The 119,482-nt window shown below is 39.2% G+C and overlaps 2 protein-coding genes and 1 long non-coding RNA gene across 6 annotated transcripts; all 3 read left to right on the top strand.

The window, feature by feature from the left end:
• The first annotated feature begins 2,239 nt into the window (after positions 1-2,239).
• LOC128141069 (uncharacterized) lies at positions 2,240-15,393 on the top strand. The gene is made up of 3 exons (XR_008234887.1): positions 2,240-2,311; positions 13,637-13,696; positions 15,337-15,393. It is a non-coding gene; the product is annotated as an uncharacterized LOC128141069 (long non-coding RNA).
• Positions 15,394-16,207: 814 nt separating this feature from the next.
• On the top strand, positions 16,208-29,659 carry SCEL (sciellin). The gene is made up of 7 exons (XM_052785626.1): positions 16,208-16,284; positions 16,736-16,795; positions 18,291-18,380; positions 21,846-21,920; positions 23,206-23,314; positions 26,801-26,903; positions 27,942-29,659. The coding sequence occupies exons 1-7, from the start codon at positions 16,208-16,210 to the stop codon at positions 27,956-27,958; spliced, it is 531 nt and encodes a 176-aa protein (XP_052641586.1). The 3' UTR covers positions 27,959-29,659.
• Positions 29,660-39,972: 10,313 nt separating this feature from the next.
• Positions 39,973-93,518, top strand: SLAIN1 (SLAIN motif family member 1). 4 transcript variants are annotated; one of them, XM_052785928.1, is made up of 9 exons: positions 39,978-40,568; positions 43,621-43,760; positions 71,047-71,196; positions 73,118-73,267; positions 75,511-75,849; positions 85,951-86,115; positions 88,052-88,140; positions 88,249-88,352; positions 92,424-93,518. In XM_052785928.1, the coding sequence occupies exons 1-9, from the start codon at positions 40,057-40,059 to the stop codon at positions 92,497-92,499; spliced, it is 1,725 nt and encodes a 574-aa protein (XP_052641888.1). In that variant the 5' UTR covers positions 39,978-40,056; the 3' UTR covers positions 92,500-93,518. The 4 variants fall into 4 exon arrangements, with proteins under 4 accessions (XP_052641887.1, XP_052641889.1, XP_052641888.1 ...); XM_052785930.1 differs by having other exon boundaries at positions 88,052-88,159; XM_052785927.1 differs by having other exon boundaries at positions 39,973-40,568; positions 88,052-88,352.
• Positions 93,519-119,482: the final 25,964 nt, after the last annotated feature.

The raw sequence follows: 119,482 nt of genomic DNA, 5'->3' as shown, positions 1-119,482 counted from the left end.
TACTCTCATAGTTCAGAGAAGACCGAAATACAGGCATATTCTTTCTGAAGCTTTCATGACTCTTCCTGGATCATCTAACAGCAATGTCACCAAGGACAGTTGGTTAAACAGTGATGGGCATTAAATGATTAATTTGTTTATCTTCTAAAAGTGCTTTGAAGATGTGAAAGCTATTTCAAATTGTGAATATCACTATAACTAATAATAGTCACCAAAGGAAAGTCTTTTACTCTCCTGTGAGTTTCAAGTAATAAAGTGCTATGTATAGATGCTAATAACCACAGTTTTAAAAGGTCACTATCAGTCTTAATGATAGGTGGAGTAAAGAGCTGTGTCTTCTTCAAATATGAGAATGACTGATTGTTCTGCTGTCCTCAGGAAGGGAGTTCAGCAATCACGGTTTTGTGGGGTTTTTTTGGTCAAGGTTTATTATTTACTTACCTTTTCTGATTCTGAGACCTGATTCTAGCCTTCTATAGTCAAGCATGACATGTAAACTTCCAGAGTGCTTTGCCTCAGTTCCAAGCTGATTAAGCACACTTTACAGAACACTTAAAAGAAATTGCAATTGAAGTTAAGAATATAAGCAGCTCACTGTAATTGAGTTTTTTGGTTGTGAATTGTGTGCTGAAAACAAAACACTATTGATCAGAGTGATTGACTGGAGAACGTTAACTGAAGAATGATTGTCTTAGTAACGTATAAAGAATATGATTAGAATTTAGTATTATGCTACTTGAGTTAAACATGTTATGTTCCACATTAAGAAACAAAGAAAAATACCATCTTGGAAGGAAGGAAAAGTAAAATTAATTGCTGTTGATTGATTTAAAATCTTGCAAAGTGCTTTGATACTAGCATTTTGCTACTTTGTTTCTGAAATGTTTATTCTTTTCTTTCTCTAGGACCACTTCAGAAAATTCAGAGGCTCCAAAGATGTATGTCTTTTTTACTTTGCTTCTTAGTAGATTTAGAAATGAAACACAATCCTGTGCACAAACCTTGATTATTATTTTACATTTATTTATAATACAAAGACTGTATAATCTACCTGGGAGGGTTCCTCCATAGGCAGTGTCACAGAAGCACATGAAGAAGACTTCATTCCTTGCAGAAATGTAATTATTTTCACATAGCTTAGAACATTTCATTGGATATTTTTCCAAATTGAAAAACCAACTGTAACTGCATAAAAAATTAAAAACTGCTTCACAATTTTAGTTCCACAGTTATATATGTTGTTAGTGCAAATAGTCCTTTATATTAAACTGATGGTCTAAAGAGGGAGTGAAAAAGAGAGTGTGAGCAAAGTGAAGAAAAAAAAGTGGTAAATTAAAAACCTGTGCACAGGCAAAGGCTTGTAGTAGAAGGCATTAACATAAGATGAATTAATGTAAAGTACTCTAAACTTATTTGAGTATCTGCAAAGGTTGCTCTAATTTTAGAATATAAATTTATTAAATTAATTCATTAATTAAATGTACATTTCATATGGTCTAAATTAGGAGAAGATTACTTAACCAACCTGTAATTTCATGGCTTCTAATTAAGACAGCTACACAACTTGTCATGGTTTAGTTTGCCATCCTAATAGAAAGATTCTCTAAAGCACATAACTCTCATTTCCAACTGTATTGGCCACCTTCTCCCTTTCTTATAATTTCTTATAATTTTAGTATTCCTGTAGTGGCCAATCTGACTGTTAACACAAATAAGTAAAAATAGGAAAGTGTAATTGTTTATTTATTTAATTTTTAAAAAATCAGTACTTTGCTAAACAAGTAAAATGTTAGTCTTTACTAAATAAGCAAAATTTATTTAGTAGGTAGTAGAATAGTATTTAAAAGTTCCATTATTACTAAAATAATTTTGACACAGTAAAGAAACTCTGCTTTATTAGTATATCCATGCTAGAAGAACAGCTAGTCTTAGAATACTAATTTTTCAAAAACTCAGTGGATGCAGTAATCCAGTGAACTAAAGCATTACATAGCTCTTTATATATGTATTCTTTACATATATGTAATATATGTCTTTATATATATTATGTATATTTATATCAAATATATATATGATATTTAAAGAAAACAAACAAAAAAGTTTCTCAAAGAAAATCCAATCTCACTGTGGTTACAGTTGTAAGAAATACTACATCTGCAATGATATCCCATTTCAATGATACAATGTGTTTCCAAATATCTTCTTGTGCCTTAGTATGTTTTCACCATTCCTATTGCAGGGCTGCCTTTTCATCAGATCAGGTGACCCCTCAGAAATCAAAGACTGATGTGGATGATCAAGCTACAGCAAGGTAACATAAGCAGATACAATGAAAACAGTGCTTTGATAAACATTGATAAATGTGATATTAAGTACTCTGTTTTCCATATTCGATAGCTCATTTGGACACGGTGTGTAATAAATGCAGCATTTACCTAGTCCTAACAATTGGCCTAGAAGTACAAACTATGAATTCCTTCTCATTGACTTGCTAAGTTATCTCTGATGTTTAATTTTTTTATTCTTTCAGTCTGTCTAGCCTGAATCTTAAAGAGCAGCATACAGATAGTTGCTGCAAATGTTTGGAAACAGATGAATTGAAGTAGTATGGATTATACAGTATATTTTCTTTGGTCTTCAATAAATTGTGGGAGAGGTAATATCTACACACTACTATGTATATAAACAAAAAAACAACTTGTGCATTGTAGTGTTAACATTTTAAATAGTAAAAACCCAACATATACCATTTAGTGTGACAAAATTAGTACATTCGAACAGATGGACTTGTTCTTGTGGTATGAGTTAGATGGCATATGTACTAATGTATCTTGGAAAGTGTACAGAATACCATGAAAACTATTGGTGGAAAAGACAGAGAAATTTTATTTATTTTTTTTTACTGAAGTTCCAGCAAATCATATGGTTCTCTACTGCTGGAGATGTTACATTTTTCAAAACAATCAGCAATAACCATGCAAAAAATATGACTCTCTGACCTCGACCAGAATAAAATGCCTGAATATGCAATTAAAACGTGAGTGGATTAGAAATAGATTTCCAGATATGCACTGAGAATTACAGTAGCTCATTTTGCAGTATTTACCTGGAAATATTAAATGGTGCAGACACTAAAATCAGTTTACATTAGCTAATTTTATTTAATTTGATTCATAAAGTACAGTTTTCTGAGGTCTGAAGCCACATTCTATATTATTTTGAATCATGCCCCCCTCACTCAAAGCCTCCAGTATGTAAAAACAGTACAAAATAATTAAGAAAGACATCAAAAAGATGTCTGACAGTGTAATCCCTAGGAAAAAAGCAATGTTTCAGTGAAACATTTTCCTGCCAACAAATGCGGGTGATCTTAGAAAATTAAATATGCCACTGTATTAACTAGGGAAGTCACAGCCATTCTTCACTCCTAAAGGCTTGTTAAGGTCTTACTTAATCCTCACCCTCAATCAGTTCACATTCATCATCCCCCGGTGGCTTTCATTACCATATCAAGCTTTGTATTCCTGTCCCTCCATTGGTGGAGAGATGGAGGAATATTTTACTGGTCTGCAAGTTTCTATGGTAACGTTGTGCTGCTACAGCTATTTGTGTCACTATATAAACTATAAGTAGCCTGTAATGTTAGTAGGCAAAATTCAGCCCCCTCTACTCCTGCTACAATTCCTTTACATTTGGCTTGTGCTTCAGATGTCATCCATCTGCTGCTGCTGTGTTAGCTTCATAAAACTACAGATTTTTGTTAAATTTACGCTAACCAAAAATGCATTAAGCAGCTGTCAGCAGAAGTGCCTTTTTTCTATTAAAAATGTCATATAAATACTACACTTCTGGCAAAAAATGGTTGTGCCACACAGGGGAAGTGAATGATAACACCAGCATTTATTAGAATAATATTTTATATTACATCTTTTAATTTCCTATATTTTTACTTAGAATGGAAAGATTTTCAGGTCATGCTTTTTAAAGTCATACTTAATTGATTATTTGTCTTTCACTCAGGATTCTGATAGGGATATTAAAGGAATAATGAATTAATTTCAGTATAAAATAAGTGGAAAATGGCAATTGTTTTCTATCAAACTGGTCAGCAATACACAGAAAATCTTTTGGAAGGGATTTACCTGAAAAGGATGTCAGATACTATCTCTTTTGGCTAAAAGTGTAAGCTTCATTGTGTACTGTTCCATGCAAGGCCTAACACTGATTCTGTTAACATAAAAAGCAATTTTTGCATTGTTTTCAAGTACAACAGTTAGACGTGGCATCCATCTTAAAACACAGAGTATACAATAATATATATAGCATATCTGGAGGCATGGACATACGGACCTCCACCTTATGGATATGATTAACAGAATGGAATAGGCATCTCATGATTAGTTAAGGCATTTATAGGTACACTAGACAACATAAGTGGGCTAGGATCCAGAAAAAGTAAAGATAACCACTGTCTAATAATTGTGTATTTTTCAGAGCATAATAGGTCATCCTCAAATCAGGTCTCTTGGTATCTTACAAATGCGGCAGCATATGAGCACTGCAATGGATACATACAGAAACTTTTTTCCGATTTACTCAATGGGTCTTTTATTCATTGCTTATCAAGTTCTTTTTGTGTTTTGTTTCCACTTCAGTGGAGATCCAAGATTCTCACTCTGTGTTTTTCCATTACAGAATTGTTGCAACCATTAACTGCAGGTGTTTAAAAAAATGCGTTTTTTAAAGAACCATGTTCTGTAGGTAATACTGTTAAACCACTTCAAACATCCCAAGGGTGTTTAACAACAGCTTTAGTTGATCTTTCCTTAATGATTATAGTTAGGACCAAAAATGTGTATTTCTATAAACTGCTTTTATATGGTGTTCACTTGTATTCAACTACGCTGCTTGCTTGCATGTGATCTATACAGAAAGTAACAGTATTTGGCACAGTGGGCCACATTTACCAGTGCAGTAACAAAGGTATTACTACCAAAAGATGCAGAATAATCAAAAAGCCATATTTCCAAGAGTTCATAAATTGTAGAAGTAATGAATTTATCTTTTATTTTGCATAGATATATCAGAATTTGTGTTGGACATATGTGAGGAGAAGCTTTTGAAGTGATAGTAACAGGGGCTGTATAAGAACTTAGAGATCTCACTCAGCTCTTAGAGCATCCTTGGTGAGATTGTCTGCTACCAGTGAATGACTCTTAGTCTGTAGGGGCACAGGGCATATTGTAGAAATTTTACAGAAGCATGCCTTTTTGGTATGCCATCAACAGCAGAGCTAGGTTGAAGAAAATGTTGCAGCTGTGTATTTGTATGTATGTGGGTAAGAGAGGCAATTTCTAGGGAACAGAAACAAGGAACTAGAATATTTTTCTGACATAATGAAGCAGATACTATGTTCTTGGCTCTTTAACATTTTATTTTCTATAAATTACCGTACATTGAATATTAGTTCTGTACCAGGTTTTCCCATATGGTACAGGGTAATTAACTATAATCACTCCTGTCAGATAGTAGCAAATTTAGACAATGCTGTAAATATGTTTGTATTATGCTCCTTTTTAATGATATTCCTCTTTGACCTGACATGTGTTGCCAGTTTTCATTATAAAAGATCATGAAAGAACAACACATTAATTACCTGTGCTTAAACTATCTCTTGTAACAAGGACACATTTTTCTGTGTCTATCAACATTTGGCAACTTTGAAGAGTGGAAAAAATAAGATACAAGGTTTTTTGAAATTATTTACAAAATTTGAGTAAATTGGTATCAACTTGGAATTTTTCAAACCAATGGAATTAAAACCATCATGTCAGGTCTCCTAAGTGAACATTTATTGATAAAACTTTTATTGTTCTAAAGCTGCAAAGAGCACAAACCTGAAAGAACACGTAGGTGCATTTTGAAGCATTGGCTAATTATGTGTTCCCATTACATGAAAGAGAGAAATCTGTTCTATGGAGAGAGACAGGCAATTCCAAACAGCCACTGGAAACATCCTAGAGAATTATCTTAGGTTTGACTAAAGTTTAGATGACCAAAATTAGAAGGCATGACTCCCACACAGGTATTCCTGTGTGACTTTTCCATTGTGATGTCTTTTTTGTTTGCTTTCACTTTTTAGTGAGACCTTCAGGAGACCTCTAAAATGTTCTGGAGGACACTTATGTCACTCAAAATGTTGGAAGCAAGGATACTAAAACAGAACTCATGAAGGCATATCCATAATTCAGTATTTGTAACTGCAGCCAGATCTTGCTTTGGCGACAACGACAATTTTTTCTTTATGGTAAAGTGAAGTGGCTTTACACTTTCTAAATTGTTTTTGATAGTACAAATTAATATAGTCATTTTTGATGATACATTTTTGCATTTCAGCAGAAGGCATTTCCTAGTGACAGGGACCTTCTGCCTCCCAATTCTGACAGATCAGGCATTCAGTGGAATGTTGGTTTACAGCTTTTCTGCATGTTGATATAAATGATTTCCTGTTGCAGAGCTTATGTGAAGAGATCCAAGCCCATTATTCCTAACTGAAAAGTTAATACAGTGTTTACAGGGTCATACATATCCTCCAAGCAAAACTGAATAAGTTGTTGTCCTTTTTTCAGTGATTTTTCCCAGTCCACCTCCTATAAAACATTCTGATCAACAGCTTCTTCCTCTGTATTTAACTCCAAAATCCTCTGGGTGAAGCATTACACTGGTTTTGGCACGGTATAAATTGGCTTTCACAGTTGACTGCAGACCTCTTCTGTTCCCTCATCCTCGGCTGTTACTGATGAAAGGGCTGAATGAGGGCTCCTGGCACTGATTAGTCAGCATAGTGGTGTGGAAGGAAATGCACCCTGCTTCAGAATAAATGCCACTCTTTTCTCAAAGAAATTCTTTATTCATTCTCAGTTATACTAATGATAAAATCTGATATAGGGACGGTAAAGCAGCCATGGACGGCAGATCAAAATTCAGCTGGGCCCATGATGTTAACCTTTATCCAGTGAGATGCCTGACATACTTAATGTACTCTAGACCAACTCTTTTAGTTCAGATTTGGAAGGTCCAGTTGGCAATCGGTTGTTTTTGTCTTCTTCTGTGCTGACATGACTAGGTCAGAAATGCCCTTAAGGTTCTAGCCAGACTTGGTTAGTGTGGTCTTTGCATATTGCATCATGTCAGAAGAAGGAACTGTTGATCAGAATGCTTTGTGGGAGGTCAACCGGGAGAGATCACTGAAGAAAGGACAACAGATGCAACTTGTTTGGTATCATATTTAGAAATATTATATATCTCTTATAATATCATCTGTTAGAAAGAGGGAGTCACCTCAGTAGTTTTTATTATCCTGCTCAGGGCTTTTAATCAGAAAACAGATGGAGATCTATTAAAAATACTGTGTATGACTCCTTTAATAGATCTGCCTCTGGCCTCACTGAGTATCCAGGGATTTGACATGAAGTGCCGCACTGATTAAAGACATTACGGCAAGTCTTGTGAAACTTGTGTGGTCCTTCAGTTTTCTGGTCCATAAAACAACACCTACAATATTGGTGCTTGGGTATTATGTGGACTGTTTGTGTATCAGCAAAGAGGGATGATGAAATTCTAGGTAACAAGGCAAGAATGCCTTCAGGAATTAGAGAACATCTGGAACTAGAAATGGGCTTAGCAAGACTTTTACAGGTTAAGTAAGCATTCACTGAATGACTAGAGAGTTGTGGTCACATACTTTCCTGTCTGATACTTGAGGTTCAAGAGCATGGCTTGGGCCTGTTTAAAATTTTGTTTCTCACTCTTTCCCACACATGTCCAGGATCAACTTCAGTTTGGCCTTAGCATAAGGACAGTCAGCAAAATGTGACCAAACTTTTTAAAATCTATTTTTGTTGACCGTTTTCTTCATTGCCTTTCCAATTTGCAAATACAAATATTTGAAAGGTTTTCGTTGCTTTCATCAAATAACTAATGACATCACTAAAGCTCTGTAGGCATGGTTCATGTTTCCTGTTTCTATGCCATTTGAAACTTTACCTGAATGTTTTCAAGATTAAAAAAACCCCAAAACCAAAAACCCCAAACCAAACCAAAAAAACTATTAGCTGTGCTTGAATGTCTGGATGGGATTCATTTGTGTTTTCCTTTCTGATGGTGATCTGACTTGTCACCAGTTAAACCAGAATTACGGAACTATTATCCACTGAAATAAATGAGATTCACAAACAGATCTCACAGAGCAGAAGGACTGAAAAGTATTAGATCATTATCTCAAGTGAACTGAGTTAGAAATCAAATGCAGACTGAAAGGCAAAGCAAAATGTAGACAATTCAATTTCTCTAAGTTTTTAATACAGAGCATAAGAGGAAAAAAATCATACTTTGTGATTGCATCATACATGGGCTGCCCAGGGAAGTGGTTGATTCACCATCCCTGGAGGTATTCAAAAAGCGAGTGGACAGGGTACTCCAGGGCATGGTTTAGGGGGCATAGTTAATGGTTGGACTCGATGATCTTGAAGGTCTTTTCCAACCGAAATGATTCTATGATTCTATGATTCATTTTTATAACTTTAAAGATTACTTACTGAACATGTCCATAGGTCTTTTGCACATTAAATCAAGGAAGACATTAGATACCCAACATTAATAAAATGAGATAACACAAAAGACATTTGTTCTGTAAATGAAGGCACATTTGCTGATATTGTTTCAGGGTCAGAGATATTAAGCTTTTGAAATTTAGCTAATTTCTGGAGAGCTTATCACACAAACCCTAAATAATTTCCCTTTTTGTTTGGGTCTGAGAGGCATAGGGGTCCAAGATATGGCAGAACAGGAGCGTCTGGTTAAACTAAGCCATAAATTTTGCATGCAGCATGCCTTGACAGCTTTTTTTAAACCTATTTTACTTATCTTCTTTGCTAGCCTTTTATTCTGCTGGACTCTCTTCATTAGTTGTCAAATTTCTAATCCTATTTTACACAGGCAGCTAGAGGCAAAATAGCAGACAGCAGCAGCAAAATTCGTGGTTAACAAGTTTATAGCATGAAGCCCACAGTGGCCCAGTTGCACATAGGTTTTTCTGGCCTTGAGAGTGGGGCTTTCTTGTAGATTCATAGTGCTACTTTAAGCATTTTTGTGCGAGGGGATGTTAAAGGCAGAATAGACTTTTTTTCTGGAGGTGGTCCCTTACAAAGGAAAAAGTAAATGAATTAATAGAATTATCTTCCATACTTCGGTGATGATAACAAACACACCTAGGTCTTATTCTAAGTCTTAACATTTTTATTTTATAATAAATTCATTGTTTTTTTCAATACTTGATCCTTTTGTACAAAATGTGATACAAAATCCTCTGTATTGCTGTTCCAAGTATTTTTATACAGAATACAAAAGTATATATTTGTTTTCCTGAGTTAGGTGCTCCTAAAAAATTCCAATCATGTCCTATGGTGGTATTAAAATATTTCATCTTCTTGAATTTACGAGCAAACTATATATTCTCCTCCTGGCAGGCTGTCTGACCTACCTCATTCTCATCCATTTCGAAAAATACGCACTCTAGGCAGAATGTTCACAGTGATGTAATGTCTGTCTCTGAAAATGCTATGCTTGGAGGTGGCATCCTTTGGAATGACCTATGAAAAATGTCACCATCTATTACAAGCCACCTACCATATTTGAAAGATATTTTCCCAGGTTTGTCTAAACTGCTTTGTGTAGAAGTTTTATGCTGCTGTTTTCCATCATCATCTGTATTTTTTAAAATTGTCGACATATTTAAGAAATAGGAATTCAATTCAGCCATCCTTGGACATTGAAATAGTTTATTTTTTCAAATGACAGTTATATCTGCAACTGGAAAACCTTCTCCACAACAGCCTTTCACTGCATCTTATATTCTCATATTCAAGGAGCTTCTTTAATGTATGAATATATAGGTTAGTCTCTTCTCCACTTTAATACTTGACATCTCTTTTAGAAGTATTAGAAAAGGTATAAATTGTATTGCTGATTTTTAGCATGCTAACAACTCTCAAATGAAACCTAAACTGAAATTCTGTTTAGGCTCTGTATTGCACATCCACTCTAATTTTTAATGTGAGACTGGGTTATGCGGTGATGTCAACACTGGTACCCACTGTGTGCTATTGCTAAAGTAAATGTAGCTTTGCTAACAACGAGAGATTAAAAAACTCAGCAAAAGTATGCCCTGAACCTAATCAGATAAGTTCTGACCTATCCACTATTTCCTGCAGCTTGCCCTGCTTTACATCTTATCCTTTTATAAACAACAGCTTTCAAACTTTAACTTCAGTTGCTAATAACCTGAACTATGCTTGAACCAGCAGTTGAAGTTGCGTATCGTATGACCTCTGCTTTGCACTAGCCAGCCACCTCAAGGCAAAGAACTTGCAAGATGTCAGCCCTGATTACTTGCTGCAGTCATGTCAAGCAGATGTTTCATGAGGGTGAAAGTTTGAGAAATGTTACCAGTGCAATAAATTAATATCTTCTAAGGGTTATGTTTTACAGAAGTTTTGTTCCATAGGAACCATAAAGCGTAGCTGAACAGGTCAGTCAGCATGTATTTTTGTGCTGTAATCTGCAGCTGCAACTGTTTCTGTTCACTTCTTAGCACTCTTCAGTGTTGGTGTTCTATAAATCAGGCTGCAAGTTGACAAGGAGTGCACATGCAGCCTAGACTTTTATTACTTTTGTTACTATCCCTTTGGACAGTAAGTAAAATCTTCCTTGCAAGCCAGTCAGTGCATTGGGATACTCAAAGCACTGAAAATAATGTATGAGGAAGTAAAAAAATGCTGCTGGCTGCAAAGTCTACAGAAGGGAACTAGCTCATCTATCCCTTGAGTTGCACCAAGGGTTAATATGGGCCAGTACACACATTTCTGAATGAATGATTCTTAAATTATTGGAAGTTTGTAAATCTGCCCGCCCCCCCCCCCCCCCCAATTTCCAAACAGGTAATAGGTCAAGGTTGAAGTATTTTAGATAACTCCTCTTTTTTTGTTTGAAAACTCTGTGCAAAGTCAACAGAGCAATTTAAGGTGAAGCAAATCTGAAGCTATCTGGGAAGAGTGTTAAAATACATGTGAAAACTTAAAAAGATTGTGTTTCAAAGCCAGAATCTTTCCTGCTGATCTACAGGAGTTTCTTCCTTCCCTGTCAACAGAAATATGTTACCTACAAGAAGAACAAGTATATAAGTGATATAACTTCCCAGTGTTCTACAATCAATTTCTATAGCGTTATTAATTCAATTGTGTAGCATTTGATAAAAAAACACTAAGATATTTTAACATTTCTTACAAAGGTTAACACAAGAAGTTCTAGTATTTGGGCCTTGTGGTGGGAGCATATTTTACCTACATTGTATTTGCTTATTTTTATAGGAAGGTGTCTTCAGTAAATTTATCTGATTCTGAAGGAAGAACCCCCAGGAATTATTAAAAAATATGAAATTGAAAATTGTAAAAAAGTTAATACAATATTTTATATCTATACCATGAGTAAAAATTTCAAACATATCTGTTCTACTGAGCTAAGTCTCATAGAAAATGTATTGGAATTTGGTTCTGCAAATGCTTATATTCCTTTGAAAATCAGACATAGGAGCGTACTGGCCTGCAGGGCACGGCTTTGCTACCGTCACAGCCTTTCTGTTGCTCCACACTGTGAAAGTCAGCAGAAGTAAGCAGAAAGGCTACTGATAACCCTGCTGAGTAAACTGCATATAATCCTATGATTGCAACCAGAATGAACAGGAGTCCCAACTCTCCTGCTTTCTGTGCTTTGGGTGAATATGCAACACTAAGGCCGACACATACGTGAGGGTTGCATAGCACACAAAGATCATAACTGAGGTAGCTGCAATTGCAAAGCTTCAGTAGGCTTTATAGAAGACTTAATGTGCATATTTTAAATACCTCTAAGAACATAAAGGAATGGAGGATGCAGCAGACAAGAATAATAATGTATATTTTACTCAAGCCAGACACATACACAGCTGGAGGTTTTTTCTTAATACAAATAGCAAAAATATAAGCCAACAAAGTAACTATCTGTGGTCTTATTAGACTTATTATCATTTTAGTGTTGCTACCTCCAAGTACTGAGGAAGCAATTTGCCATCCAGTTTGTAAAGGAAAGGATAATTTTGGATAACCACAAGACTCTGGCTTCTGGAGGAAAACTCTGAAAAGTATGAAATCTGTGATAATATAAGGAGAATTTACAAAAATATATAATATGTAGATTTATTAATGACTGGCATGGAATTCTTGCTAAGTGGCAGTAGACTCTCCTTGCATTGAACTGGTTTTGTTTCATTCCTAAGCAAACGGAGGTCTTGATAATCTCATCAAAGAGAGCCCTAAAGCTGGCAAACATGACCAAGAAGAAATCTGAAAAGGCTGTCTTTATCTTTCACTGAGATGCTGTTTCATGACAGAACCGTTCAGAATGAAATGTCAGTAATGAGACTGTATGGAACACTGTTGACTACCAGGTTACAGAACAGGTCCTACAGCGGGGGCACTGTCATACCATCATGGGCATCACTCTTTTCCCATTGCTTTCTTTTGAGGAGTAAATTTTTCAATTTTTTGTAGTGAGTTAAGGTTACTAGATAGTAACTTTTTAGGTAAAGTTGCTGAAAGTTCTTTAGTAGAGGAGATTGCAGTTGGAAAATGCATTTTCATGAAAATGAAGTGTTTTATAGAAATGTTAACACCAGTGCAACCTTTTGAAGGGAAATAAAGGCAGTCAAAGCAACACCCCATGTTTTGACTTGATACTACTAAATGTTCCATTCAAAGAGTATAAAAGACATTGATTTATATTTCTATTTTTAATAGTTACATTATATTAATATATATTACAGGTTTAATGTTAGTATATTGAAAAAGAAAATTAATTAACGAACAAGATCTAATTCAAGGAAGATTTTTTTTTCCGTTATATCAGATAATAATAGTAAATCACATCCTATTTCTTTTACGGAAGTTCAAGGATCAGTGGATGTAACTAGTTCTCAGCATTGCTCAGCTTCAACATGAAATTTCTTATGACAAGGGAGAGTTTATTTGGGAAGGGGCTGGTCTAGATAGCCTACCAAATAGACTAATGGACTTTTTGCTGATTTATCCAGAAAGACTTAGTCCATAATTACCTTTTAGCTAAGAAATTGTTCATGCACATATCAGGAATACTTGGCTAATTGTATTTTCTCGTAAAGATTTTTATTATATCATAGCATATTAAAAGGGAGGTACTCTTTGAAGTTGTCCATGATGCATGTTCAGCGGGAATTATACTTTTTGACATAAGTATTAGTTATAACTTGTTGTTTCCAAAACATAATTTGGTCCTCTTGTTCCAGAAGAGTGTGTGCTTATGTGCATATGGTGGGCATATGGCTGTGTCTATGAATATCTTTGAATTACTAAAATGATGTATGCTTTGAACTTTTCATCAGTTTAATTTTGTCTTTCATAAAGAATGTGTCAATTATAATTTCTTTTTAAGTGAGTATTTAATTTGGCTAATTGACAGCTGGCTATACTAATTGTGATTTCATCTGGTTTTTGTTCTGTCTTTAAAGGAACCAAGATCTTGGTAACCTCATCAAAGTAAATCCAAGTTCTTTCACAAGTGATAAGGAGTAAGTCTTCAAAGTTTCTCAGGCCCTGCTTTTCTAAGGCAGTGAGTAGTTTGTAACTGTGAGAATGTCAGGAAAGGTAATGTTGCAAATCTGTAAAAAGTTTATAGATTAATAAGTAGCATTCCTTATACAGAATGATGAGTATAAAAGTACAGATTAATTAACTGACATGCGTGCTATCAGCTGAACAAAAAATATGTATGGCAAGCTTCCATACATGCCTTATATGCTTCCTCAATAAAATTATTAAAGAAATATTTTAATATAGTTAGAGAAGGGGCATTAAACAAAATATTGCAGAACTCATGGATGATAAGTGTTGCCCCAACAGGGTGTAACAAAGCATTTAATTCAGCAAGGGCAGTAATCCATAAAGAACAGCTTGAACTTACATTTTTGAACAGCACATCAGTTCAGTGTGTTTCAGGCAAAGTATCTTGTGGTCGGTAAGCAGCCCTTCAGCATATGGAAAGGGAAGATCTGCCAGTGTACTGTGCTACTAAGAGCTATGTAATATTTGTCACACCTAACACTGAAATTCTACAGATAATTTCAAGAATGATGTTCTAAACAGTAGCAGCACATAAACGTTGCTAACGTGATCATCTATTTTACAGTAGGCAATCTCACATATATGCATACATACATACATATATATTTGTACACTTAGCACTAACCTGTAAGTTGAGTCTGATTTTTTTGCAAATTTTAATTCACAGAGAATTTATTAGGGTAGAGTCCAATACTTTGAGACACTACTGAATTTTAGGAGACATCCAAAGTTTTAAGATTAATAAGCCTATTATTGAAGTGAGCAAGTTAGCAGCTTCACAGATCTAACTTAGTCTTTTCCTTTTGCTCCCTACTTCTACTTAAAGGGGATCAGGGTTTTTTACATTAGTTAGAGTGCTTTTCATAGGTCATACCATTCTCTAATTTGCTGAACCATTTAAAAATAATTTTAAAAAAAACCAGAGGAAAAACTAACCGCTAGTTTAATTGTATGTATGAAATTTTAAAAAAAGTGTTTCCTTATATGTAAACTTTGTGAGTCTTTGGATGCTTACTTTTTCAGTATAAGTACAGACATCATCAATGCTTTAAGTGTTAACTATGATGACACATGGAGGTAATTTCTTATCATTCCAAAAGCAAAAATATGTGGACATTTGGACATATTTTTAGGTGTCGTCTTAAGAAGTAGAAGTTTCTTAGTTTAAATAAAAACATATTTTTTGCAAATTAATGATGCAAACAAGCATTAAGCTGCTGGGAGCCTGTAAATGAATACTAAGTTCTTTGAAAGTTCATGTTTCTCCTTCACTGTCTTGACTGGCAAAGAACAATCTTAAACTACTGCATTGATACAATTAAACAAAGCCTTATTATTTTCTTGGCTGTACTAGATAATATTTTTTATTTAATTGTACAGAACTTTACCCTGTTACTGAAAAACTGTAAACATATTTTCTTATTATGGTCAAAACCATAAGTATTTGCAAATTTTGAACGTAAACTTAAGTAACGATTTACTTTTTCCCTTTAAATGTGTGCATAAATATATTTCTTTCTTTTACTACACTTTACCTCTTCCCAGATAGGGGGAATATTTTAACAGTTGTATTTGTTTGTTGTTTCAGAGGAAAAGACCTTGAGGATTTTACTGGAATAAATACTGCTGGTCAGAAAAATAAGAGGCAAGGCTGTCATAATCTTTCCCTTATATACTTATAAAATGTTTGTGGTTGGTTTGATATTAGTATTAGTTCTGTTCTGTAAAGATCATTAGAGGAATCAAAACTAATATTTTTATTTCATTTAAACCATAGAATTATAACTTTTTAAAATTCCTCATTGAGTACAGGCTAGTAAATACAAATAATTCAGTGTGGAAGAAATGCAGGTAGTACTTGACTTTATCTTATTGCAACTCTAAACAGTCAGTGCATGACCACCAAAGTTCTTTAAATAAATGTGATATGCTTCATCAAACTAAAAATTGTCCTTTGAATACAAAAGAGGAGTATCATAAATAAATTAAAACCCCCTCTTTTTTCTTATTATCATTATTAATTTTCAAATGAGAATCAATGTGGCCTTTTTTTCATCTTAAACAATTCTTCAATGGATAACATTTTTATTTTTAATTACAGTCCATTTATTATAAAATATTATATGTAAAATTATATTAATGTATTATATAGATGCCATATGTTAATAAGTGCATTTATTATATAAAATCAGCTTTTTCACAGCCAGTGATTTATGAGTTACTAGTATAAATGTGGTCATATGGTCCTAGAGATTGTATACAACCCTAGATAATAGTAGTTGCAACAGGAACCTGGGCTGGATATAACGACACAGCAAATAACACACTTCGGCAGCCATTCCATAGCTCATGGTGCTGGTGCCTGTACTGAATGAAATTATATTATCAAGTTAAAATGATAGAGCCATAGTCAGTTTAGAAGATGTAGGCAGGCCCATCACCTGTGGCATGGCAACACAATGCGACACAGCGGTCATAAATTGAAACAAGAGAGATTCAGACTGGATATAAGGAGGACTGTCCAGCAGTGGAGCAGGTTGCATGGAGAGTTGTGTCATCTCTGTCCTTGGAGTTTTTCAAGACCCAACTAGAAAAAGCCCTGAGCAACTTGGTCTGACCTCAGAGCTGCTGCTGCTTTGACCAGGAGGTTGGACTAGAGATCTCCTGAGGTCCCTGAATTCCAGCCTGAATTATCCTACAATACTGTAATGAACTTAGCATTTTTGAGTAGTTTGTCATTCTTTTGTACTGTCACACTGGAAAGAAACTGAAAAATATTGAAGTTTGAACTGATAACGCTTACTTCATAACTAACTAAACACTTATGATATGAAACAATTGTGATACATACTCAATGTAGTCAGGAATCTTCCTTGTGAGATCCATATAATTTTTTTCTCATTCAACATAAATAATTCAACTCATTTAATATGTTTAGGTTGAATCAAATAATTTGATTAATTCTGAGGTCTTTCTCACTTTCACAGAGCTGAGGACCTGGGTGATCACACTGAAGTAAAGTCTGCTGCTGACCAAAATAAAAAGCAGTGAGACTCAATCCATAGTTCTCTAAAATTTAAAGAACCAATATCAAGAGTTGTAGCTGGTTAGTGTGGTACTAGAAAATGTGAATTCCTTATACAAGCAAGAAGAACTTGCATAACTTGCGTAATATATCTGTATTATTTCTAAAATGTGCCTGATTAACCAAATACAACAATATAGCTGCATGTATTTTGATGACAAGCAATGACTCAAACCTAGTCTTGTAGTGAATGAAAATGCCTAGTGATAAGATCCTCATAAGTATTTTTGTGTTTATCTAGGTATTTTGTGAACTCAGCTGTTAGCATCTCAAAGAGTTATAAGTAAATGCATTCCTAGTTTAAAAGTTTCACTGCTACTAGGTTTCATTATTTGCAAAAACTAAGAACCATTTTGGTCAATTAACGTGAAGTTAGTATTATGCTTTTAGGTACCATTCTGATGGTGTCTTTTTGAGTCTTCCATGTAGTTGTATTTCTAAGTGAAGAGGAAGAGCAACTATCTGTATACATAAGGAGTTTTGCTATTTTTTAATATAAAATATTTTTATCCTAGCAGTCCCACTTGACAGTCTGACCAGAGAAGCACACACTGAGTATCTACAGTGAATGAGTTTCTCTTTAGTTCTGAAAGGGGGCCTGCCAGATTACCAGTCAAGCACAATAAAGGGTGCTGCTTCATGCAGCATGCTATGCATATAAAACAGTGACCAGCACTGAGCGAGGTTCATTTAGCAAAGCTTCAGACCTTGGCAAGCTCATTGAAATGAATCAAGCTGCAGCCCAAACATCCAGAGTTAAGGCTTATAATCATCAAGTTGTTTCAGAATATAACCTTTGGCAGAACCAAACAAGAGCAGCCTTTGTCTGAGCTGTTTTGTAAAATCATCAAAAACATTATTAGCACTTATTCCTTAAATCCTATAATTTGTCTGACAAGGTTTATTTTTATGTTTGGTTGCATGTCATGTTTGTGGCAGGGAAAACTGCAGGAGACAGGGTTTTGCTGGAATTGTAATCCTGCTTTTTGAAATAAGAGTCTACCTATCTGTTTAGCTGGTCATTTCAAATAAAAACGTAACTGTAGTTTATACAAAAAAAGAAAATTTGGAACTAAAATACAGTAAAAACAAGAATAAAACATTATAGAATACTGCCAACAAAATGCAGAATGCTATCAACCACTGAGACATTACTGCACAGTTGAAAACCTCAGTGGGCACTCTGAGGAAACTAGAGTTCTGTTAAAGTTAGATGAAGTTTCTGATATGAATATATCTACCAGCATAAACTAGAGGACTTATAATTTTAGGTCAATGATTCCATTATTTTTCACAAGCAACAATTTAACAACAGTAAGAAAAAGATAAATTTCTTTTACCTACTGTTTCTAGCCCAAGCTTGTACATTTATGTCTGTAAGTGTAACTAAAAGCTGTGTAGCTGAAAATTATTTCTAAAAGGTGTTTATTTTCTTGTTGTGTGGTTTCTTTTTTTAGGATAACTGAGCAAGCATACGCAAATCCTTCAAGGGCTCCAAATAATCTCCCAGAAACAAACTACTCCAGTGACAGTGAAAGAAAGACCAGGTACTGTGGACAATTAAATGAACCATAACATCTAAAGTGCCATTTCTTGCAAAAAACTGAAGAGAAACCATCTTTATGCAAGAAATTTCAGGGATGTTTAGAAACCTTACACTGGTCTCTGGAATCATACCAGTGCCCTTCCAAACTCTGCTTCCAGGATCCCACCCATAGAAGCCCACAAAGCATAGCTGTAATGCACAGAGTGGGGAGAATGAGACGTATCCTGTGTAGCTCTAGAGATGTAGCTGAGGCATGAAATTTAGGAAAGCAGTTAAACTAGAATTCTTATATAATCAATAGAGGAAAGGCTTCTCCTGCATGTTAGGTACACCATGCTCTCAGGGAGCTTATTTCTTTCCGAGGCTGTAAGGAAAACATTGCACTCTTCACTCAAGTGCCTTGTTAAGTTCCTAAAACTATATGGGATGAATCTGACCCACGTATCGTCTCCTACACCAATCACTGAAACTGTAACATGGGTTTCTGACTTTTTGACCAGGTACAAACTTTTAAAAACCATTTCTCTTGCAATACTCTTGCTCTATCTGGATTCTGTCTCTACAAGCAAATGTATTGCAAATCTGAGTAAAAAATGTGGTGTAGGGATATTTAATAGAACTAACTAAATACCAGGTCTGTTGGTAACAGGAAACTATTGAAACAAAGGAAACAATATTTTTTTCTTCACTGTCAAAATGTATTTTCAAGAAACATGACAACAAAAAATATAATATGTAATTCTTGAATGAAAGACCTTTTTGGATTAGGAAAACCTCTCTTCAGTACCAACCCACCCATCTATGGGGATTAATTAAATATTAATGTAGATGGGATTGCTCAAAGACATAGTCCTATATGTAAGGTGTTGTATTGCTGTATAGTGGTCGTGAGCTGCCTGAATCAAGGCTGATGACTTGGAAGGGAGAGGAGAAATCTTCTAATAGGGAAACAGATTTACTAATAGGGAAAATAGCAGTCACAGTCTGGTACTTTATGGGAACTATGGCCAATGTCCCAATCCTTAAGCTTATGCACACCCAAGCCTTGGTGTGGGTATGACTGGGCACAGAGTCTTTGATCTCTCATTTTCTTACATTTGCTGTAGGAGGTTCGAGTGTGGTTGAAACTTGGGTATTCTGAAACTTCTGCATGGCCTTGAAGGCCAAGGCCATGAATTGGTGGAGAAGAAAAGAAAATCCAAACAGCATACAACTTTAAGATTCAAAATGAATATTCAACACAAAAATTAATTAGCATTTTGCAGACATACACTATCTGAGGTGTAATGTTCTGATTATCTTTGAAAATTAAAATACAGTACAATAATACAAGAATGGCAGGGCAAAGAATGCGCTTCAATATGCAGTGTTAACTTACACTTGACAAAATGTATGCCCCCTACCTGAAGCTCTAATCCCAATTTAATTCATGAAAGCTTACTAAATGAATGGTCTTTGCAGGTTATTCTTTCAGGGTTTATGCAATAGGTTCTACAGAGTATTTATTGTTGAGTAGTTTTCTGTATAAATAAGTAACACAATAGCAAGTAAAGGAGTGGGTGATATGAACTGAAAGAAGGGACTTGATCAGATACACAGTTCTCGCGCTGCATTGTGGCTCAGTTTAAACTTAGTGTCTTGTCAAGCTGTCAGACTATGCATTTATTTGAAAAGGTTCTGGGTTTCCTCACACTTTCAGTTGGCAAGACTAGAAACTGATGCTTCAGGAATATTTTTGCTGTAGCTTCGTGGTTTTGTTCTATACAGTATAATATTTTTTTTTAAAGATGCGGTATATATGTTTGTGTATTTCAACCATAATACTCTAGCCAGTTATTAAAATCCAACGGACGCTGTTCTCTACACTAGGACACTTGAGGAAAGTATTTTTCTCTATACAATGTTCTGTAAGATAAACAGTGTTATTTTCAGTGTTATTTGATTAAGTGACATGCTACATCTAAATACCCCCATTATGTTGAGTGTGCAATGCACAGTACTCACTTTGCCCTGATCTCAACCCTGATTTAACTAGATCATTTGAAATGTCAACCTGACTCAGCACTAAGATTCTGCAGCTAAATACAATGAGTTAAATGGAAGATTCGGGAAAAATAAGCTTAACAACAAAAAGAAGCACACAAAGGCCCATACTTTATAGGAATAGACAGGTGATATTCCTATGCCACTTTTCACTATAGCAAGGGACTTTAGGCACCATCAACATACTCCAACCTGTAACATGTGTTGTGCACGTGCCTAGCTTGGCCAGGGCAAAAATAGCCAGAAAAACTCTTTCAAAAGGTGATCACTTAGCTTCAGTCTGCTTTCCTACTTAGTTAGCTTACTTTCATCTTGCCTGAAATGTAAATGGAGCACTGGGTGTTCATTTGAGGAGATACTTTCTCTGTGGTGAGCAAACCCAGGTTTGCTACATTGCTATTAAATAAAAGCATATTGCTATGTTCTATGAAACATAAATAAAACATTTCTCATTTAAACTTGTGCAATTTTAATACATTTCTGGTGTTGAATAGAAATCTAATAAGATATATACACATTATAAAAGGCAGGTATGTAGAAAAGTGTATCATCTGCGCTGTGTAACATGTTACATATGCATGTTACCAGTCTGCTATACTTTCCCTTAAAAAAAGACATGTTCTGCAGATACATATGATTATAAAAAATTGTTGCTAACATTGCTAAACATTATTCAAGAGCGATACGAAACATGTAATAAACACCATATAGCTTATGCATTTCTGGAGGAATAGGATAATTAAATCAGTTCAGAACTGTTCAAAATGTATAGCACATGACTTCTTCAGCTGTCACATACATGCTCATCCCTTCCGCACAAACAAAACTGACAGTTAAGTAACTAGAACTGGGACTGTTAAAAAAGGAAGATTTGACTTCCCTTATAGTTAAATTCAGTATATTCCTTTCTACTCTGCTAGAAGGAACAATACAGTTACTGTAGTAAACACATATCACACATTGAACAGCCTGTATTATAAAGACTCTCACTCTGCTTCCAGGGACATGTTGTTTGGCTGTTTGACAGCTTTTTGAGGACTAGTGAAAGAAGGGGGAAAAAGGAAAAAATGGAAATACCATTTCCTGATATGTATCATTTAGGCTGGGATATCAGCACAGGCACACCCAATACCATCATGTAGATTTTCTTCAATGGGCTTGTGGATTTCATTTTGAAATGTTGAAGAATCATTCAACAACAGAACACAGTCTAAAGACACTATATTTCTAGTTTATGCTTTTTTATTTGATATATTTTTCTTAATGGTTGTGAAAATACAGAAAAAGAACTCGTCACCAAGTATGATGATTTTTTTTAAAAGCTTGTTACATTAGTTTAATTTGCATATTATCATCAGTGTAGTGAAGCCTTTAAAAATAAAAAGTACTGTTTAGTGATTGCTATGCACTCACTGCTTCACAGCAAATCATCATATGGTGCCTATGAAGAAAATATAACTGGAAATACTATCAAAACTGTTTACTCTACTTCTGATCGGTAAGTACACATTAATAACATTGTAGAGTATCGAAGGACACAGACATTTTGCATAAGCATTGAAGTGTTCAGACAAAAGAGAGCAGTGGAAGTCACCATTAGGCTCGTCAGACAGCTTTTCATACAGCGCTCCCTTTCAGTGGGATCTTGCCATCAAATCATTACCACAGTTCAGCAGCCTAATACTACATTAGGCTTGTCACAGCTAACATTTTAGAATATCTATAGAAACAATAGCCAACGCCTTAAGTGATAGAGTTGGCTCTGCAAAATTTCCTTCCTTTGTGAGAATGGTGTCTGTAATGACCAACTTTATGTACAGATGTGGAGGAATAGGTTCACGTGACAATGCTGTTAAAAACTCTTATGTTTTCACACCAGTTAAGATATTCCCAAATATAAGGATATTTGCTCAATCAGTAGTATCTTACCTCATGGGAAAAAAAAAAATTAAACATACCCAATATTTTCAGTTCAGATAATTTGGACAGTCCCATTACTTGGAAATACCAAATCAGAAGAACTTGTATCCTTTCCAACATAACTATAAGGAACTCTGGGAATTATTAAGTATTGGTACAATAGTTTTATCATCGAGTAGAAAGGAGCAAGACCAGTTGATTTTGTAGTGCAAAACCAACACCAACAGTTGTACCTAGAGGAAGTACAGATTGATGTCACATAAGAACACATAAGCAAAAAAATCTGAGAAAATTGTTAAAAATATTATTGTTATGAATACTAGGTAGGCTGTTCTATACATGTGTTCACTATAACTGCCATGAAGGCAGGATTTCTGTCTGCAGTGCAGAAAATTAAAAATGTTTTCAGGCACTTCTGCAACATAGAGGGGAATTCTTTATCAGACTGATCAAATGACAGCAGTTTAAATTCAACTACCAATTTACTTTTGTGATTAAAACATTAAAATCATTACCCTCCACTTCATCCCCGTTTAGTATACATGCTCCCAGACATTCAGCAGCTTAATACAGTGTCTCATTTACTGTTTGAAATCATTCAGTTCACCAGAGAAGAGCATTCTTTCTATCAAGGTATATTTGCTACTTGACAATTATGCTCAGCAATTTGCCCATCACAGGAGCATGTATATTACACCTGTCAACTAGAATGGAGGGAATATACACATGACATTTTTCCATTTATGGCCATTGTACAGTATACAAATGTCTTTCCCATGTAGTGCACTAAGCTTATCAATTTTCTCCTTGAGATTTCAATGGTAGCTCTTTTTCTGACAGCTGATGTTATATTATATACACAGGAGTATAATTGGAAAAGATATATGTACATACTGCAGGAAGCCCTTGGGTATAGATGCCAAAATGATCTTAGATGCCTTGCAAATTTGCTGTCATTCGACTTGCTTCAAGGTAAGAAGATTTCACCTGCTACTAAGAAATATAATTTGAATGTAATACCTGCATTATATTACACATACAATAAACAAATATTTAGGCCTTAGGCCTTCTCCACCTGGGAGAAGAGGAAGGCTTGCACACTGGAGGAGAAGATTAATGTAGGAAATACTAGTCTCTCTCTCTCACCCCTAGATAATTCCTTCTTCTTTCTTTCCATCTCTCTCTCTCTCTCTCTCTCCCCCCCCCTCTATTCTCCCTCTCCCTGCCTCTCCTCTCTTGCAACCACAAAAAAGATAAAGGATGCAGTGGAACGTATCCTGAATGTCCTACACATTTATAAGCTTTCATTAAACATGCTTCCAGTCTGATATAGTGAATTATATCCTACTTACTTACACTTTCTTCAAACTGTAAAATTTTGTGCTATTTCTTTTTTTATGAAGTTTTGTAGATGTTCTTGATTAAGTGACATCTAAAACCATGACTTGTGCAGAAGCCACACTTAAAGGCATTAGTAAGAGGTATTTAAGCCATAGAGGTGAAATCATTTTACCCACTGGCATCAAAGATTTGGTTAAAATTTGGGTCTTATGGATAGTTTCTGCTGTAGGATAAAATAGTGTTGAAATCGGATATGTCTTTGCCTCAGTCTTATTTATTAAAAATTATGTAATTTTTTTTCCTGTTTCCAAGAAGAATGAAAGCACAGAAGACATTTTTTTTGCTTGTCATTCCAAAGCCTAAGCCTCAGCCTAAAACTCACTCTTAAACTTTTCTCAGGGTACACCTACCAGTGCTCAGCCCTCTGATCTGTTTTCTTTATGCCTCATTTGTCTTAATTCTGCTTGCATCTCCACACATAGTTTGTTGTTCTAACAAACAATACTTGGCAAAATCATCACATTAGCATAGCTCATTTTTCTGCCCAGTATTGCATAGTTTTTACTTCTGCTTCTGACAGCAATTCATTTACCTAGTTTACCTAGTTACTGCAAAAAAAGTAACCCAAAGCAGAATACAGCAGTAAGGTTGTACTTAATGTGTAGGAAGTTACGTATGCTTTTTGTCTCACATGGACTTTGTGAGCTCTCTGAGCACTAGAATGCAATTTATTCCATGGAAATCACTACATAATACCTCCTCAATATTATTATTGCAAGTAAATACAAGCTCTGGTTTGTTCCCATTCTTTTTAGATAGACCAACCCCCATAGAGAGGAATGGGCTTTTTATGCAGTAGGAGTATTAACATGTAGGTATTGGCTGAACTATCTGTTAAATATTTAAGCTTATTTTTTAAATTATATTTTTCTTGCTACCTATTCCCAAGTGGGGACCTGTCTGGCCAGCAAAATTCAGCTTAAGTTTTGTGTAACTACACATTTATGAAAGCACTGGCAAAAAAATTAAACAACTAATGTAGGTCTGTGGTTCATGCTTGTAGTTATGTATTTAGCTAAGTAGTGCAGTTTCTCATCATTAATATTCATTTAGCTCCTTACAAATACCCTATATCCATTAGAGATTTGCATGTAGCTGACAGCAGTATAAAGTCTTTGTTTCCTTGTAAAGTTATATACCAAAAGTTCAGCGAGCACATAATCCAAATTGTAGGTTTTTTCTCTGTATAAAAAATGCTAGCTAATCTTGGTGAACAAAGTTTTGAAAACATGTCCATCCTTTTGCTGATTTATGCAAGGAAACATAAAATGAGTGAAAAGAGCAGACTCTTTTATTAGTACCTTAATACTAACAGCTTATGTAGAAAAGATATAGAAAAAACATAGTTCTGTAAAACTGGGGAGTGGGGGGTGAGGGTCTTTAGTACTCTTAACATGTTATACTTATCAATACTGAGTGCTCAGTTGCAATTTCATACTAGCCCTAGTGAGCATATGTAACAAGGCAATTGCATATTGTCTGCATCCTGGATCTAATAATTCACACTGCCTTTAAATCCATGGTGTTGACATCACACAGTTTCTTTATTCATTTAGCTGCAAAGAGATGTTCTGGGTAAGACTGTTAATTTTTAATTTTAATAAAGACTTTCAGTCCAAATTTATCTGAATACACAGCCATTGTGAAAATTATGGAAAGGCTTACAGCCTTTCTGGAATGGCTGTCAATTCAGTTACTGAATTGCACTGTAAAAGTAATGCTGATTTTTCACTTATCAGAAGATAAAATATCCAAAGAAACCAGAATTTGCTATTCTTTTATTAGATTGCAAAAGAGATGATGCGGGTGTCAAGATTCTGGTTTATAGATCGAATTACATTGCTCCTTGATCCACTGTAGGCTGTCCTTGTGATCTTGGGAAGTCAACCTCTGTGTGTATCTGTGTGTTTTCATATGCGAAATATGGGAGATGCTTCTCTCTCTCAAAAATTAGCTTATTAAGATATTTATGAAAGCAGTGTCCAGATTCTGCAATAATGGTTGTATTGGGTCTGGCTGAGATGGAGTTAATTCTCCCCACAGCAGCCCTCATAGCACTGTGCTCTGCATCAGTAGCTAGAAAGGTGTTGATAACACACCAGTGTTTTGGCTACTGCTGAGCAGTGCTGGCACAGCATCAAGGCTGTCTTCCCAACATTTTTGCCCCCCCCTCAATGGCAGGCTGGGGCAGGGCAAGATCTCGGGAGGGGACATAACCAGGACAGCTGACCTAAACTAACCAAACAGATATTCCATACCATATGACGTCAGCTCAGATATAAAAGCTAAGTAAAGGGAGACGGAAGGGGGGCATTTTTGTCTTCCGGAGCAACCACTATGCGTACTGAAGCCCTGCTTCCCGGGAAGTGGCTAGACATCACCTGCTGATGGGAAGTAGAGAATAATATAATTTGTTTTTCTTTGCTTTCGCGCGCGACCTTGGCTTTCACTTTATTAAACTGTCCTTATCTTGACCCACGAGCCTTTTGTTATATTTTCTCCCCCCTGTCCAGCTGAGAAGGGGGAGTGATAGAGTGGCTTTGGTGGGCACCTGGCATCCAGCCAGGGTCAACCCACTACAATGGCAGACATAGTTAAGATAAAGTATCATAAAAGATTTTGAAATAAGCAGGTTTAGATTCTTTAAGACCTACTCCGAGTTGGATGATTAAGTCTGATCATGCTTCCTGTACTCAACGAAGAAACAAAAGGATCTCAAAAGAGTGATTAATCTTATTTGAGAATAAATTTCTAAGCTAAGGCAGAGAAAGTACCCTTTGGAAATGTCTGGGGGTAGAAAGGGGTTGGCGAGTATAATAAGAACCTAGAGAAACAGTTGAGACTTAGATATCTGATTTTTAGATGTCTGAAGGTGAGCTGTTTAATTTACTGTTCATTAAAACTACTCTTTCAGAGTTCAGATTTCATGATATTGCAGTAGTCATAACTTCTATTCTGGTCTGGCATTGCTTACTTCCTGAAAGACAGCATGCTGGGAATAAATATTAGAGAAGGGTTTAATTTTAATTTTTCTTGTATTTTACTTGTGCGTTGAAGTGTGAAGTATGTAAAAGACCACTGGAAGATCTGAAAGCAGGAGACAGCATCTGGATTTACAGACAAACTGTGCATTGTGAGCCTTGCTATTCCAAAATTAAAGGTAAGATTCAAGATGTATTTTACTGAACATCCAAAAAACAACGTAGAGAGCTTCATTCAAATAACTTCAATATATTACAACACAGCTATTGCTTTTGCTCATTTCTGTGTACTTAAACCTTTCCAAAGTATTTCATTCAGTAAGACTGGGTTGCCTAGGATGATCTGCAACCGCAGGTTCTAGACACAATAATTATTCTGTACCTGTGAGGGAAATCTCTTAAGGTCTCATTGTAATCTGTAGACTCCTACCTGTGTGGTCAATAGAGACACCTATAGTGAGGCAAGGGCATCTTGCCCTGAAAGTGACAAGAATAAATTGAAAGGCCATCTGAGAATCAGGTTGTTCTACTGAAAGGAGTAAGCCAGGGTTCAGAGGTATTTTCACATAATGTAGTCATTGTGAACAATAAAGAGAAAATACAAAATCTATTAAATCATAATGAAAATATTATACTGTGACTACCATTCTTACCTTTCTGAGGAGCACAGTGGTTAAACAAATGTGCAAGGCAGTGAAGAATGCAGCTTTTGTTCTATTAATTTTTCTAGAAGTTGATAGATTTTAAGTCTTCTCTGTTCACAGCAACTATCAATTCATAATACTATAAATCAGTACCTCTGTACCAAATAAAGACAAATGGAAATGTAGATTAAATATTCTGATAAGCTGGTGTTCACCTATGTACTTCTGAGATAAGATCATGTTAACTACAATTATATTAATCAATTTGTTTTGTTAAAATACTTTGTGGTATTATTCCACTGCAAAATTTGATGGAAAGAGTGAATTTTACAATTAATCAGATTATAAAATTAATAAGGCACTGTGACAGTTATAAAACTGTAGAAAGACATACCAACTGTCTGTATATTAAGCATTATAAATTGACATATACTATTTCAGCAAACAACAAGATGGGACAGTCAGACTTCAGCAGATTTTCTAAAAAAATAAATTGATCTAAAATTTCCTTGTATGACATTTAGAGAATACTGATTTTCTTGGCATATCTGATCAATCTTTTCTCTCTTGCAGAAAAATGGATCTACTAATTCTGACATACAGAAAGCATGATAAAGAAGTTCCACTAGTGTTTAGCTAGGTGTATTGGCCTGTTAATTCAAACTACTATGGGAAGTGATTCATTTTTATTGCTAGGAACAAATACTCTAAATGCAGTCCTACTGCATGGTTTCCAAAGGAATTAATTTCATGAGAATTTAGATGCCCTTTCATACACACATTCCAGGATACAAAACAAGATGTTGTTCAATATATTCATCAGATCTGTGAAACTGCTAAACTGTATGCAAAACTAACGATAATTTATTGAAATTTTCTGAACAGCTGGACATACCTGCACATATGTTTTGAAGGGACTATATTCTCTTTACTGAAAACACATCTCCTCAGGTATAAAGATCTGTTATCTTTGAATAGCATGAATGCCATTAATCTCATCAAAGATTAGTCATTTAAAAGTCAGCTATTCAGTTTAAACTACTATTTTCACACAGAGTGAGGTGGGTTCACTCTGCACCTTTGAGGAGAGAGATCAACCTCCAGAGGAAGATTCTTCCCAAGTAACTTAAATGGTAACTTTAAGATGGAACAAATAATCTTTGGAAAATGCATCTCTATTACTGCAGAGGGATTCTAGGCAAAAATCATTAGAGCATTTTAATTAACACTCCATGTTTGTAATTCTGGTAACTATTGTATTACCTTTTTTTTTCCCAGAAATGCACACTTAATAGTTGCCATGAATCATGAAATACATACTTTGCGTGACATTATGTTGTTGTATTTATCTTTCCTACTTGATTAAACTGACTAGTATCTAAACGCCTTGGATGGATTCATCTTGCCTAAATTTAAACATCTACAGTGTAGACATCTACTTCTAAGTTACTTGATCTATTCTGTCTTTACAGTCATATAGAGAAGTAGACATTTTTAGGAAGTGATTCAATTGGTCAGATTGCAAACATCTATTTTAGCATGATGTTAAGCATGCTCTGAATGTATGTCTTACTTTCCATGGTTTGCAAAGGAACCTGGAGTGAATAGTTCAGGTTTCTAGACATCTACATTAGGTCAGATGATAGATAAACTCCTTCCTTTGAGACTACAGTGAAAGCATTTTTTTTCCTTTTGGACATCATATGTGTATTAAAGTATACAAACTGAAAGAAGAGCTCATGCTTTGTTACAATGTGTTTCCACAACACTCAATATTTACCTGGCATATTTGCCTAAAATAATAAATAGTTCAGTAGTTTACTGGACAAAAAAAGGTGTTGACTACTAGTCTCTGCCATGAGATTGTTTAGATCATGGTTATTCAGAACTGATTTTATTACCTGACATCTCAGCTTAAAAGGACTTCCTGGATATGACCATGACAGAGTTAGAGTGCTCAGAGGCTGCGGGACCTGAGCAAGAGCTTAGAAAAGTGAAAAGTGCCAAAGCCATAGATTAATATTAGACTGTTGAATGGCTGTCCCAGCCAAACTTGCTCTCCTCATCTGCACATTCAGTAGTGGAGACAGGAGGTATGGATGTCTGTGTAATTTAAACCATTGGGCCTGTAGCTGAATAATGATGTAATCTGTCTTGCCTGGCTTAAAGGATGTTCAGACTGATATGCAAAGGAGACATGAAATAGTAGATAGTTTGTTTTGTTAGTTTTATGAAAATTTCTTATGAATTAATGGCAGTAGCTTTAATAAACCTGTTATTATAGATGCTTTCCCTGGTATGTGTCTCTTGTTGATGACATATTCTGGTTAAACTATACTTGTTATTACCCTGTGCTTCACCGGGAAACAATGAGACTTGCACAACAGGTGGAGAGACGTACTGGTGAAATTTTAATGTTTGGGTCACAAATTTGGTCCTGTTCAGAAGCCAACAGTTATTGCTAAGGCTCAGTTACAATGGAAGATGTTAGATGTTCACCTGAGCCAGCACATTAGAATCCAGGACTTCCTAGTGTTTGAGGGGATGAGAGGTTTTAGTTCACTCCACTAGAGACCAGGAGCAAACCCTAGATCCAAATATCTGCTAGTTAAATTCTCACTGACAGAGAAGTAGCAATAAGAAACAATAAATAATAATTCTGTGCTCCTTAATTCATCCTTGCTGAACAGCTCTGGTAATTTTGCCATGTGGTTTTTTTGTTATTTTTTTATTATACGTTGTAAGTTTGCTGAAAAGAAACACCGGGTTTGTGATGCTTGATATTTACCATATAAAAGCCGGCATGGCAGTACTCATTAAAAAAAATCATATTAACATCTCAATACCAATGTATCAAAACTTAATTGGTTTTTGTCCTTTTTGCATATCATTAGCATGTGGTGTTTTATTTGTCTTTGAGTAGTGCTTCCATGAAACAATCCAAATGAACAGTTTGCTGGCAGCTGGTTTAATGAACACGTTATCTTCAATAATGCACTAAATTAGACTGAAAAGCTGTATTGAGAGATGATGTACTAAATTATGTGGGGTTTTGTGATTCATCAGGCCCATTTTTTCAGTGTGTAATGGATACTTTATTTTACAAAGCTGGGGCATAGCTCTACAGGGGGGAGAATCAAATGATAAGAGCAAAGGAGTGAAATAATGCATATAATACATATTGATGCATTTAAATATGTAGATGGCTTCAAAGCTACTGGTATTTACAAGAACAAGGAATGTCACAAGAACAGCTTTGCTGTTTTAATATATTCTGTTGTATCCTGTGTAGGTTCGTACTGAATGCTCAGCTTGAGCATCCCCCCGCCCCAGCAGTGCTTGACACAAGGTGACAAACATCCGTAACATTTTCCTCTCATTCTCCTCCTCTTGAAATAAGTATCTCTGTGAGTTTGACAAGACATGCTCTCCCTTACTTTGTAGAGCCTCTTTAGCTAGGCTTGTAAAGAACTGGTCAAAATCAAAGGGCCTTGCTTTTATTCAGTAGGTCAGCTCTATTCCTTGCTCCTTGGTATGCAGATCCATGTCATGTTGGGATAGTTTCATGTGTTCAGTTTATTTACTCAGAATATATATAGGTCAGAACTCTGCTACTCTGCTTGCCTTCCTTGATATTTTAACATAACCCTGTTGTTTAGAATGAAGTATCCACTTTCCAGGTTGGTTTTGCTTTCTGATCATACTTCCATGTTGCTCACTGTAGCTACTCTGTTACACCAGGAGGTGGTTTTAGCTTCCAGTCAAGTTGGTGTCAGGCTATAAGGGAGAAATGTAGCCTTCTTTTCTCCCTTCTGCTGCACTATAACACCTCGTTTTTCTTCACAGACATCCTTCATTCCATAAAGACAAAGGGTAAAGACACTTAATACTTAGGTAGGTTTGACGTGCCTAAGTCTGAAATTGCTGACCAAAATAGCTCTGTTTAGCTGCTTAACGGATGCAGAATCACTGAGGTCTTAAACTCATGAGATATTTCCTTCTTTGAGTTCAAAGGCCTACTGTCCTGTTTTGTGCTTTGCTTGGTCTGAGCAACTCAGCTCTAATCTCCTACATCAATAAAACTGTGACTTAGAAACATTCCTTGCATTTCAGGGAGGAGAATCTGCAGATACTCTCAAAACATGTTTGGCGCACACTTCTAAGATCAGACCTCCTCAAAAACCTCCTGATAACTACTGCCTTTTAAAATCATGGAGGTGGTGTTCTCCTCTTTGAACAGATCAATGGCCCAGAAAGTGGGAGGGCCAAGTTCAATTTCTGCCCCAACGTACCTGTGTTTTAACCAAGTCGTGTAACACAGTGGAACAGGCTGGTGTGTGGAATAAACTAGATGTTCCCATTAATGTTTTTGCCAAGTTCCCCGACCTGTGCAGGGTGGATCCTTATGGCACATGGCCCACAGGATAGCTGCACTGCCTGCACATTCACTGTGTGCCTATTGGCCCCTCAGGAATGACTGCAGATTAGAAAATATAGAGACAGTCCTGGGAGCAAAGACCAGGTCCCGGAGTTTCTCCATCTCATCTGAGTGGTCTAATCCATAATTAAAAGCAGTCCAAATGATTCTCTGTTTATCTCTGTGAATGCTGTGTTCCTTTCTAGCAACATTAGAGGAGTTGTCTGCACTCAAGATTTGGCTGGAGTAGTGTGGTGAGGGAGTGGAATTTGGGGGGTTTTCATGTGAGACTGCTAGAAATGTCTTCATATGATGATCTCTTCTAAGCCTTAGTATCTTCTTTGCCTTTCCAGTCTCTGAGCTCTTTTGGACGGGAACTAATTCCTTCTCTTTGTGCAGTGCCCAGCACAGCACTGGCCTCTGGGTGGTACTGCTGCACCTGTGTAAGTGGCTCAAGAAAAATTCAGATTTCACCTCCCTTTCCAAGCAAGCTGCTTGTAAATGTACTATTTTTGTGGAGTTTTTGTAACTGTGTCAGTTATAAATTGACAGCTACAGTCTCATAGCCTGTGCCAAGACTTAAAACTGGTTGGTTTTGTCCTATTAGAGTCAATATCTGAGTATAATCATGCCAAAAGCACTTGTCTGAGTCTTGGCATTGCTGTGCAGTTATCAGACATCTGTTTAGGGAGCTTAGACAGCTATTGGGGTCAAAATAATGGGCAGCCAACATTTTAAAACTACCTACTCAGGAAAAAAAAAAAAAAGAAACAAACAGAATCATTTCTGGAAAGAAAATGCAAAGTTTTTCTGGCATTCAAGCCATTTTTCCTAATGGGGCAAAAAAATAGTGTTCGCATGTCAAAATACCCCAAAGAAGCAGAAAAAGGAGAAAAGATTAAGAAACGGATGAAAGCATTATGCAAAGAAGCCAATTAAGGGCAAGTAGAATCAGTGATTTTGAAAACTGGGGATAGGAATTTAAAAAGTAATAGTGTTGCCATAAATAAGGGTGCCATTGAAATCAATAGTCAAACTTGACTGTAAGATGAATATTCCAGAAAACGTTGGTCTGTCTTTACATCTTCTGGTTCCTCTAGGGAGTTTGCACCCATGGAACTTTGAATTATGTTATCCCTGTATGTAGTTCAAACCTTGGAATTAAGAATGAGAATGCAGCTAACTGTACTTGTAGCATTATAATCTCAAACAGCCAAATATTTAAAATACTAATATTTGGAAAATCTACAGAAGTATATGATTGATAATGCATTTGAACACTGGTTTTATCTGTTTATACAATTGATAATGCACTTGAACATTGCTTTTATCTGTTTACCAAAGTAACAGATAAGTAAATGTAACAGTAAAGCCTTTTTAGTAAAATACCAGTTTTCTCATGACCTAATTCTCCATGGGAGCAAGCGTACCATTTTTGACATGAATGACATCTGAGGAAAGCTGAAGGAGGAAAGCAAGGAAGGAGCACTATTTTTTCTGCCTCTTCTAGTGTAAGACATCCCAGATACTCAGAGGAGAGCCCATGCTTTGAGAACTCTGGTTTCTGGTTTTTAACTCAGAGATCACCAGGACTGTTTAAAAACTCTCCTGCCTTCTAATTCAGAATCAGGATCTCCCCAGTAGGAACATAAATGAAACAGGGGAGTGGAGCTAACAGGGACTTTGCTTCTCATAATGAAATTGGAAAAAACACAAGGAAAAGATCTAGCTAAGAAGAACATGCTCTTTTTGTAACACCACAATTCATACACCCTTCATCAATCCAGTGAGCATACTCGAGAAATGCCTTCACTGCACCGCATTTCTTCTATTTCCAGATTGTCTCAGAAAGGGCTGATTGTATTGCAGCTCTCCTCCAGCCTTGGAGGTGTGTCTGGCACTGACTGTACAGCTCCAGAATGGACAAAAGGGACCCAGAGGCAGAAAGATTGATAGATCCATCACTACCCGGACCCAGGAGACCTGGCATGGCAAGAGGAATGGCAAAGGTTTTTATGCTGGTCTAATGATCCGTTGCAGGAAAGATCTCAAGTACTCTGCAAGTTCTATAGTATATGAAAGAGAGGGTCTGGAAAACAAGTTTGGATTTAGGTTTTCTAACTGTACCTAAATTCGCCTTTAGGTATCTTTGCCTTTTATTGGATCTTTTGTGACTGAGTGGGTCATAGATAGTGCAAGGACAGGTTTTTGCATGCTAGGCTTTTTTTTTTTGATCCCATCTGATGGGAAAAAAGAAATCACAAAAATAAATTACATGGGCATTTCTGGATATTCGGCAAAGATTTTTGCTTGATCAAACTGAACTTGGGTGAAAGTTCAGACACTTATTTTTTGAAACCATTCCCCATCTGAAAATTTAACACACCCACTTTGACACAAGAAAAACCTTCCAAGCAACTGCAAACTTCCCATGATCTTTTGACATGTATCAGTGCTGCTCAGATGTGCCTTTCCAAAACACATATTTACTGCTGGACTGAGGGGGTTTTTTAATATTTAATTTTTCTGAGATATGTCACATAACCAATGCTAAGCATATTGTTGCTTAGTTTTTTAACATGGTAACTTCTAAACCATTTTACAGTATCATAAAGAGTTCAGTCTGTTGGCCTATACTTACTAAAATTTTACAAACTGTAAAAATCACTTAGTTATCCATATGATGGAGTTGCTAACATGGATAGTAATTTGTTTCCACTTTATTGCAAAGCTGCTGAATTTCTTCAATCTGCTTCTCCAACTATATGCAGATAGACAAAATTAAAGATGACAGAAGACAGAAAAAAAAAAAAAGAAAAAAAGGACTAGAATTAGTTGAACCCTCCAGGATATTAATGTCATCATGAAATAAGGCATTTTTCCTGTGTCAGTGGCCACTGTTCCTTGAAGACAAATCAAGCTGAAATCTGGATTCTGGCAAAATGCGTGTCATGGATTTTTAGCCTCCTGGAGAGAAGCTGTACTTTTGTCATTATGATCTTCAGCATTTTACACTTAAACAGCTTATCTGCTATTTCAAAACCTTTACTCTAACATTATCAGCTCATTTATTAACAACCTTGAACTCCACATCTCCCCCTCTACCTTCTCCTTCTTATTCATCAGCGGTAAGGTTCTGTGAACCAAATTATACTCTCCAATATACTTGTATGCTGGAGACAATGCAAATGCTCAAGTTTCTTTGAAAGCATAATTAGTCTTTGTTTTTGATGAAGACTCATTCGAAAGAAACAACCCATCCTGACTTGCAAGATTCAGGTTGTTGCTTTCTGTCTATAAGGAAAGGAAAGGAAGAGAAGGGAAGGGAAGGGATTAATGCATTTGAAAGCCAGAGTGATTTGATATGGAACTGATGAGTCAAAATAAAATAACAAACCATTATATTAGAGCTGTCATGGATAGTTCTGTCTAGCTGGATCTACAAACTAGCAGACCCTAAGCTTAATGCACAGACAATATCTTTGGATACCATAAATGTTGGTTTTCTGGAGCAACCGGGGCTCACAGAAAATGATGCAGTTTTGAATTTGATCTATAGAAAATCCATTCTAATCATGATTACAATGTACTTCAGTTTAATATTAATTCAATAAGGAAAAAGCCAGAAAGAATCATGGTAGTTTAAAAAAGGAAACCGTATAATAAAGAGAAAGTCAATTAGCAGGAAATTAGCAACAGCTAGGGAGTCAAAATGTTTGCAGGAGACATTGAGAATGAAGAATCTGTGCTATAACTCTGGGAAAATGTCTAATTGCTCAAACATTTTAGGGCAAATTTATAAATTTAACAATAACAAATTGCTAGGACCAGGTAGTATCTATGCAAAAACTCTACAGGAGCTCAAATGTGACATTGTTGAACTTCTCACAGACATTTACCCCATCATTCAAAGCAGGCTTGGTGCCAAATGAATTGGAAGCATCAGCTGGGACATCAGTCTTGAAAAAACATGAAAGCTGCTCCGGGGAACTACATTTCAGTTAGTCTGATTTTCTATCAAACCAATTTGTACAAATTATAATAAATAACAGAATATAGAGGCATCTGGATATGTACGATATATTGGAGGAGAGTCCATAGAGCTTTTTTAAAGCAAGGTATACTCGTGATATATGAGTGTTTCTGAAGGAGCCAATATGCTTTTGGTTAAGCTGATTTCTTTAAATGAGTATATTTGGATTTACAAGAATTTTTTGTCAGAGTCTTTCCCTAAGCTATCATGACATATGAGAACATGGAGTATTAATAGAAAGGAAACAATGGGTTAGAAAATTCAGTTTTCATTATGGAGGGAGACAGGAAACAATGGGAGGTTCAGCCTGACTTCTGTGGGGGCAAGGCTATATAAATTAGGGCTTGTCAGCTTGGAAGAGAAGTAACTGAGTTTTCTATAGTCATGAATGACAAAGAGAAGCTGAATAGAGAATGATTAATCATTCTGTCTTTCTCAGAAAACCAGAACTAAGGGACACCCAATTAAATTACTAGGCAGCAGATTTAAAGTAGATAATAGGAAGTAGTTTTTCTTACAATACATAATTAAATTGCAGCGCTAATTGCCACAGGGTGTTGTAGAGTCCTAATGTTTAAATGGTTTAAAAATGGGGCTCAGCAAATGTAATATTATTACACAGGTAGTTATCAAAAATAAATGGTCCAGATGTCCCGATTCGGCAACTTCTGAAAGCTGGAGAAAATCCCTCTATATTTTTCTTGTTTCTGAGATATTTTCCTTACAAAGCTACCACCAGCCTTTGTTAAAGACAGAATACTGGATTAGATGGACTTCTGCTGGCATGGTAGTGGCTCTATTTTTATAAAACTACTTTCACAGTCATTTTTCAGACTGGAACTGCACTTTAAAATAACCTCCCCAGACTTGGAGTTTACTGTCCATGCTCTGACCTTATTGTAAAACATCTTTTGTATAGCCCAGACCGGATTACTGCAATTAATTCTTTACTGGCTTGCCTGAGAGGCAGGTCCTGCCCGCAGCTATTGCAGCATAAAGCAACAGGCTTATTATCAGAGAAGAGCAGATGGGATTTGTAGACTTCCTGCTTCTTTGTTCTCTGCATTGGGAACCTATTAGTAACTATACTGATTCAAAAATTTCTACTATAGGATACCATGTAAGTAGCATCCTATAGTAGATCTCTACTGATTTAGGGCATATAATTTCTCAGGTCCGGGAATAACAGGTTCCATGGGCACATTAGGATGTTTGGGGTCGGTGTTAAACACATTTTATCAATGCCTTAAAAAAAGAAATGGAACCATCGAGTCTTCATTGTGGTTTGTAAAGAGCTTATGAAGTTCTGGGTTGATCAAACTCATCAGCTAGGGTTGGGATATCAAATGGAGCTCATTAACAATTTATTAGTAACATCAATATTGGGAGGAAAATAATTTGTGTTTAAAAAATGAAACAATTAGGTCAAATATTTTAATGACTAAGAAGTTCAAACCATCTTTGCAGAAGACTAGCAGGCCAGCATGAAGACCATGAGACAGTGTGTTCATGAACACACATTTTATCTGCCAGCACCTCTACGTGAACCTACACTGTCAGTGAAATTACATGTTAGTGAAATTAGACATACATTTAAAATACAGCAACAAATACAACACAGTGAAATGCATTTTTACGCTTTACTAGATCCACCCGTCCAGGAAATGCCTGGGAAAAAGACAGGGTCTCTCACACTGACTGTGAGCATGGTGTGAAGTGTGCACAAGTTTAAGCTGTTTTCTACCCATACTGCTGGATGGAAATTAGGCTCAAAGCAGTCTCACTCAAGGAAGAGCCAACCTTCTGGACCATTTTCTTGGGGATGAGATGTAATGAGCCTGATCCTGCCTGTGATCAATTCATCTGAACTGCCAGGAAGAACTTTTGTATCCATGCTAGGGCACTACACTCAGTCCTAAGCTTTTTCTCCTCGGGAGCTCAGTTCTGAAACAAGTGTCTGCATGCAACATTTGCGGCACAAACAGTAGAAGGCAGCTGAAAATTTGCAACTACTTTTACTCATAACTGAGGATGAGCATTTCCATGGCGACTCTTAAGATCCTGCGCCATGATGCTACCTGCTCTAGCGTGTCTCCAAAAGCATCTCCTGATGTATCTCCAAACTGTTGACTGCGTTCATTAGATTTTTTTTTTTTTTAACAATGCAATATCCTGACCACACTGTCACGTTTCTGTTCTGGCAATTGAAAAAAATCAGATACCCGTTTCCTGGTTTTTTGCTGGCCCACTAAGTAACTTTGCTTGCCTGGTTCAAAGAGAAAAAGTAATTCCTCCATTTTGAATATCTTTTGAGTATTTCCCCTCCCTCATTGCATCATCCAGCACTGATATTATCACAAACTTCTTCTTGGCTTTTTTCATTGTATATTACTGCTGTCTAATAAACTCGATATTACATACACTGCTAATTATCTTTTTTAGCACTTTACAGTCTTACTGGATTAGCATATGCGTTTCTAAGAATTAAGGCTAGTACCATTATTAGTGATAATAACCTGAGAGATATGCCTTTTGCCTGGGGCTAAACATGTAGAAACTCAATTCTTCTTTTACTTACAGGAATAAAGATTACAGCTATATGTAGTAGTGAAAACTGGATTATGTTACTCACTCTGATGACACGTGGCAGAACTGGGGCCAGATGGTTTTTACACTCTCATTTTTCCACTTCCTTCTTCCAAAGGGACAGAGGACACCAAACAAAAGTTTTGGATTAAGCCCTATCTGGTTACAATGTAGTATACTGGGGGCTGTACTTGCTCTCTTCTTTGATAAAAGTTACGTTATCTGGAAGCCAATGCTTTGTGCCCTGCTCTATCTTCCTTTCCAGTCATTCCTGTAGTTCCAGTTGTTATTATTTGCACTGTAAGAGTGCTTAAGAGACTGACAAACATTAGTGCCATTGTCCCATGCACCTGCAGAAGAAAGTTTTCAGGCTATAAACAAAAGAGAGAAAACTGTGACAGGCTGGATGATTTCAAAGTTGACTTACGCCCTGAACGGAGAATTAGCGTCTGTTCCTCCTTACCTAGGAAACCTGAGACAGCGACGCAGCACCGTGGAGGCAGTGGTGGCTGTTACGACTACTACTCTGCCCGAAGCTGATGCTCAAGAATTGGGTAGCGACCGACTGACAGCTATTATTAGCGGGGGCTGAGCAACTTCCATGCTTCCTGGAGATTTGTTCTCCGTTTCATATCAGAGCTTTAGGAGACTTCAGGACAGTAACTCGGGAGGTTGTCCCCTGCGGCTGCAGCTAGGGGCAATGAACCCGATGAGGGCTGTGTGATGGCTGAGCTACCTTGGGCAACACTGAATCTCTGCTCACCTGCTAGGTGGGAGGAAGGGACACAAGCTATGGTTCCTTCCAATACTGGGCAATGAAGGACAATGTAAAACACTACCATGAGTGAGCGTCGTTCATCCCTCTCTCAAAGACTGGAACGTTACAAACCCATCTGCGTATCTGGACTATGTTAAAAAAGTCATTTCAATGCGAGGGCATCTTTCACCTCAGGGGTTCTCCTATCCATAAACAATGAAGTAGTTAGGCGGGTTTCTGCTACGCTGGGTTCAGTATTCCTGCTTCACCAGCAACGCATCTTCAAGAATACGTCGCTTTCCTCGCTGTGAATCCAAACTCCTAGAATCAGCACGTTTCTAACCCACAAATGCCTGCTTTGGGCTGAATTCGTTCCTTTCAAACCCAACAAAGCCTCTATTCGTGATTCCCATTCCCATCACACTTTCGATCTGCATAATTACAACCCTGACACCACCAGGCTCTAATTACGCGGCTCCCGAGAGGAGCGGCGTCCTGGGCCACATCCAGCCCGCGGGTGGGGTGGGAAGCACCTTTGTTTCCAGACCCGCGCTAAGGCGGCCCCGCCGCCCCCGGGGGCTACCCGCGGAGGTCGCCGTCGCCCGTCCCCGGGGCCGATGGCGGGGGAGCCGGGCGGCTCTTTGTTCCCGCCGCCTGCGTGTGCGCGGCGCTCCGGCTGCCGGAGTGGGAGGGGATCCCACCCGCGTCCTCGTCGCCGCTGACGGGAGGCGCGGGCAGCGCAGCGCAGGGCCGGGCCGGGCCGGGCCCCCAGCGCGGCGAGCGGCGCTCCCCGGCGCTCCCGCCTCCCCGCCGCCCGCGGAGAGGGGGGGCCGGGCGCTGCCCTCCGGCGGCGCGGCGGAGCAGGTGCCGTCGGCGGCGGCGGCGGGCCGGCAGGATGGAGGCTGCCTTGCTGAAGCCGGCGATGATGGCGGAGGTGAAAGGGAGCGGCGCCGGCCCCGCCGTCAGCGCCGAGCTGGAGGTGAAGAAGCTGCAGGAGCTGGTGCGGAAGCTGGAGAAGCAAAACGAGCAGCTCCGGAGCCGCGCCGCCGCCGCCGCGGTCGCCACCGGCCCGCCCGGCCCGCACCTGCTGCTGGCCCCGCCGCCGGCCCCCGGCGGGCTGCGCCCCGCCAGCCCCCCCTCCGCGGCGGGCGGCGGGGCCGCGCCCTGCATGCCCAGCCCGGTGCCCACCCTGCTGTGCGCCGCCGCCCTGGGCCCCCCGGAGCCCCTCGCCTATTTCAAGCCCTCGCCCGGCCTGCCGGCGGCCGGCGGCGGCGGCGGCGGCCAGGAAGCCGGCGGCGGCGGTGGCGGTGGTCCGGGGGCGGCGGCCGGCGCCGCCGCCACGGTGCTGGACGACGTGGCGGTGCTGGAGCTGGAGGACGGCTGCTGCGGACAGGACGAGGATACATGGTACGTGCGGCTCGGGCCGGCCCCGGCGGCCCCCGGCCCCCGGCCGGGCTCCGCCGCCTCCCGCAGCGCCCGCCCCGCTGGTGCTCCCCGGGCTCTCGCTAGCCTTAGCCCCCAAATCCACTTGATCTCGTTCTGCTTAAACTTAAATCTGCCTTTCCCTCCCCCCCCCAAAACGTGCCATCAGTGCGGTTAACTCTACCGGCGGAAGGGGGCCGTGTCCGGGATGGCGTTCAGATGGGGGCTTTACCTCCCCGTCTCGCCCGCGCCCTCGGCGGGCGATTTGTGCTCCTTGTCCCCGTTGAGGACGGTAGTCTCTCTTTAATTTCAGGTCTCAGCCTAGTTTCGGCCTCCTCTTTACATAAGGAATTAAAAATAGCGGAATTGTTCCGGGAAAGCCGTTATCTGAGCAGCGCTGCCTCCCCATCCTAAAATCTGTGCCCGGTTGTCTGCCATCTTCAGGGATTTGGGAGGGCTTTTGTCTTTTAGATGTTGATCTAAATGCTTGGCCGTGTATCTTCAGCGCCTGTGTAGCTCCAGAAGGCACGGCTGGGCGCCAGTAAATTGAATTAAAAGCAGAAATGAATAGCGAATGAATATAGTGGAAAATAAAATCGACCTAGAGGAATGATAATGCTCACTTAAAAACAAATAGAAGGGGAAATTGGACTAGAGAGATAAATAAATAAGTAAGCCTGGTGCCTCAAAACTTGTCTCAGCAACGTGGACAAACGTTGTAGGGACACTGCTGGAATACTATGGAAGTCGTTGGCTGTGTGACCGTGTTAAACGTAATTGATGCTCAGTTGTCTTAAAGTGTCAGTAATAAAAAATATATTATTTATATTTAAATAACTCTTAAGTATCTGTCAAAGTTTCAGTGTGTTTTTTTATGTGGTTAGCTTTTAAATCGAGTTGAGGTTTTACATTAGCTAAGAATGAAATACAGTATAATGCAGCTGAGATGCATGTAAACATCCTTATTTTTGGTAGCAGAGAAAGGATTTTAAAAGTAATCCATATATCATAAATATGTCTTGAATGATGGTTGTGTGTACTTCGTGGCACAAAAAAATACCATGCTGCAGTTTCTGAAAATTGCTTTTGAGAATCATCAACAAATTGTATGGAAATTTTTGTCAGTGTTGTTTCATTGTGTGTACCATTAGTCTGCGCAGGGCTGTTTTGAGGTTGTTGATCCTGACTTGAATCAAATTTTACCTGGGTCCTAACCTCTAACTTTCCTTCACATTAAGGAATATTGAATTTGTTTGATCCCGTCCTGTTAAACAAAATGTTTTCCCTGTTTATATTTCAGTGCAATACAAAGTCTTTTTTGATGTGCCTCAGTAGAGTTTCCTATTTGATTTGCCCCCTGGAAGCAATCCTAAATGCTTTTGGGGGGCCAAAACTTACCTTCATGACACACACATATGTGTCTGCAGGAAGGATTTGGTGACAGGGATTTGTTAACAAATTTATCCCACTAAGAGTGAGTTGTTTTAGCTGTCGAATGTTTTTAGTTCAAGGCTAAATCTCCCTCGTTGTCCATGAAAGGTCAGCTTGTGTGATGCCAGCTGCTTGGGGCTTTTTTGTAATGTCAGTCTTGAAAGCAAACTGCTATCTGGAAGGCCAAAGACCAGTGTGTATCCTAGTTGTTGATTAGTAATTTTAGGCCTTAAATACCTTTGCTTTTGAAAGCTTTTTTTAATTTTTTTTTCCTTTTCATTTTTTTCCAGTATCATTTTTTAAATGTGTAGCCAGGCACCACAGGAAGTCAGGGGAAATGAGTCCTCTCCTCAGAGAAATTCAATAGTTCATCACTGCTGGGATTGCCAAGAGAGATAGCAATCGCAGCAAGGATATTTATTCCTTGTGAGCTGGATAGAGAGTGCTGATTGACTTCAAAGGAAAAAAAAAAAACAACATAGAGCAGACATGGGAGAACAGTTGCTCTTGGGGGACTTTGGTAGCTGTTGAGCCAAAACCCTGAAGGTGAAAGGCTGCTACCTGTTAGCGGTCCCCTGAGGAGCTCAGTCTTTTTTTTTTTTTTTTTTTATCTTGGTCTTGCCTTTTGCATCCGCTCTGTGCAGGCCAGATTCTTTTGCAGCCTGTGGAGTGTTTTGCTGGTGCCTGAGAATCTGCCTCTGACTGTCCGCGTGGATCAGAAGTGGTCAGGCCAGGGAGCTGTGAGCCGTCTCCAGTGGCCCAGAATAGCTCCCTTCCCGGGACATTTGCAGTCTGCCAGGTGAACCGGCGTCTGCTGGTGTACGCTAATCTGCAAGGGCGACGGCAGCAATGCAGGTCCCAGCTTCAAGAATTTCCCCATGAAATCTGCTTTGATACCTGGCTTCCTAATGTGCTGGACCATCTGATTAGTTGCCTGCTCTTGTCTGAGAATAACGCGTATACGCTAGCTTGTCTTGCCTATTTCTTTTTTTCCTGCTGGAATTGAATATTGAAATTGGATTTTCATTGTTTCTCAGCACATGTTTTCTAATCTTTAAAAATCTGACTTGTACAACATCGGGTTCATCTGGGAGAAGATACTGTGTATGAAAATTAAATTATAATCAGCGCTCTGACAAGCAGATTAAATTGTTATAGGTAAAAGAGTGAAATAAATAACAGTGAAATTGTGATTTAAATGTAAAATCAAATACTGAAATTGTCTGATCTCCAGTAAAGATAAATATAAAAGGGAAAACTGGTAGGATCTTTGGCGTGTGTACAGCACCTAATGCATTTGGACTTTGGACGGTGCTGAAATTCAGACAGTGGTAATGACGAGATGGAAGATTTTTATGAGAAATCTACTTGAACTTTGTTTTGACGTGCCAGACCTGTAGAGTTCATATTTCGCCACCTACTTTTCTGAGGAGGGAAGAAGAAAACTAATGTAAACTCTTCTACTTCGGAATATGTTTTGTTATTAGATATCATATTGCAAGGCTTTGCACTGTTATAAATTATTAGTGGGCAGGAAAGTGAGAATACAAAAGTAAACTTTTAAGTATTGCATATCTTGCTGATATTTGTGTGTATTTTGGTTAAGGTTGTACGTCTTGCCTACCAAGACTCTCACTCCTCAAGAGAAATCACTGAGTCCTCTGCAGTGGTGCAGGCGTGTTCTGGATCATCCAAGTCCTGAGATAGAGGCTGCAAAACGTTCCCTATGCTTTAGGTTGGAACAAGGTAATCCTGTTCTTTGAATTTCTTTACTAGTAAGTTGGCATTTTTGGTCTGGCATTTCACTCGTGTTTGGTGTTTTTCACAATTTAGCAAGCTTTACAAATGGCAGACTTGCAGTTTTTTTCCTATGTACGCAAGTCTTCCTTCACTACATAAATGCTAACAGTTGTTTGATTTTTTAATTTTCTTTTCTGATCATGCATTTCTTCAAGTGTTCTCCTCCTTTGTTATCCTTTTCTTCCCCTGCATAACTTGTGTCTTTTAAACTTCACAGTTTTCATCCATTGCTTAAAATAGTGGACATCTTGGCAAGAAAACTTTGATGCTAACTTTACTATTGGTACCTCTTGAGATTTGAAAACAGTGGTTTTGGTTTTTTGTAAAGTCAGAAGTATCCTGGTGCTATAAATTTTGAGAGGCATATTTGTCCACATCTAAGGTAGTATCAGGACTTTGCTAAGTATAGGACAGACCAAGAAAAGCTGTAACTTGACTGCTAGCGCTACTTTGGTGGGCTCTCAGTAGTCTCAAGTACTGGGATCAATCTGGTGGCTGTGCGGTGCCATTATTTTTACTTTTTTACCATCTGAGGTCCCAGTAAGATTGTAGTAAGTGTTGTTGAAGAAAGTGATTAAGGTGTGATATTATCTTCAGGTTTATAACTTAGTTGGAAAGAAGCAGCAAATGAACGATATAGGAAGATGACAGGAGAAGGAAATAAAGCTAATGACAATATGAGCATATGGTTGTACAGCTGTCATTAAGAGAGATTGACCATGCTCCTCTATGCTTTGGAGGATATGGGTAGCTGTGGATTAGTCTTATCCAAAATCAGGCATTTAACTGAATCAGTCTCTGAAGGCATCTGTCTCTTTGCAGTCACTATAAGAGATCCTGCAATGATTATTGTCCTAGCAATATTTAGTTGAGCTCATTTGCCTGCAGTTCAGTGGGCCGAACTGTGGTGCCTATGTTGGTAATCATCCCACTCGGCTTTAGGGTGGAATTTGGCTCGTGATGTGGCCACCGGAGTTCGGGCATCTGCAGCGTGAGCTGGGTGTCCGTGCTTGGCAGTCAGTGGGAGTTTTGTCCGTCGAGTCGGAGGAATCTGGGGAGCTGCCCAGATGATGCGGTGTAGGTGTTGGCCTTGGGACGAAGTCAGTAGCTGTCCTGAGCCCACTGACAGTAACGGGCGCTTGGCCCTCAGCGCCCACCTGGTGACCTGAAGGTATGTCTGTGTGGTGTAGGGCGTCCCAGTCGGGAGCCGAGTCCCTGTGTAGAAGCTCCATTTAGATTGTCCCACACAGGCATCTAGTGCCATTTGAGACGGCCTCGGGTACCCTGGCTGACCTCCAGCTTCCACTCAGGATGGGTACAGACCTTCCGCAGGTCCTGTGCCTTACCTGCTGTTCCTTTGATGGTATCTTGGCCTCCCGAGGGCCTCCCGGGTGGCCCAACGCATCTAGGTATGGGCAACTGAATCAGGTCCATAATGTGCCTGTGGAAACAAGCCAGAGGAGTCTGTGACCTCTTTTCCCCCTTACAAGGTATTATTTAAATTTAATAGGCAATAAAGACACTAGAAAAGCACGTTTATCGTTTCAAATTTAAGTCACTCTATGGTTATCGGTTCAATCTCTCTCTGTGCAGAAGTCGCAGCGAGTGATATGTGTCACATAAGGTTACGTTGAGTTGCTTTGATCCATATGTTCTAGTCGTGATGATGGGTTCACGAATTTCCTGGGCTCTGAAAAAAGTTTCTGAGAAATTATATGCCATGTATAAAACCCATTGTGGGAGCAGTATGTTCAAGGAGGGAATGGACTCGAGTTTCTGCTGCAGCAGTTCTATGCTAAAATTGTTTTAATTAATAATGCAGTCAGACTTGATTAATGCTCGTATTTCTAAAGATTTTATCACCTATACCTTTACAAATCATACGTAATAAGCAAATGCCATGTTTCTTACCCTCACTTTGTAGAAGTTGGTTTCATGGTATTTATTTCTTCTTCAGTTTTGAAACCAGATGTGAAATTGTTGTAAGTATCTAATAATTCTGTTTTAAAGTACAACAAATTTCTGTAATTTGACTTTCCTGTTTTTTGTTTTGCAGTGCACTCTATCAGTAAGTACATGTGTATAAATATGTACACAGAATTTTATCCTAATTTTAAAAGTGACTCAGTAAGAATGGCATTCTTCTTTTCTGGTACTGAAGTTTCAAACTTTGTACTTCTAAGTTGAACAGTGTTTTCCCCGTTTAGCCATATGCTTTGAAAGGGCATTTTAGAGGAATTTTTGAAATCTCATTGTGCCTCTTCTGTTTGGCACTGAGTCAACAGTAACGCTAATGTACTTGAGAATTATTAAATGTGCAGTCAAAAAACTTTTATAATGTACCAGTCTGTGATTTCTGAAACGGCTTATAGGTAGAATTCGCTTAGTACTTTTGTCCATGGTGCATTAGCCAAAAATTAATCCACTTTAGATTGTCATAGCTCTTTAGGCACTATGGTGTGCATAGAAATAAAAAGCAGTAAAAATTGATTTTTGTCTGCAAAGTCAGCATATCTGAGTAAGTGCACACAGACAGAGGAGCTGTAAGCCAAAAGAAGTAAAATTTCGCCAGGCTGTTTTTCTGAGTTCTAATTAATTCCTGTTATCTTATTATGATTTTTCAATCTGTGCTCATTTATTCCTGCTCATGTAATTTTTCCATATTACATTATATCCTGATTTTCATAAAAGTTTTCATTTGTTGTTTGAAACATCCCAGCATTAGGATAGCTCAAAAGAAGGCTAAAGGTCTTGTGAGAGACTTCTGCCAAAGCAATCCTAGGCAATGAAATAATACAGGCTGGAGGGTTACTTGGATGATGCTAGTTAACTTTTCACCTTGTTGCGCTCACCAGCCTGTTTAATTTCTGATGAAAATGTTTGGTTTAAGGATTTCATCTTGGCATAAATCTTTAAGGGTATAAGCACAGTGGTGGTCTCTAGCAGGTTGTTCTGCTGTGAAGCACTTTGAGAACTTGGACAAGCTTCACAATGTTCCTCTGGTCTACCACTAAGTAGGTAAAGCTTATATCTAGTTTATAATGAACTAGGCTTGTTAAAAGCCCTGTTTCTGTGGATTAAGTATGCTAGCTTTAAGAAGGATGAAAGTTAAATGTAACCTCCTATGATAAGATGTCTGCTTAGCTTTTTCCTGTTTTCCATGAGCAATTCTAGTGTTGAGGTAGTATTTGTGGTTTGGTTTTTTTTTTTTAATGTGACCTGACCTGGACCACTTCTTTCTCTTTCCTCTTCTTCAATCATCTTTTGTTTGAAACCTTTCTAGTTTGTTTTGTTAACAGAAGTTCTCTATCTACTGTAGGGTCAGCTCCCTCTCCCTTTGTTTTTTAATATTGCTGTCTGTTTTAGTTCTTTAGATTCATTCAAATCAACAGGGCCACATCACAGTCTTAATGGTGTGGTAGAGCTTCTTCTATATTTTCTTGGTAATACTGGGAGACGTTGGGACATGTCAGTATTAAGCCCAGCGAGCAGAGAGATGGCGATGTGTAAACTTCCTAGCTGGTGCAGAGGGGTGTAACTCCTCTGAAATTGATGAGAAGGTGTTGATTGACACCCTGGCTGTAGATACCTTATATAGCTTCACTTCTGTAAAATGCTGTGGAGTGGGTGGGTGGATAAACTGAGGAGTTAAGAGGCTTAGCGAGGAGTCGGTCTGTAGGAGCTCAGCTTTTATGCAGGCCTTCAAAGCATATCTCATCCAGTTCAGCCTTCCAGACAGAAAACTCCTCTTTCCTGGAGAATATGAAGTATTGGCTAGATTCAGAGTTTGGCTTTGAGTTCTTACTCAGAAATACTGCTTCAGTTGTTTAAAAAGAGTAGGCAACAGAAGTCTGTAGGTTTTGCAACTGGCTACGGTAATTTATAGTCTTAAGATTAAACTCTGCTTCATTTCTTAAAATGAGTAATGTGCTTCAGGATGAATGCTTTTATGTCATCAGTGGACAATAAGGTATGTTGTGAAACAGAACCATTGTAGTTTCTCTCCAATTGCTTATGATTTCACAAACCCCAAGAATCTCATCAGTGAAATTTTAGCTTTTATTGTACTGGATCCCAATGTCACATGTCAGTTAAGTTTGATATCCAAACATATAACATATCCAGAAGAAAAACTAGGGGCGGAGATTTAATTTGACAGTACTACATTCTTTTTACCTGTTTAAAAAAAAAAAAATCTTACAGCTAAAAGGGCCCCAGAAAGTTTTACCTGGATGTGAAACTTGTTACACAGAAAGAGGTAAGGTTCTGTCCCATTGTCCTAAATTCTTTTCGACTTCCCAAGGGTTCATAGTGAAGTCATTTAGTTTGGAGTCTTTAAGATATAAAGTACGTTTCATCAACTGTTAAGAATTGCTGTAATAGTGAACTTTAGGGCTGTACTCTGTTAACAGCAGAAGCAAACAGAAAATACTGTAAATAGACGAAAGCTTTTATTTTGTATGCTTGAGCTGGATTCAGTGCTGCACCCAGTGCAGGGTGGGATTTTTTTTATTATTCTAAAATAGGTTTATTTGCTGTCCACTGATGCATCAGAGATGTATGTTCTAGCACTCAGGATGGGATTAATAAGATTTAATACAGCTTTCTCATCCTTATTTTTCATATGTAATGGAGATTAAAATTTCATGTAAAATGCTTTTGGGGTAGCAAATGATAACGTGCTGAAGCTTGCAGATGATTGGATTGTTGTTTCCATCATAAATAATAAAATTTATAAAGCTCTAGAAGGAACGAAAGAAGTGGCACGACTGATTCGGTTCCTTTTTGTGTATGTTTCTGATAATAAAAGGTGATGAGCAGCTGTAACTCCTATCAGCATCTGAGCACCTTGCAGGGAATGTGACATCTCAGAGGACGGGATGCATAGCAGTCTTCTGCTGCAGTACAAGCTTAGTGCTCAGAGCACACATATACATGCAGAGGAGTTATTTCCTATTAGATTACATTTATTTGAAGTAACCTGTTGTAACAGCTGCATAATTCCAAGCACTTCTTAGAGGTTCTGCAAATGCTGATATCGCTGGATTTTTTAACGCAGCTGCTGAGGATGATTTGTATATTTCAATTGAGAAAAACTCAGGTTTGATATTCTACTTAGAAGCGCGTGCTTGCATTTCACACAGAATATTTCTCTCTAGCACCAGAACATTTCTACTCTGCAAGTACACTTCAAGGTAGAAGTGTCTCATTGAAAACCCTTATGGCAACAAGTGCATAGAAGATCACACACTTTGTATTCACTTCACAGATATCCCTTGCCTTTCTAATATGGCTCTTAAATATGACTTCTACTTTTTATTAAATTATAATATGCATACTATTTAAGAATTTCATTTCATATTTGAGGATTGATTGTTGTGCAGCTTATAATTAAATATTTTCCTAGAATTGATTTCTGGTTGTTATTAGAAGATGATGCTGAATTCTGAAGTCTATGTAAAGGGTGGTAGAGAGGTGGTGTTGGATCTGACCTCAGTTGAGAAGATACCCATCCTGTTTTAGAATATGTGTTCTATTAATCCATGCTAGCTACTGAGCTGGGATTATCAACTCATCATGAGTAGTTAAACAGCTAGAAACAGTGTCAAATTTTATGTGAGGATTTTAGTAGGCTTATTTAACATAAGAATAATTTGTGCTTGTAATATAGGCTCAAATGCAGCATATGTCTAAAAGCAATAGTAGTAGCATCAACACTGACAGTTACACTAAAAATACAGGCACAATTAGTGTTATCCAGCAGAGTTCTGGTCACTGTTTTTGTTTCCAAAGTACATGACTACTTCCCTGGATAGGAATTAAAAGGAAACCTAGGTTTTATTCATGGACCTGCGAGCACTTGAAAGCTTATCCACTGAAGATATTTTTTCTATGGAGTGTTCTGGAAGCTCTCATTTCATTTTTGCTCCTGATAGTCTATGTGTCTTGCTCATTGTTTGCTGGTCCCCAAATTATTGTTACAGCTTTTGTCTTTACATTCTGGCTTTCTTTCACTGCCTATTTTTGATGTCTGCAGAAGAGAGCTGGGAGTAACATTTCAGAATGTAGATGAGCTTCCCCCATGTGGTATATAGAGGTAGCACTGCTTCTTTACTAGAATGTTGTTTATTTCTGTATTTTCACTGTAGGGAGCACTTTGGTTCTTGTCTTCATAGCACTGCATCTTTTGGGAAGCTTTTGTTCAGATTGTTTTATTCCATGACCCCTAAGTATCTTTTGAGAGTTGTTTATTTCTGGGATATAGTCCACAGTCCTGTAAATATGCCGTACAGTCTTTGCCCTTAGCAGCTGACCTCGCATTTTAATACATTAGAAAGAAGTTGATTATCTGCACTTGCTTTACCAAGTGTTCCACATTCAGCATATCTCTGTATTTTGTGGAAATACGACGTTTACACCAGTAATTTCCTTTTACTTAGGGAACATGCAAAAGTTCTTGTAATACAATAAAACTTTTTTGACTCTACCTGATAATGAAATGTAGTCAGTAAGCTCTAATCTGAGTATTTGTGAGGCCTGGGCGTTCACAGATATGCTTGATCTTTTTTCTGTTGCAAGACAGAGGGTAAGTTAGTATGAAAGATAGAGACATAGGAGTTTATAAAAATCAAATTTGCAAGTCTTTTATATAATTTTCCCTTGTGAAGCTCCCCTAAAATATTATTTTCTTAATTTTACTTCTAGATGGGATATATTTGTAAAATTTACAATTGCATAAGAAGGTTTTTTTTGTGGAATATTCACTTTTGGGGGGGTTACTAAGCCATTCTTAAAAGTCTTTGAATGTGGCTTGATTGCACACTGTAATTGAATACTTAATTAAAAGCTTCACACTTCTGAGAAGACTGAGGGAGAAAAGTAGTGTAAGTCTGCCTGCAAGACTAAAAATTGCTTTTCTCGGGAAAAAAAAAAAGCTGAAACCTACGTAATTCTTGTTTTGAAAAGCACTTGCAGCAGTATAAAGATTACATTCTTACTAATTTTAAAGAATCCTAAGACAATAAGTGACAAAATAGACTGCAACATGTTCTTGAATATTTTATTTTACGATCAAAGTATTTGACTATGAGATGTTATGGAAAACTGATATGGAGTAACAATTTTAAAGTGACATTGAACTGATAGCATTATTTATTTATTTTGTTGTTTTATTTATTTTATTGTTTTACCACAATTAAAAGGTCGTGTAAACCAAGACATGAGGTGAATTTGGACCACCATTACCACTTCTACAATGTAAAGTACCTGAAAACTGATTGTACCCATCTGGCTGAGCTGAGATTGTACCCACCCTGTAACACCAGAGAAATTGGTATGGTAACACCATTTGGGGATAGTTTTTTCTTGAAAGCAGAAGCACGGAAGCACAGCTGAACATACTCAACCCTGGGTGCCCACCATGCTGCAAAGGGGCATTGCAAATGCATAATAACTTGGAACAAATAAGTTTTCCCACCTTTGGAAAGAAAGCCAGCTTCTTTTGTATTCGTCTTCATTACGTAGTACCAATATTGATCTTGCTATCTGTGCTACATTAATTCAGGGTGAGATGACTTGTACCTGAAGTGTGCATTTCTAAAATGGTTACACATAGAGGTAGAGGTGGCTAACTTTGATGAAGTTTCCATCATGTAGGCAGATAAATTCCACTGTAAGAGTTGATGAGTTGTATCCTGTGCTGCATAGGAGAGAAGATCAGTTGATTTCTTTTCTCGCTTAGTTTTTTCTGTGGCTGCTGGAGGACAGATTGTTTCTGATTAAGTAGGGTAAGCATTAGTAACTAGAGAGCTCTTGTAATGTTGGAACTAAAAGTTATGGTTAATTTAATCTAACTTTAATTACCAAAGTTTGATACCTAGAAAAAACTAGTTGTCCATTGACTCTGAAGAAGCCAAAGGGCAATTCATCCAACCTGTCTCACTCCATTCTTAAACAATTGTCTGAACTGAGTCTGGAGATACTCATTTCTCTCCAATCATTAGAAAAAAAACTTGGGTAGTACTTAACATTGGAAGGGATTAGATGACAATATTCCTTCATACTTTTAACAAGTCTTGAATACCCTCTGCATTTTGCAAGAATAGCCCTGATGCCTTTCATTCTGAGATGGTTTTTCATTGTCTCCTTTTTCTTCAGTCATGGCACTTCAGACCTTGCTCATAATCATTTGTTTAGATGCCTAAGTTCATTCTCCAGAATGGGGACAAACAGGACACTTGGGGTTTTTTGTGTGTGTTTTCACATACTAGTGGCTGATGTGAATCTTTCTGTGGTAGTTAGGCACAACAGTTTTGTGGCAGAGTCCATACAGTGGTGAAGTAGTTGATGTAAAAGCTATTGTATGTGTCTGCTGGTCTTAGCTGACATACACGGGGTATTGCTTTGTGTTGCATCTGAATCACAGAGGAAAATCTGGGTGATTGAATCTCCCCTGGAAAGACTTTTTTTGTGTCTCAGTTACCAGAGCCGGACATGGAGCTGTTTCTGTTGTATCTGACTGTAAGTACCTTGTCCTTGGGTCTCAAGCATTTAATATGTGGATTCATAGAACATGATATGGCCCAGATTTATTCCACCTAATTTTAGGCGTGTCTGGTATACCTAATTCAATAGCACAGTCACTTTGGCCATGATTTACTTATCTTAACAAAGGTGCTAAGTGTAATTTGACATGCTCTTGGGTCCTTGAGATATACAGATGGGGCATATGGGTATGATACAGGAGCTGCACAACAATCTCGCTCATCTGGACCAGCTGGAGCACCTTGAATGTCATTACATTCTGGTTTTAGACAACTGAATCATGCCCCTGCTGTTTTGGGCCAAAGAGTGGGCTGTGCTCCAGACTCTAGGGACTTAAATGAAGCACTGCTGACCTTTCAGGACTCTGCCCCCAAAGATCCCTGGTGCTCTCCTTCAGCTGCCTGTGATGTTCAGCTGTTTCTCATGGAACGCCCCTCAACCCCCCATGAGACCCAGCCATCTCTTGTGGTGGTGTCGGTCACTTTTGGCAGCTTCACAGCCTGTTCTTTGTTATGTTGAACAACGTCTCGTGTCCAGTCCTGTAGTTCCTCATGTTGCATCCGGTTGCCTTCACCTCGAGCCAAGGAGGACAAGCCATCATCTCCTGGCATACCTTCACACAACCGGTATTTAAATTCCCATTATAGCCAACAGAAAGACAGGGCTAGGTTTGGTTGTCCATATACATGGCACTGATGCCTTTGAAATGCCCTGACCAATTGTCTAAATGGCATAAGATGCTTAACTGTAGGCAGTTGAATTGACTGTAATTAGAGCTTATATGCAAAACTTACTTGTGGATGTTGTAGATGCTCAGAGGAAAGGTCTGGGGCGTAGCAATGAATGCGTGAAACAATCCTACAAGAGAAGGTTGTTTTCTTTTTCTTCTTAGGGATATGTGTGTTAGTGTGTTAATTTTTTTAATAAACTTTGTTTTTATCATTAACAAAACTAATCTCTTCAACAATACATGTATTGACATTGCAGGTGACTTTAATATGTAACATGTTAATTTGATGGAATTACTCTAAGAGTTTTAGAAGGAAAACTTGTAATTCTTTTCTAATTAATTCTCGATGTAGCTTCAGGCTATAGTTTTTAAATTATTAGCATGTTGGCATATGGCTCCCAAGGTTTTTCATGTGTCATACAGCAGTATGTATTCATTATTTTGTCTTTTCCATTTAGAATTGCTTTTTACATATGAAGAAATTCAGCGTGCGCTTTATATTGATGCTATCAAGTCAATGAAAAGTTATCAGCACACAAGAAAATAAGTTGTGCAAGATAACTTGCATATTTTTAGCATGTGAACAGACTTTAAGTAGCATTAACTGCTTGCCACTTCTTTTAAAGTCACTTGAAAGCCATATAAAGATTTGTGTCAGAAATGAAAGTAAGCTGTTAGGGCTAGGGGCTGTCATTTGTTTTATCCTTCAGGAGTGGCTCATATAATGTAATTCCAATTTCATTGAGCTGAAGGTACTACCACAGTATAGCCTTAGTAGAAGCGTGGGATTGAGTATTAAGTCTTAAGAATTTGCATCTGACTGGTAGCATATCTTTTTTTTAATTTTAGAGTTATTTGGCACTTGATGTATTTGTGATATTTGGCTTCAGGCAATTTTTTCTTTATAACATGTCTTAAGTCTTTTATGGCTGCAGGGAAGGATTTTGTGGCCTGTAGTGCGTGGGTGGTAGCAACTTAGTCATCTGTTGTGGTTTTTTGCCTGCAAATACAGAGGACTGGGCTCAGCATCCTAACGCCTTAAGGTTCTTTCTTCTTAGAAGTCCACCATGTCCCTCAAGTAGCTCTGTGAAACACTAGCAAACCTTCTCAATGTTCTTTGTTCCTCCTTCCCAACCCATAGGAAAGGCGGGGGAGAGAGCGATTTGTAGGCCAGCACAAAATAGGGCAGGATGGAGTGATGGAGGGAATCATTGCTTCAGCCTGTTCCTCCATGGTGTCACCAGTTTTCTTTTTTGTCATTTCTGCTTCATGTGTTGCAGTTAAATAGCCAACGTTATGAGTGCCTCATGGTTGTTTCTTAATGTCTTTTGAAATACTGGGTGTGAAATACTTCACTGTAATCACAAATGGATCTTTATTTATAAATAAAAAAATAAATTTCAGTTTGTAAGTAGGCACATATGTTCTTCTTTTGATGGACTTAGTCCAAAAAAGATTTTGTTATTTTTGGCATATGTGGGTGCTGATAAATCTGAGATAATTACTTGGAAGAAACAAAATGTTTTTTATGGAGAAGCTTGAAGAAACATCTTAAACTTTTGATGTCCAAGCCCATTTCTGCTTACTGTGGATGTGACAAGTTCTGGCAGTGGAAACGCTTAAAAGATACTGTAGAGTGCCTTTTATCCTAAAAAGTAAGATGTGGGCAGAAGGATGTTGCAGCAGTGTAGCAATTGTATTGATGGTGCTTCTGCAACTTGTGCGCTTTGACTCTCATCTCTTGTGCCATTCTCATGCTTTCCCTGTTGTACTGTACTCTTGGTTGATAACATTATATTCCTCTCTCCTTCTCTGTCAGCTTATACCTACAAGTTTGCGAGGAGCAAGGATTGCCTCATTATTAAATGCTTGTACAGTTCTTGCTGCAGTGTAGGTACTTCTGGGAGGTACTCGCAAGGCAAAGTTTACTGAGGGAGTCTCGAGATGTCTAAAATCACCCCAGGGGTGCTTAAATCTAGGAATGTGCTCTGAGTTAGTGCCAGGAGAAATCAGTCTTTCTCTAGGGAGTCTGAAGAGAGAAATCTGCTTAGGCTAAAAATTGTCGTTGCAGAAGCCCTGACCCCCATGACAGTAATGATAATGGTAATAGTATCTATAGCAAACATCTATGTCATTTTACCCATTTTCCTAGAAGTAACTATGGTTAGTACTTCTTAATTTGACTCTAGGTTGGTGTTGAACCTTAATTTTACATGAGGATATGTATTCTGAATACTTTTATTATATTTGGCAGTCACTTAAACCTCTATCAGAACTTTTCTTAATCCTAAAATGTCATGATTTTTTTCTCCTGTTTGGTGTTTTAGAAGTATGAAAAACCTATCTTACAGTATATTTTATTTTTGAAGGGTTTTGTATCTCTTCTCTGCTTTGGGTAATAGTGTTAACACTTTCTCATAATAAGCACATAACTGTGACACCTGCTATATTTATCCAAAAGCCACAGGGGACCTGGAGGGTAAGTGCTGCTTTTGACCTTGATTTGAGCCTAACTTTTAGCTTTTTCCAGTCTGATTCAATTTTGGCAGCAGGTATACTTGTGCAAAGAAAAAGGAATGTGGCATCTTGGAACAGGGTGTCAAGAGTCAGAAACTGTAGACAGAGAAGCTCTCTTGCAAAACCCTCCTGTCAGAGGTTTAACCTGTGAATAAAGAAGGCAAGTAGATACAGTCGTAGGGGGAACTATAATGTGTTTATGGGTGTTTCTTGGATGCAGGGAAAATTCAGGACTAACTAATAAGGTTAGAAAACATGTAGTTTAGGGTTAATGTTTGAATTATTTTATCTTTTTTGTGTTATGATAAATGATCACGAGAGTTGTATCCCAACAGACACGTGTATTTGAATTCTACCTGGTATGTAATTATTATCCTATACTGTTAGGAGAAGGATGGGAAACTGTCCTTCTGTGAGACTGTTACTTACCAAATGGATCCCTTACTCTTTATGCTGACCTCCCTTGCAGATGGTAATGTAAAAAAAAAAAAAAAAAAAAAAAATTATGTATGCTACCAGAAAATTTAAATTTAGGAAATGTAATTAGCTATATTTTTCCCCCAGCCACCTGTTCTCCTGAGCAAAAATTTACATCTTTGATTCAAATTTTTGCTAGCATATCTGGTTAGCAGTATAGTACATGTCCACTTAGGAGAACTGTCGTACATCCTGTGTGGCATGTGGAAATGAAGTTTTCTTTTATTAACTGGAGCAAAACCCTAGCTAACTTCTCTGAAGTAGTGCACTAACCACTAGATAATAGTCTTTTTTTTTGTTTTACCTCTAGTCCAATGAATAGACTAAAGGAATAGGATGTCTTCAGCAGAAGAGCATGAGAGCACCTTGTGTAGTAGCTGAGCTCTGATCTGCAAGGGGAGTTGAGCTAATACCTGTTCTTTAAATCAAGCAGAGAAGGGATAAGTATCCTTGTTCCTCATCCTGGAGGAATCCCCTAAGCGTGGACTTACAGAGTGAAAGGGCAAAGGCACCCTTCATCTTCCTCCATTTTGTGAATGGCAGCTGAGCCTTTCTTGAAATCTATATTAAAAAATCTGTTTTATTCTCTAAAATAATCCTTTCAACGTTTTTCTTTTTTTAAATAAATTTGTTTACACTATGGCTGAATGTTTGCCCTGATTGTTACATATTTGTGAAGAGTTTTAGTTGATGTGATTTTATTTTAATTTTTTTTTCTGGAATGTCACTTTTACTACTGTCACCTCCCATCTTTTATTCAACTCCTGAGACCAAAGCTGCAGAAAGGGAGCCAGTCCAACAGAGTTCCGTGGGACTGCTGTGATTGCAATGACTCAGCTCCTGTTCTGAATGCACAGGAAGATAAATACGATGGCTCTGACGATCTTAGACCTACCAGTACAAAGACACAAAGACTCAAAAGATCACAAAGCAGCTGTTGTTTTCTAAGGGATGAAAACAGCACTTCCAAAAGAGAGGAGGCACTGCTATCATTGGGGTGTTGAAACTGCTTTTGGTTGATTGAACTGGAGACGTCTAAAGTACAGTTGCAAGAGATTAGGGAGATTTATTTCTGCACAGAAAAGCCCTGTTAGGTTAACTGGTTTTGAAAACAGGCCTCCTTCTCAGACTGAAGTTAAGAAAATACATGAGTTCTATACTTTTTTGCTATGTAGAAAGCAGCTTGCTGACAAGATCAAAGCTTCTCCTGTTCTTAGTAGCCTTGAAGGGTATGCTTGTATATAGAGCATATACAGGCACACAGAAGACCTCACCCTTCCTGTGTTATCAAAATGTAAGCAGACCCTAAGAGTTGATCCTGTCAATGCATACAACCTGTCTATACCACGCAGAGGCATGCCAAGCAGCCTAGCTCCAATGCATCCACACGCTGCAGCACAGTGCTGCATGGATAATATACATCGGTATAGCTGTCACTTGGATCCAACTTGAATGAATGTCATGATATTCCTTTTATTTCAACTTTTAGGTCGTGTCTTCTCTAGCTACCGTACGTGTCTCTGTTTCTGTGTGTTAAACGTGCTATAAGTGCTTTCAAGATAAGGTTCATACTACTTTATTTTAGCCATCTTAAACTTCAGGCTTGAAATCAGGGACTAGTTGAAAAACAGGTATTTCCAGAGCATGCGATCTCTCTTCCTCCAGTGACAGGGAGGGACAGAGAGGAGCATAGTTGGTTAGGTATGACTGGAGGTCAAATTTAAACATTGAAAACTAGTGGAGGTGAATACAGACCATAGAGTTTATTAAAGACAGAGGACATGCTGCATTTTGCAAAACGTTCTTCCTCCACCTTTCCCCTCCTGTGTGTCTAAAATCCAGATTGGCTTCCATACCATAGCTTTTGTAAGAATTTTTAGTCATCAAACAAAATTAATTTTCAGCCTCTACTTATGCTGTGGCAAACTGGAATTAATTCTGTTGAAAGCAGGCCTTCCACCGCTGTAAAATTAACCTGAGACAGGAATCAAGTGAAGTGTCTCCAGTCTTATGGTAGGAGGGGAGGTAACTAAATAAATAGTATTAAAAAAATTATCTTTTGTAATTACATCTCATGTACTAGATGGAAGTAGTAGAAAACTTATAGTAGTAGAAATGTAGTAGGAAAAATACCATGTTGATCCAAAACCTATTGAAATCACTGGAAGTCTCTACCTGTCTTTCTCGTGGTTTGTGCATTGTCCTTGTGTTAGTTAGGAATAGTTAGGAACTATTTTGCCTACTAATTGTATGCTATGTGGGATGAATGTCAAATAACTTTGAGAGGAGTCTTCTGCTTTATGTTTGAGGTTAAAAATATGATAAGCTGAGATTCAGTATTTATTGGTTCCCACGTGACTGAAAATACAGTAAGTTCATGCTCGTGATTTGGCTGGGAGTGATCAGTACAAACTGTTTAAAACTCTGGAGCTTGATTCCCCATAGTTGGAGATTTTCCTTGAGGAGGACTTTGCAAAGCTTGCCTAGACGCCATGGGGTTCTTCTGACGCACATTATAGAGCTACACATGGTATTCTTGCCATTGTACAAGTGTCAGGAAGGTCAGGTCTGTGGTGGAGACCTGAATGCAGCATAGTTTTGTTCATCAAGAATGTGAAAAGATGTGAATCCATGACCTGCTTTGGCAGAAGTCCCTGGTATATACATATGTTTGTTCTGGAAATTTTTCCTTGTATTGTTACAACTTCTTTAGTTCATGGCAATGCCTGTAGAGTGTTGGCATAAAGAACAGCTTACCTCAGTGGCATAAGAGTCATTTATAGGTCCTACTATACTGTATTGGCAAAATACCCCTGCACCAACAGGCTTACTTGGTCTTTAAGTAATTCAAAGAATTGAGTGGATGTGTGGAGTTCACTGGTTTGGGGAAACAAGTATCTTTGAGCTACGAGAGAGATGCCCAAGAAAAGCATCATTAGCATAGGTACTAGTTCAAGGAGTGATCTGACAGAGAACTGTCCAAAAATGAATTTAGCTTTACCAGCTTTTACTGTAACTGAAAAAGAATATCATTGCACCTACATGACTTGTACAAGGGTGGATGAAGCCCCTCTGTGAATAGGGGACATGAAACTACTTCTCAGTCTCCGTGGATACTGAGGCAAACTCCACACATAAGGGTAGCCCCAAGGGACAGAGCTGTGTGGCTGGGGAAGAGGAGAACCTGTAACAAGAGTCACATACCCAATATGTGTACCAGATGGATTAGCAGCTTGAAAGACTGCTCCTGCATAATAGATAACCATGTCCAAAGAAGTGGCAGGCCAGTTTTCTCTAAGTCAACTTTACCACCAGATACTTTTTAGGATGATGAAGTGCTTACTTAAGTGTACAGATTTATGATTATGGGCCCATATTACAAGCAACACCCTCACTCCAACATGCATTATTAAGCTTATGTATGATACTAGGTTTCTCTCTTCATTGATCCAGAATCTCGGCTGGTGAGGGTGGTGAGTTAGAGGGTTCAGCACGGCCCAGGGGACATGCCTGGGAAGGTTTGTAAAGCTACAGCTTCCCAGCTCCTTTCTGTAAAGTGGTTTGCAGTCTCTCAAACCAGGAACTCTGGTAACTACTCTCCATCTCAAAGTGGAATGACCCGTCCTTGTGATGGGGCACAAGGAATTTCTGCCTTCTCTCCTGGTTGAGGCAGTTTAATTAACATTTTTGTTGAATATCTTGATTAGATTATGGGCCTGGCTTTAGACTTCAAACTTTCTTTGTTTCTTTACAGCAGACCTGAAAATTAGTGACATAACGACACATTTTATACAGAAATTGGAAATACTAACTGTGTATATTCTTAGCTGTATATAACCTTTGCACAAGGACAACTGTAAAATACAAACCCTACAAGCAACCTGATTTCAGGTGGGGTTGTCAAGACTGCACCTCCTTCCCCCTCCACGAGTGTATGTCATTGATCCCATCACAGTTAAAGGCACCTCTCTGAGAGATGATGGCAGTGTGGCAGTTGTGAGTTGGAGAAAACAGATTTAGGTCCTCCTTCTATTTTTGATAATGCCATGCTCCACAGAACCGTGGTGTTAATAATCTAGCACCGTAGCTATCAAACTGCTGGTCATCAATGCTTTACTGTGCAAGAGCTGCATCCTGGGCAAGCATCTCTGATGAGGATGCTGCAAGTGTTGAATTATGGAGGCTGTGGAGGTGACTCCTGCAGCTGCATACTCCTCACTGCTGCTTGTCTGCAGACGTTCCCTTCACTCCTTCAGACCTAGAGAGAACATGTCATACTGGTCTGTGGAGCAAACGTCCACTGGATTGAAAAGGTATGAGTTATATGGCAGAGAAAGGTTGCCAGGGCTCTGCAAGCAGTAGGCAGTGAAGACATGTCCTGAGACCCAGGCACGCTATTTCTCAGACCTGGGAGATGCTTCAGATCTGAAAGCCAGCATTTAAAGAAAAGGACAAAAAGATTGTTTTCTGTTAAAAATTTAGTTGTTTTTACTATTTGTGGAGTATTGTGGCAAACGGAGCATTTAAAGCAGTGCCAAGTGATTGCAAAATATGCTTCCCACAGTACTCTGTGGGATTTTGCTGTACCACTCTGTCACTGAAATACAGACAAAGCAGTTACCAAAGGTAATGAATTCAAGAAGGAAAAAAAGGTTGTGATGAGTTTCACAATGCTTATGCGATGAGCATGAGAGTTCAGATTTTGCTTGTGATGACGTTAGAGAATACAAATGTCTCTTTCACAACAGTAATGTTGGAGTGTGTGTAATCAATGATAGACCTGTGTTTTATAAAGGAAGATGTAAACTATTTCACAATTTGTCATCCACAGTGTTTTCCCTTTGGATTAACAGGCAGTAAGTAAAATGTGATTCACGCTGATCATGATGCTCAGACGACATTAAAGCGGCAGATGTGTCATGACTTCTGACACAGCTCTGCTTAAATCTAATGCTTTGCCATGCCATAGACTGTAGTAGCAATGTCTGTGTGAAGACACCTGTTTCACATTAGAGGAGTGAAGCCACCACTCAAATTAGTATGGTGTGGAGCTTTCTGGAAGGTTATTTGAACTATTTGAAACCAGATTAGTTACAACCACCAGGCTGGGTGCAGTCAGCTGCTAGTGAAGGTATGTTTGTTGTGGAAGAGACATTAGTTTCTTGCCACAGTCCTACCTTTCTCTGGGTAGATGCACCAGCTTCCTCAGAGCTTCTTCAGGGCTCCTGGACACTCTGCTCTACTGTATGGTGTAAACAAAACTAAAAGTCTCTTGTGGATCCACTACATTTGGAATAAGATGATCTTAGATTGCTGTGGTTGAGTCTTCCTCTCATCCCTTTACAGAGGAATGTAACCTGCTTTCTCTTTGGCAGGGTTATATGTCCTGTTCTGACTTCATTTGTGCCTGCAGGAATTGCTGCCCCTTCAGATCTACTAGCTGAGATGATTAGATGATGGCTTCCTTGCCCATTTCAGTCAGTAGGTGCTGGGTGAGCCTAACCAAAGAGCCAGTAATGTACAACCAGAACCAGCAGAGGCAGGAGGTCTATGCAGCTGGCACAGCAAGAGTTGGAGGAAGGTGTTTCTGTAGCTTTATGTGCATTGTCTGTGCATCATGGTGATAGATCTTTACCCTTTGAGTGACATTGTAAGGTGGTTACTATTTTGCTCCCTTTTTTGTTGCTGATCATTAAAATACAATGAAAGTGCCGTTGGTTTGCTCTGCACTGTATGTGTAAGCAAACACTCAGCATCAGACATGGAGTTCATCTCACCTGCCTTTACACACATCATGGAGGCTGTGCTCTGACAAGCGTTTCTTCTGGAGGCAATGTTGGCTTCAGCAGCCCCACGTTCCTGCTGCTGTTTTCTGCTTCTCCATCTTTCCCTTAAATGCCCTGGTACAACTGGGCTCCATCTTCCTGGTAAAGGGGATTGAGGAACTCTTCCTTGTTTAAAAAAAAAAAAATTAATGAAAAGCTCTTTTTAGTGCAGATTGGGTAATTGATCTGATTTAGCATGAAGTCTTGCAAGGACGGTTGTACTTGCTGGTACAGTGTACTAGTACAGCCGAGAGGATGGCATGGGGAGGATTGGGGTAAAGCATTAGCCTGGAGGAAGGTAGCAAGGGCTTCCCTTTCAACTGGAACTGCTGCTGGCAAAGATATTCAACAACTTTAATTGGATATCTACAGCTGTTTCAGTAGGGTGGATGCAAGCATTGCAATGCTCTAGCGCTGCAGAAGAGTTGTCTTTATCAGTTGCTTAGAAAAAGGGAAAACTGAGTGCAGCCTCTGAAATCTGTTTTTAAGATCTGTTTATTGTTCTCTGTAATGAATGCTGTCAGAGTGAGTTTTGTTTGAATATATGCAGAGATCTGTATCGGAGCCAGTCACACTGGGCTGCCTTTGCAGGCAGTGCAGACAAACAGGCACAGCTCATGTCCTTTTAAAGTGGAGGTGAGTTGAATTGTGCCCCGTCCTTTCTCTTGGAGTGTATTGTGTCCTGTGGTGACTAGGTCAGCCATCAATGTCTATACATAACAGCATCTTCATTGTGTCTGTGACACAGGATCCAGTGTCCAAAAGCGCCATCAATAGATACTGGAAGAGGGTGAGAATACCAGGAAATAGTTTACACCCTCCCAGCTGTATTTCCAGTTCAGAGACTGACTGAACCAGACGTGAACTCTGATTTATATGTGATTTATTACCCTTTGGTAGATTCCTCTTCTGTGAATTTGTGTAGTCTTCCCATGTAAATTTTTGCATTCACAGTGCCCTTTGGTAAGAATTCCTTACTTTGGAAGGCTCCTAATTCCATTTGAAGGCTTCTAAAATTAAATGGGGTAAACACTCTCCTCAATGAATGAAATGCTAATACTTTGGCAGAAGAATCTGGGGCTGTATATTTTGTTCTGGGTTACCTTATGTAGTAGTACATGAGAATGAGTATTCTTCTCAGAAAGGTAGATCTTATTTCAAACTAGCTGAAATGTGAGAGCTTGTATGCTCGTGGGTTCTGGTTAAGCATCCACCAAACGGAATGAAAATGCATCAGACTGGCAGTTTATATAAAATAGCACTTGCTGAGGGAGGGAACAGACGTTTGAGCCCTAGGTCATGCCTGGGGCTTAATACTTCAGCATAATATTTGGCCAATTTCTCGAAAAAGGGAAGCTGGGAAGCCAAGTTTGGCTATTACCTCTGTTCAGAAAATTTGCTTTTGCACCTGTGCGTGCAGGGAGAGTTGTACACCCAGAAGGAAAATGAATGCTGAGACAATTAGATTTTTCACAAAGCCTCTGTGCTTGTCTGTTTATATAGCTTGTTCAGTAAAAAGTTTGCCTTAAAAAAAAGAGGCAAGTCAAAAAAAAAAAAAAGACGACAAAAAACCAAACCCTCCAAAGCACATAGCTAAGGTGCAGTATCCTTTTTTGCAGGAGTTTTGTAGCAGGTAGCTCATACCTCTCAATTCAGTTTCCTTTGTAGTCTTTTGAATACTTTGATGTCATAAAATAATTTTTATGACAAAGTTGGGTCGGAGAATGGTGGCTAGAATCTCCCTGCCCTTCAGCACGCTGCAGCTGGAAGGCAGTGTGGTCATTTTTCCAGTACGTAATGTGTCTGAAGACAATTTTCAGGTCAGCCTTTCACTGAATTATGTTGAAATACAGTAGGTGTGCATCTGTCTCAGAAAATATATAAAGCTTCCCTGCTCACACTGATAGGTAATCATTGGCACAACTGGAATGTGTCAGACAAGCTGTGTCATTCCTGAATCTTACTTAGCTTTACATTTTTGTCACCAATTGCAGTATGCCAAACGCCACTGCTGATTGCAGTGCTTTGCTGTGCTAGCTGAAAGTCCTAGAAACTACTGCAATTTAGGTAGGCTTTCCGACTGTACCTTTAAAAGAGGTCTATGCTATTTTTGCTGGGGCAGCTCTTGAGGTATATGAATTGTTGCAATTCTATATACCAAACAGTTGTATACCAATACATACCAACTGAACTGCTTTCTCATTCTACACTAATATTAGATCCTTTTATATCATTTTTCAAAAAGGACTTGCTTTATGTGAATGAATTAGGAAACAAACTTTTTCAGGTACTCCCAGTTCTCACATACTCTTAAAACTGACATTCTTTTTCAGTTTTCCTAGGCTTAGAGGAAAGTGGGCAATCTTGATTAATTTTCTCTGGTCCTCCTAATCTATCACTGTGTGTCCATGTGGTGGGTTGACCCTGGCTGGATGCCAGGTGCCCACCAAAGCTGCTCTGTCGCTCCCCTCCTCAGCTGGACAGGGGGGAGAAAATATAATGAAAGGCTTGTGGGTTGAGATAAGGACAGGGAGAGATCACTCATCAATTACCGTCATGGGGAAAACAGACTCGACTTGGGGAAAATTAATTTAATTTATTGCCAATCAAAATCAGAGTAGGATAATAAGAAATAAAACTAAATCTTAAAACACCTTTCCCCCACCTCTCCCTCCTTCCCGGGCTCAACTCCACTCCTGAATTCTCTACCTCCTACCCCTCTAGCAGCACAGGGGGACAGGGACAGTTGTTTTCATTAGACATTCGAAGCTGAGCTCGATTTGCTTTTTATTATTTTAAAATAGCATGAGATGAGTATTTAATCTCTTTTTTACTTTACATGGCAATCCTGTATACTGACTATTAAAACTACTGTGAAAACTTAGAATTTTGTAGAGAAATTCCATTTGTGCAAAAGACGATGAAATAAAGCCATTTCATTGCTATTTAGTTTCTCTCTAGCTGACCTATGTTAAGAGCTTGAGAAGCCATAGGATTTAGTGTAGAAAACCAAAACCAAAGAGAAATGCTGGCATATATTTGTTCAGTTATTGTAGTCTAATTATGGAGGTTGAAGGTTCAAGGGTAAGGATGTACACTAAGCTGTATTTTGGAGACCCCTATTTACTGACTCTTGAAAGGAGTCCCCTTGTGCAGTCTACATTTAGGGAGTTTCTCTCTGTTATCATTGCAGCTGGGGAAGAGAGGGTGCTTTACCTCTCTCGACCAAGAAATCAAGGGATAGAAACAACGTACAAGCCCCATGAGCGTTTTGTGAGCTGTGTGTGGCAGCAGGGAAACGGTTTTGGGCAACGAGAGATTCAGTGTGACTGAAAATGTGAATTAAGCATATGAAGTGTGGCTCTGTGCTGATGGCAAAGTTTCCACCACTAGTGGTGGAGCTACAGCTGTGGTTAGGAAACCATACGTGCTGGAACAAGCTGTTGAGATGACCATGGCTGATGGCTGTGGGAGACTGGAACTAGGAGTGTGCTGCTGGAAAAGTCAGGAAGTTCACTGTACAGTAACATTCAACAAGATGGGAACAGGTGCCTGCCCCAGGCTAACTTCCAGTTTTACAGGTACAACTCAGTACTCTTACTCACAGTAACTAGAGCTGAAAACATTGCTGTCTTGGGCCTGGAACTTGTGATCTTGTAACTAATAAAACCACAATTTTTTCAAAAAAGTAATTTTTTAGGACTTGTAGTTGCAAAGGAAAGCTTTGAAGCACTGGGTTCAAATAAACCCTGGAAGATGTTACAGTCCTTCTCTTTTGAGCACAGAAACTGGACGCCTCACCCCATGAAGTAGACCTAAGGGTTGTACATACTTCTAAGGTCCATGTATTTGGGAGCTACTGAGGTACTTGAAAGACAGTATCTACTTAGGCTTTGCTTTGAAAACTTAACTACCTGAAGATCCCTTCCTGGGTGGGGACACCACGAAGTTGGGTGCAGTTGAGTATCTAGCACCGCTCTTCTACCTCAGACTGCTTCAAGTTCTTACAGGAGCTCTGGGTTTTCCAGGGACCTGAGTAAATCTCTTCAGGCTGGTGACTAGTAGGAGCCCACATTTCTCACTTCTTGAGGAAGCGTCCCGACAACGGCACTATTAAGCGAGTAGTGGGAGCTACCTTCATCTCTTCTTCCTCTGGCTGTCTTTTCAAGCACGTTAGATACTTACCTGTTCCCAGATGTACATCCGACTGCAGAAGTAGTTTTCAGACTCTGAATCACTGTTTTACAGGGACCAAAACCAAAGGTTAAAGACCTGTCTTTGGGAGGAAGGTGTTAGATACGCCTCACTGAGGTGATACCTCTTAGCTGGTTTAGACATTCTTATCTACAGTAAGGAGAGGGTTTTGAATTCCCTTCTAGCACTCTTGAATTTCTCCAGTGATTAACAAAATACTTCTGTTTCCCATGCAGGACTGTGCATTTTACTCCTGAGGGAGATATTTTGCTTTTAAGTGTGGCTGCTGTGCAACCGTGCATATGCAGAATGCACCAGTGAAGTGGTTTGGGTTTCCTGCTCTAAAGAAAGTATGTCGGCAGGAAAGTGCTGTGTGTTTAAAACTTGCAGTTTTGAACTTGCTGGATTGACAGTATTGTAAATATTCCTCCAATGTTGGCTCAAGAGGGGGTTTGTTCAGGCTGTGTAATTAGTACCCCTATTCAAATGTCTGCATATATGCAATTTAATTTATTTTTAGCTTGAGCTTAAAAAGTATTTTTGACTCTGGCCTGAAGGCCTATATAAAACTTAAGCTAATTGAGTGGAAAACAAGCTAGATAACGCCTCAGGTAATTTAGTATGTTTAGTCAGTACTACAACACAATTATTTATGACTTTATTGTTTTCTGTCTTTATAGCAAAGAAGTACTTTTTATTTGTGTTGCTTAGAGCTGAAAGTAAGTTCCTGTTCTGGCAAACTGAGTTCACTGAGTTTCATAATGGAGTTATGAGAATAGAAGGTGTATAAAAAGTTCATGTACTTCTTTTGGTTTCTTGGAAACCCTGGTATCCTTAGCTAATATAACCTCCTAGGGATATCTGATTCATCAAGTAGAGGACCTGTACTTGTTCTACCCCTGTTCACATTAGTGTAACCTCATAAAATTAAAACAATGTAATGAGAACCTATGCTGGTTTTTACTGCTTGTCCCAGCTTATGAATGTTCCCATTAATTTGAACAGCAAATTTTGTCTTCACTTTCAAAACCACACTTCTATATATATTTAGAAATTGCATACCTTATGTAGCTTAAATGAAAAACTGCTTTCAGTAAAGCAATTGCTTTAGATATTGTACAGCATGCTGTGGTTTTGCAGGGTGCTCTGTTCCTTTTGAGCCATTCAATTCTGTAGATGTTTACTTGTTCAGGATTTCATGTGAAATTTTCCATCAGTTCTTATCAAATGCTGATTATTCACAGGAGTGTGGTGAATATTTGTGTTTATGTAGTTGCTCATATTTTTCTATGTGAGTTACTATTCTTGTCTATTTTAGCATTTTGATATCTCCAGGGAAGTTATAAAAATAAGGTCTTAATTTTTAAACCTTCAGTTGTGTTAGTAAATATTTTAAAGTTATGAACAGGCTGCTTGTTGCTGATTTTATTTTTTAAAGGAAAGGTTTTGCTTGATTGCTTATGTAGTCATTTTGACAAGTCCTTTTTTAAAATACTAGAGTAGACATTGTGTAATGCAGTATGTTATCAGCAGTCTAGTAACAAAGAATTGATCAAAACCACGGAAATCATACCTGAAAAGTTAGGCACTTCCAATCTAACTGTAGACTTGGATGACTGGGACAATTTGTGCTTATTGTATTATAGAATATTAGGTTCAACAGTTTCATGCTTCAATAAGTCAAATTATTAATGTGTTTAACTCTCTGCCGTCAATATATCAAATGGATTTTTTGGCTTCTTTTCTCTTGATGGTTCTTCAGATGCCCCTGCTTTCCTTTCCATGGCTGATACTCTTTATTCCTCCAGTGCATCTTCAGTATAAGGTACTCAGAGCAAGATTGTTCATGTTTCTATTCAACTGCAAAGGTTAGACACTTCCCTTGTTTTTAAAGGGTACTTGAGTTTCTTAATTCATCTGTGAGCAACTGGAGTTGGGGCTTTAAGAAGAAGCTACAAATATTGTAAAATTCAGAGCTTAACAGCTGGGCTTTTAAACTTAAAATAAAGCTCTTAACAACATTGTCTCATCCATGCATACCATAGTGGTGTTTTATCGTGCTAACCAGGGCAGTCTCAGAATCAGTCTGGAGCAAAATAACTATCCTAAAATGACTATCCATTGCACAATTTTGGGATTTTACAAATTATACCTTAATTTACATATTTGCCTAGATGTCTGTAGCACTTGCTTCCTACACACCTTTTTACATTTTTGGCATTAGCACAAGACTTCAGTAAGTCTAATTTTGCTGTCTTTGTTAATACTGTAAAAGTACTCAATATGTACTTTGATATTTCCATTTGCAACTTAATGAAAACAGTTTTCAATATTTGATCCTAAACAATGGAGTTAATCATATGCCTAAAAAGAGTCAATCCTTTGCTGACACTTAAACACTGTGAAGTTTTATTTTAGGCAACATGGCAGAAGTTCTAGAATTGGGGATATTTTACATTGGTATATCTAGAGATTTAGCATATAGGGAGATGAGTGTAAATAGAGTTTCTTGGCTTCTTCGTCCATTTTTCCTTGAGAACACATACTATTTGAAAGAGGAGTTTGAAATCTGGTTTGCTGTAAATACTAATTGTATTCTTCATGTGGGTTCTTGCTTTCATAGTCACGATAACTGTTGCTTTGTGCTCAGTGGGCCAGCTCACAGCAGTTATTGTAGAGAATAATGAATGATGTTTATTTGTGCTGTATGGTTGACCACATCTGGGGGTGAGAACACGCTGGCAGCTAATTGTCCTGGCAAGTGATCAGGCTGCTATAAAACACGATCTTGTGTTAGGCAGAAAAATAAAATCTCAAGGAACTGTAATCCTTTGGTCCTTACTGATGGTTTCTAGTGGAAATGACAAACATTAGCTGTGGATATGATATTGAGATCTACTCTATCGCATGCATTTCTTTCAATGAATGCCTCAAATCAATGTGCAGTTATTGGTGAGTTAATCTCATCCCCAGCGATTTGTGTTAATTACTAGTTTACAGAGTTGTGTCCATCTGTGTTTGCTTCCCTTTTTGTCCGGAACACTTGTGTGCTTGACTTTTGAACTGATCACGTTGGTGAATGTTAAGGACAAATAGCCCCGCTGGGAAGTCTGTGTCGCGTTGCTTGGCATCGAGCCATTTCCTAGAAGTGGTGCTGATGCTGCTCCTAGTTAGGATCTCAGACCTTTAGGTTTCTTTCAGCTTGGAGGAACGAGAATCATCAAAAATGAGGGAATTGCAATAATTCTTTGATGAGGGGACAGCACAGATCACAGTTTGAATTTTTGTATCTTACTAATGTGTAGTTTAGCTCCCTCCCACAGGGACTGAGCCCTGCAGGTACTCGCCTTCTCCGGCAGACTGCTTGGTGCTGGTGCTGGAACCAGGCAGTTGCCTTCGCTCCAAGCTTAGTAGCGATAGTGGGAAGAGTAGGAAAGGTTGCTTATTCCTTACAAACCCAGGAGTATCTTTGAGTGGGTCAAAGCAAAAGGAATAGAGGGGAAATAGCATCTTTTGGACTGATCATGAACCGATTACTCCAAAAGGTTGCAAGGATGTGATTGACAGCCCACCAAAGAAATACGCTTCCCTGCTGTTCTCATGGCCTCTCGGTGTTGATGTTAGCAAGGAGGAATAAAGTTCCTATGTCCTGCTAAATCATTTCGGTGGCAGTGAGGTTTTAAAATAGAGAGAGCCTGAATATTTGAATATGTGTGTTTAAAACGGCTGGATCAACAGGTCCAAATAACATGGCAGATTTGTGGTATTAACTAGCCATGTGATGGAGAGTAGCTTTTGAGGGCTTTGGGGCCCTTCTAGTTGTGAAAACCGGTTTGCGGCATCTTACATCGCAAAGTCCACCTGCTAAGCGTCAAGGTTATGCCATTGATTTCTAAGCTAGGTGTAGATATGTTCCTAGCTCCCTCCCTTGTGGCACCGTACATGACATATGTCAGGACAAAATAGATTCTAACACAAATAAACATGCGATACTATCATTTGTTTTTCATTGGTACAAACTTTGCTTGTATCTGAATGGGTTCTCTGAAATTTACGTTTTTTAAATTTTGCCTTTTCCTTCTACTTAAAACAACTTTATCTCTAATATTTATTTATTTTCTGAAGAGCATGTGGATATTGTTTATTTTGCCTTTTGAACGCATGTTAAAAAACAGGCGAACCAAAGGACAGTTGGATTCATATTTTACTGGATGAGCTAAAAAATGTAAATTAAATAAACCTTTCTCTTTTTTTGCCTATTCTGAGCTCTTTCTGATGTTACTGAGCAGACCAGATGCCTTGCAAGCTTATTGTAAGCAATATGTAGAAAAAGAGGTGCCCTGCTTTATTATTTGGTTGATCCTCCAAAAACACTGAAAAAAATTTCATGCTTATGTAATCAGGAATTTGATGCTGTAAAAAAAGAAGGGGAAATATGGTAGCTTAAAAGCTTGCTATGGGATTACAGTTGTTTTTAGCACTTGATGGTTAAGCGTCTTTTACTGCTGTGTCTCTGAACTCCCATAACTGCTAATTTAACTGCTAATTCAATTGTGTGATGATTGATTGCCATGAACAATTCCTTGAAAAACACTACAAATTTCATCTGTGTTTCTCTATTAACTGTAGTGGTTTTTACTTCCTCTGTTACTTTGTGTGTTGGCACCCAGTGATATACGTGATGAATAGATACCAAAATGGTGTATACATAGAAAATGGTAAACAAGACATATCTGCTAGAAAACTTTCTGGAGCATACTTTTACATGTAGAAGGCTCTGCTGATCCTGGTTTGCTGCTGAACTTGGGCCATTATTTTCCTTTTGCCATAAGTAAAAAATGTATAGTGAACAGGTTAAGATGAGATTATTTTTCTCTCTAACAGCACTATTCTATTTATAACTATAAATCTTTTTTTTCCCCCTCCTCCCTGGCATCTGTAACAGCTAGCCGATGGCGGAACCTCTTCTCTACACCTGTCTCCTTGGCTTTTCCCTATAGTCCTGTTGCGAGACTCACCCCATATACCAATGGCTTTAATAGTCCCAGCTTCTCTAAAACCTCCAGTAAAGCAATACTAACACCTGAACGGACAGGTAATGCTTATCTTTTTATTGATTTGCAGTGCTTGCAGAATTGCTTAATTTAATCTAATCTTGCTAGCATTTAACAGCAATACACTGTTCAGATGATTGTATATAGACTCTCATCTCAGAGGGAGATTTTTTAAAAATTACCTAAAATGTGGCAATTAACTAGTAGTGTAGTTTATCTTCTGTGTTACACAGCATGTTATAGGAAAGTGATGGTAGTAAACAGAGCCTATTTCTCAGCAATGGTTTACCTGAGAGTATAGTTGCAACTGTGTCAGCTTAAACAGTCCCCAGCTTTGTCTGCCCTTTATTGCTCATTTGTGCCCCACTGTGCCCCTTCCTTATGTCTACAGAAACATCTGTGCAGCTGTGTAATGAAGTTGCAGGGAGAATTTCTCTATAATAAAAATAGCCAGAAGAATCATGGCTGTTTTCAAGCTGGCATTGTCGCTACTATCCAAGATTTATTTTGTTTGCCACTGATTTTCAGGGGACATAGGAGTTTTAGGAAAAAATGCAAACTTTCTTCTATAGGCTGTAAATTGCAAAGAGTTGCATTTTTCCTTCTTCGCTACAGGTGTCAGGAGTCAATTTATATTGTGACTTCTCTTAAGCTGCAGTGGCGGTAGAGAAAATAATCTTCTGGGGAAGAAGCATTAACGTTTTATTGCTGGCAGGAGCAGGTGTGGTCTAAGCAAGTTAGCATCAGTGTCACACTGATCTGTGCGCAATTTTCTTTACAACGTGTGAAATCAGTGCAGAAAGCCCTGTTAGGGATATGGCACTGCAGGTGAGATACAGCTCCAGACTGAACGCCTGGTGTACGTGTCTGTCTGAGCAAGATGTCTAAGCTCCCCTATTCAGTGGGATGTAGTTTAGTCCCTAATGAAGGCATCTCATGCTATTTGAGATACCCTCAGGTATCTCGTCTAGCTTCCCACTGCTGCTCCAATAGGGCACAGCTGTTACTACCTCTGCAAAACCTCAAGCACCACTGTAACTTGCAAATTTTGAAAAGCAAACACATTACCCCTTGCCATCCTTCCAAAGCAAAGTAATCCCCTGTGTGTCCTTTGCTGTTGGAGGTATTATTAGAGGGCAGCTAAATTTAGGATGAATTTTAGGTGGCTGCTTTGAGCAGTGCTAGAGGATGCAAACACATCTGTGGTACAAGCACAGCTGATGAGCCATAGTCGCAGCCATTCTTGCCCTGCAGGCTGTGGGCCTCTGGTGGTCCAGAGGATATTAGAAAGTGATTTACTGTTTTATCTGAATAATTTTTCTTTAAAGTTGGGTAACAGCTAGCTTATGCAACTAATTGCAGTTGAGTTTGTGTTTTACTGTCATGCAGGGTAAAAGTAGAATCCAGAGCCCTTTCCAAAAAGTAGCTCTGTGAGGGAGGCAATGCTTTCTCTGTTGTTGCACAATGTTCAGTCTTAATTGTTATTGTCATTGATTTATCTGATGATTATAAACAATTAAAAAAAAACCAGTAAAATTTAGGTAAATGGCTCTGATATGGAATCTGAGTACTGAGCAGAAGTTGGTGACATACACACTTACTTTTCAGAACAGAGTAGGGAGAACCACAGTCCCATAAGAAGGATTCAAATGCAGATGTGTTTAGACTATGCTAACTAATCTGAGCTGTATCAGAACTGTATTGGGTAAATTATTCATTGTCTGGGCTATGTGATGCTATTTTGGGAACAAGCAGAGGAATTCCTGATCCATTACTACAATTACTACTTCTCAGGAGTATCAAAGCCCTTTGCTAATTGTTAGTGGATTGCACTACACTTCTGAAAGTTTTTATCTGGTATACAGAAAAAATTTGAAGTTGCTATAACATAAAGGGCTGATAGTCATGAATGAAAGACATCCAGACGTATTCACAGACTAAAGGTTATGTTTTCTTACATAGGTTACATTTCTAGGAGTTCCCCTTTGAGCCCACAGTCATCAATAGACAGCGAACTGAGCACCTCGGAGCTGGAGGATGATTCCATCTCCATGGGATACAAGCTGCAGGACCTTACCGACGTTCAGATCATGGCTCGTCTACAGGAGGAGAGTAGGTGGCTTTTTTTCATTTTTCAAAATAGTCTGAGAAAGATTTCCCGTAACAGTCAAAACTGCTCCAGTCTGGTCTCAGTCAAGTGGATCTTTCTCAAACAGTGTCGCCTCTCGAGTGACGGGTGGAAAAACACCTCACCTGCATGGAGAAGGTGAGCATGTTGTTGGGTTCAGGTAAATGGTACTGGATCTTTCAAAGCTTGATGCTTACATTTTTCTGAATCCCAACTGGTAGCTCCATACCTGTTGAGTACCTGTTGAGTAGATTTATAATGTCTTACCATATTAATTAATTAAAATAATTTTATTTCTGTGGAAGGAAGAGGCGAAAGCATTTTTCTCATGCATATGTTTCATGAGAAAGGTAAAAATAAGCAGCGTTCTTGGATTTCTTTGCCTCTACTTTGATTTTCTTAATTGTCAGATGAATTTTGAGATTAGTTCCCCTTTAAATCCTGAATTGGGGCATTTAAATTTAACATTTTGGTTTCAGAGTAGTGATTATGCACAAATCTGAGCCCAAAAGCTTGTTTGACATAGACCATAGTTTGGCTTGATAGTAATTTTTGGAAAATGTCTTTATTCATAAATAAAGGGCATTTGACTTAGAAGTCACTCAGTAAGTGCAGTATCTTTCTCACTTCCTATTAGTGCCAAGTGAGATATCAAGGAGGAGATGATGAGATGAAAACCAAGAGAAATTCAGAGGTGGTGACTGAAGGAAAATGCTAAGTAATAAGTGATTAAATAAAAATAAAATGTGAAGAAAAAATTAGAGCTGCAATCTGCCTGCAGCAACCAGACTGAGCAGGCTGGAGTGATCACTTGTCAGCAGTCGAACTTGCTGAGCATCTGGTAGCGCTTGTTATGTTCAGCAGAGAGATTAGCAAGTGTGAGACTTTCCAAGATAGCTGAATTCTCAGCTAGCAAATGTGTGTGGTCACAGCTTGGAAAATTTCTGATATTACGTGAAAGTTGTAATAATTTAAGAAAAAAAAATTTATGAATATCAAAGATCCAAAGGATTGCATTACTTAAATGACAGCTATGCTCATCTCCCTCAGAGTGAGGTTTAAAAAAAGACAAAAGACTTCAGGTACTTAGCTCTTTAAGGAATCAGGTCATTGGTAAACTGGAAGGGAAAACACTGTTTTTCTTCTAATCTATGTCAGGTGTAATAGTTGTATCTCATCCTTGCAGTAGCAGCTGGTACAGAATGTTTGAGCACGTGACGGTTGTTGTCCACTTAATCCCGTGGAAAGTGATGGTATTATACGTGCATGCAGGCACGCTCTCTTCATGGCCACGAATAGAAACTCCCCTCGAGGAGGGGCGGGAAAGCATGTTAAGAAGTTTCCGTTATGAAGCAAAGACATCTGCCAAAGCTGAGAGCTTTTTGTAAATCCAGGAAAGTTGTCATCCGCAGCTGTTGGTGGAGTTACTCGGCTCCTGGAAATGCAATGTACACCCCCCTTTTCCCTGGCTACTGTGCAGCTGGAAAAAGGGGGGATGTACAAGGGATGTGAATGTTTCCCTCTCTTGCTTGACCCGGAGCAAACATGCTTTTCTGGGGCAGTGCTAACAGTGGGATGGTTTTCAAAACCTGGTGCTCTGAGAAGGGGGTGGTAGGATGCATACCTGTCTAAAACACAGCTGTGTTACCACTAAGCCTTGTCCATGAGATGGTTGCTAGCAGGAACTAATTCTGGTTCAGGGAGGTTGGAGAGCCAGAATATTTACATGGGTTATTAGTTCAGGAAATGAAGTTGTCAGCATTTTCGTTGCGTGTATATAAAAGTTTAATAGCAATAACTTGGAAAACTAATAGAGTGAGTGTTAATTCCTCTAATTAAAGGTGTTTAAAAGTTAAAAACTTGATACTCATGTAGTCTTTCTATTGGCAGAGAAATAGGTGCCTCCTGAAGGCAATTCATCTTATGTTAAGAGAGGTGTCTAAGACATCTCACAGGTACTGCATTTTGGAGATGCCTGTGTTCTTTTTTTTAATTTTTTATTAAAAATGGATCTCGAGGGAAATAATTCAGGCTCAGATGCTGAAAGATAGACAGCGAAAGTTAGATCAGATGAATCCTACCTCAGATCTTCAGCCTGGTGACACTGTAAATCCAATTCTTGCTGTAAAATCGTGTCTACTTACCTGCTTAGTTTTCAAGATTGAAGTGCATGTTAAGAGTTAATCACTTAGCAGAAGCCAAATCATCCTCTTCTTGGAATTTACAGGCCTTAGGCAAGATTATGCTTCAACTTCAGCATCTGTGTCAAGGCACAGTTCAAGCGTCTCTCTGCATGCGGGAAAGAAAGGGACATGCGGTGACCAGGAATACGATCGCTATAGTCTTGAGGACGAGGAAGAGTTTGACCACCTCCCACCTCCGCAGCCACGGCTGACTCGCTGCTCCCCCTTCCAGAGAGGAATTCCTCACTCACAGACTTTCTCCAGTATCCGGGACTGCAGGAGGAGCCCCACCTCCCCACACTTCCCTTCAAATACTTACCAGCAGCCCTACTACTCTCCGCAAGCCCAAACTCCAGAGCAGCAACCAAATAGGATTAATGGAGGTGGGTTGCATGCTTTTCTGAGAAGTGGTCTTTTCTCTGTGCAAAGTGCCAGTGCCATGTTAAAGATCAAGTTATGTCAACAGAGTGAAGTGTGTTTAGTGTGTGATGGCTAGATCGGTCTGTGAATTGTGACAAGCAATTTAAGCCTGTGCAAATGATTGAGGTATGTTATTGTTAAGTAATTTCCTACAAAATGTAATCTGTGACCTGGTCATGAAAGTTGTTGCTTTAGTCTGGTTTAAAGTGCTGCAAGGATAACCACAAGTGAAGAAAGAAGAAAAAGGAAAGAAGAGCATCTTTTAGCAGGCTAATAGTTGGTTAGAAGAACTGATTGGGCTTTCGAGCTTGGCCTAGGCATGTCCATTGTGGATACAGTAAAATACAAAATAGGGTTGTCAGATTTTCAATCCCTTTCTTATTCCTGACTTTGCTGTTAATGCAGCTATGCTGTGAATCCGCAATGAGTGCTTACGGCAGGGGTCAACACTCTGCTCCTGTTCCAGGTCTGGTAGGGCAGACTGTTAAAGTAGTGGGAGATAATGTCACTCCCAAACTATCTTGAGCCGTTGCTCCTTTTTGCACTGCATCTGAGATGTATTCCAGAGTCTCTGGAATATTTGTGTCTCAGTACTTACTCAAAACTTAAGTTTCCCTCCATTGTTGCTGTTACCTTCCTTTCATTCCTTATTATGATCACAATTTTCTTCCTCCTGCTGCCTCTTACTTTCCTATTCCTTCAGTCTTTTCCCCAAGCTAATTCAAAACAGTTTTCTGTCAGGGACTTGTTCGTAACATTACAGGTTACAGCTCACCCTTGGGCAAGAAAATAAATGTGTTCTTCAAAACAACACAAAGTTGCTATTTATAGAGCACTACAGGTATGCATGTTGCTTTCCTGACACATAAGACATGACAGGTTGGTGCCAAAAGCACTTGCATTCAAAGTAAGACGTGGCATGGAAGTGTAATCGACAAGTGGCAGTACATAAAGAAAGCTGACGCTAACAGAGGGTAGAGCAACGTGGGTGTTTGTTGGTACAGCATATATGCCATATCAATGTCAACGTTATTTTTCTTCCTGGTGAGGTACAAGAACAGGACAGCACTGATGGGCTTGCAGAAATGTTGGGGAGATAGAAAGGAAGGTTATGGGGGATTTTTGGTTCAGGAATAAGGGCAGGATGTGGTGCTGCGATCTTTTTATATGGTCCCCAAATGCTTTTTCAATGATATTTTCGTATTCCATGTCAGTGGAACTTAAGTATTAGATTCCTACATAGAAACCTCAGAAAGTACTTACAGGGCACTGAAAACACTAGACTCCTATTTTATTAACTAGAAAGTGTATAAACGTAAAAGGCCACCAGTTTTACAACCTAGTTGCCTTTTTCTCAAAAACTTTCATGTGTTGGATAACCTGTTCGGTGTTGCTCAAAAGGTGGACACACATGACTTCAGTTACCTGTTTGCTGGGATGGCAGACAATCCTATAATAGCCAGTAGCACTATCTTTAGAGGGGAATTATCTTTTCAGCTTCTGCACCTTCAGCCTCTGACTCATGCAGCACTGATCCACATAGGTGGCAAATACTGATGTTTACAAACGTTTTACTTTGGCTGTGTTCTGTTGGCAGACAAGGAGTCAAGTGTTCACTGTGTTGAGTATGTGTTCACTGTATTGAGTATGTCTGAGTAGTATTACAACATCTTCTAATCGGCGCTTCTCATCATCTTGGCAACAGTTCCATTGTCTTTCAAGAACTCCTACACATTGAAATGGAGGTAGACTGCAAAATAAGAATTTGTGTGAAGCTCAATATGATGGATGGTGTGTTCCACACTGTTAGAGTTTACCAAGGCAAATGAGAAAGAGGGGTGTGATAGATGGAAGGGCTAAACTGTTTAGTTACTGCTTTCAATGTATGTGGACAGCATCATCCATAATTAATCAAAATCGCACATACCACATGCTGTGCTGCTCTCGGCCATTCCAACAGTCTTCCCAAATCTCTCTTCCTCTTTCCCCAAAGAGTTCACTTCTGTTCTTGTATGTGCAGTCAACAGTCTGGTCTCTGGTTCGTCTGATCATTCAGAGAGCTCTCCATAAGAGAAGAGTAAGTGGGAAGTAACAGTTGAACTTTGGCACTCAGTCTGGGGTGAAAAAACAGGGTTTAGCTTTGACACAATGTCTCCCCAAAAGTAGGCTATGTGTTTAGCTCAAGTACAATTTTTTGCCTTTAGGAGCAAATGGTATGAGGGATGCTGTCCTACCTGCTTTTAGTGAAGTTTGTTTAGTATGGTACGCAAGTTGAGGTACTTACTCTAACTTGACTACCTGTACTGTAACAAATATGCTGAAGGTGTGATAAACTTGGAAAACTTCAATAATTCTTTTAAGAGTATAATATTGGTTGCCTGATGAGGAGCGCCTATGTTTAGGTGCTGCGATGTGGGTGTCCACATGTGTCTGAAGGGCCCAATTCAGCTGCCCACATACAAGCACTTAGCACTGTACGAGGTACTTTGATGCACCCTGCTTGGCTTCACCGTCGCCATGTGTCAGTGCTGTTTAGATGCTGTAGACACCCCGGGGTCTCTCAAATGGCGTGAGGTACCTGTACGTAGGCGCTGACTTGCACACTAGGTGTCTAGTCTCTCACTATAACCGATGGTCTCCTTGTTCTCCATCCACAAGATTGCATTTTAGGTAGCAGAGAGGTTGTCTGGGCTTTCTGGCACCCTTGTAATCTTCTGCCTGTGCTTGGGGTGAGAATGCTCTCACAGATGTTGTCCAGCTGTGTTGGAGGCCATAATTTTGAACTCACACATTGTTCTTGCCAATGTATTGTAGCAAAGTGCTGCCCTGCTGTGATTTTGACACTCTGCCCTGTTTTAAACTGCTGGATACCTATTTCAAAATAAAATACCATACATCCGTTTTGAAATACCACACCATCTAGCCCCCACTCTCAGGTCCAGGTTCTTTCTCTTGCCTTATCCCACCCATGTCTGAGTGAATGGTACCAGTCCCGTTTACTGCCAGTCCCCAACAGCTTGCTGTACTGAAAGGCTCCTGGTGAACACTAGCATAAAGAGGCAGATGCATGCAAATGTAAATACATTAAGATGTGAAATTTGTTAAGGTGTGTTTGAGGTGTATTTGGGGCCACTTGTAGAACAGGCTGTAGGCATATCTGTTACCTCTTAAACAACATTTTTGCAGCCATCACCTGTAGTCTGTGTATGTTATCTTTGCTTTCTACTAAGTTTTATTTCCAATTCTGGCAAGAATACACTAATAGAAAAGCTTTGCATGAAATCTGCTTTTTTATTTCGTTATTTAATTACATCCTCTCCGAAATCAGCTGAATTGTCTGTAATGACGAGTTACATTAGAAAAATTCCGTCTCTGAACTTTTTAAGGCATTCTGGTTTTCAGGGATTTTGTAATTGGTTAGTGGGTCAGAAATAGATCATTTAAAGAAGATCTGAGAGACAGGAGGTGAATAGCTTTTGAATATCTGTTGCAGTTAGCTAAAGTGAGTCCGTCTAGTTAGTGTGTGTGTTATAATTTAACAAAGCTTTTAATATGTTGGCAATGGAAACATTTATGTTTATACCTCTCTCCCCTTCCTCTAATTTGAAGAAATTCATGGTTAACAACTTAAAATGTTGCTAACTGTTAATATCAAAAACACTTAGTAATTTTTATATAAGAAATACCACCAAATTTCATAAAACAAAGCTGTTTTCTGCTTTATGGTGTCCATAAATGTACACTTTTTTTTTTTTTTTTTTTTTTTTTTTACTGTGACACATAAGTAATCTCTTTCATTTTAACTTTTTTAAAAATATTTTTTATTTCTGTTTGGTCACTTTATTCTTTTTGAATAGATGTTAATATCTATGCCCTTTATTACTTCTGATTTTCTGAAAACATAAGTAACAGAACTATAGTGCTGTGAAATCATCCAGAGTAGTCAAAATCCAGGATAGACAAGATGCTGAAAGTGGGATTGATTTTCTTGTGTTCAGGCCCACTTTCCAGCTCTTGAGATAAGCTTACTCATAAAGTTTTATCCTGGCACCCCTTACTTCATGTGGATTCTAAAGTGTCCATTTTTATAATACCTGAAAATTGGAAACTTTGTGTTTTGGATGAATTATTCCAGCTAAAGGAGGAGTTTATTACAATGCAGTAAGAAGGGGCAGATGAAAAATACATCCTTCATTGAGTAGCAGTGCATGCAAGCTGGTTAATTTCAATGTATATTTTCCATTACCTTTTCATGTTGATTTTTAAGTTTTTAGCTTGGTTGATACCTTCATAAACAGGCCACAGATACCATTCACTTGAAAAATTTTGCTTTTATTTTCCAGAAATTACTAGTTATGAGTTACTTTATTGCATACGCTTCTGGGGAATAACTTTTCTCAGACAAAATATTATGAACATCATTGGCTGTTGCAACACCCTTGCCTCATTTGGAAAGCTGCACATGTAGTTTTTGTTTGTTGTTTGTTTGTGTTTTGTTTTGATTTTTTTTAAGCAAACTCCAGGCAGATACAGAAGAGCAGCATTTCAGGGGCAGTAGGTTGGTTTTTAGAGATCAGTTCAGTATAGACTAACATTGATTTGTGTGTTTGGAGAGGTAGGAAAAGGTCTGTCCTTACTGATTTGCTGATTTACAGAGTGTTTTTCTGCTCATAACCTCTCTTGCTCAGTAAGGAAGGAAAAATTCACTGTAGGAAATTGTTGCAGACTTTAATAAAGAAAAGGAGGAAAAAATCTTAGTTTGTCACCTTTGAAGTTATATTGAGAATAGTGATCAGTGGGGAGAAGTCATGGAAGGATAATGGAAAAATCTTTAATTTGCTATAACAATCTGTGGTGGTAGACATATGCCTATGAAGCCAGAGTGAGATGAAGTAATAATTCTGAATAAAATGGAAGTGTTCGATGTTAGCAAAATGTAGGTATTGACAATCATGAAGAATGGTGTCTCTCGCTTAACTGAAAGACTTGCTTTTAGTTCTTAACCTGTATTTGTGTTTTTACACACTGATGTCTCTGTTGTATCAACTGATGATTCCACAGACCTTTAACTAGACCCTGGTGTATTTGTGATGTCATAAATGTTATAACCATAACAAATGTAATGCAGATACTGAACTCAGGTCTTCAAAGATGAGGAAGACAAATTAATCCCTTAAGGTGAAGTTGTAGTTGAGTCTAGAAATTTGTTAAGGATTTCAGAACAAACTCTGAATATCTACGTAATATAGAACATAATATTTAAAATAGAAAAGCACAGACATTTTCTGTATGGTTTCTCCCCAACTTATTTGTGCATACAATACAGATAAGACAGAGTTGAATTTGCAGGGTTTGTGTAAAGGATTTAAATATGAGTAAGAAACTGCTAATGTAGCTTAAACAGTGAAACAGATTTCTCTGAGACACTAATAATTCATTGTATCACATTTCTTAACGATAGTGCACTTTTGGTGAGGCTTGTGAGTCCTTTTGTTCAAATAAAACATTGACAACACTTGCAGAGAATAACAGTGAATGAATAAACGTGTTTTAAGACACTTCACTGTAGAGTCAACCTAAGCCCTCCTTGCAAGCAAAGCCTCACTGAATGAGGCGTTTTGCAGAGAGAAGATGATACTTACCAAGAACCACTACAGAACTCTCAGTCTGGCAGCCCACCAAGAGTGCACCTCTTCTGGGGCAGCTTTGCTCCAAGGGCAAGGTCTGTTTGCGTGCTACATGGACATTAATCTTCAGCCGGTGATAGTATTAGGTCAGGGAAGGAAAAAAAAACCAGAAGCGGTGGAATGGGGACGGCCACCAGCGGTGCTGGGACCAGAAGACAGAAGGCAGGTGCTGCCTGTTCTGGTGTCCTGCCAGAAGGAAGCTGGGCCACCGATCCCAGGCTTCATAGAAGAAACGGCATCGGGGGAAGAACTTCCTGGAAAAAAACAGAACTGAAGCAGCTGGGTAAGAGGCAAACTGCTGCCTTTACTGTAATTTTGTGGAATGTTTGACAAAATAAGGGACACTTTTGCCTGCTTTTTGACCCGTTTCTCACCAGTAGTGAATATGATGTGTGCTGTGAGTTGGTCTTTTCATGCACATTTTCAGTTGAGGGCAGAGGACCCTGTATTTCACAATTCCCAGTTTTTCCTGTGCTGTAGGCAACAGGCAATTCAGCGTGGATGCCACATGGGAAAAAGTGTAAACATGCAGTAGGTGGTTTCTGGTGTATCGTTCTGCTTCAGATATGTGAAACAAGGGCAACGTGTCCCATCTATAGAACACTCATGAAGTGACAAGCACGTGTGTAATATATGCATGAACTATTCTAGTGGTAATAACCGGGAACTGATTATTAACTCACTTGCATGACCTGTTCCGGCATTTTCTTCACACTTTCAAGTATCTCAATAATACAATGTCTGTAGGTCATGCTATTACATCTCAAAGAAGGCTGGGAAGGGCAAAGATACATCTGTGATGCTTTATATGGCTGCATCCTACTTAGACATCATATTTGTTTATATTTGTTTATAGTTGAATAGACTCAGTAGTGGGTCGCAATAACTACGGATGCTGTAGAAGGTGCACGTCCTTTGGAGTTCCTCGCTGGTGTTAATATCTACATCTTCCTAACAGAACAAACTGTAAACAACTGATGATTTTTTAGGCTTGCCACTGAACGAGATTAGTGCAGAAGAGGTCGCAGAAACTGTAGCAAATTTCAGCATTCATCATAAACAGGACTATTTGGGCAAATTACTTCTCACCTGAGAATACATCTCAGCTCTACTCCTTCAGTCCTCCTCTCTGTTAATTTTCTCATCAGTCTTAGGAGAGCAAAGAGCTCTAGAAAGTGAAGGTTTGCTACTTGTGGCTTGGAAAAATATTTTTGTTTTCTTCTCATGTATTTCCAGCAAGTTCATACCTACTCACGTCTTACCGGCCTGAAATATTAAAATCACGTAACTCCCACCTTCTGCTTCCGTATATCAAGCTTACAAGAGCCAGCGTTTCATTTTCAAACAAAACGTCTGTAAGAACCTTTCCACTGTTCTTAGCAGGGGAACAGGTGACAGAACAAACTTCAAGAAAGAGATGAAAGAGGATGCATCATCCAAGGAGATGAAAGCTGCAAAAATGCCATCAAGATGAACGTTTCTGGGTTTTCCCCAAACACAAAACTGACCTGCTATTTTCATTGCTTTTCAGGGCCATTTGTCTCAGCAGACACAAGGACTCATCAAAGAAGTAACACAGATGCTCGATGGATGAGAATTTTCAGGTGCAGCAGGGATCTGCTGCCTGAGGACTGAAAGAATCAGCAGCAGAGCAGACTGCTGGAATGGGAAGGGACTAATGAACAGGAGGCAAAAGACATGGCCACCCGTGACACAGAGGAAATCCAAGCTACTCGTGTACCTATTTTTCCTGCTATTGTAGCTGCATCCACTGGACAATTCAAGGCTCAGATCATGCCTGTGGTGGCTGATGCAGTCCCTGAGTGGAAGAGCATGTAGACTCCAAGGAATTCTGCTTATACAACATGATATGTGGACAGTATTAGGAAAGCTATTTTATGCAGTGCTATCTTCCCTAGCACCATCCTGCTGCTCAAACCTTTTTTGCCAAGTGCTGTAGTGTTGACCTAGGATTTCAGAAGCTAGGATTTTAAAGGGTAGGCTAGGGCTCCAAAATTAACAGTAGCTACAGACATCCCATATTCATGAATTTCTGCCACTCTGGGCCAAGGATTGCATTGTAGAAAGACAGTTCCCTTTCCAGTTTTCCAAATCATGAGTATTTCAGAAATAGGGACATACAGTAGCTGTATAGATGCCATTGTTTGCATCCCCAGGACAGTTTTAGAAGCCTAATAACTATTTTATCATTGTTCTATCGGTGATATTAATGCCTACCACGTGACTGAACCACAGTGGTAATCCCTTTGCTAATGTTCATTGGTGTACCGCTGACAGTTTTAGCCTGCCAGCATCAGTGGTGAGTCGCTGAAGCACAACTCTTAACTCTTTGATGAAGGATTACCCTGAAACTGGTTCTTTATTAGGATTTGGCTGTACTCTAGTTTCCAGGAACTCAAACCTTGCATTTCCTTTTCCTGCACTGAACTCCTCCCTATCTTACCTTCCATACCTACTGTTTGATTTCAAAAATATGAAAATGTAGTATATTTAATTCATGGGAATATTTAAACTATTTCCTGGACAGCAATGGTTTTCTATGTCAGACCATCTGTGGTAACTGAAAGTCAGCCTTAGTTGAGGTGGAAGAGAAGGTGGTCTCATCATGACATGACCAGTGTGCATGATATAGTGTCAAGAGCAGGTAGGCACTAGTAATTGGGACTCGGGACATAAAGATATTAGAAATGTTGGACCTTTGAAGTACAAGGATGTTTTTGACTTTTTGTTTATTGACATAAAAAACAGCTGGAGTGGTAGCCTTGCTGTGACTCAGTTTGCTGGAGTTACATAGGCATCCTATATATTGAAGTTACTGTTAGTGACTACTAATACCTTGTATAGATAGAACTGTACTGTCACTTCTTATTACTCGACAGTTGTTAGCAGCTTTAAGGATTAGAGGAGCTCATGATGGTTTTAAATAGGCTATATATTTATGTGGACTGATAAACAGAGATTCCCAAGTCCAATTTGTTGTTTCTGTGGACTGAACTTGCCCTGCGTGAGCTAGGAGGTCGACCCAAAACAGCAGTTCCAAGCTGTGTGTGATGTGTCGTTCTTGTGCATAAATCCAAAATGTCAATCTTGAAATGCCATGCTTGCTGTTGGAGAGAGCAGTCGTAGCTGCCTATTAGAAGACAAGCAGACCCCTGCTTTCTGTTGCAGCGTGAGAACTGGAGGCAGACATCTGCCAGGCACTGGAACCTACGGCAGGGGCAGGAGCTGGCGGCCTCCATGCTGACCACGGTACCATGAGAAACATAGCTACCTCAGCAAGGCACAGCACTTGTGCTCCTGAACCTGGCCAGGAGGCCAGCGTTGGCGGTGTTGTCAATGACAATTTAAGAAATGACCCATTACTTGCCCACAGCAGTGCTTCACTGAAGTCTGTCACATCACAGGAGGCAATTCAGACCAGGTCATTCAGTGTGTGCCTTTCTGCTCCCGCCAGCCTCTTCGGATTATACAGAACAGAGTCATCTCCCTTTGGCCCTGCGGCAGAAGAGACCAAAAGAGCTTCACCTTAGATTACCTAATGCTGTTGTGGTTGGCAAGTCTTCTTGAGATGTCAGACTTGGTCTCAGCGTCTCTCTCTAAATCAACTAGCATGAGTGGGGTTGCAGACATCTTCTGACCTCTTAGACACATGCCTTAGCTGTTGAACATGCCTCCAAAACATTTGGGGCATTCCTGTTCTGAAAATGCCCACCAAATCAGGCACCACAAGAGGGGTAGGAGGGAGAACCACCAGATTTGAAAATCCTGATGTCAACCCAGGGCTCCAAGCAGCTGAACAGCATCGACTTAGCAGGTTTTGTGCATGGCCACCTGCAGAAACAACATGCTAATAAGGTTAGGTACCGAATGGAATTTTTTAGCATCTCATTGGCACCTGAAGGCAAGATCTTAGTCACTTAGGATGGATTCGTCTCACCTGTCTTTAGACATCCATGGTGTGGATACCTGTGTCTGACTGTGTCACTGCAGCCTTGCTTTGTATTCACTGCAAAGAAACAGGCACAATTAGGGCATGATTCATCTGACCTACTTTACACATTTACGTGAAACTCATCCTTACCGTGACACTTTAGTGTTTAAATCTTTGCAATTCTGAACATGTACTGCCTATTCATCTTTAAAATCGTTTGTTAATAATCATGCTGTTACAGTAGTCAGAAGGGTTCAATTAGTAGGCTGTCAATAACATACTCATATTCTTCCGGCAGAGCAAAACCTTTCTTTGTGTTGAAGTAATTTGTTTTAATTTTTATTTTCTACAGAAATTATTCAGAGACTGCTCATGTTTGTTGCAAATTCTGACTTGACTATGGATGTTACCTTCTTTTGCTTCAGATAAACTTCGAAGAAGCATGCCTAACCTCACTCGGATGCCAAGTACCCCCACCATTAACAGTAATGCTGGCTTTGCTAGTTCTCCCGTCACTGTGAGGAACAGTCAAAGCTTTGACTCCAATTTGCATGGAGCAAGTAATGGTATTTCAAGGATGCAGTCATGTAGTAAGTACCTGTGTTCTTTGGCTGTGTGCAAAGAATCGATAGAGTGGTAAAATACACGTCCCAGTCACTGATCCTCTGCTTTATGAAAAATTAAAAGCAGACTGTGTTCCTTTTGCACCATATTTTAATATAGCACAGGATTTTCAAAGTTTCTATTTTGGAAAGTAAATTCTGCTAATCTTGTTACGCTGTATTGAGAGTTTCATCACCTCCTTTTGTTTTTTTCTTTGGCCATTCATTTTGTGCCAACTTTAAAACTAAAATTATAATTAGTAGCAGTAGTATTGTAGAAGCGCCAATAATGCAATTAATTCATATAAGCTTACATTTTTAGTTTTGATACGAGAATTGAAAAGTGTTTTTCTTGGTAATTTGTACAATACTGGTTTTACGGTACACTGTATAAATACTATAACATACGTGGCCTCTCTTCTACTGAAGTTGAGCCACTTTCTTCTGAGCAAATGTGGTAAACAAGAGGGTTATATCCTCAAGTATAATATACTTGTTGAGTGGGGGAATTAAAATGACTCTTTAGTTAGTTTAATTTAGGTGACTTCTTGATGGGGGGATGAAGGGAGTATTGATGTAGTGGATGTTGAATTATTAATGTGGACTGGGAATGAGATAGATTGAGATCCAAACCCATCTTTTCTAGCACAGTGGTTGAGGTACTCTGAGAGGAAATGGAAAAAGTGGATTTCACTGGACACAGGCAGGAGAAAGTATTTAACTTATGCCTCCCATGTGAGATTTTGGAGGGAGAAGTTGGCAAAACCTTTTTCCTGTGGGTGTTTTCTTTCAAATTTGAGCAGAATTTACAAATGTCTCCAAAAGTACTAAACGGCATCTTTTCTGGAAAATGTACTTGACTGCTGGATTTATTTTGTTTTATTTTTGTCCTGTTTGAATAGGAGAATCGAAGTCGTTGTTCAGGTTCCCACCTGAATTTGCATGGTAGTGCATTGAGAGTTTAATTTTATTTACTATTTTAGAAATGCCTATTTCTCTGTGTGTTTATGTATGTGTATATATATATGTGTGTGTATAAAATGTGATTTTTATGAAATAATTTTTTGGAGAACATTTGTAATAAGTGGCTGTGCTGGGGTATTTAAGGAGCTGTGTTATGATAATAGTTCCATAGCAATATATTGTCAGTGTTGTTGAATTGAATCACACATCTGTATTTTCTCCTGTGTCTCTAAATGATCTTAAGATGTCCTTTTCCAAAGACTTGAAAAAGGATTAGCCTGTATGTGGTATGTTAGTTTATGTGCTTCAGGCTTTTGACAGTTTGCTTTTGATATGTGGACTCTGAAACAGATGCGTGTTTGATGTACACCAGAGGGCAGGATTGTGTAGAAAGTCTCTATATAAAGCTTCTGAAACCCATAGCATTGATATAAAATTATAGTTTACATAATATCAGCCTTGAAATATGCTGTTATATTCAAGACCTTTTTATAGCCTTTTTATTGTTTTTATACATAAAGTGTAGACGTCTGCAATCTTTTATGCTTTAATGCCATGTTCCTTAAACAAGATGGGGCTATTGCAAGCAACCTTACAGAAATCTAAATAATCTGACAGTAATTAATTTATACCTTCAGCAGTTTCTCCTGCTTAAAGCTCTAATTGCATAGGTGGAATTAGTGTGCTTGTAATGGCTAATGAAACCTCTTTGAGGAGAAAAAGAAGGATGAATGTGGGGTGGGATTTTTGTTCAGGATGGGGATGGAACAGGGTATTTTAGTTCAGTGCAGTGTTACTGGATACAGTATTGGATCCAAGAGGTTTTTCAGCAGTTTATAATTAGCAAGTAAATTGTATAAAGATGTGTTTATCCCTATTTAGATCTATCTAGAAATCAGCATTACTATCTGGCCTCATCTGTTGCATACTGACCTTGTTACTTTTCTACCACTCTTTACAGTTCCATCCCCAGGACAGCTTCAACACAGAGTTCACAGTGTGGGACATTTTCCAGTGTCTGTCAGACAGCCTCTCAAAGCTACTGCCTACGTAAGCCCAACCATACAAGGTAGTACTAGTAGTAGTAGTAGCAGCAGTATTCCAATATCCAACAACTTACAGTTATATTCTAACACTGGGATCCCAATGCCAAACAAGACTGCCAGTCAAGGAATTGTAGGGCGCAGTGCTCTTCCAAGACCATCGCTGGCTATCAACGGGAGTGGCATACCCAGAAGTAAAATTGCACAGCCAGTTCGAAGGTAAGAGTTAAACAGGCCTCTTTCCTTATGTGGATGGCTTTGGCTTAGATTGTGGTGTTTTTTTTTTTCTTCTGAGTACGAAGCTGGGCTATGAAAGAGAAGCGTTTCTAGCTCCTAATGTAAAGTCACTGAATGGGTGAAGATTTCTTTCCAGAAATAGTGATGGACAATGCCTGCTGGTAGTTCCTAGTAAACTCTAATATTGATAGAATGTAATCACATATAAATAAGAATGAATTGCCATCAGTAAGTAATCAAAACAAATGGAAATCTCATATCATTGACATATGTGGCTTGCCTTCTTCTTGACTTGTGCCAACTGCTATTTCAGTGTCACAGGATGAGCAAATCTTGGAGTACCCAAACAGAAAGAGTTGTGTCCCTGTCGTTGTAAATGGCAGTAGACTGTAAAAATGCAACCTGTGACATTACAGCATTGTAAGGAAGGAAATGTCCTGGATAGTACAGTCTTGGGTTGAACCAGCATCTTTTCAGTTCCAGCTGGGAGACAATGGGCAAACAGGGAATCCTGGAGTATCACATACTTGCAGTGAGCTATATGTTAAGCAAATGCATTTTTCCAAAAGAATTTCGTCTCCAAATGATTTTTTTTTCTTTAGGGCAAGCAATAAAATAAGCTTGGGGAAAGAGACTGTGTTTTAATCACCTCATCACAGCTGGGAGTTAAACTCTTAGCTGTGTGTTCTGTGATTAATAGGTGATGATCAACTTTTGTCAACTCTTCCAACTCTTTCTTCCCATCGCAGGCATCCCTCCTCTTGTGAGGGCCTGCTGCGTGACCACCTGGTTGTCTGTTGGATGAACTGTCACTGTTTAGCTCTCACCATTTTTATGCTTTTCACTAGATACTGGCTAGATCCAGAATAAGTTCAATTGCTCACGTTCTCTCTTTGGTTGAGTTACTTGGGGATTACACCAATGTGACTGACAACAGATTTTGACCAACTGCAGTGAAACTTTGATAAAGAGCTGTCAGGTTTCTTCTTTGATGAAGACTGTACCATGAGATTTCTCTTATAACCTCCTTTGCTCTCTGCTGGAACTATCTGTGTTAGAGTTCTTTATAGTAGAGGGTTTTGTTTCTTTTTTTTCTTTTTCCTTTCCTCAATTTCATGGTCTTCTGCAGACCTCTTAAATCTTTCATAGAAGCATGTGAAAAAGACAGAGGCTTTCTGGGCTGCGAAGACCAGTCCCTTGCTATTTTGTAATTTTTCATGTAACAAGCAATATTAAGGAAAAACAAAATTAAGAGGTTTCAGTGGGAGGGTGAGACACTGTACTCTCAACACTGTTTTTATTAGAAACTGTTTCAAATCAGTAACAAAGCTATTTATAGTCCAGAAAGTCTGGGCTCCTGTCTTCGCACCATCAAATGTACCTTAGCAGCATCATATGTTGCCGTAGAGCCAGACCAATGATCCTTGAACGCAGATGGTCTTTGCACTGTGGAAATGACAAGTTTATGGGACTCTAAAAGCACAGACAGATTGGAGCTCAGCCTACAGTTCTCTGAGACCTTTGTTTCATTTTATTTATTCATGTGGAAAATAAAGGCGGTTTCGGTTCATGTGGAATTTTCTTGGAAAGAATTCAGCCATCAGCGGCAGGTTTTCTCACTGTTGATTTTTGTCACTGTGGTCATTTCGAAGGAATGGTATTTAAGTTTTAAGAGTTTAGCTTCTGTTAGTATACTGAAAATTAAAGTGGTTTTAGTCATAACTTGATTAAAAGTAGAAAAGGTCTTCTGTTTTGTTTTGTTTTTTTAAATCTATCAGATGTTCAGGAAGAAGTGCACATTCAGAGCAAAGCTGTGCCTTCATGCCTATGGCCAGACTGTTACGTAGCCAAGTTACTGGCTTAAAATAGGTTGTTAGACATTTTATATAGGGCCTGCATTAGGGAATTTCAGTATTTACTGCATAGGATCAAGCATGTGAGGGACTGCTTTTGATAATTTGTAAAATAAAATTATAATAGCCAAGATAACCGACTTGGCTAAATATTAACTGCTTTTCTCCTTGCCATCAGAGATTGATGCATCCAAAAGCAATGTAAAGAAATTTTAACAGTACAGTCCATCTCTACTTAGCCTTACAAGTGAAGCAGCACTTTTTTCTTGTTTGTTCCTGTTGAATGGATCCACACAACCCTCAGCCCTCTCCAACTCTGTGCTCAGGGCTTCTTGCAGACCCCTACCTTCCAGTCCTCCGCTTTCTATCCTTACACAATGTGAGGGGCAGCAGGGGCAGCTTCTCGCAGGGCAAGGTGAGCCAGGAGCTGAGTGGGACAACCAGGCTGGCCCGCAGTGCCCAACCAAGACCAGCATTGATGGTGACCAGGGTCAGGCAACAGTCCCAGCCTCCAGACAGGTCCACAGTGATGAGGCAGGTCCCAGCGAAAGCCAGGAAGTCCATCAGCAGCTCAGGGTCTGGGTCATCCCAGGTACCAGGCACAGGTGTGGCAGCAACGTAAGCACAGCTCCGGAGCCAAGGTGGGAGGCTCGCTTGTGTTTGCTGCTTTGTGCTGGAGCCAGTCACGGCAATCCGGCTTGTGATGGAAGAGTAGAATGGGACTACAGACCCTCCAAAAACTCTGTTATCTCAAACCCACGTGGCATCATACTGACGGCTCGTGCTTCTTTGAAACGGTTTTCAACACTGGCGCATTTTCCTGTTCACTGCCCTGTAGCAGAGATTCAGCTCTGGATACGTAGCAGTATTCTTACAGTTGTTTTAAGCTTAGTCAATTATTCTTTACTTTGCCCTCTCCATTTTTTCTTCAGGATTGTTAAACATACTATCCTCTTTTTATTTCTGGAAAAAAAGAAATGAAAGTGGCAGTTGCAGAAAATGGCAGAGGCAGGTCTTTTTATGCCTCAAGTGACTGGATTTATATCAAAGATAAGTGATCCTGCAACAACGTGGAGCTGCACAAAAGCAGCTTGGCTGAACCTAAGTTTAACGAACTTTTTTTACCTAAGTGCATTGTTTTTGCCAGTAAAAAATTGGTTGTAGCAGAGAGGTGAGAAGCTGCTCTGATGACTGCTTTTAACTTACTGACTCTGCCTGCCCTTACAACGTACCTCTGCCTTTTTCCAGCCAAGAGCATTTCGAAGGGAGAGGAAGCAGCAGTAACTCACAGAAAAAGCAGAGAAGTGTGAGAACAAGGCTTTGGACCTGGTTTTATAAGAAACAGTTTCACAGAACTGAGACACTTTATTTTCAGCAAATTCTGGTGTAACTAAAATATAGTTGCAGCAAATGAGAGATAGCCTGCCTTGTCACCAGTGAGTTGCCAGTCAGATCAAGTCAGATGGTTGTTTTCCCTTTTTTTTAATCTTACTTGAAACAGTTACCTCGGTAGTACCTGGAGTGTTTGGAAGATGGTCAACAAGCATTTTATAATAAGTCCTTGATTAGTGAGAGACACGGCCCCGGTGTGAGGGTGGGGGCCTGGAGGATGGCAAGTTCCCTGCAGGAGTGGTGGTGCTGGGACTGGTGACTCTCTGAGTTCAGCTGTGGGATAGAAACACATCGCCGCGTGTCTTGGATAAGAGTGTCTGGAGCAGGCTTTGTAGAGTTCTTTGACCGATAAGATGCCAAAATTCTTTAGTGCCTGCATAGTGTTTTTATAAAGTGCTGGTTTTTTCATGAGCATGCTGAGCACAACAGCTTTTTGGAGAATATCTCCCATTAGGTCTCTGCTGTCCGTAGTGACAAAAATAGGTTTTTATCGTCTTTAGCCCTGAAAAAACAAATCTTCCCATTTAGAGGGGTCTCATGCATCATGACAATTATTCACCAAATTCATTTTTACAAACCTTTTACCCTGTTAAGATCAGTAACAGTAATGGGGTCTCATTGGAAGTGGCCTTAATTTCACCATAGATCTTTACATTTGCATTAGCATGGAGCCAGAAATATACTAGAGTGCTGACTCCAAGCAAGCCACAAAGCCAGTGTCACTGCAGAAGTAAATGATGTTTGTTACCTTGATCTTTCACATGAAATATGACTTCCTTTCCCTTTTTTTGTCATTTGGTTAATACAGTTTCCTTCAGCCTCCAAAGCCACTTTCGTCACTCAGCACGATGCGGGATGGGAACTGGAGAGACGGCTGCTATTGATGAAAGATGCCCATCAACAGTGGAAAATAAATAATGCGGATTTCATTACCCAGCTGGCTGGGTAACAATGATTTGGGAGAGGAGAGTCATACAGTATTATTTCCCCCGGGATTTTAATATGTAACCATCCATAATACAATGTCATTTTTAAAAAATGAACATCTTATCAAATACTAAATATTGCACTTAATCAGTTACCTGAACAGCTGCGTTGTCATCAGACTAACAATGGCAGTGTTGGCATTTGGAACTGAAGAAAGTATTATATATGTGCAACATACCAGAATATTTCCTTGGAAAGAACTGGGAGATAATGCTTTTGGGCAGCTTTGCCATACTGAAATTCTAAGACAATTTATTCAGTGTAAAGGCATCATGCATTTTACTTTCAATTTGGGGGGACTTATGTATGTGCTTGAATTTTTTTCTAGTGTTTCCAGTACACTTTATTTTGTATACTTAAGTTCATTTAAACTTGCCTGAACCTTGAACAACAGAGAGATAATTTAACTTTTCTGTGCCATAAATAATATTTTTGGGGTAATGTACTTTTTTAGCGCTAGGAACATATCTTACAAAATCGTACCATTGGCAATACAAAGCAGTATATTTATGTTGCAGAAGCACAAAAAAAGTAGCATTCACTGGAAATTGCCATCCAGCTGGGTCAGCGTGGTTTTGTTGGTCTTTCACCATTTGTTCAATTGTTAATTTATTGTCATAGTGTTTTGTATTTAAAATGGCAGCATAAGTCACATTGCACTTACAAAGATACAGTGATCTCTAAAACTACAGTTGGTTTTCAGTACTTTATTACAAAAAGTAAAATTGTAATGTTTTATTAACAGTTGCTTATGGAAAATGAGTTTTAATGCGAATCTTTTTGATAGATCTTTTACAAAATCCAATTGCACTAATCAATGCTTTCTTATAATGGCATATGACTTAATATTTGATTACAACTGTGTATACTGCTGTTTTGGAATGTTTCAGAAATAAAGAATCTATTTCAGCAATAATGTTGTTCTTGAGTGTGCAATGTAAACATTGTCAGAATTTAGCAACTGACATCTACTTAACTCCTGCAGTTTTTATTACTTAGCATTTATAAAGATTATGCTGGATTTTTGCAAATAGTAACTAAGTTCATCTGAAATTTTCTGATTTTTTTTAAATTGTGTTATAAAGCTATAGTACGCATAGAAGACAAATATGTATTGTTTTAGAATCAATCATTATGATCTTATATGATCTTAAGATTTTTTTTTTCAATTTAATGTTCAGATTTTGCAAGTGCAAATGTGGCTTGCAATGGGAAACGGAGATTGTGTACCAAGTGAGTCTTTCACCATGCTCTGAATTTGCTGTCAGTTTTGCTCTGAATTAGCTCGAGGACCTGCTTTTCTTAAAAGGGCAAGCTAAAATAAAAAACAAAGGAGAAGCATTTAGTGGTGAGTAAAACCTTAATTACGCTGAGAAATGATTGTATAGCAGTGCAGTAGTATCCCTGCACAACGTAAAATTGTTTAACAGAGATAAACAATTCATTTTTCACACTTTAGTTCTTTTAATGCAGTTAGAATCCATTTTTCAAAAAAAAAGCAGAACTGTTGAAGAGGGTATCAAGAAATATTCCAACAAGGAAATGACCTCTGCACAGGTAAGTATTTCAGCAGGAGTGTGCCAAACCCATCTGGTTTCTAAGAAGCTTTAATTGGAAGAAATTACTGCTTGTTACTGCAGTCAGTCATTTGTGGACAATCTCTGTTGTTTTGAACGGTTTATCTCACTTACAGACTGATTGTCCAGGGGTGCAGAGCCAGCTTGGGGGGTGCTTTGCTATTTGCCTGTGACAAGGAGGGCTGCAGAACCTCCCAAATTAATAAGCTCTCCTGGCTTCTGGCACTAGGGAACCAGGGCGACCTTTTTCATAAAAGATGGCTGGAGACCAGTGGCAATGATTAGTTTCTGCTCATTGCTGGCCCTACCAGCCCTGGGCTGAGCTGTCTCTTCACTCTGTTCCCTAGTGCCGGGATTTTATCCCTGTTCTGCCATTATCTGGGACACCACAGCCTCACATTACTGTAAATTTTTTAGATAGGTTGCAACTGTTGGAGGTAATACTGAGTTGTACACTGGAGGGCAGTATACCCTTTGAAAATGTTTTCTTTTTAGTAGCTAAAACTCTTGTATTTTCCAGGCTCTTGGTTTGAACCCAGTGCATATGTCTTTTCCCAGTGTTGTTTATATATGATGACAACATGTTAAAGGAAGGTGCCCAACTGTTTGTGATTTGCATTTTTAAATTTCACACTACAAAATGTGTCATGAACTGGAGAGCCAAGCATTTTGGATATAATGAATTCTTTGAGAAGATGCACTTGTTTTTCCCTTTTTAGTTGTCCCGTTCCCTGGCAATGCATTCTTTCATCATGTCAGGATTTGGTAACCTTACAGCTTTGCTGGTTTTGTCAAGTATCTGTCACACTGGATGCCATCAAACTTGAGGAGGAAACCCAAGGTGCGAGCACCTTGATCGCTTTTCTGCACTCAATCAACAGAATCACTCATTTCAACCACAGGCTGTGGTACTGCTGCTGTTCGCCTGTAGCGGAGGGAGCTGGCTGTCTCCGTGGAAAGTAGCATCGATGAACGAGGTACTGCCGCACGGTGCCCAAAGTGTCACGTACTTCACCACAGTACCACTGGGAGCAAAACGTGTGGAATATGTAACACAAAACCACTTCTGTCAAACTTTATTTTGTGAGAGGCAGAATCTCCTCCAGGGCAATGGGAAACAGCAGGGCCACGCAGGTATCTTTAAAAATAAAGACTCAAACTTATTTTTCACAACCAAAGTTTCATTTCTAAGTATAAGGGAGCATTTGAGAACTCTCTTTGGTCCCCTTTCCCCCCGTCTTTGGTTCTTTTCTTTTGGTCCATGAATACAAGTCCCACTCCTGTCTCCTTGTTGCTGCATCCCAAAAATGACCTACCTCCTTCTGTACAAACTGTAATCCTGGGCTCAGCTCTTGAGCTGATGGCTGAGTCATGACTCTCAGCCTTTTCCTCTAAGGTTTTTTTCCCCTCCCTTTTTTGTCACTGGGGATAAAACCTCTGCATTTCCAGTCATTCAGCCCCATAACTTGGGCACTGTCTTTGGCTTTTCTATTCTGGTTAAGTCAAAGTCCTGCATACTTTGCATAATAAATTGAAGATACACATTTCCTTTTTCATCCCTACAGATAGCATATTCATCCATGATCTCCTCACCTGAAGTAATCTTTGACCTGGTAGTGTCTTTAGCATGGGAGATCTGTCCGAACTAAAATAAGATAATTTTCCTGTCTTCCTGCTTTGACCAAGTCACTTCTTTGACCACTTGTGTATTGCTACTGATTTCCTCCTCTCTGTGGAATACATTTTAAAAGAGTTATAAGCTAGTTGTACTCTTTTACAAAGCCACTATCCCATCCCACTGCTCATTTCTCATTGAGTGTTGAAGTGGATTCCCATATCCAAGTCCACGATGCCAGCCTGCGCTGTGCCTGTTGCAAGCAAAGCACCTCCTAGCTCCCTTCCATGTTGGCCCTCACTGTGGCGGGAATCCCCCATAAACATAAGGGACTTAATTTTTATTCACCCTCAAATCCTTCCTTAAAGACTTTAGTGCAGTACCACTAAAAGCAGGACTACAGTTAAACTGTCAGTGTCTTCTGACAGGCTCTTGAGCCTGTTAACAAATGCTGCCTTGTAATTTTTTCTTTCTCTGATCGGTGTTTTTTGCTATACCTAAATCACAAGTTTTTGGAGACGTGAACTTCTGTCTTTTCCCTTTGTGTTTGTACAGCATGAAGCCCAGGATCTCAGGCCCAACATTACAATGCCTGTATGCTAACACAAATAGTGAAAATCAGCATCTTCCTATGGAAAACACTATTTAAACATCCACTGTGAATGATGGGTAAGGCTTCATAATTAAAAATAATTGGGGAATAACACACACTCTCTCTTAAAAACAGATTTGTGGTGTTTAATCCTCAGGCATGACTTATCAATTCAGAAATTCTGGATAAAAAGGGAAATTGCTAAGCCCAGATGACTTTTGTTGTCGTGAAAAGGGTATGTCCTGCCTGGTCTGGTTTAATTTTCTTTTTCCCAGCCAATCAGAGTCACATTTCATTTGCAATACCCACTGCAGCCCGTCTGTTCGGCCATCTTTTTCCTTTCGTCTACACTGTCTTGCTTACAACTCTTGCTGTCCCCGGATTCCCACCTTTCTTGTGACCTCTGTCAGTGGTTACACGTGCTTTTGTGGCTGGTGCAGTTCCTGACCATCCACCTGCAGATCCCACTGTGGTGGGTTGACCCTGGCTGGATGCCAGGTGCCCACCAAAGCTGCTCTATCACTCCCCTCCTCAGCTGGACAGGGGGAAGAAAATATAATGAAAGGCTCGTGGGTCGAGATAAGGACAGGGAGAGATCACTCACCAATTACTGTCACAAGCAAAACAGACTTGACTTGGGGAAAAATTAGTTTAATTTATTACCAATCAAATCAGAGCAGGATAATGAGAAGTAAAACCACACCTTAGCACACCTTCCCTCCACCCCTCCCTCCTTCCACTCCCGGTTCTCTCTCTCTCCTCCCCCCAGCGGTGCAGGGGGACGGGGAATGGGGGTTGGGGTCAGTCCGTCATACCTTGTCTCTGCCGTTCCTTCCTCCTCAGGGGGAGGACTTCTCACTCCTCCCCTGCTCCACCGTGGGGTCCCTCCCACGGGAGACAATCCTTCACAAACTTCTCCAGCGTGAGTCCTTCCCATGGGCTGCAGTCCTTCCTGAACTGCTCCAGCGTGGGTCCCTTCCACGGGCTGCAGTCCTTCAGGCACAGACTGCTCCATCGTGGGTCCCCCACGGGGTCACAAGTCCTGCCAGAAAACCTGCTCCAGCGTGGGCTCCTCTCTCCACAGATCCGCAGGTCCTGCCAGGAGCCTGCTCCAGCGCAGGCTTCCCATGGGGTCCCAGCCTCCTTCGGGCATCCCCCTGCTCTGGCGTGGGGTCCTCCCCGGGCTGCAGGTGGAGATCTGCTCCACCGTGGACCTCCATGGGCTGCAGGGGGACAGCCTGCCTCACCATGGTCTTCACTACGGGCTGCAGGGGAGTCTCTGGCCTTGGCCAACGGCGGGTGCATCTTGGAGCTGGCTGGCATTGGCACTCTCAGACATAGGGGAAGCTTCTAGGAGCTTCTCACAGAAGCCATCCCTGTAGGCCCCCCCAGCTACCAAAACCTTGCTGTGCAAACCCAGTCCACCCACTCAGCTATTCTGCTCACTCACCAGCCTGGGGAGCAGGCCATCAGTGCATCTTCTGTCTCTGTTGTTGGGACTTTCAGCTGTTACCTGGCCAGGTAAGCAGTTATACTTAATCTGAATTAATGATAATGGAAGGGAAGTTTAAGGCATGAAGAGATGCTTCCAACTTTCTGGAGAGAAATACTTAATCTCTTAATCTCTTTTATTGACAATCCATCTTGACTTTGTAGAGGTGGAGAGAAGCTTGATAGCTAACATACTCAGAAGACATGCACTATTCCCAGATGCAGCTACAAAAATTTTATGGAACTACAGGTAGGCAGGCAATAGATAACTTTCACAGACCATAAAGTGACTCTTACTAGAAGAAAAACATGGCAGACACACAAAATGAAGGCAACTCTGTCACTGCCATCACTCTCTCATTGGCTATTTGGTGATGCACTATTGAATTCAGCCATCTTAACATAGAGGGGTTGGACATCTGAAGCTGATTGAGCCACATAAGTTGTGGTTGTGGCTGAGCAGAAAAGAAACCTCGCGGCTCCTGCACAGAGAGTAGATTTGGCCATGCGGTGTGGGACTGCAGTGCGCATCCAGTGCTCTGCAGCAGCAGCCCCGTTGCTTCCCTGGAGGGCAGCGCCTGCTGCACGCGTGGTACCCAGATGCACAGCCATCGCTGACCGCCATGCTCTGCGGAGGGACCAGAGAGCGGACGTTCCTTTGCTTGCTAAGGTGGAGTGCTTAAAAGAGGCTAATTACTGGGGCAGGATCCAACTAGATGATGATACTCAAATGTGTTGGTTTTGTTCTGCGAGCACAGCCAAAAGATAATGTTTTGCCTTTTCAGACACGATCTTTCTGCCCTGTAGAGCTCTTTCCCTACGCTCGTGCATTTAGTATTACATTTTTCTATTGTGACTATTTTTTGAGTTAAAAGAATGAAAATAGTCTTTCTTCTTTGTTAAAAAATTAAAATAATATTTATTCTTTGTTTCTGTTCGCTTCACTTACTCCTTGCCCCTGAGATTTCTATTGTTCCCCTAGAAAAATAAAATATTATTCCTTTGTCCTTGTGGCCAGACCTATAGAAGGAATGAGCCTGCAGCCAAATTCCCAAACTGAGCTCTAGCAATCCAGCCAACCTTCATACTTGGCAGTCTGCACACAGATGTTGCTAAACAAGGTATATTATCTCTATCCAAGACTGAACTTTTCAACAGTAGAAGCAGCAGAAAACATGATGTGGATGTCAACTACAATACACCTAAACTGGACTATTTGGAACCATTTTTTTGCAATAATAGAAAATAGAAAAGATACCAATATGTTTCTACAACTTTGCTTTTCAACCCTTCCTACAGGAGGTTATAATAGCTTTATTTTTGGATATGCTTGATAAGCCCTTTTTACTTTCTGATTATGAATTTCACTGAGCCAGTAAAAATGTGTTGAATTCATTTTTAGCAAAATGTTTAGTGACTACTGACCTCTTTAGGAGACTTATACTGGTTCTAAAACTGAGATATTCCAATGCTAGCATCAGGATATAATCCATTTTCTTTACATAATGTTGCTAATATTCCATTCAGTTCCTTTAAAATGTAAATAATTGAAGTAAAAGTTCAAGAACTCAGAAGAAAAATCAATTTAGAAAAAGGGAATTTTTTTTTAAGCCAAAGACAATCATAAAAATGTGTTTCGATTTAATCCATGTTTTTCTAGGCAGTCACTGACTGCACTGAATTATGCAACTCTGATTATGTATACATATACAACAGGAAAGATTTTTCTGTGTATGAGAGAAGGAAAAAAGCATCAGACAAAATGATGTTGCTGTATCAATGGCTTACTATTCACTGGATCAGAATTCGCATTAAATAACCTGCCTCCAAAAAAGGAACACTTAGCACCTGATCTTTCAATCAAAGTGAAATAGCTGTGACAAAATTGGCCCTTACCCCCTTAATTTACAAGTGCAGCTACTTGGGTGGGTGCAGATGGGCTCAACTCCTTTTAGGTATGCTCTCGTCTGGTTGGTGTAAGTGAAGTCTGATCCAGAAGCTATGCTGAGTGTTCCTGGAGCTTATCTTGCTTCTCAACATATCTTGTTACTTTGGCTACAGTCTCATGCAGATGGAGATCTGTGGTTGGGTAGAAGCAGATTGTGCATTTGCCTTACCTAGTTCAGTACTATCAGCCTGGTAGCTGATAGCTGATAACAAATCTGTGGCTTTGTTATCCGGCCCTACGGTTTGTTAGTGAACTACTGAGTTATGCTCTTTGATGAAGAGCCAACTGTAATTATGCACAGTCAATAGGGCATGTTTTTCTGAAGCACTGAGTACTTGCAGCTCCCATTGCATCTAGCTCAAGTAGTAAGACTTTTAGCACTTCTGAAATGAGACACTGGGCAAATTTTATCTTCCTGATATTCTCTTACTAAAGTCCCATTTGTATTTTCACAGGGCAGTATCTTAAAGTCTATTTCAGAAAGCAGTTTATAAAATGGCATTGAGTGAAAATGGCTTGGAATAAAATTCACTGTCCAGACATGGATATTTTGTATTTTTGTGGAATTTCAAACTCAGTGCACAGAACATTCCATTAAAAATAAAGTTTTAGATTGTTTTGCATTGTCGATGATAAGTTTTCCAAAGGAAACAGGAAGAAAAGTGCCATTTATTTGACAAGCTATTCCAGACAATCGGAATGATAGTTTTCCCTGGCACCCAATTGCTTTATACAGAATTGAGTGCAAATGCCAATATTCATTAGAAAGTCTCAGGTACTCATAAAAGTCCCAGTTTAACTATATAATGCAGCACAGCAAAAACTACACCCAGGGGGCATTTACGTAATGGAGGACTCCATCGTAGTAAGTCTTAGCAGTATTCCCAAGAGTAGGCTTACCACCTCCATATAGACTAAACCAACAGTTTGCTCGAGAAATCCATGTCTTGCTTCAAAATATAAATCACAGGTGCTTGTCGGGTTTACATAAGCACAAGTATACTTCCAAGAAAGAGATAGAGATGTGGAAATCTTGGAGCGTTTCAGCAGTGTTTTGGAACACAAACTGCTGAAAAGAGCTTTGTTTCCTTCTGCATCTTTTTGTAGCCCCACTCAATATCCTGTCTACTTTATATCCTCACTGTGAACAATATATGATAAGATGAAAGGCAGTTTACATAAAAGCAGGCCATCTCCTTGAAGAGAACTTATAAAGTACATCTCCTGTATATTCCTTTAATCCTTTGTGAAGCAGTAAACTACAGTTTTGCCCTCTGTTTTGAAACTTTTCCTTAGTTCCACAGAGCAGATAAGTTTGTTGTGAAATAGCTTTTTTTTCCCCCTTTCCTCTGGGAGAAAAAAGATACGGGAAAAACTGTCTCATGGCATGTGTTAGCCTGCTGACAAAATCACAAAGCAGTGAAAATGAACGCATTTTCTAAAAACTTCAGTAGTACCAGAAAACCCGCCTGACATGCCCGCACTTGTGTAACAGGATTAAATGTTTGTGCTGTGGTAGTGTCTGTGGGCTGGAAGCAAGTTGGACTTGATGTGATAAAACCAAAAAGCCTTGTCTGAAGCAGCTGGCAGTCTAGGTGAAGGCATTGCCTGAGCTCTGTTTGTGCACCTTGTCGTATGAATAAAGCTCCTCCAGCTGCAAGAGAATTGCAGAACTGATTCTGAGACAGGAGCAAATAGTTAGGATGGTAAACTGGAAATCAGAAAACCTGGGTTGTTTTCCCCAAACATCTTCTGTAGGTCTGATCATTTTTATGTTCTTTCCTAATTGAGTCTCTGCTTAAACAGTCCTTGCTTTAATGAACTTACTACGTACTCACAGAGCCTAACGTAACATATGCTATTGAACACAGGTACACAGGTAACTATTTAGCAATGAAGAAAAGCAGGGGAACAGTAGAACCTTCTAATTCAAATTTCAAACCAAATTCCTGTATGGATATATACTGTGGAGATGGGATTATTTTGTGTTATCGATGCATTTAGTTGATGAGTAAAGGCCCTGTAGCAAGTTTAAGTATCCATAAGGAAATAACTGTGTACAGCTTGTTTTATTCTTTATTCTGTAGGCTGATGAAGGTTTCATACCTTCATGTCATGGAACAAAACAGGACAAACACAAGTGGAAGGAAAGGGGAGAAAGAGAACCAGAAATAAAGTTAATTGATGGGAATATTACGCATTTGAAGACAAGGAGGCTTCCATAGCAGGTACTGATCCATCATGGGCACTAACAGTCTGCATTTTCCTCACTAGCTTCAAATCCCAGCACTAGAAAGGGTGTTTAAAGCAACCCCTCTCTTTGTTCTTTCACCTCTCCAGGCCCGTATGTTTTTATGTTGTTGGGTTAAGTGCATGTTTCCGAGAAGAAATGGCTTTTCAATGTTCTGTAGCAACTTCGTAGCTGCCAAAGTAGTTTTGTACAGGAGAAAAGTTAAAATTTTCCTTATCACTATTCCCTAAACAGTGAGAACCAGTATGGATGGGGCAGGAACTTGATTTTTTTTAACCTCAGAAGCCATATTTTGGGCTGGCTTAGCTTTTGCATTTTGTTATTTTAAAATCTAATAGAAAAGCGGCAACTGTGAGCCAGTTTATTGGCCCTATGCCGTTTCCTTTGAGCTGTAAATGGAGAGCTATCTTAAAAGATCCCCAGAGACTTTAAAAGCACTATAAATGGTACTACATATCTCATCCTTATCTCACACATACTGATTCTTAAGCCGAAGGACAGTGGACTTTCCTGGTATGTTCCAGAGACAAGATGATATAGGTATGACCAGAATTGAGGTAGCAGAAAATTTTTGTCTAAAATGAGGAAAAATTAGTGTACTTTAGTGTCGACTCTTATATGTGCCAGCTGCTAATCTAGCTGTCAAGATTGAGGGAAGGAGAGAGGATGGTAGAAAACTGCGGGAATTGCGGTTCATCTGTATTCATTATTATATTACATTATATTAAGGTTGTTCACAAGTGTAATAGTAAGCCAGAGCACCTGGGCTGGGACACAATGTTCTGATGGTATATATTGGTTATGCATGCACTTTCCTTTCCATCACAAATGAAACACTTTAGTATTTTTGTGTGCGGTCTTCCAATGATTGTAAACAAAATTACCGTTCTGTTTTCTGATGTTCAGTGCAATGTTACTGCAGAATCAGGCCTGTTGTTCAGCTGCTGTGCACATGGCATTGGTAAGGAGGTAAAACTGGATCAAATCAAGAATAAGCCCCTGTCTTGAAGAGCTTAAGAGTCTGAAATCAAGGAAAAAACCCAACACAATACTAAACAAAACAAAGTGTCTGTACTTTTATAGAGCAGTTCTGATATGTTTTAGATTGTATGTACTTGAAAGGGAAATGTCTCTGGCGACTTTCTTTGGCATCTGGATTTACCACAGAAGTTGGTCTTGAAGTACGAGTTCTGAGAACAAGGACTGTGAGAGTCAGCAACCACACAACTGTGGTCATCCCTGAGCTGGTGTTGACCCCTTAAAAGGGGAAGAAAGAGCAAGAGTGATAGCATCTACAATGACTTGAAAAACAGCAAAGGAAAAGGCGTATGATGCTGTTGTTTGATGTTTAAAAATCTTGTGACGTGCTTTTTTTCCTAGCATGTAAGCTTCTGTCCTGCCTGGGCTCTTAACCACTTCTAAGCAGTTCCAACCAGGAAGCTTCTGTTCTTCGTCTAAATTTGCATCAGCAGAGACTGCATGAGCAGAGATTAATTCTAAGCCTGGTGAAAACCCATAAAAGAAAACTCTCCATGAAGGAGGGTAGGGGCAGATCTGGTAGTGGAAGTGGGTGCCTACACAGTACGAAATGTGATGCCTACCTTTAACATTCCCTTCCCCCTTGGACGTAGTCCAAACTCCTGAGTAAAATAAGGAAGCATCCTAATTGCTGAAGGAGAGAGAAATACCGCAGAAGAGTGCTCCCATTAAGGCTAGCTAATAAAAAATGCTAATTAAATCCTTCCCTTTTCTAGATTGTAGGTGCTTGAATTAAGGCTGCAACAGGGATGACTCTGCTCACTTGGGTTTCACAACCACAAATCCTCTAATGAGGTTTGACACCCACATATGTTCTTTGAAGCTGCGTTTATGCTGTTAATTAAAAAGGGGCTGTGAGCCAATCCCTGACCTCAAAGCCAAACGGCACAAACTGGCTCATGGCTACACAGCTGAGGGGTAGCTCCCTTTGGAACAAAATTTATCTTCGAGAGAGTTACCTGAAGCAGTCCAAAAGGGAGCCAGGGTGGGCACTAACATTTAAATGCTCTGGGTGACTTGTGGGCTTGCTGCTTGACCTAAATTCCTGGCTGTCATAAAGATGTAAAAATGTAAAGATGTGCCTTGTAAGAACTGGGCACGACTATCAGCCTTAAAAGACAGCCTCCAAGATAGCAACCTTCTATATAGCTATTGATAGTTGTAATGCTTCCTGAAGAAGCGGCAGATCTGGTTTCTAGGATGTCACAGCTTGTGTCCCAAAGGAGTGCCACTGCCATGAGGTTCCCTCAACCTCTCCTATTAAAGTGGACAGAAGAGACCTACCAGAAACTTCAGGCCAGAGAGAGAACACAAGTTGCTGCATAACTTCACATACTAGTGGTTAAGGGAAAGGAAACACTGTGTTGGTTTGGTTTGGTTTGCTTGTTTGTTTTTCTCCTGGGACTATTTCCATGCTTTAGATTAAACAGGTCTTAAATACAGGAATTGCCATGTAGTTTAAATACCTACAGTTTCTTTTATTGGCTCTATTTCTAAAAAACCAAGCTTGGAAAAATCACCAAATATGCTACTGTAAAGCAGTAATGACAAATGTAGGTACAAGATGTGTACAAGTTGTAGATGCAGGCTGTGTATATTATCACAGAAAGGATCACGTTCTGCAGGAGGATCTGAAAAGCATCTGTTGTAATAGGCTTTTTGACTGCTACTTTCCTGGAAGCGGCTGCAGCTGTTAGATGTACTCAGCATAGTAAACCTTTATGCAGATGTTAGTAACTAACATCAGCAGACAGAACCTGTGGTTTCTGTCTGGGTTCTTTTTCTGGACATAGCTTACAAGAGTTGTAATTATTCTTTCAAAATGTGACCAGAAGAGGGAAGATCAGGGAAGGGAAAATTAGCAGTCTTAAACCCTATTATTAATTGCCTCAGTATTTTGTTGCTATACTTAAAGCCATATGCCAAACAAACATGTTCCTTTCTATTGCTCTGCAGATGAAAACTGGAATGTAATAGCCAAGGGCAAATACATTCATCCACAAATATTTTGCAAATACATTTATGGAGTACTTTGTTAAAAAAGGTTGTGCTCAGTTTTCAGAGGCTTTCAGTGTGCACTGGTTTTGAAGAGTTTCCAGAAAAAAAAAAGTCTGCAGTCTCTGTGTCGTGGAAGAAATCTGGGAGCATTTTACTGCCTGAAATGATGTAGAGCCACCTCTGGATCCAAATCAGGCCTAATGTAACCGAGCTGTTGCTGATCACCGGTTTGTCATCTAGCATGATCCCAGTTCTCTCTTCTGAACAGAGAGGTGTGTCAGCCAAAATACCAGTTAAATGTTTCAACTGCCGAAAGAATAAGGGAACTGAAAAGGTTTTCTTTTTGTTCTCCATGGTTCTGACACCACCAGCAGCAGGCACTGTTAGGACATCAGGAAATTTTCTGTTTCTGAAAAGTAGAAGTTCACAAGTAGAAGAACTTGGAATGAATGTTGCAACTTAAAATGGTATGCTGTGCAATATCATTCCTCAGTTTCTAGGGAATTCCTATTAGAATTAGATAAATAGAAACTGTATCTACATTGCCCACCATCCTAGAGCCTCCCGTGTCTGAGGTATCTTTCATAACCGGCTCAGTCTCTTCCCTCCAGGGCAGGACTTTACATACCACGCAACATCACTGGAGTGACAATTACAGAGGTGGTTGTGGAAGGGCACCTCTGCCCAGTAGAGTCCTCCAATTCAACTGATAGCATACAATATTGGTTTAAGCATCTTTATAGCAGGAATACTACTCTAGTTTTGTTCATTTGGCTTGGCTTGCTTTGCCTGGATTTTATGACTCCATGATGATTAAAATCTTTCCTGTTTTCTACAAGTTTACCCACTTACCTCACCATTGACCTCTGTGTTTAGCTGAATCTCTGAGAAGTCATCTAGTCATAATTTGAAGTGCTTAGGACAGAGAAGGATATAAAAATTCTTCCCTGATAAAGTTTTCTTTTGCTAATAGCCCTCCTCCCTGGTAAAAATATATGCCTTGCTTCTCACTTCCAGTAATGTAAAAGTCATTGACCGTCATCTTGATCATTTAGGAAAATAGTTCAGGGAGTTTTCTATCCCATGTTAGTAATAAAGACAAGTTAATAAAAATCCTCAGGCTTACCAAGAAAGGTAGAAGGCAAAAGTTTGGAAATTGACTGTAAATGCCAGTCATTGGAAAGATGAAGAAAATGGGTGTCCAGCTCGATATATTTGAATAGATTTTCTCAGTGGCAAGAACTGGTAAACTAGGAGCATTGTGAGTTGCTCTGAGTTTGTCATATGGCATGTCCTAGCAACATCAAACATTCTTTGCAGTATTAAACTTCTGTAGCTCAAACCATTTTATCAGACACACGCAAACTAGATTTGCCAGTAACACAGGAAACTACCCTAAGGATATGTTTTTGAACATTTATTCAAGATGTATTTTGAATGCAGTTTCAGCTTTCATTCTTAGATATTGGCAGAAATATTATTGCTTTTGCTGCAGATGAGCAAGGCTCTTTAATCACTCCAGATGCCAGGGAAATGAACGCTGTGAAAATACAGTTGCAAAAATAGTTTAGAGAGCTTGTACTCTGTGAAATGAACATTGGGTAGATATTGTTTCACTACACACAGGGGACATGAAGTTCTGTTTTGAAGCCTCAGAAATGGCCCTACCTATCTGATTCTTGTAATAATAACTGCAGCTGGAACCTTACTGAGAAAGCTTTTAAACAACACTGGTATCGCTCCTATTCAGGAAAGCATGAAAATAGGAGCCTAGCATTAATTACAATGTATATTTAATTAAGAAGCCCTTAATTGCCATCTCTGGATGGGCTGTTCTGAATCTGAAGAGCCAAAGAGCTCATGTGTTAATTTCCAGTTCTCAAATGTTTTAAAAATGCTACTTCTTAAAAACTGCAGACCATATCTTTTACAGAGATACCTCCAGTTAGTTCAGCACACTTCAATGAAGCTGCTGTTCTGAGGATCTCGTTCTGACTGTCTTAGTAGTCCTAAAATAAAATTTCATTTTCTAAGATGGAATTGGGACTCTGCATTAAGATACCTCTTTTTCTATGTTTTTCTGTCCCAGAGAGCCAAATAATCATGCTGTGAGAGAGCCTCAGTGTGCTTCATTAACAGTGATTAGTTAAGCTTTTTAGCAGCCATGCAAGGGAGAACAGTGGCGGTTCTTGCCATTTTACAAAAGAAGTCAGAGGTAGAGATGGTAATGTTCAAGTCTCATGCAAGTCTCATGACTTTCGGGCTTGTGCCAAGTGCTCTGCCTCCTGGAAAAGCTGCATTCACGTCAGAGGTCGCTATCAAACAATCACATGGTGTCTACCTGTGAGCCTCTGCATAAATCAAAAAGTAATGCTCAAGAAATGTTCCGTCATCTCTGGCATGTGTGCTATACTAGTGTACAGCTTTTTTGGCACTGAAAATAATTGTAGAGCATTTTTCTAGCAGTCCCAAATTTTCTTTTGCAACTATCAGTTTGCTTAATCACATGCTGGCTTCATTTTGAGCTATGAAAATGAATTTTGGAGTGGAAGTGCTACAACAGTGTGTAACTTCATTACTGTAATGGAAAAAAGGATGCTACGGGCAGCTCCTGTGGCTTCTGTGTATGTGAATGCACATGGCTCTAAATCTTCATTCCACTTGGTGGCAAGATTGCAGATTTATACAAGCTAGGTCCTCATAATCATGCGGAGATGAGAAGGGGTGTAGAAACTCTGTATTTTTTTTCTCACACTAGCTCTACTTTGTACTGTATATGTTGCTAGTGACATGATGGGGAGAAAATGCATCGCTCTGCATGTACAACCCAGCACAGCTGGGTCTGTTTTGCTCCTCGTTACTCTTACTGAAAAACAACAAAAAAAACCCTAAATGGGGACATATGCACAGCTATCTAAAATACTGGAATACCTTCCCCCTTCCCTGAATGAAATATAAATATATAAAAAGGTAAGTTCTAAAACCATTTTAAAATGCAGAAATGGAAACAAAACTTTTTTAGTTGAATGCCAAGAACTTTCTTGAACTTATCTTTTGTTGCTATTGTGAGCTATAGAAACTAGCTTTCAAAATCATTATAGAAAATATACCACAAAATAAGATTTATATACTCTGAATGCATGCACAGGTCACCTACAATCTTCTAGTTCATTTTATGGAACCTGTTTCTAAGAAAAATCTTTTGGACCAAAAGCAGATTATTGGTTTTTGAGAGAAAAAAAAAATACTCTGTTGGCATAAATATTTCTTTTAAGTACCAGAACCTGGCTATTCAGTAAATCACCATTCCTGATTTTTAAGTGTATTTTGAAAGAAAGAGCAAGACTTTGCAAGTTATCTTTTCACAGCTCAAGGGGAAAGCTCCCTCCCTTCCTTTCACACCAGCTATTCTTGACCACTAAATTGTCTTCCTGCTTCCTCCCTCTTAGATTTCATGTTTAAAGCTGCAGAAAGTTAAGATAAACAGGAGTCGTCACACTAACATATGACTCAGTAATACTGCAAAGCTTTGTTGGTTTGGGGTTTTTTTTTTTGCTAAGACTAGGACTACTAGTCCTGCACAGGATAACTGGTTTTTTAAAAAATATAAGCAGCTGTCTGTGGATGCTTTAATTAGAATTGATTTGCTCATAAGAGATCTTTACAGTCTTACTCTTTAAGTACATGGCTGTCATCATTTACAGTCAGACAAGCTATACATGATTCTCAAATTTAATTACCTTCGTTATAACTTACATTTATGTGGCCTTTAAAATGATCCAAAAGCTGATACATATATATGCATGTATGCTACCACAGAAGAGTAAGAAGTATGTTGTTGGCAAAGTATAAGAGAAAAAAGGCCTAGTTTTATGATCCGTGTCCCAGGATCTCAAATGTCCACTCAGAGTAAACAGGAACTTTTAAAGCTTTGTGCATGACACACACTTGCCAGAGCACTGGTAAACTGCACTGCATTTTGTTTGCCCAGAGGATGGGAGGGAGAGTAAACACTCACAAGTTTGAAAGTTTTGATTCTGAGATAATAGGATATTTTACCACCTAATGCTTAAAATACGTATCTCCATCCTCTTTGGATAAGTAAACTCCTAGTGTAGGGAAAATAAAAGCTACAGGGTTGTGGTATTCCCTCAGACTCGATGGTTCTGTAAATGGTGAAGTCTGCTTCAATGTATGTCTGCAGATCTTTCATACTCAGTGAAATAAATCACATTTCCTTTGGGACAGGGAGTAGCTTGTCAAACGTCTGAGCAGAATGAACTATATTGTTCCCAAAATAATATAAACCCAAATGGTGCCCAACTGGCTATAATGAAGCACATTTAGTCCTGAGCAGTAATAGCCAAAGTATACACATCTTTTAGGGCACCTAACAAATGCTTCACAATACTGAATGACACCAAGGGACACCCAAAAGCAGAAACACTGCGGTATGTGATTCCTTATTTCCAGTTTAAGGAGTACGCCTATCAAAACTACAGGAAAAGTGACTTGCTTTGTTTTATTATTTTTTTAATCTTTAATAAAGCTTGTCTGCCCTCCTCTTAACAAGTTGTTTTGGAGGGTGTTTTCTTTACTACCTTAAAGGGGACTCACTTTTTAATACCAACTGTATCTTTCCCATTTACTGGCTATCACAAATAATTTTTCAGCGACTCTAGGATTGTTTGGGTACAAGTTCTCTTGCATGCTTACATTTTTGCTTTACTGAAAAACACTCCGCTAGTGCATTCAGTGTACTTTCTTCCCTATCTCTGAGAAAGTGATTTACTTAGAAAATGTATTACGCATTCCTCTTTTCTTCTTAATCCCACTATTCTTTCCTCTTGTCTTGTGCAGGTGACTTAGATTTGGAGCACCTGAGCACCACCACAGCTCTCTAGCTCTTCCAAAGCTGGAGAGAAGTTGTAGCATGGTGCAGCAAGGAGGAGTGCAGATGCCTGGGGCAGGTCTGTGCTCCTCTTTCCTGAACTCTGGCTCCATTGCTACCCCATGCAGTAGGGCTGCTTCCACTGTCTCCCTTTCCACAGCCCCCTCCTGAACATTAGATAATTTAATTAAAAACCTGTTGCAAACTATTCTAAAACTCATATAACATTTCACGTCCCTGTGTTCATGCTGCTTCTTGTTACATCCCTTCCTGATAAGCATTTCTCTCTACTGACTACTGAATTTCAGGTTGAGGAAATCTATATTCAGGTGCAATCCTTAATTCAGATGTGGATGGGTGTGTTGCTTATTGGTTGAGGAAGACAACCCAGTCAATTGGAAAAGGTTCTTTAAATTAAATGGTCATTTATTATTCACATTGGCTTAGTAAGGGTTTTGTTTGGTCTCATTTACCCTTCAAAGACTGTAAAACAATGGTAAATTGTGAAAATGTTTTTGAGTTTTATGCCTCAGGTCTAATCTGATGCTCACAAAATCAAAGGAGATACTCTGTTTTCAAGGAGATTGCCAGTTTGTTTAATTTTGGAGCAATGAGCTAGCCACAGCAGTGCCCTTTTTTGTTCTGTTGCGCTGTGGCACTGGAAAGCTCTCTCAGTGGGGATGCGCTGAAAAGACCACCTGAGAAATTCAGCTAGAGGAAAACACAGCCACTTGGTTTGCTGAATAGGGATCCTGTAAGGGAGGACCTAACGCTTGGTGGAAGCACAGCGCTCCCAGCTCTGCTTAGCTCAATTCTTTCGAGTTTGGTCGCAGGTGAAGAAGAAGTGGTTTACAAGAGTACCCTTGGGAATCTGGGTGTCTTTTGGATGGCCTGCTGCTTGCTCTTGGTGGGCACTGTTCAAAATGCTTGAACTGCTGTATCTGTTCTGGGCACAGGATTTGGGCTAGGGGAGCTCACTGATGGATCTGGATCCTGTGCTTGTAATAGAAACATGAAGGAATCAGAGGACTTACAGGTCTGCAGTACCATAACGGACTATTTTTGATTTAACACGAGCAATGTGTTCTGCATTTGCAGGGTCTTCTATATACATTGCAAAGCACTATTGGATGTGAGTAGCCTACGGTTTATGAGACAGACACAGAAAGATAGGAAATCCATTGGTGGAGATAACTTAGTGCTTATTGTCATTGCTTCCATGTCTTCTAAGCCTTCTTGAGTAATATTTGTTTTTATTAGTTTTAAGTATTTTATATGAAACAGTGGCTAAATTATACAAAGCAAACTCAAAAGCCAACAAAGACAGTTGGCCCAATTTAGATTTAAAACATAAAGGGTAGAAAGGAAAACCCTTCCAGCTTTGAGAAGGTAGCTTTTTTGTGCATGACTGCTAATACAGTGAGCAAACCACAACAGCACTGAAAAAACTAGACTCTTAGTTTAAACACAGTGCAGGTTTTCATCTGTATTTCTTAGCATGTTCAATCCTCCAGACCAGGTGTGAATCACTTTCTCAACGGTTTGGCCTAAATCTGTCAAGATGATCAGCTTGCTGGTGGAAATGCAAACTAGTTTTAGCAGCTGCCAGCAGTAACATCCGAACTGCACGAGGGCACAAACTGTCTAGTCAATATGAGAAGGTGTTTCCAGCAGCATATCTTGCTGTATTAAAATGAAATTTGCTTGTGGGATATAGTTCAAATACAAAAGGGGCCTTTCTCTTTTGTTTGATTTGTAGTGTTTGCCTACTGTATATGTCTGCTCTTTCATTGCTTTCATGTATTCACAGTTCAGCACCAGTAAAAGACTAAAACATTACAGACAAGTAATAAAACAAGAACGGCGGTTTGAGTATTTGATTTATTAATCTAAGTGGAGAGAAAAACTGGCAAGTAGAGCAACTGATGGAGAACAACCGTGTCGTACACACTGCTTGCTCCTGCTGGGCCCACTGCCTTCCCCGCTCCTTCAGTGTCATTACAGGTGCATGGATGTTTCTCTGTCATCTGTTCTTCGCTGTTTCTGAAATATGAAAAATATTTCTTCCCAAAATATAATTTCTAAAGGTATGATTTATTTAAGCTAACTTTAGCCATCCAAAAGTTAGGTATCTCCTCCAAGCTAGTCATACAGGATTTCCCTATATTCAATGAAGAAAGATAAGTTTCTCTTTGGAGCAATTTTTCTCTTTTACGAAGACCTTTATTCACATCACCTTTCGCATGGAGGTGTCTGTGTCTCTCTTTCCATTAAAGCAGAGGAGACCTAGGCAACTAGATCAGACTTTGCGGAGAGAGGAATCCTGTCCCCAATCTAACAACATACACCTGTCATTTCCTAGGGCCTCTGGGACGGTTGCAAAGGCTGTTATCCGTGCTTTCAAGATTCCTGCCAGTGGAACATTAGCTTTTATATTAAGTGAATTAAAAGACTCTTTTGTTGTCAAAATTAAGGTACATTTCATCCAAATGCTGCTTGTGTTCCTGGTGACAGCTATGGAAAGTGGTTTTATACATTTAAAATAAGTCATTCAATGTCATTTGATATGTGCCTATGGGCAACTTTGGAAAGACTTAAATGGCACTGGGAGATAAACTTTCTCTGTCTTCTTTGTACACATACTCACATGTAATATTTAATACTGCTTGTATAGTAAACTTTTTATGTCTGAAGCACGACAATTGCTACACTACTCTAGACGTATTAAAGACAATATGATGGGCTGTAGCTAATCAAGTAACCACTGTAATTTGTGCAGAAATAAGGTGCTGATAGGCAACAGGGGAGGCCCCCATCATACTAATTAAGTAGCATTAAGACATTTGTCCTCGGTTTTATAATTTCATCCTGTGTTTGGTTTCAATGCTCTGCCAAATTATGTTTCTTATCCTTAAATGTCAATTTGTCATCACTTACTGCTGTTCCTCACCACTACACAAGTACACTCCTCCATGGTTTCTGCTCACAGATTGTTTACTCTGACTCCTGGAGTTATATGAACCACTTTTTTCCCCTGTGCATTCCTAAACAGATATAAATGGGACACATCTTATGTTGATGTGTAGTGGTTTTACAAAGTAACAGCTATGTACAAGAAACAGTACTCTCTTAACAGGTAACAGAGAAGAAAATCAGGTTGTCTGTCTTCTGTCTGTATTACAAAAAAAGTTTTCTGAGAATTGAGTTTTCATTTTTACTGGAATTCAGTACACAAGAATTATATATTATCTATTTCAGAATTTCGTAGGAGGGAGAGCCAGACAATAAAGAGGTCTAAATTTTGTACTGAAGTTAGTAATACTCCTAGGAAATTATGCAAGGTTTAATTTTCTGGTTTTTATAGAGAGAGTTTTTGAAAAGATTTTAAGATCTTACCTTGAAATTCAAGGCTTGACATTAGTCACACTAGCTACCTCAGCCTGACAGCATGGCCTTTGAGATTTGACTTGGCGTAATGAAAAACAATAGATTTTCCAGCATGGTAGGAGAGAATGAGGGCAGAGTGATTTTTAGAGAAAAGACAGTGCTGGAATTTTAAATCTTCTTGAGAAGACTGACTATAGAAAATGGAAATTCTTGGCACATAAGTTAAAGCAAATTCAAAAAACTTAATCTGAAAAAGCTGTCAAGATATAAAAGGAAGGTCCAACACCAAATTTCCTGGAGATTAACACAAGATGTTAATTATCAGATGAAAGAGTGATTTTTGCTGTGATTTTTTTAACTATGATTTTTACTGTGAAAACCACATTTTTCCAGCCTCTTCACCTTGGTTTTCATGGTGCTTTTCCAAGAAGGTGAGGAAGCTTTTAGCTGCTTTCAGTGTATAGAAACATACATGATTTCCCCATCCTTGTTAACCTCTCCTTTCTGATATAACACACCACAAAACCCATCTTATTAAGAACGAGTTCCTTACATGGCTGTATGAGTTCCTTGCTACATTTCTATTTTGAAATTCCCTCCCTATGGCTGATGTAATTTCTTGCTGTTTGGTGGTTTTGGAGTTTGTATTTTGAGTACGTTTTAACATTCCTTCCCCAGAACTCTTCTGAAATACATGCTCTTCATTGTTAGACTTGAGGTTTGGAAAATGCGGTCTGCCCAGGCCCAAGACCAAGTTCCTTGGGGTGAGGTTATACCTGGAGAGTACCTGTCCCAGTCATCCTGTAAGGCCAAGGAAAACATGAAGGGCAAACAGCAGTACAAGAGCTTTTGTATGAGTAGGTAATCCATGGCTACTGACACATGGAAACACTGAAATGTAGCTGGAAACTGTAAGCTTGGTATTAAGAACAGTTCTCTCTCCAGGATGAGAGCCACAAATAGGAGATTACATTGGTGCTTTCCTTGTTTTCCTTTCAAGGAGCTGATACACTCGATGCACCTTCAAGACAAGGTATCTGTCTCTGGATCTGCACAAAGACTGGGGTGAACTTTACTTACCTAGCACCACTTTAGGATTTTTCAAATGGGAAAAGTTAATCTTTCAACTGCTGTTGAGTCACCACCCCTACACAAATCATCTGCAGCAGGATTCTTCTGCTCAGTTTTGATACCTGAGCTACCAGCTATTCTTTCTCTATATTCAGGAGAGAGAAGCAGGCACTTCTGTGATATTGTTCATCTCATCTAAAGGTTGACATGTAGGAAGCAATTCAGTTGTCTAAACATAGTTGCCTGTTGCCGTAGGGTGTCTTGAGCCATCCACATGAGATGGGTAGATAAAGTACAGGACTTGTGGGAGGCCTGTGCTCTTCCCTAATGGAAAGCAGGAGGCCTAGCATGATGTCTTGTTGTATTTAAGCTATTGAATGGAATCCTAAATTCTCAAGTTTTCACCACTTAAGCCATTTAGGAGTGGCATTTAGTACCAGACTGTAGATGCCTGAATGTAATGCTTGCAAATAAACTGCATGTCCAAGCTCCCATTATAATCAAAGCACATTTAATTACTACTGTTGGTGGTGTCTGGAGAGCTAGGATGTAATTTAACAGAACTTTTTCAGAAAACAAGATTGATGATTATAATAGTTTTTGACCTGACCTGTGGAAACCAAATACTTCTATTAGCAGGCATATGGAGGAGTGTTTCAGTGATTAGTCTCATTTGAGAGCAGCAGAATTATTTATTAAGAAAACTTTTCCAACCTGCGTACAGATGCCAGATCTGGGCTTTGCATTGAAGTAATTGATCTAGCACCAGTTAGATGAAGTTGAATACGTTAATTCTAAACAATAGTGACTTTGGGTTTATTTAGCTCATAAACCCTTTTTTTCATGCTCACTTTATTTTCATTTGTTTGAATTTTAAGTGGTAGGTTTTAATCAGTACATGTTTATATGTTTTAGGATGTTTATATTAAGCTATGCAGTGCCTCAAGCAGCCCTGCAGGACAAAGGTACTCCGTACATCGGTTTGTTTTTACTGCTAGTCAGATGGTATTCTGTGACATGACAGTACACCTCGTACTTGCCAAAATGTTGTAGAAAGGTAATGCCTGAAGGCGCGATAAAAATATTATTTAAAAAAATCTCTAGATCATGTTTGTAAGAGACTTTTGCATGAGGAAAAATATTTTTCTGTCACAGAGGGCAATTAATAACATCTGTAAGTATGACCAACACAGTAGAGGGTTTCGGGTTTTTTTTTAAAATGGCTATGTTCCCCTGTCCAAAAGAAAATTCCACAGGATACAAACTTAAAGCTGACCATTCATGTAACATAATACCTCTAGCAGCTTTTGGTCCAGGAATGTGCTTTGTCACAGGCTAGAAGTCCTTCGGATGCTCTATAGTGCCTGGAGCATTTTTAAAATCTGCATTAAACGAAAAGAGTGCAAGTATAGTACAGGCTTTGAGGTGACAACTCAGTCACTTCCTCACTTTGGCAGAAGACTTAGTCTCAAAAAGGGATTATCTGGATAAACAAACCATCCATCAAAAGGCGACCTGGAAAGACAAATGCAATGGGATCATTCCAAGCCACCTCTGGGCAGGGTGGCTGACAGTCTTGAGATCCCTAATCATAAGACCCTTCCAAAGAGCTGTCAGCACCATCCCTGCTAAGAGCTAGACTCAGGAACTTTTGTGTCGGAGTCAGCTTCCACAGAACTGCTTGCAGGACACTCCCTGGGACTTTGCTGTATGCCATGTGAATGGTGCAGCACACCGCACACAGCCGAGCAAACTATGGTGCAAGGCTGTGGTTTGACAGCCTTAGTTAAAAGCCATGTACTAGGATGTCCATACAGGTAATAGCTTGGAAAAAACAAAGCTTTCTGAGGAACAATCCAAAACAGCTAGCAGAGCTGCCTCCTCTATTCTGTCCGAGTTTGAGTGACTTTGTCCTGCTTTCTTGAGCTGCATTACTGCACCTCTTTGCAACAGTCATTGACATCTGAAAGTGGTATGAGCTCAGAATCAACCTTTCCATATTGCTTGGACAGACCGGTCTCTCTTACATTTGATACACTCCAGACTTTGTTGCTGGATTTGCTCTGGTTTCTGGTTAACACCTCAGGTGCAGCACTTCGCTGTGCTGCCTCTGCTCTTTTTGCTTTTCTGTCCTGCAGCACAAAATGAAACTATATGACTCAAACCCTGCCCACCCCCCCGGGACATGGTAAGACCTACTACCAAGCTGCTCCTGAGCCTCCTCTAAAAGGGTGCAGGCACTCATTAGTTGTATGTTGGTGCCATCTCACTTCCACAGTAGGCGTTGAAAGGTGAGGGTAGGGCTCAGTCATCACTGCTGAAGAGAAGAGGGCTGGGGAAGGAGCTCAGGCACTATACCCAACATAATCTACATCGATTAATTCCTAGCTCATTCCCTGGCTTTGTTTTAGACTGCTTCAACTAGCTGTCTCCAAGACAAATCTCCAGGAGTTTAGTCCTAAGCCAGTTAGAGGTAGGCAAGCTGGTGCCATGTGGCCTTCAGGCCAGCCAAAGTGGCACGCTTTGTTGAGCAGTTTAAACGTAACCTCAGGGTCTGTGGTAACAGAGTGACATCCTTTTTGATCAGTGACACACTTCCCAACATGAACCCCTTAAAGGTAAGATTTCATACACCACATCTTATTTTCCCAGATAAAACTTAATAACAGTAATCTTTTTGTCAGGCCTTATTGGCAGCAACAAAAGACTTCTAGAAGTCTCTTCACTAAAACAGATCTGAATATTCACCTAGAAACTTGTGAAAAATAAACCTAGTTTGTCTGGACAAATACTTTTGCAGATGTATGTGATGAATCAAACAAATGAATAGATTAATTAAACAGTGTTTTGCAGAAAGGAGGGAAGGAGGAAGGGAGGGATGGGAAGCAAAGAAGCAGAAACAATGCACAGCTCCTTCTCTGAAGTACACAGCTACTAGTTTGAGTCCTTCTCTATCTAGCAAGAGATTTAGAGATCTGGTAACTTGCTTCTTACTTTTGATTATATGTCAGTCACTGTTGGACCACCCAGGTGTGAAGTCCGGAGGTCCATTATACTTCCCAGTTTAGGATGAAGGATTAGGAGGCCTTTTACTAGAGTTGCAGTTACATAGTATTTTTGTTTGTATGACTTTTTAGATAAATATACAACATGAAATGAACATAAAATATATTTAAGCCTGTTTATTAGTTCATTCCTCTAGCTTCCCCTCTTTCCCCTCTATGCCAGCAAGGGGGCATAATCTAAGAGAGCTTCCATGCATGCAGAGCTCTTTTAGAGAGGCTGATCTTCTTTGCCCAGCCTCCTGACCAAAACACTTAAAAATATCAATCCTTAAGCAACATGTATGGGGCTTACTTCCAAATATTTGTAATCAACCTACTGTGTAAACTGCCTATCATGTGCTGAGGTTAATAACTGTTTTTGACTAGTCTCTGAGGTGCCTTTCACTGGCAGGTCTCTCTCAAAATGTCAAAACTGCTGTTAATAAGAAATTGTGTTTTTTTATAGTATTAAGGACCTGGGATTTAGCTGTTTTATCTGTTGTAACAACTGCCTAGTCATTACTCTCTCAAAGAAAAAAGATGTCAAACTGAATGACTCCTCTTACCTCCTCTCCCGAAACTGGAGATACCTGCATTTGTCTATTGATGCCAAGCTCATAAGCATGTGGGACAACCATATCAGAGACCATCTGAGGTTTACAGGGCTGGGTCTAGCCACAGTATAAGTAGGAAAAGGTGGGAAGTTAGGGAAATTTGGTCAATTGTCATATGATTAGAGTGCATGACATGAGACACTTTTAATTGGACCTTGTGCTTCCTCCATCTCCTTTGTTTTCTGATCATTGATTTCCATCAAGTGCATATATGGTGCTTCAAGTCAAGGGATTGTTGAGAACTCCATGACCATCAGATCATATTGCATATGGCTGTATTTATACTTCCATAAAACTCTGACATCAACTTCTATCATCAGTAAAAGCATTATAATTCTCCCTGTCTACAAAAAAAAAAAACAAACAAACCAAAAAACCTACAGGTGGCAACCTATATTTAGTTGTTACATCCTGTAATTTAATTGTAGTAAACTTCTTCAAAGTCACTGTTGGATTATGACTAAGGGTGCACTCGCAGTAACTTGTCTATTCCCAATCTTCTCAAAATACTGCTCCTTAGTAAACTTAGTCCAGAAAAAAAGTACATTTATTTTCTTGGCCAATCTAAACAAATCTAAGCCTGTGTTGCTCCAGGGGAACAATTTTTCCTGTGCCACCAATAAGGGCTCTTTTGCTTGGTTTGGCTTGCTCTTCTGGCATATACAACACATCTCAAAAGTTTCTTCAATATCTCTGTTCAGCTGAGCCAATATAAAGCATTTCTGTTCTCAGGTTTTTCAATCCTTAAATGACCTGTATGGTCTTTTTTATAAAAGCAAGAGTGCAAGAATGACCTTTTTTGTTTCCTTAAACCAAAATTGCATCTGGGTCTAAAAGTCCCTCTTGAACTGGCTGGTGGGGGCACCTTCTGCTAATTGCTTTTGTTATTTTTTAAAAGACTTATCCTTAGCTAGTACTCACCCTTTTTGTTCATATTCTGCATAGGCAATTGATGCTTAAAGATCCTTGCAAAGCTGTATAACTTTTCAAACCGAAAAGTATGGACTAGGAATCACTGGGGCTATGTCTAGATAACCAGGGCTAGAAGTGCATCTAGGACTGAGGTGATGAAGATAACACAGCTTTCCCAGTTTACGTTGAAATGAAAGCTAGGAACAAGGGCGGAGCAGAAGTTACTGTGCTTAAACACATTGTGATGTGGACATCTGGGAGTACATCACTGCCCATCCAGATGGCAAATTGGACAGAGCTTAGATGTCTGCCTTCCTTTGCCATACAGGTTTAAAAACCTACAAAATAAGCAGCAGACCTGAGTGAGCCAATGAGTAAAGTTCTGCCACTGCAGAAACTGTGGAAGCTGAAAGCAGTAAAACAATGATGACTTTAAAAGCTTATTTCTGCT

This window comes from Harpia harpyja, chromosome 4 (genome assembly GCF_026419915.1).
Source record: "Harpia harpyja isolate bHarHar1 chromosome 4, bHarHar1 primary haplotype, whole genome shotgun sequence".
Taxonomy (NCBI): domain Eukaryota; kingdom Metazoa; phylum Chordata; class Aves; order Accipitriformes; family Accipitridae; genus Harpia; species Harpia harpyja.
Note: the sequence above shows the minus strand (reverse complement) of the source record. Positions and strands in the feature narration are given on the sequence as shown.

Bases quoted from the DNA above. Each gene is read 5' to 3' on its own strand.
- SCEL (XM_052785626.1), top strand. From the start codon at position 16,208: ATGCGACACAGCGGTCATAAATTGAAACAAGAGAGATTCAGACTGGAT. The intron at 18,381-21,845 runs GTACTGTGGACA...ACTGCTTCACAG, and splicing joins GACAGTGAAAGAAAGACCAG to CAAATCATCATATGGTGCCT. The intron at 21,921-23,205 runs GTAAGTACACAT...TTATATACACAG, and splicing joins GTTTACTCTACTTCTGATCG to GAGTATAATTGGAAAAGATA.
- SLAIN1 (XM_052785927.1), top strand. From the start codon at position 40,057: ATGGAGGCTGCCTTGCTGAAGCCGGCGATGATGGCGGAGGTGAAAGGG. The intron at 43,761-71,046 runs GTAATCCTGTTC...CATCTGTAACAG, and splicing joins ATGCTTTAGGTTGGAACAAG to CTAGCCGATGGCGGAACCTC. The intron at 71,197-73,117 runs GTAATGCTTATC...TTTCTTACATAG, and splicing joins ACTAACACCTGAACGGACAG to GTTACATTTCTAGGAGTTCC.